This window comes from Ranitomeya variabilis, chromosome 6 (genome assembly GCF_051348905.1).
Source record: "Ranitomeya variabilis isolate aRanVar5 chromosome 6, aRanVar5.hap1, whole genome shotgun sequence".
Classification (NCBI taxonomy): domain Eukaryota; kingdom Metazoa; phylum Chordata; class Amphibia; order Anura; family Dendrobatidae; genus Ranitomeya; species Ranitomeya variabilis.
The window spans coordinates 449293657-449428126 of record NC_135237.1 but is presented as its reverse complement, the minus strand read 5'-3'; the positions used below and the strand labels follow the sequence as shown (position 1 = coordinate 449428126).

Below are 134470 nucleotides of genomic sequence, written 5' to 3'. Positions count from 1 at the left end.
GCCAGGCGCTGGGACCGACGTCTCCGCTGAGCAGGTTCCACTGTGGCTGGAGAAGAATGGGAAACCGCAGCGGACATGGTTCGAGATTCCCCCTGTGCAGCGGCAGGAACTCGACACCTAACATAAAACTACTGAAACAAAATACAAGCAGGTTTCTTAAATATAAATGAAATTGTAACTAGAATAAGTCATTTAAACATGCATCTGCCACTGCACTAAATAGCTTGTTCTCTGTCATGCTCAACAGAGGATGATGATTCTCAAAGAGAATTCAGCTATCCCAGCTCATTCAATAATTCATCTATTTCTGCTCTCTTATGTAGCTAATGATCCTCTTCCATTCCTATTCAATTCACTTTGTTGTGTTTGTGCATCTTGTCCATCTGTCACCAGACTACTGCTCTCAAGCACCTGTTACTGCATATTCCAAAGTTCATTTCAGGATCCTTCATTTTGCTCACTAGAATCAATTATCTCATTCTTTCATTTTGTTCTATAAAATAATCTTGTATCAAATGATTTACAATGGTGAAACCACAAATTAGCGTATTTCTCGCTACTATTGTGTGCTGCAGTTGAAACCAGAAGTTTACATACACTATATGAAAAGACACATATGTATGTTTTTCTCAATATCTGACATGAAATCAGAAAAAATCTTTACCGTTTTAGGTCAATTAGGATTACCATAATTATTAATATTTGCCAAATGCCAGAATAATGCTAGAGAGAGACTGTTTTAAGGCATTTTTATTACTGCAAAGTCAAAAGTTTACATACAGTAACATTTCTATGCCTTTAAACAATTCTGTACTGCCCATATGATGATGTCATGTGTTTGGAAGATTCTGTTTTTTTGGAAACATCTGAGTTAGTCTACTTTCACACTAGCGTCGTGCACTGCACATCGCTATGCGTCGTTTTGTAGAAAAAACGCATCCTGCAAAAGTGCTTGCAGGATGCGTTTTTTCTCCATAGACTTGTATTAGCGACGCAGTGCGACGCATTGCCACACGTCGCAACCGTCGTGCGACGGTTGCGTCGTGTTGCGTCGGACCGTCGCCACCAAAAAACGTTGCATGTGACGTTTTTTGGTGCGTCGTGACCGTCTTTTCCGACCGCGCATGCGCGGCTGGAACTCCACCCCCCCCCTCCCCGCACCTCACAATGGGGCAGCGGATGCGTTGGAAAACAGCATCCGCTGCCCCCGTTGTGCGGCGCTTTCACTGCTTGCGTCGGTACGTCGCAACGACGCAATTCGTCGTGCGTCGTATGACGCTAGTGTGAAAGTAGCCTTAGAGACACACTCGTGGATGCACACTTGAAACACACTGCTTCTTTGTGTAACATCATGGGGAAGTCTCAAGAAATCAGACAAGATATCAGAAAGAGAATTGTGAACTTGCACAAGTCTAGCTCATCCTTGGATACAATTTCAAGATACCTGAAGGTGCCTCATTCATTATTACAAACAATTATATGCAAATACAAACAAGATGGGAATGTCCAGCCATCATACCGCTCAGGAAGGAGACTGGTTCTGTGTACCAGATATGCACGTGCTTTGGTTCAACGTGCATATCAACCCAAGGACAAAAGCAAAAGACCTTGTGAACATGATAGCGGAAGCTGGTAAGATTGTGTCAATATACACAGTGAAACGAGTACTAAAATTACCATGGGCTGAAAGGCCACTCTGCCAGGAAGAAGCCATTAGTCCAAAAGAAACATAAAAAAGCCAAATTAATGTTTGAAAATGCACACAGGAACAAAGACCTTCATTTTTTAAGACATGTCCTGTGATCTGATTAAACTAAAATTTAACTTTTTGGGCATAATGACCATTGCTACATTTGGAGGAAAAAGGGAGAAGCTTGGAAGCTTAAGAACACCATCCCAACTGTGAAAGACGGGGATGGAAGCATCATGTTGTGGGATTGTTTTGCTGCAGGAGGGACTGGTGAACTTCACAAAATAGATAGCATCATGAGAAAAGAAGATTATGTGGCAATACCGAAGCAACACCTCAAGACATCAGCCAGGAAGTTAAAGCTTGGGCGGAAATGGGTATTCCAAATGGACAATGACCAGAAGCATACTGCCAAAATGGTAACAAAGTGGCTTAAGGATAACAAAGCCAATGTTTTGGAGTGGCCATCACAAAGCCCTGATCTCAATCTTATTGAAAATTTATGGGTAAAGCTGAACTGTCCTCCTACCTCTCCTCCTGCTCCCTCTTTGACGAGTTACAATCTGGCTTCCGATCGCATTACTCAACTGAAACTGCCCTAACTAAAGTCACCTAAAGTCAATGACCTACTAACCGCGAAGAGCAAGCGAAACTACTCTGTCCTCCTCCTCCTGAATCTGTTTTCTGCCTTTGACACTGTGGACCACTCCCTCCTGCTACAGATTCTCTCATCTCTTGGCACCACAAACTTGGCCTTATCCTGGATCTCGTCATGCCTAACAGACCGAACATTCAGTGTCTCCCTCTCCCACACCACCTCCTCACCTCGCCCCCTGTCTGACGGTGTTCCCCAAGGCTCAGTCTTAGGGCCCCTGCTCTTGTCCATCTACACCTTCAGCCTGGGACAGCTCATAGAATCCCACGGTTTGCAGTATCATCTCTACACCTATGACACGCAGCTCTATCTATCTGGACCAGACCTCACCTCCTTACTCACCAAAATCTCACAATGTCTGTTTGCTATTTTAGCTTTCTTTTCTGCTCACTTTCTAAAACTGAATATGGACAACACAGAATTCATCATCTTTCCCCTTCTCACTCTACACCTCCACCAAACCTATCCATCCATGTCAATGGCTGCTCATTTTCCTCAGTCCCGCATGCTCGATGCCTCGGGGTGATCCTCGACTCTGCTCTCTCTTTCAAGCCTCTTGTCCAAGCCCTTGCCTCCTCCTGCCGACTCAAACTCAAAAATATTTCCCTGATCCGTGCATTCCTTGACCATGAAACCACAAAAACGCTGGTGCATGCCCTTATCATCTCCCGCCTCGATTACTGCAACCTCATACTCTCTGGCCTCCCCTCCAGCACCACTCAAATCCATCCTGCACTCTGCTGCCCGACTAATCCACCTATCTCCCTAAGGTTATTCCCCAGCCTCTCCTCTCTGCCAAGCCCTTCACTGGCTTCCTATTGCCCAGAGGCTCCAGTTCAAATCCCTTACTATGACAAAGCCATCCACAACCTGTCTCTTCCATACATCTGTGACATTTTCTCCTGGTACTTACCCACATGCAACCTTCGATCCTCTCAAGATCTCCTTCTCTACTACCCTCTTATCTCTTCTTCCCACAACCACATAAAAGACGTCTCCCGTGCTTCCTCCATACTCTGGAACATTCTACCCCAACACATCAGACTCTCGCCTACCACGGAAACCTTCAAAAAGAACCTGAAGACCCACCTCTTCTGACAAGCCTACAATCTGCAGTGATCCTTAGTCTGCTGAACTGCCGCACGACCAGCTCTACCCTCTCCTAGTGTATCCTCACCCTCCCCTGTAGACTGTGAGCCCTCGCGGGCAGGGACCTCTCTCCTTCTGTACTTGTGTGTGACTTGTATTGCTCATGTTTATTGTGCTTGTCTATATTTGCCCCTTTTCACATGTAAAGTGCCATGGAATAAATGGCGCTATATAAATGTATAATGATAATAATAATAATAATAAAAAAGACGAGCAAGACAACCTACAAACCTGGATCAGTTACACCAGTTTTGTCAGGAGGAATGGGCCCAAATTCTGACCAACTATTGTCAGAAGAAGCTTGTTGAAGGATATCCCAAACGTTGGACCCAAGTAATTCAATTTAATGGCAATGGTACCAAATACTAATGAAATGTATGTAAACTTTTGACTTTGCAGTACGTAATAAGAATGCCTTAAAATATTCTCTATCTCATTATTCTGGCATTTGGCAAATATTAATAATTATGGTAATCCTAATTTACCTAAAATGGGAAAGTTTTTTCTGATTTCATGTCAGATATTGAGAAAACATGCATATGTGTCTTTTTATATAGTGTATGTAAACTTCTGGTTTCAGCTGTAATTGACGCAGATCTAAAACAAATATTTTTCATGAATTGTTAAATTAAGCTTCAGCTGGCACTTTTTTTTACAATCTGTCCATCAAGGAAGCTCCACTATTCTACGTACCAAAAATTAAATCAGATAGACCCATTATAAGCCAGTTGATCTGGCACTAACAGATGGAGTTTGGGGATAAACCTCCTTTGCTCAGATCACACGATCACATAAATAGATTCTTATAAGATCAAGTAATCAAAACTAAATTAAGGGATGTCAGATGTGTTTGGCCACGTTGAGGTTGTTACAGAAATCTTAAAGGAGTTACCCAGTCTCTCAGTAAACCACTTTAACAACCCAGTCAAAGTTGGCATCCAATTTGTTTAGCACTCTTGACTGGTGATATCTCCCATCCTGGACATTGTAGCATAATTTTGGCATCTGTGGGATTAAATTGCTCTGCTTAGTGATAATCATGATCTGCCGGCTGGTGTATACTTATCAGTTTTCTGCTTTTTTTAGTGGGGGTGATGAAACATATTTTAGTATTGTTCCATTTAAATAATTGCAAAGGAGAAGCAGTACCATTCAGCGCTACAACAAAATGCCAGCTCTAGGACCTATGTCAATGACAGGTAACCAGTATATAAGTTCCAGCAACTACCTCTCTGGTTGTTTTTGGCTCATAGGAAAAAAATAATACAGTACTGGATAACACCTTTAGATCCTTCACCCCCAAGCCTGTTTTCATCTTCCTGACCAGGCCAATTTTTGCAATTCTGACCATAGTCACTTTATCTGGTAATAACTTTGGTACGCTTCAACGGATCCCACGGATTCGGAGACTGTTTTTTCATAACGCATTGTACTTTATGTAAGCGATTTTGCATTTATTTGATAAAATATCAGAATTTTGTAGAAAGCTTAGAAAATTTAGCAATTTTCAAACTTTAATTTTGTTATGCTTCTAAACCAGATAGCTATATAACACAAAATACCGTATATACTCGAGTATAAGCTGAGATTTTCAGCCCAAATTTTTGGGCTGAAAGTGCCCCTCTTGGCTTATACTCGAGTCATGATCGGCGGTGGGGTCGGCAGGTGAGGGGGAGAGAGGACTGTCATATACTCACCTAGTCCCGGCGTTCCTGGCGCTCACCCTGCCCGTCCCACAGTCTTCGGTGCCGCAGCTCATCCCCTGTTCAGCGGTCACGTGGGACCACTCATTAAAGTTATGAATATGGACTCCACTCCCAAAGGGGCGGAGCCGCATATTCATTCCACTAATCAGCGGTAACGGTGACCGCTGACAGAGGAAGAGGCTGCGGCACCCGGAGACCAGCTGTCCGGGATAAGGAGCCAGGGACGCCAGGAGCAGGTGAGTATGTCATAGTTACCCGTCCGCGTTCCACAGGCCGGGCGCCGCTCTGTCTTCCCGTCCTCTTGCTCTGACTGTTCAGGTCAGAGGGCGCGATGACGTGCTAATCTGTGCGCCGCCCTCTGCCTGAACAGTCAGTGCAGAGAGACGCCAAGACGGGACGCTGAGGAGCTGCAAGCAAGAGAGGTGAGCATGTCATTTTTTATTTTTTTTTATTGCAGCAGCAGCATTATAGATGGGGCACAGCTTTCTATGGCACATCTATGGGGCAATAATGAACGGTGCAGAGCATTGTATATGGGGCACAGCTTTCTATGACACATCTATGGGGCCATAATGAATGGTGCAGAGCATTGTATATGGCACAGCTTTCTATGAAGCATCTATGGGGCCATAATGAACGGTGCAGAGCATTATATATGGCACAGCTTTATGTGAAGCATCTATGGGGCCATACTGAACGGTGCAGAGCATTGTATATGGCACAGCTTTATGTGGAGCATCTATGGGGCCATACTGAACGGTGCAGAGCATTATATGTGGCACAGCTTTATATGGAGCATCTATGGGGCCATAATGAACGGTGCAGAGCATTATATGTGGCACTGCTTTATATGGAGCATCTATGGGGCCATAATGAACGGTGCAGAGCATTATATATGGCACAGCTTTATGTGGAGCATCTATGGTGCCATAATGAACGGTGCAGAGCATTATATGTGGCATAGCTTTATATGGAGCATCTATGGGGCCATAATGAACGGTATGGAGCATCTATTTTTATTTTTGAAATTCACCGGTAGCTGTTGCATTTTCCACCCTAGGCTTATACTCGAGTCAATAAGTTTTCCCAGTTTTTTGTGGCAAAATTAGGGGGGTCGGCTTATACTCGGGTCGGCTTATACTCGAGTATATACGGTAGTTAATAAATAACATTTGTAACATGTCTACTTTACATCAGCGTCATTTTTTAAGCAACTTTTTTGTTAGAAGGGTTACAATTTATCAGATGTTTAATTTTTCCAACAAAATTTACAAGCCCAATTTTATAGGGACCACATCACTTTTGAAGTGACTTTGAGGCCTACATGACAGAAAATACAAAAAAATGACAACAGTTTAAAAACTGCACCACTTAAGGTGCTCAAAACCACATTTAAGAGTTTTTTTTAACCCTTCAGGTGCTTCACAGGAATTAAAGCAAAGTGGAAGAAAAAATGAAAGTTTTACTTTTTCCCACAAAAATGTAGTTTTAGCCCCAAATTTTGCATTTTTACAAGGGCAACAGGAGAAAATTGATGGTATAGTTTGTTGTGCAATTTTTCCTGAGTTTGACGATACCCCATATGTGCATGAAAACTAGTGTTTGGGGGCATAAGAGGGCTGAGAACGAAAGCTGCACCATTTGAATTTTGTGAATTTTGGAAGCAAAATAGGATTAATAGATAACAGATGCCATGTTGTGTTTGCAGAACCCCTGATGTGCCTAAACAATGAAAACCCCCCACAAGTGACCTCATTTTGGAAACTACACCCCTCAAGGAACTCATCTAGAGGTGTAGGTAGCATCTTGAACCCACAGGTGCTTCACAGAATTTTATAACGTTAAGCAGTGAAAATCAAGAATTACATTTTTCAGACAAAAATATTGCTTTAGCCCCAAATTATTTTCACAAGCGTAATAGGAGAAAATGGAACACAAAATTTGATGTGCAATTTCTCCTAAGCACGCCGATATCCAACACGTGGTGGAAAACTATTTGGGCGCATGGCAGGGCTCAGAAGGAAGGAGCACCATTTAACTTTTGAAAAGCAATCATTAGTGGACGCCATATCAATTTTGCAGAGCCCCTGATGTGCTTAAACAGTGGAAACCCCCTACAAGTGACCCCATTTTAAAAACTACACAGAGTGTTACAACTTTGAGTCGCTAAAATATAAAAATACATTTTTTTCTTACAAAAATGTGTTCTTTGCCCCAAAGTTTTCATTTTCACAAAGATCACAGGAGAAAATTGGCTATACAATTTATTTTGCATTTTTTCCTGAGTACGCCGATACCCATATGTGTTGAAAAATTACTGTTTGTGAACATGGAAGGGCTCAGAACGGAAGAAGCGCCAATTGAATTCTGGAGAACAATTTTGGCTGGAATAGATTACAGATGCCATGTCATATTTCAAAAGCCTCTGACATGACAAAACAACAGAAACCCCCACTAGTCAGCCCATTGTGTGGGGCATCTTATGTGGCCATGTGCAGCATTATGTGGGGCAATTATCTGTGTGGGGCATCTTATGTGGCCATGTGCACCATTATATGGGGGCAAATATCTGTATGGGGCATCTTATGTTGCCATGTGCACCATTATATGGGGGCACATATCTGTATGGGGTATCTTATGTGGCCATGTGCACCATTATATGGGGGCACATATCTGTATGGGGCATCTTATGTGGCCATATGCACTATTATATGGGGCACATATCTGTATGGGGTATCTTATGTGGCCATGTGCACCATTATATGGGGGCACATATCTGTATGGGGCATCTTATGTGGCCATATGCACTATTATATGGGGCACATATCTGTATGGGGTATCTTATGTGGCCATGTGCACCATTATATGGGGGCACATATCTGTATGGGGCATCTTATGTGGCCATATGCACTATTATATGGGGCAAATATCTGTATGGGGCATCTTATGTGGCCATGTGCACCATTATATGGGGGCACATATCTGTATGGGGCATCTTATGTGGCCATGTGCACCATTATATGGGGCAAATATCTGTATGGAGCATCTTATGTGGCCATGTGCACCATTACATGGGGGCAAATATCTGTATGGAGCATCTTATGTGGCCATGTGCACCATTATATGGGGGCAAATATCTGTATGGGAATCTTATATGGCCATGTGCACCATTATATGGGGAAAATATCTGTATGGGGCATCTTATGTGGCCATGTGCACCATTATATGGGGGCACATATCTGTATGGGGCATCTTATGTGGCCATGTGCACCATTATATTGGGAAAATATTTGTATGGGGCATCTTATGTGGCCATGTGCACCATTATATTGGGGCAAATATATGTATGGGGCATCTTATGTGGCCATGTGCACCATTATATGGTGGCAAATATCTGTATGGGGTATGTTATATGGCCATGTGCACCATTATATGGGGGTAAATATCTGTATGGGGCATCTTATGTGGCCATGTGCAGCATTATATGGGGCAAATATCTGTATGGAGCATCTTATGGGGCCATAATCCACATTTGTGCAGCATTATATGGGGCATATTTTAATATGGAGCATCTTATGGAGCCCATCATAAACTGTATGGAGCATTATATGGGGTGTATTTTGTATGGGGCATTATATGGGGCCCATCATGAACTGTATGGAGCATTATATGGGGCTCCCGATTCAATATGGATATTCAAAAACACTTAACCTACTGATGTCTCAGTTAATTTTACTTTTATTGGTATCTATTTTTATTTTTGAAATTTACCAGTAGCTGCTGCATTTTCCACCCTAGGCTTATACTCGAGTCATTACGTTTTCCCAGTTTTTCTGTGGCAAAATTAGGGGGGTCGGCTTATACTCGGGTCGGCTTATACTCGAGTATATACGGTAGTTTACTTTCAGTTCCCTTATCTAGATCATTTATAAAAATGTAAAAAAAAAACACTGAGGGCCCGGACAGAGCCTTATGGTAAATCACATGAAACACTCTTCCAATTAAATGTGCAACTCTTTAAGTACGATCACTGAGCCAGTTATGAATCCACCTAACCACAGCCTTGTCAATCCCATAATTGGTCATTTTTTCAATAAGGATAGTATGAGATACTTTATCAAATGCTTTGCTGAAGTTGAGATATACAGGGTGGGCCATGTATATGGATACACCTAAATAAAATGGGAATGGTTGGTGATATCAACTTCCTGTTTGTGGCACATTAGTATATGGGAGGGGGAAAACTTTTCAAGATCTGAACAATGATGTTGATATCCTCATGTTAGCATCTTGCTTTATAGGGGATAACCCATCAGACACAAAAGAAAAAAAACAAAGATTGGTAAGTATGTTTTACATGTCCTCTTTGATAGAAGGAAAGAGGAAAAAACATATGTCAACTCCTCTATCAATGATACTTCCAAATTATTTCACAAGAATGACACAAAGATGGCTCATATAAAATATGTACAACAACATTGATATACATACTTTGTGGTCCAAATATATACCCAAAATACTGAAGACCAACACTTCAGACTACAACTATATATACATCATATATCAGAGAAAAAATGTGAGCCTCTGTCATTAATGTAAACAGAGGTTATAAACTTAAGACAATCCATCTCTTGGGACTGTCAAACAGGCTGTGTGGTTATTTTCAAATGTTACATGGACCATAATTGTCAACCAGGCAAGCTCAAATGAAACACCCAAAAATCAGCTTTTTATTAAGGCCATGGGGGGAGACAAAATTCATCCTAAATATCTACTGCGTCTGCAGGATGAGTTTGTCCTAGTCACCCTTCTTTAAAGGGGATCTGTCACCTAAGTTTGGCCCTATAAGCTTCGGCCACCGTCATCAGGGGCTTATCTACAGCATTCTGTAATGCGTACTGATTTGCCTTGTTGAGGGCAGGGCAAAGTACTGCAGTGCACAGGTGCCGTAAAAGGTCAGAGAGGCCCGGCGCCTGCGCACTGCAGTACTTTACGCTGCACTCAACAGGGAGCCGCAACAGAAGCAAGGAGGATGACGACATCGTATGAAGATGGAAGGCGTCGGACCCGGACCTGCGACGCCCATCGGACCGGACCGCACTGGACCGACCCCCAGGTGAGTATAATATAACCTGTTTTTCTTACCTTTCAGGTTACATCAGGGGCTTATCTACAGCATTACAGAATGCTGTAGATAAGCCCCTGATGGCAATGGCCGAAAGTTATAGGGCCAAAATTAGGTGACAGATTCCCTTTAATTACCTCCAAAACACAAAATGTCAGGTCTCCTGCCCTTCCTAGATGGTGTTCCCAAATATGGCGGGATATTGGGGTGTCCCTTTGTGTCTAATGTCACCCAAATTCTCACTTATGTATTTTCTAAACTCCCTCCTCGTATTCCCTATATAGTTCAAGGGACTGTACAGGTAGCTATATAGACCACCCCTAAAGTCTTACAGTCAATGTACTCACATTCTGCTGAATTTCCCGGCGGAGCTGGGAGATTATTACAGCTTCTCTGCTTTTGTTCCTGGCAGCACGCTTCTCATATCAAATGTATTTGCGTCTTGTTGATGGTTATAGGAAGCGATTGATTGCAGTTATTTATTCCAAAGAGTGTGTAAGCAAATATCAATTTGAGGGAGCCAACAATTTTGTTCTGGCCATTTTTGAAGTTGTGTGCAAAATTATGACCAATTTGCCTTTTATTCATTTTTTTTGTGTTTTTCCAATAAACAAAAAGGAAATAAACGTGTATAACAAAAAGTGCAATTGCAATAATTTCTGGGAGAAATACTTCATTTAATGGAACAATTTTCAGGGTGCCAACTAGTAATGAGCGAACGTGTTTGGATATTGTGTTATCCAAGCATGTTCAGGTGTTATCTGATTATTTTGGTGGCTCGAATAATATGTTTGAGTCTCTGCCTCAGCATGTTTTGTGGTTGTTAGGCAATCCCCACATGTGTTCCGGCTATCTAACAGCTAATCATGCAGCTGCGGGGATTCTAACATATTATTCGAGCACTCCCAAGATACTCGGATAACACGTCACCACTAGTGCCAACACTTTTGTCCATGACTGTAAATATATATATATACGGTTGTGCTCAAAAGTTTACATATGCCAGCAGAATTTTTGCTTTCTTGGCCTTTTATCAGAGAATATGAATGATAACACCAAAACTTTTTCTTTACTCATGGTTAGTAGTTGGGTGAAGCCGTTTATTGTCAAACTACTGTGTTTTCTCTTTTTAAATCATAATGACAACCCAAAACATCCAAATGACCCTGATCAAAAGTTCACATACCCTGGTGATTTTGGCATGATAACATGCACAGAAGTTGACACAAATGGGTTTGAATGGCTACTAAAGGTAACATCCTCACCTGTGACCTGTTTGCTTGTAATCAGTGTGTGTGCATAAAAGCTGAGTGAGTTTCTGGGATCCAGACAGACTCTTGCATCTTTCATCCAGCCGCTGACGTTTCAGGATTGTGAGCCATGGGGAAAGCAAAAGAATTGTCAACTGATCTACAGGAAAAGGTAGTTGAACTGTATAAAACAAGAAAGGGATACAAAAAGATATCCAAGGAATTGATAATGCCAGTCAGCAGCATTCAAACTGTGATTAACTAATGGAAAATCAGGAGCTCTGTAAAAACAAAACCACGGTTATTGTGCAAATGCCACAAAGTATCTTGCCTACAAAAAGCAAAACAGCACAGAGAGAAGCCTCATATATACAGTATATAAATGACCCAAGATATAGAGTTGTACCATAAGCCATACAATGAACATACGCAAGAAAAAAAGTTATGTAATAATTCTGCATGCTCAGGGGTTGTCTGAGTAGTAGACTTATCAGTCCCTATGTTCCCTGCCCCCCAAGTAAAATAACACATATACTCACCTCCAGTGTGATTCCAAAGGTGTCAGCACTGGTGCTCCCAGAACTCAAGTGACATTATGTCAAGTGATCACTGCGGCTAAACAGCGCTGGCTTCACTCTCCTGTCCTTCAGACAAATCAAGGCACTCGGAGGAAGTGACATACCAATGTCATGCAATCCCTGGGAGAACCAGTATCGCTGGAATGAGACCAGATGGGAGTATAAGGGTTATAATTTTAGCGAACGGCGGAACATAGGGGTTGTCCGAGTAGTGGACAATCTGTTTAAAATCACCACAGTGCACTCTGGTCAATCAAGCTAAAGCCTGGTTTTCAGTCTCTGTGACTTAAAAGAATGTTCAGCCCATCATATAACTGAGTCCATATGCAAAACACAAACTATAGCGGCTTGCAAAAGTATTAACACTCTTGGCTTTTTAGCTATTTTGTTACATTACAACCTTGTGTGATGTATCAGCACTAAATAGTCTAAGTTGGTGAAGTGAAAAAAATATAAGCATAAATTTATGGGATCAAATAACAACACAACTTGCATGTGCATATGTATTCACCCCTTTTACTAAGAAGCCCCTAAGATTTTCTGGCGTACAAAATGACCTTCATAAGTCACATGCTTAGTGAAAAGAAGTGCACTTTTGCGCACAAGTGTCAGTTTGTCAGTATATACACAACTTTTCTGAAAGGCCACAGAGGCTACAACACCATTAAGCAAAAGGCACCATTAACCAAGCAACACCATGAAGACCAAGGAGAGAGGCAGCACAGAGACCAAAGGTAACCCTGAATGAGCTGAATAGTTCCCAAGTAGAGACTGGAGTATCTGTCTATATGACCAACGTAAGCCACACACTCTATAGAGGTGACCTTTATGGAACAGTGGCCAGAAAAAAGCCTTTATTTACGCACAAAAATTGTAAGGCATGTTTTAAGTTTGCTAAAAGACGTGGGAGATTCCCCAAAATTATGAGGAAGGTGCTGTGGTCAGATGAGACCAAAATTTAGCTTTTTGGCCACCAAGATAAACGCTATGTTTGGTGCCAAACCAACAAATCTCATCAACCCAAGAACATTATCCCCACAGTGAAAGATAGTGATGGCAGTATCATGCTGTGGTGATGTATTTCGGCAGCAGGGCCAGGGAAAATTGTCTGAGTCAAGAGGAAGATGGATGGTGCTAAATACACAGATTTTCTTGAGCAAAACCTGATTCAGTCTGTCAGTGATTTGGGAATTTGGGACTGGGACAGAGGTTCACCTTCCAACAAGCCAATGACTCAAAGCATACTACTAAAGCAACACTATAGTTTAACCACTTCACCCTGAGGCCTATTTTTACTGTCCTGACCAGGCCAACATTTTCAATACTGGCCCGTGTCACTTTATGAGGTAATAACTACAGAACACTTGAACGGATCCCACTGATTCTGAGCGGAGAATGATTTCTCGTGACACATTGTTCTTCATGGTAGTGGTAAAAGTTATTCGATACGACTTGCGTTTACTTGTGAAAAAAATGGAAATTTGGTGAAAATTTTGAAATTTTCAAACTTTTAATTTGTATGCCCTTAAATCAGACAGTCATATCACACATAATAATTAATAAATAACATTTCCCACATGTCTACTTTACATCAGCACAATTTAGGAAACATAATTTTTTTGTTAGGAAGTTAGAAGGGTTAAAAGTTGACCAGCGATTTCTCATTTTAACAAAATTTATATGTGACAACATTTAAAAAAATGCACCCCTCAATGTGTTTAAAACCAAATTCAATAAGTTTATTAACCCTTCAGGTGTTTCACAAGAATGCAATGTGGAAGAAAAGAATGAACATTTTACTTTTTGGTCGCAAAATTGATATTTTATCCCCAAATTGTTTGATTTTTACAAGGGTAACAGGAGAAAATGGACACCAAATGTTGTTGTGCAATTTTTCCTGAGTCAGCTGATACCCCATATGTGGAGGAAAACCACTGTTTTGGCACATGGCACGGAAGGAGCATCGTTTGACTTTTTGAACGCAAATTTCAATGGAATTGAGAGTGGACACAATGCCGTGTTTGAAGAGCCCCGATGCGCCTAAACAGTGAAAACACCACACAAATTATGACATTTAGAAACTAGACCCTAACGGAACTTATCTAGATGCGTGGTGAGCACGTTCAACCCCCATGTGCTTCACAGAAGTTTATAACGTAGAGCTGTGAAAATAAAAAATCATATTTTTTACACAAAAATGAACTTTTAGCCCGCATTTTTTTATTTTCACAAAGTTAACAGGAGAAAATGGACATCAAAATTTGTTTGCACTTCATCCTGAGTATGCTTATACCGCACATGTTAGGGAAACCCACTGTTTGGCCGCATGGCAGGGCTCGGAAGGGAAGGAGCACTGACTTTTTCAATACAAAAATGCAAAATTGGCTGGAATTGAGAGAGGACACCATGCTGTGTTAGGCTGGTTTCACACTTGCGTTTTGATCTGCAGCGTTTTTTTTTTTAAAAAAACGCATGCGTTTTTTCCCCTATGTTTAACATTAAAAACGCATGCGTTTTTTTTGTACGCGTTTGGCCGCGTTTAACAACGCATGCGTTTTTTTTGCTGCATACATTCGGTCGCAGAAATGCAACATGTAGTAATTTCTAGAGGCTTTTTTTGCGGCAAAAAAATGTATTGCTGTCTATGTAAACGCATGCGTTTTTAAGCACATGCGTTTGCTTGCGTTAAAAACGCATGCGCTTTTATAGAAAAAACAAGAATACACACTGACAAGCCACCCCCCACCATCAAGGTGATAAAGGGATTCAAACCCTAACCCTAACCCTGACAAGCCACCCCCCACCATCAAGGTGATAAAGGGATCCAAACCCTAACCCTAACCTTAACCCTGACAAGCCACCCCCCACCATCAAGGTGATAAAGGGATCCAAACCCTAACCCTGACAAGCCACCCCCCACCATCAAGGTGATAAAGGGATCCAAACCCTAACCCTAACCCTGACAAGCCACCCCCCACCATCAAGGTGATAAAGGGATTCAAACCCTAACCCTAACAAGCTACCCCCCACCATCAAGGTGATAAAGGGATCCAAACCCTAACCTTAACCCTGACAAGCCACCCCCCACCATCAAGGTGATAAAGGGATCCATACCCTAACCCTAACAAGCCACCCCCCACCATCAAGGTGTTTTTAGTACTCTATAGCAATACCGTATATCTTGGGGTGTCCACATTGAACAAAGCTTTTTATTAGAAGAATGTCCTGGTCACCAGGTCAACATAATAGCCAATTCCCATGGATCCCTAGGATCCCTAGGGTTAGGGTTAGCGGTAGGGTTAGGATCCCTTTATCACCTTGATGGGGGGGTGGCTTGTCAGGGTTAGGGTTAGTATCCCTTTATCACCTTGATGGTGGGGGGTGGCTTGTCAGGGTTAGGGGTAGGGTTTGTATCCCTTTATCACCTTGATGGTGGGGGGTGGCTTGTCAGGGTTAGGGGTAGGGTTTGGATCCCTTTATCACCTTGATGGTGGGGGGTGGCTTGTCAGGGTTAGGGTTAGGATCCCTTTATCACCTTGATGGTGGGGGGTGGCTTGTCAGGGTTAGGGTTTGGATCCCTTTATCACCTTGATGGTGGGGGGTGGCTTGTCAGGGTTAGGGTTTGGATCCCTTTATCACCTTGATGGTGGGGGGTGGCTTATCAGTGACCTGGTGACCAGGACATTCTTCTAATAAAAAGCTACCCCTAACCCTAGGGATCCAAACCCTAACCCTACCCCTAACACTAACCCTAGGGATCCTAACCCTAACCCTATCCCTAACCCTAGCTATTTCTATTTATAGTGGGTTTTCTAGTTGATTTTGATGATTGGCAGCTGTCACACACTTCTCAGCATGCGTTTCAAAAACGCCAACGCATGAAAAAACGCATGTAAACGCGTCAAAACGCCACATTTTTTTTACCCAATGCAAAAACACATGCGTCTAAAAAACGCAGCGTTTAAACGCGTTTACATGCGTTTTTTCACCACCTGCGTTTTTTTTTAAAACGCTGCAAATCATAACGCAAGTGTGAAACCAGCCTTAGCAGATGTGCCTAAACAGTGGAAATACCCACACAAATATCCCTATCTTTTTGTAAACTAGACCCATCAAGGAACTTAACTGGATGTGTCTTGAGTACTTTGAACCCCCAGGTGCTTCATAGAAGTGTATAACGTAGAGCTGTGAAAATAAAAAAATCACAGTTTTTCCACAAAAATGATCTTTTAGCCACCATTTTTTTATTTTCACAAGGGTAACAGGAGAAATAGACCACAAAAGCTGATGTGGAATTTCTCCTGAGTACACTGATACCCCATGTGTGGGGGAAAACCACTGTTTGGGTGCATAGAAGGGCTCGGATGGGAAAGAGCAGAGTTTGACTTTTTTAACGCAAAATTGGCTGGAATTGAGAGAGGACAACATCTCGTGTTTGATTCCCCAGGTGCTTTACAGAAAATTACAACATTGGGTTGTGAAAATAAAAAAAAATCTAATTTTTTCCGAAAAAATAATCTTTTTAAGCCCCAATTTTTTTATTTTCATAAGGGTAACAGGAGATGTACTCCAATAGTTTCTGTGCAATTTCTCCTGAGTACACTGATACCCTATATGTGGAGGAAAACTACTGCTTGGGTGCAAGGCAGGGCTTGGAAGGAGTGACGTTTTGGAACGCAGACTTTGATGGAATCATTATGCATTTTGAGAGCCCTTGACATGCCAGAACAGTGGAAATTACCCACAAGTGGACCAATTTATAGAGTACACCCCTCAAGGAATTTATCTAGAAGCATAGTTTTATAGTTATGATTATAATACTTTTGGTTTTACTGGTACATGAATTTATAATGTGGTGGCATGTGTAAGTTGTGTGGAGTACATCAGATTATAAAAGTGTGTTGTATCAACAGGGTAAAAACAAATTGCATTAATTTGTGGACGTTTGGTACGCATTGAAGCAATACTGGCAAAGGCCAGGTTTCTCAATGGTAAATTGTGTCTTTTCGGATTCCCATACTCTGTAGGTTTTTGTGATCTTTTATTCGTTGTTTAGGGAATCTCACAATACCAATACAGGCACTATCAGTTTCAGAAGTACCGGGACCCTCACCGTCCTGAGTGCCAAACATTAGGACCATGATGACTACCTCCTGAAACTGAAGGAAGGTCGCCGTATTGCCTACAGATTGAAATAGTACAAAAGCATTGCACATTGCCATCTGTACAATGTGCACAGCCAATTTTTTGTACCATACTTTAACTTTTCAAATGGCTCTGTATGGTTTGAGGACCTGATCTGAGAGATCTACACCCCCCCATGTACTTATTACAATCCAATATACAATCTGGCTTTGGGACTTGTGTTGTGGTACCTCTGACAGTGACAAAGGAGCTGTTGTCATGGTGTATGATGGTCAAGATAAAGATATTCCTCTTTTCCTTATCCTTGACCATCAGCATGTTGCCTCTGCTTTTGCCCTTTCTCACCAGTTGTCCTATTAGCGGTTCAGGGAGGCCTCTGTGATTTTTTCTCACAGTGCCACATGCAACTGTACCCCTGACAGAGAGGGTCTTGAAGAGCGAGATGCTGGTGTAAACATTATTAATGTAGAGGTGATAATTTATAAAACAGTGGGTGGAGCAATTCCCACACAATTTTCCTACTCACTCCCAAGACAGATTGGGCATTCAGGGGGCTCAATCTGGGTGTCCTTCCCTTAGTAGACTCTAAATCAGTGGGTGTACCCTGAGGTACTCTTGCACAGCTTGTACAGTTTAATTCCGAACCTGGCCCTCTTACTGGGCAGGTATCGACGGAATTTTAGCCTCCGATGTCTCTTTGGGTTGTGCACACCCCAGCAAATTTTCTGCTTAAGTGTTTAACTACTGGACAAATTTTGTAAAGACAATCAAACTTAGGATTGTCTCGGGGAGGACACTGCGCATTATCACTATAATGCAAACATTTTTGTATCGCTTCAAATGGTGTCCTTGTCATGGCCATACGGAATACCAGTGTGCTGTAGATAGAGAATATCAGTCCTCCATTATTGCCGAATCTCTAGCTTTCTGACTATGCCCACATGCAGCATAATGCCCAAAATGTCATCTCTGCTGAATTTACAGGGGTTCATCTGGTGTGTGATAATGTGGGATTTTGGGTGACAAATTGATGGGCATACAAGTTTGACTGGGCCACCATAACATATATTATTTCCTCGCTGAAAAAGAATTTGCTGAAGTCAATTTCAGTGAGGCCTGTAACATCAAATTGGATTCCTGAGCTGCAGATGAATCAAGAATAACACGCTGATAATTTTCAGGGGTGCAGTCCATATGGGATTGATTGCTATAGGGGCTGCCTGGGTCCCAGGGATCCTTGCTTTGGGTCCTTCCTCTCCAGATGAGGAGGAATAGAGGAATGTGGGATCTTCCTCACTGGCTGAATCTATGTCGGAGGCAAGGAAAGCACAAGCCTCCTCTGGTGAATAGCATCTTCTTGACGAATCATTTTTATTTTATTTTTCAAAACACTGGGGATGTGTGTTTAAGCGGTGCTTTTACACGTGTAATGTGTGGAGCTTGTGTAAAGGAGACTATTTATTACAAAAAAATAGTAGAGAGAAAAAAGGAAAAAAAAAACACTAAGGGTATGTGCACACGTTCAGGATTTCTTGCAGAAATTTCCTGACAAAAACCGGACATTTGTGCCAGAAATCCGCATGCGTTTTTTCCCAATACATTAAATAGCGGGAAAAACGCGAAAAATGCGCAAAATTAATTTACCGGCTTTTTTTACCGCGATGCGTGTTTTTCTCAGAAAAAAACGCACCATGTGCACAAAAATTGCGGAATGCATTCTAAATGATAGGATGCATATGTATGCGTTTTTTATGCGTTTTTATCACGAAAAAAAGTGAAAGAAAAATCAGATGTAAAAAAAAAAAGCTTTTTGTGTGTGTATATATAGATAGGTAGAGTAACTTTCACTACACTAATGTCCTACCTATAAATTTTCCTGGCACTATTTTCTTTGCAAAAGAAAAACGGAGGTCACCAACACTGCGACGTACGCTCCCCTAATGCACTCACTATAAATTTACAATGCAGCGCAGAGGCCATAAATAGCGGCACTGTATATATACTTCTCTTTGCGGGAACTCAGCTCTGGCAGTGCAGTATATATATGACTCGTCAGAAAGGGGTAAAGGGGAAACGTGTAAATGTTTTGGAGTGGCCTAGTCAAATTCCAGACCTTAATCCCATTGAGTATCTGTGGTCAGACCTGAAGACTGCTGCTCACCAAAGGAAACCACCTAACGTGAAGGAGCTGGAGCAGTTTTGCCTTGAGCATTAGGCAAAAATCCCAGTGGCAAAATGTGTAAGGCTCATAGAGACTTATCCAAAGTGACTTGCAGCTGTAATTGCAGAAAAAGAGGCTCTACAAAGTACCGACTTTAGGGGGCGAATCGTTATGCACACTGTAGCTTTCAATTATTTTGTCCTATTTGCTTTTTAATAAAACGAAAACCAAATGTTCAGAGTTGTAGGCATGTTCCTTCCTTACATGAACCGATGCAAACCCTCATTAAAAAAAACAAAAACAATGGAAATTCCAGGTTGTGAGGTAGCAAACCGTGAACGATGCCAAGGGGGTGAACTCTTCTGAACACCACATGGCCAGCACACTGACCAACACAGGTCAACGTGTCACAAACGTTTAGACACAGGAACCAACGGTCTGTGTGAAATACACAGTGCTGCAGGCTGGCACAAAGAAAACCTCCCCCAACTCTCAGCAGTTTACAGGGACACTAGGCGCCCTCCGTGTGACGGAATTACAGGGACGCTCCGTGTATGTGCGCACCCGACAGCCATGACGTGTGATAGCACATAACGTCTTCCTGTTCTGCACTCTGCTCCGCAGTCACATGGCCGCGGATGGAGGGAGACACAAAGGGGAGCCGTGTCACACAGCAGGGGGCGGAGGTCACAGCTGAGACCGGCAGCAGACGCTCGGAGCGCTGCCAGCACCAGCCCCGCACAGCACCCGCCCCGCACAGCACCCCGCCTCACACACCGGCGGAGGGGCGCCAAAGCTAAACAGCACAGTCAAGCCGCTAATTACATAAGCAGTCCCCGCCCCTGTCTCTGACGTCACCACCTTCGGCCTGGAATAGTCGCGCAGTGATTGGCGCTCGCTGTAGCCGGTCACGTTGCTACACTGTTTACATCCTCTCAGCTGTTCACAGCCTAAAAGCTTCCCAGAGTGCACCGCGCACATCAAAACAAATACCGAGTCCGGGCACTCGGGCCTGTGTGTGCGCCGCAGCCCCGTGCCCGCCGCCCGCACCGCTGCCCCCACAGCCCACAGCTCCCGGGCCGCAGACGGAGCCTGCCCGCTACAGTGTACGAGCACGCCGGCTGGCCGCTCATGGTGAGTTGTGGGGCTGGCAGCCGCTCGGTGTGGAGTTGGGGAGATGTCGGTGTTACTCCTCCCTCCTGCAGCTTGTGGCGCAGTTAGCGGCTTCTCCCCCGCTCGCCGTATGACGGCATTGTGTGTGCGGGCAGCTGGCGCACGGAGATCGCGGTACCGGCGCACAGCTGTCAGGTGAAGCTGCTGATGGCGGCGGCGAAGAAAACTTTCCTCCTATTGTTGTGCAGTGGCCTTGTGCGCAGAGCACGCGCTGCTGGTGACGTCATAGCATTTACTTGGTGGTGTGACGTAATGTGTTATACGGGGCATAAGGCAGGTGACGTGATCGTGTGTAGCTGGTGCCGTGGGCGCTACGGTGGGGGATGGGGATGTGCAGGCTCGGCCATGGCAGCCAGGCGGGTCCCTGCTCTCATGCCCTTAGCAGCTGCAACATGTAAGCTGGCAGCTGATTGGTTGTTGTGCAAAAGGGATTAGGTAAACATGGCTGCCTCCCTCAGAGACAGCGCCACCCCTGTCCTGCCCACGGGCGAGGGCGCCACCCCTGTCCTGCCCACGGGCGAGGGCGCCACCCCTGTCCTGCCCACGGGCGAGGGCGCCACCCCTGCCCTGCCCACGGGCGAGGGCGCCACCCCTGCCCTGCCCACGGGCGAGGGCGCCACCCCTGCCCTGCCCACGGGCGAGGGCGCCACCCCTGCCCTGCCCACGGGCGAGGGCACCACCCCTGTCCTGCCCACGGGCGAGGGCGCCACCCCTGTCCTGCCCACGGGCGAGGGCGCCACCCCTGTTCATGGGTCATGTCTGGTATTGCAGCTCAGCAGTACTGATGCACATAGGGTAGAGGGGCAATGACACGCTGTGTACAGGTGTGGAGCAATTTTGGAAGAAAGCAGCCATGCGTTTCTAATCTCATCCATCCCTTGGTAGGTATAATGCATCATGACAATTTATAAAGTGTGTAACAATGTGACAGTGTTTCTGTCCATCATGTAGTGGACAGAAACACTGCCTGGGGCCTCATTACATCAGCAAGGATCTGTAAAGTATTAAATGGAAACATACTGTCCACGTGTGATGCAGCGGAGTGGAGTGAGGAAAGCAATAAAGCTGTCAAATTCTAGTCCGGCCACATATTTTGAATTCTGTGAAAGGCGAAAACTGTATGGACCCCATTGTGCTGATCTGAACCTATGGTGAGGTGGAACAAGTGAAGTGTAAGGGTACGTGTCCACGGTCAGGATGGCCGGCGGTATCGCCGGAGCGGCGAAGCCGCTCGGCGCTAAGCCCCGCCCCCTTTCTGGGACGCGATGATGCCGGATGTGTTAACTGTACACATCCGGGATCATCGCTCCCTCGCATAGCGCCCTGTGATATTACTTGCGGCGACGCAGCGTCGCCGCAGGTAGCACGGACATGCTGCGATCTGAAAAGACGCGCAGCATGTCCGGAGTCGCAGGGAAGTCGGATGCGTGTTTCCACGCATAGTGGACACGGGATTTCATAAAATCCCCTCCACTATGCTGGAACATCTGGACGCTGCGTGTTTGACGCTGCAGCTCTGCGCAGCGTCAAACAAGCAGCGTTTACTGACCGTGGACACATACCCTAAGAACCAGGTTTGGCCACAAAATCCACGTGTGCTACAGGCAGATTTGTGTCAGTTTTTTTCAGTTGACTGAGTAAAGCTGGGCTGTCGGGGGCGAGGAACAGTGACACCGAGCTGTCGTGGGACGAGGAGCGGTGATGCTGGGCTATCGGGGGACGAGGGGCAGTGACACCAAAGGATGGTGATGTTGGGCTGTTGTGGAACCAGGGCTAGTGACACCAGGAAATTCCACTACACTCATAAGGTGTTTTCTGAGCTCCAATCAAATAACTTTTCATTTCACTAGGCGAAGAGGGGCGCTGACCCCGGGCTTGTCGTGGGATGAGAGGTGCTGACCCCTGGCTTGTTGTGGGATGAGAGGCGCTGACCCCAGACTTGTCGCGGGACTAGGGGCGCTGAGGCCGGGCTTGCCGAGGGGCGCTGAGGCTGGGAAATTTCACAGACTCATAATTTACTGTTTTGTGGGCCCTGCAGTCTCTCTATGTACACTCTGTCATGGTTTCCCTTTATTCTCAGCACAAGTTGGCACTCTCATTACCACAATTATGCGATTCTCACAGTTGTTGTCACGTGCTGATTAGATTACTCTGTGTTTCTGTCAAAAGTACATTGAAAAAAGCGGATGAGAATCTAGTCATCAAGTTACACCAGCTGTGAGAATCACATAATTGCTGGATTGTGACCAACAACCCGCCCTGGAAATGAAAGAAGTTGTGATGGCGTTCATCGCGCTCTGTCAGGATTCAGCTCTCCTCAGTGACATGGAATGACTATAGAAATCTGTCTCCAGCCAGAAAACGCCTTTACCACCTTAGCAATGTGTTATTTTCAGTGTGTCATAATAGTGCTCTGGAGTCTCATAAACACAGGTCATTGTCCGTTTCGCGTTCCTCCGACTGTATCTCAAGGCCTTGTCTGATATGACGCGCTGTGTGCTCATTGGCACAATATAGAGCCATATACAGTAGGTCGTTGTGTAATATTCCGATACAAGGAGAACAATAGACCTGCACTTATGTGTCCACTGTATTCATGAGCACAACAGTGAGACAGGACTGCGCTCCGGACACTGGGGATTTATAGCCATGAAACTACTGTATTGGTGATACTGGAATATTAACCCCTTCAAGTCAGTCACTTTTGACAAACCATTTTTTTTTTTTTCTTCACCTTTTGTCATCCTCCAGGAGCCATAACTCTGTTATTTTGTCAGCGACTTGGTCATGGGGCTTGTTTGTTTTTCGTGATGAGTTGTATTTGGCAGTGGTATCATTTTGGGATACATATAGCTTATTACAAACCTTTTATTAACTCTTTATCAGGAAGGATGTTAACAAAATGGCAATTCTACTATTATTTGCATTTTAGATTTTACACTATTCACTGCTGCACAAAGTATTAATATTATTCTGTAGGTTAGTACAACTATGGTAATGCAAAATGTAGGTAGTTTTTTTTATTATTTTGTATAATACACTGATAAAAGGGCACTTTTTTTTGTTTTGCCACATTGTAATAGCCCTATTTTTATTTTTTTATTTTTTTTTTGTAGAACATGCAACTTTTCCTTTGTACCATTTGATAAAACATATGACTGTTTTGAATTGCAGATGATTTTAACCCAGGCTTTTATTGGCGTTGTGAGAATCACAACTCCATTAGGTGAGCAATATCTCCTCCCCTCCCCCCCCATCTTTTTTTTTTTTTTTTTTTTTACTTATGTATAGTTAGGTCCATAATATTTGGACAGTGACTAAAGTTTCGGCATTTCAGCTGTTTACGAAAACATATTCATTATATAGCTATCTTAATATATACTTACCTTGTAATGTCTTCACATCCTGTTCCGTCCAGATGTGTCCGGATCCCAGAATTCCAAGCGGCGGAAGTTCACTGACCGCCATATTGGGACACCCAAGTGATGGGTATCTCAATATGGAAACTGCTGGTGGTACCAGTCTCATGCGTGGTACCACCAGCGGAACACCGTCGCAAAACACACACACTCTGTATACGCCGTACGCCCCACACACACACACACACACACACACTGTATACACCGTATGCAGCCTTTTGTGCGGTACCACCAGCGGAACACCGTCGCGAACACGCCGCCACCGTCAGCCGAATGATTCACTGACTGCCACAATCTTCTGTGTAGAGAAGAATAATACGTTTTGGAAGTGATGATATGGCCTCTACAGAGCCCTGAATTCAACATCATCATCTTTGTCTGGGATTGCATGAAGAATCTGGAGGATTTGCTCTAGCATACATTTACGGAAGATCTGTAGTTAATTCTGCAAGATTTTTTGTACAAGCACTCTGTCAGGTTTATTCAAAAACTGAGTGCAAGTGTACCTAGGATTAATGCTCTTTTGAATGCAAAGGTCAGTCACAACACATAGAGATTTAATTTGTTTTAAATTACCGTAAATCAATATGCAAATTGCCTCTTCTGAGAAAAAGAGGACTTAACTCTAGCGCCACCTGTAAATCAATATAACAGTTTAATATTCTCAATTTCTCTTTTGTTCATTCTGTATTTTGTTAGTTGCTAAAAATAAACTTTTAATACTGATAACTTTTTAAAGCATTGTGACTGTGCAGCATTTTTTCCACATCTGCCCAAAACTTACATGGACAATAATATATATATATATATATATATATATATATATATATATATATATATATATATATATATATATATATATATATATATATATATATATATATATATTTTACATTTACAGCACCAGGAAATAACAGGCCTTACATAATGCAAATCGACTTAAGAATGCATTGAAAAGTCCCCGTTTTAAATCTGAGTCTGCAAAGGTAACTCGCCCAAAGTTCACTTCCTGCCACTGCTGGTTCACAGTATAATGCAGATAAATGAAATCACTAAATATCCAACTGGGTACAACTTTTTACAACTTGCTTGTCACATAATGCGAGCGGTACCCTAAGGGTGTTGATGTGACCTCATTCACTTGCATGACCTTGCGATTTGTGTTGTGGCCAACGTTGCCTTGCAGCCCCAGCTTATTAGTCTGCATTCAGCTGTTCTGATATTCATTTTGTGATGTAGCACAAATGCAATCTATTGTGTAACTGATTCACGGTCAGCATATTTTAAGCTTTTAGGACCAGACCAGTGTAGCTGTGTTTATTATGCATTTATTATTACTTTAGAAAGTTTTTATTTGCTGTGCTATTGATGTGACTTATTATTATTATTTTTTTTTTTTTGCCGAACTTTTTTTTTTTCTCACTCCAGTCTTGATGAGGGGGTGGGATGGAGTACGAGGCGCTGCCACCACTTGCCACAAATTTGAAGAAAGGTGGCTACTTTCTCCATTTGCAATTTTTTTTTTTTTTAACCATTTGACTTTTTATTTATTTATTTTTTTTGTGCAAAATTAATCAAAATTGCGTAAATGTCCTATACTTTTGCCTCTAACCTGCTTTGTGACTTTATGGTTCAAAAAGTCACACCATTCTCTGAAATGTTGAGAAATTTGTGTAAAAGTCCCAAATGATGAATTGGACGAAAAGATCTAGAAGGTAAACCTGGCTTCCATTGAGAACATTGGAAAAAACATGCATGTCCTTGACTGCTCCCATCCACAACATTAATATATCATAGAGTTTCCTTTCAAAGGGAGCTGCACTTTTAATATCCATCCATGTAGTTCTATAAATAAATCATTTGGTTGAGAACTGTAGATGTACTGGGGACAGCCTAATATTCACACCTTTCTGGAAAATTTCCACCATTACGTTTGCTGCATTATTTTTAACTAGCTATTGAACCCGTTCTACGCCCGGGTGGCGAGCATTTATATTGGTATATGGTCTCCATCCTGGTATGTGCTGCTTCCATCCTGTGCCCTAATCTTGTCATGTGCTGCTACTATCTTGCCCCCCATCCTGTCATATGCTGCTCCCTTCCTGTCATGTGCAGCCCAGATCCTGTGCCCTCATCCTGTTTTGTGCTCCTCCATCTTGTCATGTGCTACTCTATTCCTGTGCCCTCATCCTTTCATGCTCCCATCCTGTCATGTCCTGCTCCCATCCTGCGCCCCCATTCTGGTATGTGCTGCCCCCATTCTGTCATGGGGTGCTCTCATCCTGCGTCCCCATCCTGTCATGGGGTGCTCTCATCCTGCGTCCCCATCCTGTCATGGGGTGCTCTCGTCCTGCGTCCTCATCCTGTCATGGGGTGCTCTCATCCTGCGTCCCCATCCTGTCTTGTGGTGCTCACATCCTGCTCCCCAATTCCGTCATGTGCTGCTCCCATCCTGCGCCCCCGTTCTGTCATGTGCAGTAAAAAGTCACTGGCTTGCTGCACTGATGTATTTTCTATACATATTCAGTAGAAAGTGGCTCTATTGCTCCGCTGTCGTATTTTACAGTTATATGAAAAAGTTTGGGCACCCCTATTAATCTTAAGCTTAATGTTTTATAAAAAATGGTTTTTTTGCAACAGCTATTTCAGTTTCATATATCTAATAACTGTTGGACACAGTAATGTTTCTGCCTTGAAATGAGGTTTATTGTACTAACAGAAAATGTGCAATCTGCATTCAAACAAAATTTGACAGGTGCATACGTATGGGCACCTCACCAGAAAAGTGACATTAATATTTAGTAGATCCTCCTTTTGCAAAAATAACAGCCTCTAGTCGCTTTCTGTAGCTTTTAATGAGTTCCTGGATGAAGGTATTTTTGACCATTCCTCTTTACAAAACAATTTCAGTTCAGTTAAGTTTGATGGTCGCCGAGCATGGACAGCCCTCTTCAAATGATCCCACAGATATTCAATGATATTCAGGTCTGGGGATTGGGATGGCCATTCCAGAACAGTGTAATTGTTCCTCTGCATGAATGCCTGAGTAGATTTGGAGCGGTGTTTTGGATCATTGTCTTGCTGAAAGATCCATCCCCTGCGTAACTTCAACTTTGTCGCTGAATCATGAATATTATTGTCAAGAATCTGCTGATACTGAGAGGAATCCATGCGTCCTTCAACTTTAACAAGATTCCCGGTGCCGGCATTGGCCACACAGCCCCAAAGCATGATGGAACCTCCACCAAATTTTACTGTGGGTAGCAAGTGTTTTTCTTGGAATGCTGTGTGGTTTTGCCGCCATGCATAACGCCTTTTTGTATGACCAAACAACTCAATCTTTGCTTCATCAGTCCACAGGACCTTCTTCCAAAAAGAAATTGGCTTCTCCAAATGTGCTTTTGCATACCTTAGCTGACTCTGTTTGTGGCGTGCTTGCAGAAATGGCTTCTTTCGCATCACTTTCCCATACAGCTTCTCCTTGTGCAACGTGCGTTGTATAGTTGACCGATGCACAGTGACACCATCTGCAGCAAGTTGATGCTGCAGCTCTCTGGAGGTGGTCTGAGGATTGTCCTTGACTGATCTCACCATTCTTCTTCTCTGCCTTTCTGATGTTTTTCTTGGCCTGCCACTTCTGGCCTTAACAAGAACTGTACCTGTGTTCTTCCATTTCCTTACTATGTTCCTCACAGTGGAAATTGACAGGTTAAATCTCTGAGACAGCTTTTTGTATCCTTCCCCTGAACAACTATGTTGAATAATCTTTGTTTATTCAGTCGCCATGACAGCACAACGAGAGAGGGAATCCGCCCTTCAGGGACAGGAAACCTACAGACATAAAAGGGCAGTACCTCTCTCCCAGGTCAGTTGGTTTCATGTCCCTGACAGCGGAACCTCTTCAGACAGGCCTCGTGAAGAATGTCGAAGAAAGAAGGTCCCACTCTTGACAGACCGGTACAGGTAGCGGGGGTCCCCTACCTCGGCCTGGTCAGGAGAATGGATGCACCACACGGCAGGGGGACTGTTCGTGTTGGTGGCAGCAGGAGGAAGCAGCTCTTGGTGAATGGGCTGGCTTCTGCGGTGTCCGCGCCTGGTGAGTATTGTGTTCCCGTAGGGCTGTGTCTGCTGGAGCCTGGGGTCTGCCGCCACCTACGCTGGTGCCGGCATCGGCTGGGGGGTGCGGCCGTCCTTGTCCGGCGCGTCTGCTCCCTGCGCCGCGGCCGCGACCGGAAGGGGCGTGTCCGGATGACGCGGCGGGCGGCGCGGGTGGATGACGCGGCCGGGCATGCACGGTAGCGCTTTCTTCCCGGCTAATGGCGGCGCCCGGCGTCTTGGAGGGGGGTTGGACCTCGGGGGTCTCTGGCACTAGGGCGTTGCTCGAGCGGTGGACCGGAACCTATCGGCAGGACCGGTCAGCGGCACCTGAAGTTTTTCCCTGCTGACCCCCGTCTGGGGGCGGTACCCAGGGGGATTTAAGCCTTGCACATGGACCACAGCGTGTTCCTGACCGTCCATCCATTATGGAGTCGCCGGAAAGAACACCGCAGCTGAGCGGTGAGCAACAGCAGCCACTTGAGCAGCCTCAGGCAGAAAAGCCTTTGAGGAGCTCCCAGCGACGTTCTAATGATAGTCGCGCTGGTGGAGCTAAGGAGTCCCGATCATCAAAGTCCTCAGGCCGTAAAAGTTCGTCGGCTACGAAGGACCCCCCAAATACGGTACCACTTCTGGTGGGGTAAGTGATCTACGTGAATGTTCACTTATTGATCATTGTTCCCCTTATATTCCCTCTCTCCTTATTAGGGGAGGAAGTGTGTAACTAAGGCCAAACATAGGCAGTGTGCCGAATGTGCGGAACCGCTTCCGGATGGGCACGTAAAAAGATTGTGTAAATCCTGTGTTCAACAATTACTAGAGGAAGAGGCTCCTGATCTGACCTCTACAATAAGAAAGATGGTCAGACAAGAAGTCCAAAGTTCTGTGAGGTCCAGGTCTCGTATAACGGAAATTGGAAAGTCATCCCCTGTTTCAGAAGTGGGTTCGGACTCGGGTGAGCTCAGCTCAGGGTCCCTCCCGTCTTCTTCCTCCTCTGAGGAAGTGGAATCTAGTCGGGCCTGTTTGTCCCTTGATAGGGTTAACCATCTGGTCAAGGCAGTTAATAGTACAATGGGGATAGAGGACACCCAGTCGTAGTGCTCTATTCAGGACGTTATGTTCAGGGGTATAGAGCGAAAGTCCCGAAGGGCCTTTCCAGTGGTGGACAAAATTAAGACGTTAATCTCAAGAGTGGAAGAAACCCGAGAGGAAGGGGTCACTTCCGCCGGCATTTAAAAGAAGATATCCTTTCGAGGAGGAGGCTTCATCCTCATGGGATAAGGTTCCGAAGTTAGATGCGGCAGTTGCCAAAGCGTGCAAAAAGACATCTCTCCCCTTTGATGATTTGGGGAACCTAAAGGACCCATTAGATAGGAAAGCTGACATCTTCCTTAAAGGAGCCTGGGAGACTTCGGCTGGATCCTTGAGACCGGCTATAGCAGCCACCTGTACAGCTCGGTCCTTGATGGTGTGGTTAGGTCACCTTGAAGATCAGCTCAGGGATAAAGTTCCCAGGACTGAAATATTATCCTCTATGCCTATAATCCAGGATGCTGCAGCTTTCCTTTCGGACGCGTCAGCAGACTCGGTCAGATTGGCCGCCAGATCCTCAGCGTTATCTAATGCAGCCCGGAGAGCGCTATGGATAAAATGTTGGCCAGGGGACTTACAGGCCAGAACAAAGTTGTGTAGCATTCCCTGTGAAGGAGCTCATTTATTAGGTCCTGTCCTAGATGAGCTTTTAGAGAAAGCGGGAGATAATAAAAAACGCTTCCCCTTCCTTGGTTCTCTGGGCTCAGTTCCACACCAGAACACTACAATGGGACGTCTTACACAATTCCTGTCATCTAGGAGCTCACCTCGACAGTAAATTTTCACTTTCTGCGGAGTCTACGCATTCACTTGTTTGGTGGACACACGCTTCAAATCTTCATGGGGGGTCCCTTGGACAAATCATGTATCTAGAGTATTGACTACGGATGCTAGCCCTAAGGGATGGGGGCTCACTTAGGGGAGGATTGGGTTCAGGGGCTATGGTCTCAGTCTGAGCAGGACTCATCCTCCAATCTGAAAGAGCTATTGGCCGTAGAACACGCCTTAAATAGGTTCCTTATACCCCTACAGGGTCGACACGTCAGGCTGTTGTCGGACAACCGGGTAACCGTGGCCTACATTAATCGTCAAGGAGGTACGCGATCCAGTTCGTTAATGAAGGTCGCAAATCATATTTTTCAGATGGCCGAAGAACATCTTCTCTCTCTAACGGCTCTTCATATAAAAGGAAGTCTCAATACCAAAGCCGACTATCTAAGCCGCAACAAGCTCAAGCAGGGAGAGTGGTCGCTGAATCCAGCTATCTTCAAGCAGATCATACAAATATGGGGTTGTCCAGAAATAGACCTTTTTGCCAGCAGAGGGAACAAAAAATTACAAAAGTTCTGCTCCCTAAATCCAAAAGACAACTCATATGCAGTGGATGCTTTTCTGATATCATGGCACTTCAGTCTCGCTTATGCCTTCCCCCCTCTAAACCTAATCCCATTAGTTCTGAGGAAGATTCGGGAGGACAGAGCCCGGGTAATCTTGATAGCCCCATTTTGGCCCAAAAGATCGTGGTTCCCTTGGCTGAGGAAGATGTCTGTCTGCCAACCATGGATTCTTCCAGAATTGCCAGATCTGCTCTCCCAAGGCCCAATCCTCCATCCACGAGTAGCCAGCTTACATCTAGCGGCGTGGAATTTGAGAGGTCCTTACTAAAGAGGAAGGGATTCTCTTGAGATTTAATAAATACACTCCTTAAAAGTAGAAAACCCTCTACAACGAACATCTATGTTAGGGTGTGGAGAAAATTTCTATCACATTCAGGGGCTCGAATTGACCAGAAACCATGTATAAACCAGATTCTTGAATTTTTACAAAAGGGTCTAGAGATGGGTTTGGCCACAAGTACTCTTAGAGTCCAAGTGTCGGCTCTGGGGGCGCTATACAATTTTAACCTTGTTAAGTCCTTCTCAGTCCCTGGCTTTCTAGAGGTAGGGATCCCATAGAAATGACACGCAGCACAAAGGTTGTGTGATCATATACAGGGGAAGCCCAGGAGCGCGTCTGACCCACTGAGCTCTACCCCTCCTTTATAAAAAGAGTTAGACATTTTACAGACATGCGTACAAGCGCTCATATTTCACATCCTTAAAAAAACAGTCTATACTAGAGATAAGGTTCAGCTTGGTATTTAGGTAAGAGGTTACATCAGTCAAGAAGGAATGCGTCCATAAAAAGAAATGTCAACCTTACTTAAGTTTCCTGATAAGAAGCCAGATGTCTCAGGAGAAAAGACACAATGGATTCTTTCAGTCTGATCTCTACAATTCCCCCCTTTGACATATTCTTTTTTTATTACCATAGGGCCAAAGACAAAGCCTTTATTTTTGGTATTACACATGTACACACTTATATTATTAATAAGAGAATCAAATCTAGTATTAATTCTTCTTTCGCAAATTATTTTCTTCTTTAGCAGTATACTAAAATATAAAAACAAAAATTAGTACAGTAATATTAATTAGAATCACTAGAGGATAACATAAGAATAAAGGAAAAAAAAACTTTATACTCTTGCATCTATTACACAAAGTTTATCTGTGCATACTGAGATACCCTTGAGCACAATCTGGAATAGTACGTATATGACTACAATAATCATAACTATATGTATTATGCTCTGCATAATCCCAGCAACCCACCCACCGATTCCTCTGAACCAGTTGGCTGGGTTAAGAAAAGAAAAGGTATCTGACCACCAGTTATCCTTATTCTGGTCATTATCTTTGTCATACTGATCTCTGAGTCGTTGTACGTCCTTTAATTTAAATGTCATACTCATCAGATTCATTACAAACCAGGTTCCCCGGTTTGCTTGTACAATCACTTTCATTACCTTGAGGGAACAACTCAGAATGTTCCCATTTTCTATTATGTATGTATCTTTCCAATACTACAGGTTTGAAAGCATCAGAGGAAGGGACGGTTGTACTGAAACTGAGCTGTAGATTTTCAGTGGGGACCTGTCCTAGATCAGTTAATCCAGTCTTATTCCTAGGTACCCATTTTCCTCCCCTGAATGCTAAATATTGTAGATGTGTATTACTCCCTGAGAGATTACCCTGCCACCAAGGAAATTCTACCCATCCCACAATTGGTATGGCGATTGTAGTATTCCACAGCCTAGCATTACCAGTTTGGTTGTTGGCCAGGTTGTCTGAACAATTAGGCCAAGCGAATATTTCTTCTACTGATACGGGAACTGCTAGAAAAGGTATACTTGTGGCTGATACCGGTGAATGGGTACAGATCCAACAATCTGTCAGGGTTTGTGTATTGTTTAACAAGTCATGCACTAATTTTCTATGATGTTGTACGAATCTATTGTTCAAAGGGGCTAGAGATTTTAGTCTATCCCATGCCTCCGTTGAGATTAACATTATTAACATCAATATCATGAGTTTTGTACTGCTTTTTTGCAGTGGCTTGCATGTATCCATGATGCCTTTCCTTCTAGCTTGACTGATGTAGGTGTTGTCAACAGGACTTGGAAGGGTCCGTCAAATCTTGGTTCAAGAGCCTTTCTGGTATGTCTTTTTACATAGACTTGATCACCTGGTTCCAACTTGTGACTTCCTTCAATGTTGTCAGGATCTGGAAGGGAAGCAAAAACTTGTGCATGCACCTTAGTTAATTGTTTCTGAAGATTTTGCACATAAGAAGTCAATGACTCAATATTTAACACAAGTTGCTGTGGAAAATAACATCCTAAATTGGCAGTCCTACCAAACAAAATTTCATATGGAGACAGTTTAGTCTTACCCCTTGGGGTATTGCGTATTGAGTAAAGGGCCAGTGGAAGGCATTCTGTCCAAGGCTTTCCTGTTTCAGCCATGGCTTTCTGTATTTTTAATTTTAAAGTTCCATTCATGCGTTCCACCTTACCAGAACTTTGAGGATGGTATGGAGTGTGTAACTGACTTTCAACACCCAACATTTTCAGTACATTTTGAAATATTTCTCCAGTGAAATGAGTACCCCTATCTGACTCGATCACTTCAGGGAGACCGTAACGGGGTATCAGTTCGGCAACTAGCTTTACAGCAGTGTTTTTAGCTGAAGCCTTCCGAACTGGATAGGCCTCTGGCCACCCTGAGAACATGTCCACACACACCAACACATACTCATACCCATTACTTTTTGGCAGCTGGATAAAGTCTATTTGTAATCGCTGAAACGGATAGAGAGGTCGGACGTGGTGCTTCATAGGGGTCTTTGTCGTCTGTCCGGGATTATGTGCCAGACATATAACGCATGCAGCACAATAGTCTCTTGCGTAGTTGCCAAAACCTGGAGCCAACCAGACTTGCTTTGCCAGTAGTGTCATTGCATTTGCAGACACATGAGTAGGGTGGTGCAGTCCACCAACTACAATCGGGTACCAGGCTCTAGGTAGACATATTAGTCCATCTTTCTTCCAAATTCCTGCTTGTTCTTCTGCCCCTTCCTTTTTCCACCTGTCCCTCTCCTCTTCTCCTGCATCTTCCTGTGCTTGTCTCAGTCTATCTTCAGTATTTTCTGTGGGGTTTACAGTATGAACCTGCTGTAAGGGTTTGACCGCTGCTGCCTTGGCTGCTTTATCAGCCCTATCATTTCCCCTAGATTCCCTAGTGTCGAGTCTCACATGTGCAGCTACCTTAATTACTGCTACTTCTTTTGTTTCTTGTGCAGCCTCTAAGATCTGTTTGATCAAAGAAGCATGTTTTACAGGTTGTCCTGATGCTGTCATGTAACCTCTAGCTCTCCAGATTACTCCAAAATCAAACACAATTCCATGTGCATACCTAGAATCAGTGTATATATTAGCTGTCTGATTCTCAGCTATTTTTAGCGCTTCGATCAATGCTGTTAGTTCTGCTTCTTGTGCAGACTGTTTTGGTGGAAGTGGTTCTGCTTTGAGAGTTTCAGATTCTGACACAACTGCATACCCTGTATGGAAGTTACCTGTGTCATCTGCAAACCTACTACCATCTATAAACAGCTCTAAATCTGGATTTTGAAGTGGTGTTTCGGATACATTGGGTAAGCCTGCTGTTTCTTGTAAAATGAGCTCTGTACAATCATGTGTGTCTGTAGGGAAAAAATTTGCGTGTGAATCAGTGTCCTTATTCCCCCCTTCAGACTCGAGAGGTAGCAGTGTTGCTAAATTAAGAGTCTGAAGCCTTGCAAATGTGATAGTAGAGGGGAGCAGCAAAGAACACTGTAGCCGCAAATGTCTGGCCATGGAAATGTGTTTTGGTTGGACCTGGTTTAATATCCCATAAACATCATGTGTAGTTTGAACTGTGAGTGGATACTCTAGGACAATTTCTGATGCTTTGTCCAACAATAGTGAGACAGCAACAACTACACGTACACAGGTTGGCGCTGCTTTAGCTACTGGATCTAACCTTGCTGAAAGATATGCAATTGGTCTTTGTTTCCCTGCATGCTTCTGGGTAAGAACTCCTGTAGCATGGGAATCAACTTCTGCAGCCATAAGCTGAAATGGTTTAGTGTAGTCTGGTAGCCCTAACGCTGGAGCTGAAACAAGGGCATCTTTTAATTGTTGGAACGAAATCTGACCTTCTTTTGTCAACAAGTAAGGTTCACTTTTTACACAGTCATACAGTGGTTGCATTAGTTGACTGGCATGTATAATCCATTGTCTACAATGAGACACTATTCCTAAAAATGCTCGTAGCTGTTTATGATTTCTAGGCTCATTCATCTGTCTTATTGCTTCAGTTCTTTGAGGTGTAAGATGCTTTTTACCTTGAGAAATGCAATGACCTAGAAAGACCACTTTGATCTGACAAACTTGTAGCTTTTGTCTATTCACTTTACACCCTTCTTTTTCTAGAAAACATAGTAAACTTACAGTGGACCTTTCTGCAGTTTCTAGATCTGGGCAGCAAAGTAGTATGTCATCCACATACTGTAAAATTACTACCTGTGATTCAGGTTCAAACCTTTGAAGAACTGTTTGTAGGGCATTTGAATAAAGAGTAGGGGAGTGTATCATTCCCTGTGGAAGGCGTGTCCACGCCAACTGTTTGCCCTTAAATGTAAATGCAAACAAATGCCAACTATCTTGGTGTAAAGGAACCGAGAAAAATGCATTTGAAAGATCTATTACAGTAAACACTTGAGAACTGGCTGGTATCTGTGATAGTAACGTATGAGGATTGGGTACAACTGGGGTGATTGGATCTAGAACTTTGTTTATTTCTCTTAGATCATGTACCATACGATATTTGGGCATAGAACTCTTATCAAGAGTTCTCTTCTTGACTGGATACAGAGGAGTGTTAGCAGGTGATTGTATCTCTACCAAAACTCCTTTCTCTCTATATTCCTCTATCTGTTTTGTAATCGCTAGTTCCTGTTGGGCACTCACAGGGTATTGTCTGAGCTGTGGGAGAACAGCTCCTGGATGCACAGATAATTTTACAGGAGAAATATGCAATAATCCCACATCAGTGTCACCCTGTGCCCACAGTGTTTCTGGGACCGTTGAGAGGTCTAGATCTGTGTTGTACTCTTTTTCTTCAGTATAATCCTCAAAAGCCTGAATTCTGACATATTGTTCTAATGTTTCTGCATCATCAGGGATAGTCAGCATAACTGTGCCATCTTCCCTAAATTTGATGTTAGCTTCTAATTTCTTTAGTACATCAGTTCCTAACAGACATGTTGGGGCACCTCTGGCATACAAAAATCTGGATGCAAAACATTTAGGTCCTAATGAGACCTCTAGGGGCACAGTATATGGCAGTGTTCGAATTACCCCATCATAACCCTCAGCAAAAGTTGTTTGTTCTGAAATATCATCCGGATTCGGAAGAAAATCTTGATTCAAAATTGAGGAAGTTGCACCTGTATCTATCAAAAATGGAATCTCTCTCCCCCCCACATTCACCTGTATCATAGGTCTTCTAGCTGGTAGGGAAGTTTGTAACACATCGAGTCAATCTGAATCTGGTATGGGACCATCTATGATGGTAGATTTCTGCTGGTTGTCCGTTTGGGGAGGGTTATTTCTGGGAACAAATTTGCCTGACTTTATATCTGCCAACTTCTTCCTGCACGCTCTTTGGAAATGACCTGGCTTTTTACAGTAGTGGCAAAGAAAATTGTGTCTCACTCTTCCTCCTGTATTAGCTTGTGCTATTCTAACAGGCTTACGATTCTCTCTCATATCCATGGCTATTCCTAAACATCGTTGTTTCACAATATTTGGTTGTTCAATTGTTCTCCAATCTGGAGTAGAGGATTTAAATTTTTCTCTGATTTTCGGATCTAGCCCCTCTATTAATTGTTTTGTAAAAAGTCTCCTTACTGAAGCATCAGTCAAATCCAATCCTTCATCCCTAAAGCTATTTTCTAGTTCTTGACTATATTCTTCAATACTTTGCCCAAATTTCTGCATAATCACACCTGTAGACCCCCTTTCCCTCTGTTTTCCTCTCATGAAAATTATTAATGCCTCTGTGAACTGAGTACCTGATGCTTCTGTCTGTAAGGCACCCCCTTCTGCCACTGGTCTATTGGGCTGTAGGTGTGTCAATAATTCCTGAAAAAGTCCGGGGGACATTTTCATTCTACATAATTCTTCCCCGTCCGCCCAGACCCCAGCATGAGTCTGCATGATTTGTTGTATATACTACGCAAATCGGATAGGATATTGAGTGGGATCAGGCGCATTATGCAGGAGGGACATACCCTCAGCAGGGGACCAAGGAAAGTATTGTCTGGTCTGATGATATCTGGTGTTCATTACCCCATCAGCACCAGGTTCCCTAAAGGGTCTTGGTACTACCCTAACAGGGGCAAGTACAGCGCCATATCTAGGTGTACCACAGGCTAGGCAATCATTTCTCCAATCTGGATTTTGTTGTCCACAGTGTGAACATTCCCATCCTCCTACCCCACCAAGATTGGGATACAAGGCTGGAAATTGTTTTCCTCCTTCTGCTCTTCCAGATGGTACAAATGATTGGGCTTTTGGATCTAGGTAAGAAGGTGGAATACATCCTTTCCTTCCTATAGACCATTTGAAAGTGTCTGGATCATATCTCCAATTTTCTTCTCTTGCTGTTTTTGAGACCTCTATCATACAGTGTATGATTTCTTCCCACCCATTGTCTTTGATAATTCCACCTCGTTCTTTACTCAGTTTTTCCCATTCTGTACTGAACATAAGTGCTTCTGAAATTCCCAATTTTTCTCTTACCCTCCTAATCTGCCTTCTGACTATCTTTCCACATCTTTCCTGTATGATATCTGCTGCTTCCACTTGTCCTAAGACGGTTTTTGTCTGTTTATTTCCCATTTTTCTTTTCAATATTAGCTATGACTACCCTAGGTGACGTTTGGACAACCACTTCCTCTGTTGGTGGCGTCTCGTTGCCTTCTCTCCTAAGGAGCTAAAATATTGAAGGGCTGATCTGCTCCATTCTTTCTAATGTGCAGAATAAACTTGATTCCTACAATGCACGCAAACAGGATCAGCAACACCAAACAGATCACAAAACTCTCAGTCTCAGATATCATACTTGTCCCAGGCTCATGAAACCGCGTCCTGGGCTCATTCTATCAAACCTTATCCAGAAATGAAGGAGGTTAAGCACTTAATTGAGAGTCAAGCATGGGCGGAGGTCTCCCAGAAGGACGCAACAACATGACCCAGTTAGGCTGACTTCCGTGTATAAGGCTTATACCCCAACTATTTCGGCTTATTTTTCTACGCACTTTTGCTCTTCTTTCACAACATACCACAACCTTCACACTGTTCACACACTGCCAGGGACAGGACTCATAAGTCTATACAATATGGTAACCCGAGTTTTATAGGTATCTACTCACTACTAGACTAACCCAGCGTGACACGGCTCATAGAGATCTTTCGGATAATACAGGGCAGATAAAAGAGAACTAATAATGTCTCTTACCTGGCCAGGTTTTTCAGTTCATTTGCCGTCCATTATCCCAGATCTCCGTTGTCCGTATCCGCAGGTAAATCTCGAGCAAATACTCTCACCTCAGGTCCCTGTTCAGGCGCCAGAGTAATGTTAAGTCCTTCTCAGTCCCTGGCTTTCTAGAGGTAGGGATCCCATAGAAATGACACGCAGCACAAAGGTTGTGTGATCATATACAGGGGAAGCCCAGGAGCGCGTCTGACCCACTGAGCTCTACCCCTCCTTTATAAAAAGAGTTAGACATTTTACAGACATGCGTACAAGCGCTCATATTTCACATCCTTAAAAAAACAGTCTATACTAGAGATAAGGTTCAGCTTGGTATTTAGGTAAGAGGTTACATCAGTCAAGAAGGAATGCGTCCATAAAAAGAAATGTCAACCTTACTTAAGTTTCCTGATAAGAAGCCAGATGTCTCAGGAGAAAAGACACAATGGATTCTTTCAGTCTGATCTCTACAACCTGGCCAGCAATTATTGGATATTGAGGTTTTTTAAGGCAGTCACTAGGTCCAGACCAATCATTAAAGGTTAGTTCCATGGGACCTAAATCTGGTACTCTCCGCCTTAACGCAAGCCCCATTCGAGCCTCTTGATACTATCCCTGTAAAAAACCTCTCAATCAAAACAGCCCTCTTGGTTGCGCTCACATCTGCGAGAAGGGTTAGTGATCTGCAAGCGCTTTCCAGACACCCACCATACGTGCAGTTTAGGGAGGATAGAGTGATTATGAAGGCTGATCCCCTCTATCTTCCAAAGGTTGCCTCAAAATTCCATAGACTACAAGATGTAGTCCTGCCTTCATTTTGCTCTAATCCTACTAATGATAAGGAACGTAAATTTCATTCCTTAGATGTAAGGAGATGCCTCCTTAGATATATTTCAGTTTCAGATACTTGGAAAAGAGAGAACTCTGTTTGTAGCTTATCAAGGAGTGAGGAAGGGTCTTAGAGTATCTAAAAACACTCTAGCCAGATGGATCAGGGAGGCGATCTCTCTCGCTTATACAGCAGGTGGCAACGAAGTTCCAGATGGTATAAAGGCACACTCCACGCGGGCCGTAGCATCTTCCTGGGCAGAGAGATCAGAAGTATCGATCGAAGACATATGTAAGGCGGCCACATGGTCTTCTCCATCTACCTTTCTTAGGCACTACAGATTAGATTTGGGTAGTTCCTCGGACCTCACGTTTGGGAGAAGGGTACTTGAGGCTGTTATCCCTCCCTAATCTTTCTTATTTCTCTGAAAGTCTCTCGTTGTGCTGTCATGGCGACTGAATAAATACGTATGCTACTTACCTGGTAGCAGTGTTTTTTCAGGAGCCCATGACAGCACCCTTATATTCCCTACCCTATTCTTTTCTTGGATGATGCAACACTTTTTCGTGTTTTTCCTCTTCCATGTTCACTCACATAATAAAATGTACATAATTGTATGCTGCATCTGTGTTACTAACCAAGGTGGTCCTCTCATGCTCTGGAACCAACTGACGTGGGAGAGAGGTACCGCCCTTTTATGTCTGTAGGTTTCCTGTCCCTGAAGGGCGGATTCCCTCTCTCGTTGTGCTGTCATGGGCTCCTGAAAAAACACTGCTACCAGGTAAGTAGCGTACGTATTTTCAGATCATTTGACAGTTGTTTTGAGGAGCCCATGATGCCACTCTTCAGAGGAGATTCAAACAGGATAACAACTTGCAAGTGGCCACTTTAAGTAGCTTTTTTCATGATTCCATACACCTGGCTATGAAGTTCAAAGCTCAGTGAGGTTACAAAACCAAAAAAAGTGCTTTAGTAAGTCAGTAAAAAGTAGGTAGGAGTATTTAAAACAAGAAAATGATAAGGGTGCCCATACTTATGCACCTGTCAAATTTTGTTTGAATGCAGATTGCACATTTTCTGTTAGTACAATAAACCTCATTTCAAGGCAGAAACATTACTGTGTCCAACAGTTATTAGATATATGAAACTGAAATAGCTGTTGCAAAAAAAACAATTTATATAAAACATTAAGCTTAAGATTAATAGGGGTGCGCAAACTTTTTCATATAACTGTATATATAGATTCAGTATATTAAAATGGCTCCGGAAAGCGTGGACTACGCAGGTGCCGATTCCGGCACCACAACCCTCCTGGGCCACAATCCTCATCCCCGGATGCGTAACTTACAAAATGGCGCCTGAAGTGCGCTATACGCATGCGCCATTTCTGACGGAGGATTCATGTCCTGGCCTCAGGCCCAAAGAGACCCCGTGGCAATACCGGATAGGTACCGTATATACTCGAGTTTAAGCCGAGACCTCTAATTTTGCCACAAAAAACTGGGAAAACTTATTGACTCGAGTATAAACCTAGGGTGGGAAGTGCAGCCGCTACTGGTAAATTTAAAAAATAAATACAGATACCAATAAAAGTGAAATTCACTGAGACATCAGTAGGTTATATGTTTTTGAATAACCATATTGAATCAGGAGCCCCATAAGATGCTCCATACAAAATACGCCCCATATAATGCTCCATAAAGTTCATGATGGGCCCCATTAGATGCTCCATACAAAAATATGCTCCATATAATGCTGCACAAACGTTAGTAATGGACCCCATAAGATGCTCCATATTAAAATATGCTCCATAGAATAATATGCCCCATATGCTGCTCCATAAAGATTGATGGCTCCATAAGATGCTCCATTGCATAATAAGCCCCGTATGCTGCTCCATAAAGGTTGATGGCCCCATAAGATGCTCGATTGCATAATCTGCCCCGTATGCTGCTCTTAAAGGTTGATGGCCCCTATAAGACACTCCATAGCATAATATACCCCATATAATCCTCCATAAAGGTTGATGGACCCCATAAGACGCTCCATAGCATAATGTGCCCCGTATGGTGCTCTAAAGGTTGATGGCCCCATAAGATGCTCCATTGCATATTATGCCCCATATAATGCTCCATAAAAGTTGATGGCACCATAAGATGCTCCATAGCATAATATGCCCCGTATGCTATTCCATAAAGGTTGATGGCCCCATGAGATGCTCCATAGCATAGTATGCCCCGTATGCTGCTGCTGCTGCGATAAAAAAAAAAATGACATACTCACCTCTCATCGCTGGGGGAGGGGTGCCGGGGGCCTGAGCAGGAGGTGACACCGGCACACTATGGGGGTCAGTTGTCGGTGTAACCGCTGGCTCAGGCCCCCGGCACTTGCAATATTCACCTGTCCCCGTTCCTCCACTGAGCGCCGTTGTGTCTTTCGGGTCCTCTCGCTGTGACTGTTCAGTCAGATTGTGCACTCTAACCATGGATGTCATCGTGCCCTCTGACCTGAACGTCACAGCCAGAGGACACGGAAGACACAATGCGGTGGTGGAACGGGGACTGGTGAATATAGCATGGCTCACCCTCCCCCGTCATACTCACCCCATCCTGGCACGTCCCTGCTTCTCAGTCGTCCCGGGCCAGCAGCGCCTTCCAGTGCTGAGCGGTCACATGGTACCGCTCATTAAACTAATGAATGTGTCCATATTCATTACTTTAATGAGCAGTACTACGTGACCGCTGAACACAAGAAGAGCTGCGGGCGCCGGAGAGATCGCGGTATGCGTTCGGTGCTTACGCATACCGCGATCTCCAGTTCTGCATCACTCTGTGGGGTCCAGACTGCGCAGGCACGTCGCGCTTACTCGGTCTATAAAAGCTTTCGACAGCGTGATGCTCCCAGCGTTATATTATAAATTTAACCCCTTTCTGACGTCGGACGAGATAGTACGTCAGAAGCCCCACTTTGAGGTGGGCTCCGGTGGGGAGCCCACCTCAAAGCCCCGACATGTCAGCTCAATAGGCCACCCGCGCCTATTAACTAGTTAAATGCCGCTGTCAAACTCTGACAGCGGCATTTAACAAGCTCATCGGGCTGCAAATACACGCCCTCCTGACCCCTGTCATGTGATCGGAGGTCAGCGGTGCGTCAGCATGACAACCAGAGGTTTCCTTGAGACCTCTATGATTGTTGATGCCAGATTGCTATGAGCGCCACCCTGTGGTCGGCGCTCATAGCAATCCTGTAATTCTACTACAGAGGGGTGATTTGAGCATCACCTCTATGTAGCAGAGTCGATCGAGTTGTGGCAGCTTCTAGTCTCCCATGGAGGCTATTGAAGCATGCCAAAATTTAAAAGAAAAATCTGTTTAAAAATATGAAAATAAAAACATAAGTTCAAGTCACCCCCATTTTGCCCCATTCAAAATAGAACAATAAAAATAAAATCAAACCTACACATATTTGGTATCGCTGCATTCAGAATCACCCGGTCTATCAATAATAATAATAAAAAAAAAAAAATAACCTGATCGCTAAACGTTGTAGCGAGAAAAAAAATCGAAACCCCAGAATTACGTTTTTTTAGCTGCAGTGACATTGCTTTAAAATGCAATAATGGGCAATCAAAAGATCGTATCGTATCTGCACCAAAATGGTATCATTAAAAATATCAGCTTGGCGCACAAAAATGATCCCTCACCCAACCCCAGATCCCGAAAAATGGAAACGCTACCGGTATCGGAAAATTGCAGGGTTTTTTTGTCACCACTTGGATAAAAAAAAAAAAAAAAAACTAGACATGTTTGGTGTCTATGAACTCGTAATGACCTGGAAAATCACAATGGCAGGTCCGTTTTAGCATTTAGTGAACCTAGCAAAAAAGCAAAAAAAAACTAGTGGGATTGCACTTTTTTTTGCAATTTTCGCCGCCCTTTGAATTTTTTTTCCCGTTTTCGAGTACATGACATGCTAAAACCAATGACGTTGTTCAAAAGTACAACTTGCCCACCAAAAATAAGCCCTCACATGGCCATATTGATGGAGAAATAAAAAAGTTATGGCTCTGGAAACAAGGGGAGCGAAAAACGATAATGCAAAACCATAAAAAAAAAAAAGCTTTGGTCATGAAGGATATCAAACCCCCCCCTCCCCCCCCTCCTGTAATCTGTAAAGAAATAAAGAAACAAAAATATAAAATTGGGTTGGGGCAGATCATAAAGGATACATATTGGCCTTTTTTAAAAAAGAAAAAAAAAGCTCCATTACACATGTTGGAACTTATTAAATAAAATTATGAGCCTTGGAAATAAGGGGATGCAGTACTACGGTGATATGCCTTAATGTTATAAGACGGAAGTTACTCTTGTAAGAGACTAAGAAAAAATATAGTGAGAAGCCCAGCTTTTGTCAGATGTGCTCTGAAAAATGGATGTTATCTTTTTTAATAGCCATGGGCAGCTGCTCCACAAGTAACTGCAGAAGGCTCATGAGGGAAGTACGGTACTTGTCTTACCATATTTTTTTGCGTTTCAAGGACACCGGCCCCCATTTATCAATGCCGGCATTGTTCATGCTGGTCTTGATGAGGAGCCATGCTGGAGTCAGACACTCCTGGTTGATGAAGAAGAGCAACACCTCTTAATGAATCCGGCAAGTCTGAAAAGTGTGGTGCACCTCTCCACAAATGTTGTTCCACTTGGGGACTGGATGAAGATTTGTGGTATAAGGCCGGACTCACACTACCATAGAAGACGGCTGAGTACTATGCGAGAAAACCTAGCACCCGGCCCAAGTGTTCATGTATGGCCGGCGTCACACTAGAGAGTTTTACGGACGTATGAGAAGCGCAAAAACTACGCATCGCACACGGACCAAAGATTCTCTATGGGGCAGCTCCGATCTGCTGTATATTTCTCAGCCATATTTTATGGGCTGAGAAAATCACAAGATGCTGCGTTTGTCAGCGTATTGCGCAAAAAATCCGCCAATGAAAGTCTCTATGGGGGCGAGAAAAATACGGATTACACACAGACCATCAGTGTGACTTGCGAGAAATACGCAGCGGTGTTCTATAGAAAAGCCAGCAATTCAGTGCGGTGTACAGTAAAATCACACTGACAGGTTAGAATAGAAAAGAGAAAATAAATGTCTACACATGGTGTGTATATGTATGTGTATGTATGTATGTATGTATATATATATATATATATATATATATATATATATATATATATATATATATATATATATATATATATATATATTTAATACAGCGCTAGATAGCATAAAAGCCGGTAATTCAATTGCCGGCTTTTACTATCTCCTTATCAAACCCGACAGGATATGAGACATGGATTACATACAGTAAACCATTTCATATCCCTTATTTTTTTTGCATATTCCTCACTACTAATGTTAGTAGAGTGTTTGTGCAAAATTTGGGGGCTCTAGCTGTTAAAGGGTTAATTCACGGAAAAAACTGGCGTGGGCTCCCACGCAATTTTCTCCGCCAGAGTGGAAAAGCCAGTGACTGAGGGCAGATACTAATAGCCTAGAGAGGGACCATAGTTATTGCCCCCCCCCCCCCCGGCTAAAAATATCTGCCCCCAGCCACCCCAGAAAAGGCACATCTGGAAGATGCGCCTATTCTGGCACTTAGCCTCTCTCTTCCCACTCCCCTGTAGCGGTGGGATATGGGGTAATAAAGGGTTAATGTCACCTTGCTATTGTAAGGTGACATTAAGCCAGGTTAATAATGGAGAGGCGTCGAAAAGACACCTATCCATTATTAATCCAATAGTAGTAAATGGTTAATAAAGCACACACACTAGAAAAAAAGTATTTTATTGAAATAAAGACACGGTGTTGTAATAGTTTATTATACTCTCAATCCAAATGATGACCCTCGTTCTGTAAAAGAAAAAAAAGAAAAAAGCAACAATATCCCATACCTTTCTGGCGCTCAGTCACGTCCCACGCTGTAAATCCATCTGAAGGGGTTAAAAAAAATTACAGCCAGGAGCCTGCTAATGCCGCTGTCTAACAGCAGAAAAAACCCTTCTGATGCAGCTGTGCTCCTGACTGTAAAATCTGGGGAATGAATTGAAAGCAGGGGAACGAGATCATGTTGAGCATAGCAGAGCCCAGCTGCGCTACAGGTGGTTTTCAGATCAATAAAAATGAAGTTAGTGTTTGGGAGTTTTGGGAGCTGTTTTAGGCTTGGGCTATTCGACTTTGGTTGCAACATTGGCCGCTATAAGCCACTGCTACATCACAGTGTAATGTATATGTGAATGGGGGGGACCACTAAAGTATTTTGACAAGCAAGTCGCAGAAAATGTGACTGGGTCTGACATTTTGCAAAGTGGTTATTGCAGTTCACAGTACCCCATTCACCTGTATTACGCCATGTTGTAGCAGTGGCACATAATGTTCTTTGGCAGGCCGACCTATGTTGTGACCAAGGTCTGTCAGTCCTTTATTGGCCAGAATCATTAGGTGCATCTGCTTTCCATGAATTAGACAGGGTCATTAAGACATATGAAGCGGCTCTAAGATCGATCAGTTATCTATTTCCGCTTGTCTATCATGATATTCACTCTTTTTAATGTGTGTTAAGCATTAGATATGTACAATCTCTTATTATAATCCATCGTATCTGCTATTTAATTATTTTTGTTCAGGCTTTTTAAATTGTGGTCTTAGCTGATTTACGGTTCTTGTGTTTTTGATTTTTTTTTTCCCCAATTGCTAAGCCTGTGATTAAACTTTAATTAATAAACATGTGCACTGCCTTTAAACTTGTGGTGCTCAGGTAGGTTCCAACACCATAACAATATGTAATAAAACCTGGCACTCAACTTATTTATCTGGAAATGTATTTTATTATCAGCAACAAAATGTTTCGGTCGCAAACTAGACCTTCATCAGTTACGTGCTATGCAGAATAATTAAATAAATATTCTGCATAGCACATAACTGATGAAGGTCCAGTTTGCAACCGAAACGTTTTGTTGCTGGTAATAAAATACATTTCCAGATAAAAAAAGTTGAGTGTGATTAAACTTTAGTCTCTTCTGGGAAATGTCTGTTCCTGTATTTAATTTGGAAACTTTTAGTTTAACATGGTTCTTTGGTTGTTAGAAAAGGGTCTTGTTTCTGTTATTTCACACCCATGACAGGGCCACCACGATACAGCGCTGTATTATTTATTTCCTAATATCTTTAATCCATTACACTTACTCCCACTTTCATGGTCCAAGTTTGTATGACAGCAAATAGGAAATAAAATATTTGTTGTATGATTACTGTCTTAATTCTTTTTGCCAAGATATACCTTCCTCCTTCCACCATACAACGGTATCCAACAAAAAACGTGCACTACTCAGACAAACCGTTCTCAATTGCTATGTTCCTCTTGGTAAAATAAAAACTGCTTATATTACTATCCGCTGCCAGCACTGTTCCAACAATATCGGCACCAAGGCTCATGTGATGTTGCTAGGCCACATAAGCCCTTCGGCCAATCGGCGGATGTCAGAGAGTGACTTCTGCTCTCTTTCTCCAAATGTCAATTCTGTCCAAAGGAACTGAGAGTGAAGAGGCTGTTGATTGGCTGCAGGGCTTATGTGGCAAACATTGGTGTCAGGGCTCAATAGTAATTCTATGGACATGTCTCCCTATGTGCTGCACACAGTGATGGTTGCCTCTCTATATGCTGCCACAGAGTGATAGTTGCCTCTCTATATGCTGCCACAGAGTGACAGTTGCCTCTCTATATGCTGCCACACAGTGATGGTTGCCTCTCTATATGCTGCCACACAGTGATGGTTGCCTCTCTATATGCTGCCACACAGTGATGGTTGCCTCCTGCGTGTGCTGCCACACACTGTAAGGGCTCATTTCCACTGGCGAGGAAAAGGACGAGTGCAATCCGATAAAAAATTGGATTGCACTCGGACCAATGTTATTCAATAGGTGTCTTTTCATTTGCGATTTTTTTTTCTCAACCGAAATCGGACTGAGAAAAAAATCGCAGCATGCTGCGATTTGCTGCGGGTCTCGGACGAGACTCGCCAATGCAAGTCAATGGGTGCGAGAAAAAAAACGGACGGAATACGGACCATCCGTATTCCGTCCGTTTTTTACGGATACATCACCATTCTGTGGCCTAGAACACTGTCCATGGTCCTGTAAATGACTTTATAAAAATAGTTGCAGAGAAATAAAACGGATTGCATACGGATGTCATACGGATGTAAAACGGATGGTGCGATTAAAAATCGCATTGCACTCGCATTACACTCGCATATGCTACATCCCTTTTTTCGGTCCAGATTACGGACCGATTTGTCTCTCGCCAGTGGAAATGAGCCCTAATAGTGATTTCCTCCTCATACTGCTGTGGACTGACTCACAGATCACATTAATGGCATATCCTTTGGCATATAACTTTTCTTTTCTCTAGGATACAGTGTGGCCTTTATGGATACAAAACATCAAGCTTGTATACAAATCTATATGTAATTGTTCTCACTTATAATAGACTTTGTGATATGCATTTTTAGTATTCCGTTGAACATCTATTCTGTCATTTGCTGCTGTTCTATTTTTGACTGTGAAATCCAATCCCTCTGCATTTTGTTTCTTCTCCAGGAAACTGTACAGTAGGTGCACTGATGACCTGCGAGAACTGAGCTCACACGTGGGTGATCTGCTGACACTTCCTTCTGTGCTTGGCGAATGTCTTACCAAATATAAACGCAATTGATAGAACATGGGAGGAGCAGTAAGTGCTGGGGAAGACAATGATGATTTGATTGATAACCTAAAGGAAGCACAGTATATACGCACTGAAAAAGTAGAACAAGCCTTCAGAGCAATTGACCGAGGGGAATATTATTTGGAAGGATACAGGGACAACGCCTATAAGGACTTGGCATGGAAGCATGGCAACATCCACTTGTCTGCACCTTGCATCTATTCAGAAGTTATGGAGGCATTAAAGCTACAACCAGGATTGTCTTTTCTTAATCTTGGAAGTGGAACTGGATACTTAAGTACAATGGTTGGCTTAATTTTAGGTAAACCATTTTTTTTTTTTCTGATTTTATAAATACATTACAGGAATACTGTTATAATTGCTATTTTCTCTTCAGGATACCATATACCAGGAGCGGACACAAAAGAGTTCCCTTTGCAAGAACAATATATGAGCCCTTTGCCTACCAGTGGCTCCTCATAATGTACAATTCAACCTGCCTTAACCCCTCTGTGACCTTAGACGTACTATCCCGTCGAGGTGACCTGGGCCTATCTGACCCTCGACGGGATAGTACGTCATAGCCGATCGGCCGCGCTCACGGGGGGAGCGCGGCCGATCGCGGCCGGGTGTCAGCTGCATATCGCAGCTGACATCCGGCACTATGTGCCAGGAGCGGTCACGGACCGCCCCCGACACATTAACCCCCGGCACACCGCGATCAAACATGATCGCGGTGTACCGGCGGTATAGGGAAGCATCGCGCATGGAGGGGGCTCCCTGCGTGCTTCCCTGAGACCCCCGGAGCAACGCGATGTGATCGCGTTGCTCTGAGGGTCTCCTACCTCCCTCCTCGCCGCAGGTCCCGGATCCAAGATGGCCGCGGCATCCGGGTCCTGCAGGGAGGGAGGTGGCTTACTGAGTGTCTGCTCAGAGCAGACACTTGGTAAGCCTGCAGCCCTGCACAGCAGATCTGGCAGAGTGCTGTGCACACTGCCAGATCAATGATCTGTGATGTCCCCCCCTGGGACAAAGTAAAAAAGTAAAAAAAAAATTCCCCACATGTGTGTAAAAAAAAAAATAAAAAAAATATCCTAAATAAAGAAAAAAAAAAAAAATTATTCCCATAAATACATTTCTTTAGCTAAATAAAATAAAAAAAACAATAAAAGTACACATATTTAGTATCGCCGCGTCCGTAACGACCCAACCTATAAAACTGCCCCACTAGTTAACCCCTTCAGTAAACACCGTAAGAAAAAAAAAAAAAAACGAGGCAAAAAACAACGCTTTATTACCATACCGCCGAACAAAAAGTGGAATAACACGCGATCAAAAAGACTGATATAAATAACCATGGCACCGCTGAAAACGTCATCTTGTCCCGCAAAAAACGAGCCGCCATACAGCATCATCAGCAAAAAAATAAAAAAGTTATAGTCCTGAGAATAAAGCGATACCAAAATAATTATTTTTTCTATAAAATAGTTTTTATCGTATAAAAGCGCCAAAACATAAAAAAATGATATAAATGAGATATCGCTGTAATCGTACTGACCCGACGAATAAAACTGCTTTATCAATTTTACCAAACGCGGAACGGTATAAACGCCTCCCCCAAAAGAAATTCATGAATAGCTGGTTTTTGATCACTCTGCCTCACAAAAATCGGAATAAAAAGCGATCAAAAAATGTCACGTGTCCGAAAATGTTACCAATAAAAACGTCAACGCGTCCCGCAAAAAACAAGATCTCACATAACTCTGTGGACTCAAATATGGAAAAATTACAGCTCTCAAAATGTGGTAACGCAAAAAATATTTTTTGCAATGAAAAGCGTCTTTCAGTGTGTGACAGCTGCCAATCATAAAAATCCGCTAAATAACCTGCTATAAAAGTAAATCAAACCCCCCTTCATCACCCCCTTAGTTAGGGAAAAATAAAAAAATGTATTTATTTCCATTTTCCCATTAGGGTTAGGGTTAGGGCTAGAGTTAGGACTAGAGTTAGGGTTAGGGCAAGGGTTAGGGCTAGGGTTAGGGCTAGGGTTGGGGCTAGGGTTATGGCTAGAGTTAGGACTAGAGTTAGGGCTAGGGTTAGGGCAAGGGTTAGGACTAGGGTTGGGGCTAGGGTTGGGGCTAGGGTTAGGGCTAGGGTTAGGGCTAGGGTTAGGGCTAGCGTTGGGGATAGGGTTAGGGCTAGTGTTACGGCTAGTGTTAGGGCTAGTGATAGGGCTAGGGTTATTGCTAGGGTTAGGGCTAGGGTTAGGGTTAGGGTTGGGGCTAGGGTTGGAGCTACAGTTAGGGTTGGGGCTAAAGATAGGGTTTGGATTACATTTACGGTTGGGAATAGGGTTGGGTGTGTCTGGGTTAGAGGAGTGGTTAGGGTTACCGTTGGGATTAGGGTTAGGGATGTGTTTGGATTAGGGTTTCAGTTATAATTGGGGGGTTTCCACTGTTTAGGCACATCAGGGGCTATCTGTCATGATCTCAATGGCAAGAGATCATAGCATCAGCATATATAGGAACTAGCTCTTGGAAGATGGGAACTGAGCTGACCATGAACTAAACCTAACGCACAACTAGCAGTGGCCGGGTAGCATGCCTACGTTGATTCTAGATGCCCAGCACCAGCCGGAGGACTAAATAATGCTAGCAGAGGAAAATATTAGTCCTAGCTCACCTCTAGAGAAATACCCCGAAAGGAGACAGAGGCCCCCCACATGTATTGGCGGTGAATTAAGATGAAATAACAAACGTAGTATGAAAATAGGTTTAGCAAATTTGAGGTCCACTTACTACATAGCAGAAGACAGAAAGAACACTTTCATGGTCAGCTGAAAACCCTATCAAAACACCATCCAGAAATTACTTTAAAACTCTGGCATTAACTCATAACACCAGAGTGGCAATTCCTGTTCACAAGAGCTTTCCAGACACAGTAACGAAACTACAGCTGTGAACTGGAACAAAAATGCAAAAACAAACATGGACAAGAGTCCAACTTATCTAGTAGTTGTACAGAGAGGCTTCTGATAACATTGTTGACCGGCAAGCAACTAACAGAGCAGCAAGGTTATATAGCGACTCCCACATCTTGATGGGAACAGGTGAACAGAGAAGATGAAGACACCAGTTCAATTCCACCAGTAGCCACCGGGGGAGCCCAGAATCCAAATTCACAACAGCTATCCAAACGGGACATGGCATCCGATCTGAATTCCAGCCAATTCTGCGTTGAAAAAGGAAAACAGTGCTCCTTCCCTTCAGAGCTCTCCCGTGTGCCCAAACAGGGGTTTACCCCAACATATGGGGTATCAGCGTACTCAGGACAAATTGGACATCATCTTTTGGGGTCCAATTTCTCCTGCTACCCTTGGGAAAATACAAAACTGGGGGCCAAAAAATAAGTTTTGTGGGAAAAAAAAGATTTTTTATTTTCACGGCTCTGCGTTGTAAACTGTAGTGAAACACTTGGGGGTTCAAAGTTCTCACAACACATCTAGATAAGTTCCTTGGGGGGTCTAGTTTCCGATATGGGGTCACTTGTGGGGGGTTTGTACTGTTTGGGTACATCAGGGGCTCTGCAAATGCAACGTGACGCCTGCAGACCAATCCATTTAAGTCTGCATTCCAAATGGCGCTCCTTCCCTTCCGAGCTCTGTCATGCGCCCAAACAGTGGTTCCCCCCCACATATGGGGTATCAGCGTACTCAGGACAAATTGGACAACAAAGTTTGGGGTCCAATTTATCCTGATACCCTTGTGAAAATACAAAACTGGGGGCTAAAAATCATTTTTGTGGAAAAAAAAAAAGGAATTTTTATTTTCACGGCTCTGCGTTATAAACTGTAGTGAAACACTTGGGGGTTCAAAGCTATCAAAACACATCTAGATAAGTTCCTTAGGGGGTCTACTTTCCAAAATGGTGTCACTTGTGGGGTTTTTTAATGTTTAGGCACATCAGGGGCTCTCCAAACGCAACATGGCATCCCATCTTAATTCCAGTCAATTTTGCATTGAAAAGTAAAATAGCGCTCCTTCCCTTCCGAGCTCTGCTATGCGCCCAAACAGTGGTTTACCCCCACATATGGGGTATCGTCGTACTCAGGACAAATTGCACAACAACTTTTGTGGTCTAATTTCTTCTCTTACCCTTGGGGAAATAAAAAAATGGGGGCGAAAAGATCATTTTTGTGAAAAAATATGATTTTTATTTTTACGGCTCTGCATTATAAACTTCTGTGAAGCACTTGTTGGGTCAAAGTGCTCAATACACATCTAGATAAGTTCCTTAAGGGGTCTACTTTCCAAAATGGTGTCACTTGTGGGGGGTTTCAATGTTTAGGCACATCAGGGGCTCTCCAAACGCAACATGGCGTCCCATCTCAATTCCAGTCAATTTTGCATTGAAAAGTCAAATGGCGCTCCTTCCCTTCCGAGCTCTGCCCTGCGCCCAAACAATGGTTTACACCCACATATGGGGTATCAGCGTACTGAGGATAAATTACACAACAATTTTTGGGGTCCAATTTCTTCTCTTACCCTTGGGAAAATAAAAAATTGGGGGCGAAAAGATCATTTTTGTGAAAAAATATGATTTTTTATTTTTACGGCTCTGCATTATAAACTTCTGTGAAGCACTTGTTGGGTCAAAGTGCTCACCACACATCTAGATAAGTTCCTTAAGGGTTCTACTTTCCAAAATGGTGTCACTTGTGGGGGGTTTCAATGTTTACGGACATCAGGGGCTCTCCAAATGCAACATGGCGTCCCATCTCAATTCCAGTCAATTTTGCATTGAAAAGTCAAATGGCGCTCCTTTCCTTCCGAGCTCTGCCCTGCGCCCAAACAATGGTTTACACCCACATATGGGGTATCAGCGTACTCAGGACGAATTGTACAACAAATTTTGGGGTCTATTTTCTCCTGTTACCCTTGGTAAAATAAAATAAAACAAATTGGAGCTGAAACAAATTTTGAGTGAAAAAAAGTTAAATGTTTATTTTTATTTAAACATTCCAAAAATTCCTGTGAAACACCTGAAGGGTTAATAAACTTCTTGAAAGTGGTTTTGAGTACCTTGAGGGGTGCAGTTTTTAGAATGGTGTCACACTTGGGTATTTTCTATCATATAGACCCCTCAAAATGACTTCAAATGAGATGTGGTCCCTAAAAAAAAATGGTGTTGTAAAAATGAGAAATTGCTGGTCAACTTTTAACCCTTATAACTCCGTCACCAAAAAAAATTTTGGTTCCAAAATTGTGCTGATGTAAAGTAGACATGTGGGAAATGTTACTTATTAAGTATTTTGCGTGACATATGTCTGTGATTTAAGGGCATAAAAATTCAAAGTTGGAAAATTGCGAAATTTTCAAAATTTTCGCCAAATATTCGTTTTTTTCACAAATAAACGCAAGTTATATCGAAGAAATTTTACCACTATCATGAAGTACAATATGTCACGAGAAAACAATGTCAGAATCGCCAAGATCCGTTGAAGCGTTCCAGAGTTATAACCTCATAAAGGGACAGTGGTCAGAATTGTAAAAATTGGCCCGGTCATTAACGTGCAAACCACCCTTGGGGGTGAAGGGGTTAAAGGTTGAATTGCCCCCCTTATGTCTTGGGTCCACATTTGGCTGCACAAGTTGCACCAATAGTTTGTCTTCCCTTTCTAAATACAGCTGTAACATGTCTACTACAAGCCACAAATATAATTTAACTATGGCTGCTGATGGAGGAACACGATTAAACCATCATCTTCCTCCAATTGTAAAACGCCTCACAGTGTAAAGCTGCTTTTCTATTGGAGGAGGCTGAAGGACAGGTCTGGTCACTGCTCCTCGACCAGTAGTGTGCGTATATACACTCACCGGCCACTTTATTAGGTACACCATGCTAGTAACGGGTTGGACCCCCTTTTGCCTTCAGAACTGCCTCAATTCTTCGTGGCATAGATTCAACAAGGTGCTGGAAGCATTCCTCAGAGATTTTGGTCCATATTGACATGATGGCATCACACAGTTGCCGCAGATTTGTCGGCTGCACATCCCAAAGATGCTCCATACAAGGCAGGATGGATCCATGCTTTCATGTTGTTTACGCCAAATTCTGACCCTACCATCCGAATGTCGCAGCAGAAATCGAGACTCATCAGACCAAGCAACGTTTTTCCAATCTTCTACTGTCCAATTTCGATGAGCTTGTACAAATTGTAGCCTCAGTTTCCTGTTCTTAGCTGAAAGGAGTGGTACCCGGTGTGGTCTTCTGCTGCTGTAGCCCATCTGCCTCAAAGTTCGACGCACTGTGCGTTCAGAGATGCTCTTAGGCCTACCTTGGTTGTAACGGGTGGCGATTTGAGTCACTGTTGCCTTTCTATCAGCTCGAACCAGTCTGCCCATTCTCCTCTGACCTCTGGCATCAACAAGGCATTTCCGCCCACAGAACTGCCGCTCACTGGATTTTTTTTCTTTTTCGGACCATTCTCTGTAAACCCTAGAGATGGTTGTGCGTGAAAATCCCAGTAGATCAGCAGTTTCTGAAATACTCAGACCAGCCCTTCTGGCACCAACAACCATGCCACGTTCAAAGGCACTCAAATCACCTTTGTTCCCCATACTGATGCTCGGTTTGAACTGCAGGAGATTGTCTTGACCATGTCTACATGCCTAAATGCACTGAGTTGCCGCCATGTGATTGGCTGATTAGAAATTAAGTGTTAACAAGAAGTTGGACAGGTGTACCTAATAAAGTGGCCAGTGAGTGTATACTGTATATGACCAACCGCTTTAAGCCTCTATTCATACCATGTTTGCATAATGTACATTTGCTCGTGTGTGTATAGGTATTCCTTGAGCCAGTAGAATAATTAGCACAAGGCAAACTAGACACCTTCAGAGTTCTTGTGGAACTCATGTGATTTGTGGCAGGTAAGTAACAGATCCCTTAAGTCCTGTGAGTATTGTGAGGGGCTTCAAAAATCAGATGAATTAAGATCTAGGGAATTTGGAGGTCCAGTCATCACTTCAAACAATTTCTGAACAATTTATTAAAATGTGATTGTGTAATATTAGGCAGTGATGCTCTCATGCACTAGGACTTCAACAATGTATAAGTGCAGTGTGTGGTATGTGTCAAAGTAACATCCACGTGAATACTAGGATAATTTACCATCAGAACATTGCTCAGATCATCACACTGCTTTAGGCTTGCCTTCTTCACCATAGTTATACTCTAGTGCCATCTCTTCTCAAGGTAAGTGACATACAGGCACCTTGCCGTCCAGATGATGTAGTTGTGATTCTTGAGACATGGCCACCTTATTCCATTGCTCCATGATCCAGTTTTGATGCTTGTAGTTTCTTTGACAGTTTTGCTCCTTTACAACCCATATGCAGCAACGTAATCTGATGCTTTCCTACCATAGTAGGCATTACATTTGTCCGCCAACAGCTTTTCAGTGGGGTCAGAATGTCTAGCTCTTTCTAATGACTAAAGACTAGGGCACCCCAAACCTTGTTGTCCTAACTTTGGAAAACTTTTGGTATTTACTAATTGGGGCATTTGAGGAATTCTCCACAAGACCCAAAGCTGCCCCAAGCTAGTTTTCTAGCCATCACTTTTGGCCCTTGTCAGTCTTCTTCAGTTTTTTACACTTCCTCTTATACCTGCTTCCATCACAAGACCTTTTATAAACGGTTTTTATGCTGCCCACCACAATATATCTACTATATAATTGTCTAAGGGTCACTTCCGCCTGTCTGTCTGTCCCGGATATTCATTAGTCGCGGCCTCTGTCTGTCATGGAAATCCAAGTCGCTGATTGGTCGTGGCAAAACGGCCACGACCAATCAGCGACGGGCACAGTCCGGCGGCAAAATGGCCGCTCCTTACTCCCCGCAGCCAGTGCCCGGCGCCCGCTCCATTCTCCCCTCCAGTCAGCGCTCACACAGGGTTAATGGCAGCAGGAACAGACTGCGTTATGCCGCGGGTAACGCACTCCGTTACCTCTGCTATTAACCCTGTGTGTCCCCAACGTTTTACTATTGATGCTGCCTATGCACTACATACTATATACTACATGGGCAGTATTATATAATGCGTGGGCTGTGCTATATATTACGTGCCCTGTGTTATATACTGCGTGGCCTGTGTTATATACTACGTGGCTGCTATATACTGCGTGGGCTGTGTTATATAGTACTTGGGCTGTGTTATATATTGCGTGGCCTGTATTAACGCATCGGGTAGTCTAGAATATGTATGTATATAGCAGCCACATAGTATATAGCACAGGCCACGTACTATTTGTCTGCTATATACTACATGCCTCATATATACTACGTGGCCTGTGCTATATACTATGTGGCTGCTATATACATACATACATACTTACATATATATTCTAGAATACCCGATGCGTTAGAATCGGGTATTCTAGAATATGTATGTAGTTTATTTATGAAGATTTTAGAATAATACATTGAATACACAGGATTCGTCCGGCAGCGACCAATTAGCAAAGCGTGGTTCAAATCCCACGCCAATTCGTGGCCGGGCTGCGCCTGTCGCTGATTGTTCGCAGCTGGCCATGTAGTATATAGCACAGCCATGTAGTATATAGCACAGCCACGTAGTATATAGCACAGCCACGTAGTATATAGCACAGCCCACGGAGTGTATTAGAGCCCACATAGCATATAACAGCCACGTAGTTTATAACACAGCCCACGTAGTATATTGCACAGCCCACGCAGTATATAGCAATGTGGGCATCATATCCCTGTAAAAAAAAAAAAAAAAGAATTAAAATAAAAAATAGTTATATACTCACCTTCCGTTGGCCCCCGGTTCCAGGCGAAGCGTTTACTGATGCTCCTCGCTCGCTCCGGTCCCAAGAGTTCATTGCGGTCTCGCAAGATGATGACGTAGCGAGACCGCTACGTCATCATATCGCGAGACCGCAATGCATTGAGCGGTCACCGGGGCGTCACGAGGAGCGGAAAAGGCCGGTTCTGGATCCGAGGGGCCGACGGACGGTGAGTATATAACTATTTTTTATTTTTTTTAATTATTTTTAACATTAGATCTTTTTACTATTGATGCCGCAGAGGCAGCATCAATACTAAAAATTTGGTCACACAGGGTTAATAGCAGCGGTAACTGAGTGCATTACCCGCGGCATAACGCGGTCCGTTACCGCTGCCATTAACCCTCTGTGAGCGCTGACTGGAGGGGAGTATGGGGCGGGCGCCGGGCACTGACTGCGGGGAGTAAGGAGCGGCCATTTTGCCGCCGGACTGTGCCCGTCGTTGATTGGTCGCGGCAAAACGGTCACGACCAATCAGCGACTTGATTTCCATGACAGACAGAAGCCGCGACCAATGAATATCCGTGACAGACAGAAAGACAGACAGACGGAAGTGACCCTTACACAATTATATAGTAGATGAGTAAATGTTCGAGATGAGAGCATTGATTAATGTGAAAACTAGTTTGTCAGTTTTTTAGAAATTCACTGAATCCATCAAATTTCAACAATTTGCTAGTCACGAAGAGTGAAGCACCTAATTTTTTTTTACTCATTGAGAAAATTGCATCAGCAAATGAAGACTCGCCTTGGACACGGCCGGTCAGCCTCCCCATAATTCTTTGCAGCTGTTGCATTACATGGTATAGCCCAGCCAATTCTAAAGGACTAAAGCCTGTATATAAGCATGGAATGCAACCGTCATTACGTGGTAACTGGATAGTTAGAAGACATCAAAGGTTAGCATAGAGATATCTGGTGAAAGCCAAAAAAATTGAACAAGTTGGAAGATTAGTGTGTGAAGAATAAGAATGATACATTCAATACTTGGGGTGAGAGGGATAAGAGAGGTGGCAGTGATTTTTGGTATTCAAGCAGAAGCTGGCCATCAATATTGCTGTAAAAAACCCAAATATATAACTCTTTGCTTCACAAAGTGTGTGTCACAAGTTCTGATACTTGGCATACCTGGGACGGGTACACAACACTTTCATACTGAGGCTTGTTGCAACTGTTGCTTGATTGGGGCATGTCGTGTACCTTACATTTCTTGGTTGGGCCTTCTTAGGAAAGAGGAATTTGTGGTTACAAAACGGTGACAAAAGTTAATTATAGTGTATCAAAAAAAATCTATGGTAAAAGAAAAAGTGGCAATGGATGTGGTAATGTAAATGAAGACACAACCTATGCCATGTTATCTGTCAAGAAGATGGGATCAGGCACACCACCACTGGCACCAGTCATCCAGGCAGTAGTACTTCCAAACCTAGGTCACAATTTTTCTTTGTCAAAGCGTATTAGTGGGGAGGCAGTGGCAGACAATATGGACTTATATAGCATATTACTCATCTCAGTCACAGCAGGGTGATGTTACTACAATCTAACATCACTTTGTCTGTGTTCTGCACATTTGCATGTTCTGCTGCCATAATAGTTTTTTTTTTATTACAGACTTTAATTTTAGTCCATTACATAGAGTGAGAAGCTGATGTCCAGCCAAAAGATCTTAATGGAGCAGATCTGCTTCTTCGGCAGTCAACTCGGGAGCAGCAGCTGCTAGAAGTGATAGTTGTGGTGAGGCTCAACAGTGCTTGAAAGCTGTGGGGATGGCAAGTCTCAAATGTGGTTATCTCCGGCATGGGGATTCTTTTCCACGTTGATGGCCAACAGGTCTTCTACAGCGCTTCTGCACTGCAAAAGGAAAATGTGTATTGGACGTCCCAGCATAATTCTACTAGAAAATAATGTTTTCTATCACCCCATGAAACTGCATCACCTGCTCATGTGGGCTAAGTAAACTGGCTTGCAATATGATCAATACTGAAGCTGACCTCTTTATCCTAGTGCTCTTCTATGCAGTACCCGTAAGTAATACTTGTACTAGGTTGGGGTTCTTACCATCTAATGCTTGTTATACTCCAAATTCTCCTATTTCTCAGTCACACCATCAAATATACATACCGGATTGTGTGGTTCTATCTAACTATCTCTCAATGTGAGTGGTTCTTTAATGTCCTTCTCCTCTAACTGTCACTGACAGCACTCAAAAGGCCTGTCACAGATATATGTCCTTTGAGCAATTTTGATTACTATTAGTGATGAGCGAATATACTCGTTACTCGAGATTTCCCCAGCACGCTCGGGTGTCCTCCAAGTATTTTTAGTGCTCGGAAATTTAGTTTTCATTGCCTCAGCTAAATGATTTACATCTGTTAGCCAGGTTAAGTACGTGTGGGGGTTGCCTGGTTGCTAGGGAATCCCCACATGTAATCAAGCATGCTAGTAGCTGTAAATCATCAGCTGCGGCGAAAAAACCTAAATCTCCGAGCACTAAAAAATACTCGGAGGACCCCAGAGTGTGCTCGGGAAATCTCGAGTAACGAGTATATTCGCTCATCACTAATTACTATACTTGCACTAATGGGGGACACCTTTATTTCCCACAATGTTGCAAGTTCTTTCTAGCAAGTTTCTTAGTACCTATGAGGTTTTTTTTTTTTACACACTGGTCGTGGAACTTGATGAACCACATCTTCAACTCCACACCCCCTTACTCTTTCAAGCTTTTTTTTTAATTAAGATTGCAAGCACTGTTTTGAAGCTGACCATGATCACTGGAGCTCACCAATAACTCCTAATACAAATATCAAAGACTGACCGTCACTACTAGGGTTGAGCGAAACGGATCGTTCATTTTCATAAGTCGCCGACTTTTGGCAAAGTCGGCGTCTCATGAAACCCGACCCGATCCCTGTGTGGGGTCGGCCATGCGGTACGCGACTTTCGCGCCAAAGTGGCGTTTCAATGACGCTAAAAGCGCCATTTCTCAGCCAATGAAGGTGGACGCAGAGTGTGGGCAGCGTGATGACATAGATCTCAGTCCCCACCATCTTAGAGAAGGGCATTGCAGTGATTGGCTTGCTTTCTACTGCGTCACAGGGGCTATAAAGGGGCCTTCCCGCCGACCACCATCTTACTGCTGCTGATCTGAGCGTAGGGAGAGGTGCCGCTTCGTCAGAAGCAGGGATAGTGTTTTGCAGGGTACATTCACCCCCAAACCGCTTGTGGTGTAGCGATTTCCACTGTCCAACACCACCTTTTGTTTGCAGGGACAGTGGAAGCTACATTTTTTTTTCCTCAGCGCTGTAGCTCATTGGGCTGCCCTAGAAGGCTCCCTGATAGCTGCGTTGGTGTGTGTGTACGCCGCTGTGCAAACCAACTGCTTTTTTAAAAGCACAAATCCTGTTGTTCCTTCCTTTCTGCACAGCTATCTTGTTTGTTTGTCCACACTTTTGTGTGCAGCAGTCCTTTTTATAGCTGCCTGCCACACTTTTCTGAGATTACTGCAGGGAGATAAAGATTGGCAAGTCTGCCTCTGTGCCAGTGCTGTGTGTGGCATCTGTCTCTCATTGTGTGCCACCGAAAACCAGTGTGTAATACTGGGCCTTTTTTTTTTTTTTTTTTTTTTTTTTAAATTCTCCCTGAAAAAAAAAAAAAAATAGTGGGAGATTAAGATTGGCATTTCTGCTTGAGTGCCGGTCCTGTGTGTGTCATCTGTCTCAAATTATTGGGGCACAGAAAACCTAGTGTGTAACATTGGGCCTGATTTTCATTTCAGTGTCAGGCACCTATAAAGGTATATACACTCACTGGCCACTTTATTAGGTACACCTGTCCAACTTCTTGTTAACACTTAATTTCTAATCAGCCAATCACATGGCGGCAACTCAGTGCATTTAGGCATGTAGACATGGTCAAGACAATCTCCTGCAGTTCAAACCGAGCATCAGTATGGGGAACAAAGGTGATTTGAGTGCCTTTGAACGTGGCATGGTTGTTGGTGCCAGAAGGGCTGGTCTGAGTATTTCAGAAACTGCTGATCTACTGGGATTTTCACGCACAACCATCTCTAGGGTTTACAGAGAATGGTCCGAAAAAGAAAAAAAATCCAGTGAGCGGCAGTTCTGTGGGCGGAAATGCCTTGTTGATGCCAGAGGTCAGAGGAGAATGGGCAGACTGGTTCGAGCTGATAGAAAGGCAACAGTGACTCAAATCGCCACCCGTTACAACCAAGGTAGGCCTAAGAGCATCTCTGAACGCACAGTGCGTCGAACTTTGAGGCAGATGGGCTACAGCAGCAGAAGACCACACCGGGTACCACTCCTTTCAGCTAAGAACAGGAAACTGAGGCTACAATTTGTACAAGCTCATCGAAATTGGACAGTAGAAGATTGGAAAAACGTTGCTTGGTCTGATGAGTCTCGATTTCTGCTGCGACATTCGGATGGTAGGGTCAGAATTTGGAGTAAACAACATGAAAGCATGGATCCATCCTGCCTTGTATGGAGCATCTTTGGGATGTGCAGCCGACAAATCTGCGGCAACTGTGTGATGCCATCATGTCAATATGGACCAAAATCTCTGAGGAATGCTTCCAGCACCTTGTTGAATCTATGCCACGAAGAATTGACGCAGTTCTGAAGGCAAAAGGGGGTCCAACCCGTTACTAGCATGGTGTACCTAATAAAGTGGCCGGTGAGTGTATAAATCCTACAGAAGTTTGAGTTCACCTTATAAGTTGTTTTACAGTAACAAATACCATTACTTTGGTTACGTTTTGCAAACAATGAGGAAGTCTAGTGGAAGAGGTCGTGGCCGTGGGCGGTCATTGTCAGCTGGTAATGATGGTAGTGGTGGTGGAGCATCAGGTGGTCGTGGTAAAAGCAGTACAGCACCTAAGTCTCGAGTTGTTGAGCCAGGTTCGTCGTCTGGCTACACAAGGCCTCGAACGCTCCCTTTTCTGGGAGTAGGAAAACCACTTTTGAAGCCGGAGCAGGAGGAACAAGTATTGGCTTTCATTGCTGACTCTGCCTCTAGCTCTTTCGCCTCCTCCTCGGAAAGTGCCAAATGTCAGAGCAGTGCATCGTCAGTGGATGCTACCGGTCAGGAACAAGTCGCTTTCTTGTGTCCTTCACCCAGAACAACAGTGAAGGATGCATCAGTCGACACAACAGGTTACTCCATGGAGCTCTTTACACATAACTGTTTCACTGTCTAACCCAGGAACGGTAACAGGCCATGCCCATTAGAAGTTGAATCGGACATGGAGTGCACAGATGCACAGCCACAGCCAGATTACTATGCTGTTCCTTTGACTCAGACCAGAACATTGCCCTCGCAGTGTACTGAGGCAGAATCAAACCCAGCGGAGACTATGGTGCCCTGTCACGAACGCTATACCACCGGCTTACACGGTGACAGACGAAGTTGCACACGACAGAAGAGGAGGTCATAGATGACCCAGTTGTTGACCCCGATTGGCAGCCATTGGGGGAACAGGGTGCAGGCGGCAGTAGTTCTGAAGCGGAGGAGGAGGAGCCACAGCAGGCATCAACATCACAACAGGTTCCATCTGCCGGGCCCGTATCTGGCCAAAAACGCTTGGCAAAACCAAAACCAGTTGGAGGACAGCGTGGCCATCCGGTTAAAGAAGCTCAGTCTGCAATGCCTGAAAAGGTATCCGATAGTAGAAAGAGTGCAGTCTGGCATTTTTTTAAACAACATCCAAATGATCAGCGCAAAGTCATCTGTCAAAAATGTTCAACTACCTTAAGCAGAGGTCAGAATCTTAAAAGTCTAAATATAAGTTGCATGCATAGACATTTATCCACCATGCATTTGCAAGCCTGGACTAACTACCAAACGTCCCTAAAGGTTGCAGCACCCTCGGCCAATGAAGCTAGTCAGCAACGCTACATCCCTTCCCTCACTGTAACCCCACCATTTCCCGCAACACCTGCAGTATCTGTGCAGCTTTTGTCTCCAGGCCAAAGCAGTCAGGGAATCACCAGGTTCGTAGTAGGAAACACTGCATGTAGGGCACCGGCAAGAATACCATCTCCAACCCTCTCTGTCTGCCATGTCCACCGGCACCACCGCTAGTTCCACAATCTCCAGCTCTCCAGTCCAGCTCACCCTACATGAGACTCTTGTTAGGAAAAGGAAGTACTCATCCTCGCATCCGTGTACACAGGGTTTGAATGCCCACATTGCTAGACTAATCTCATTAGAGATGATGCCCTACCGGTTACTTGAAAGCGAAGCTTTCAAAGCGCTGATGGACTACGCTGTACCACGCTACGAGCTACCCAGTCGACACTTTTCTAGAAAAGCCATCCCAGCCCTCCAACAGCATGTTAAAGACCGCATTGTCCATGCACTCAGGCAGTCTGTGACTACAAAGGTGCACCTGACAACAGATGCATGGACCAGTAGGCATGGCCAGGGACGTTACGTGTCCATCACGGCACACTGGGTGAATGTGGTGGATGCAGGGGACAGCAATATTGGGACAGTTCTGCCTAGCCCACGGTCAATGAAAGAGTTGGCTGTAGGCGTTCGCCCCCCCTCCTCCTCTTCCTCGTCCTCCTGCAGAAGCGAGAGCTCTTCCACAGACCGCAGTCGCACATCCACTCCATCCGCAGCTGCCACTGTTGCACACCGGGTGTGCCATTATGGGCCAGCTACTGGCAAGCGTCAGCAGGCTGTATTGGCAATGAAGTGTTTGGGCGTCAACAGACACACCTTGGAAGTTCTGTCCGAGTTCTTGCAGAAAGAAACTCCGTCATGGCTGGGCACTGTACATCTTGAGGCAGGCAAGGTAGTGAGTGATAACGGAAGGAATTTCATGGCTGCCATAGCCCTTTCCCAACTGAAACACATTTTTTGCCTGGCTCGCACCTTAAACCTGGTGGTGCAGTGCTTCCTGAAAAGTTATCCGGGGTTACCCAACCTGCTCCTCAAAGTGCGCAGACATTGCTCGCATATCCGCCGTTCGCCCGTACACTCCAGCCGTATGCAGAACTATCAGCGGTCTTTGAACCTTCCCCAGCATCGCCTAATCATCGACGTTGCAACAAGGTGAAACTCCACACTGCACATGATTCAGAGACTGTGCGAACAGAGGCGTGCTGTTATGTATTTGTGGGAGGATACACGGGCAGGCAGTTGGATGGCAGACATGGAGTTGTCAGGTGTGCAGTGGTCGAAGCTACAAGACCTGTGTCAAGTCCTTCAGTGTTTTGAGGAATGCACACGGCTGGTTCGTGCAGACAACGCCATAATAAGCATGAGCATCCCCCTAATGCGTCTGCTGATGCAAAGTTTGACGCACATAAAGGAGCAGGCGTCTGCAGCCGAGGAAGAGGAAAGCCTTGATGACAGTCAGCCATTGTCTGGTCAGTGCCGTGTAGAGGACGCGGTAGCGGGCGAAGAGGATGAGGAGGATGATGGGGATGAGTACTTTTTTAATGAGGAAGCTTCTCCTGGGCCAACAGAAATTAGTGGTGTTGCAAGGCCGGGTTCTGTTTTTTTAAGGGAGACAAGTGACGTAGATTTGCCTGTAACTGCCCCTCAAACCAGCACAACCGCAGATTTGACAACTGGAACTTTGGCCCACATGGCGGATTATGCCTTACGTATCCTCAAAAGGGACCCACGCATTATTAAAATGATGAGTGATGACGATTACTGGTTGGCCTGCATCCTTGACCCTCGCTATAAAGGCAAATTGCAAAATATTATGCCACATGAGAACTTCGAACAAATCTTAGCAACCAAACAAGCTACTCTTGTAGACCGTTTGATTCAGGCATTCCCAGCACACAGCGCCGGTGATGGTTCTCACACGAGCTGCAGGGGGCTACAGGGCAGAGGTGTTAGAGGTGCACAAATCAGAAGTGGCGTTGGACAGAGGGGTTTTCTGACCAGGTTGTGGAGTGATTTTGCAATGACCGCAGACAGGACAGGTACTGCAGCATCTATTCAAAGTGACAGACAACATTTGTCCAGTATGGTTACTAACTATTTTTCTTCCCTTATCGATGTTCTCCCTCAACCGTCATTCCCATTTGATTACTGGGCATCATAATTAGACACCTGGCCTGAATTGGCAGAATATGCATTGCAGGAGCTTGCTTGCCCAGCAGCTAGTGTGCTATCAGAAAGAGTATTCAGTGCTGCTGGTTCAATATTAACCGAAAAAATGACTCGTCTGGCTACCCAAAATGTGGATGATCTAACCTTCATTAAAATGAACCACTCCTGGATTTCAAATTATTTTGCCCCACCTTTCCCGGCTGACACCTAGCTTTCCTATAAAAAGGTCTTGCTTGTGGACTGGTCTTACTGAGTGTTCCAATCTGTTAATTTGCAGCAGCTGTTTGTCCAGCATACGACATGTTTACACCTCCTCAATGGGAAAACTCCCCCCACGGGGCCGTGGTCTCGCCACTTGGCGCAAGCACCCGTTAGAGTGCCGTTTGTCTGAAGAGGTGGGTGTGCCCGCTTTTGGTCGACGGCACAGCCACTGGGTCCCTCATAGTACAATGTAGTGTATCTGGCGGTGGTGGCGCGCACCCAACGTCAGACACACCGTTGTAACATGAGGGGCCCTGGGACGGTACCGCCGGCCACAAGACAGTTCACCCCCCCCCCAGCTCAAACTGTGCTCTACCACGTGCAAAATTATATCTCACCGCTCCACCAATGTTTAGTCTATGCGCTGACATCATTCAATGCCTGGCACTGACAATACCAATTTGTTGACATCTATGATGCTAGTTAAAGTAGTCTGGGTCAGTGTCCTATATTGGCACCAGTAAATACTTACTGCCAAATTACTATGTCAGAAACTCAGCAGATGAGCCCACCCCTGTACCTAAGTATGCCACCCTTTTTTTTTTTTTGTGTTGTTTTGCGAGACATTAACATCTATTTATTTTTTGTGAGTACTAACTGTGTCAGACACTCCTTGCAATCGTCCTCCGCTGACCACAACAATGCTGCCTGTGTACCCCTGGAACCTATTTTAAAGTGCATAGAGCCTATTTCTTTATTTTATGTAATATTAAAAAAGCCATGATGGACTACGCTGTCCCACACTACGAGCTACCCAGTCGACACTTCTTTTGCAAGAAAAGCCATCCCAGCCCTCTACCAGCACCACCTCCATTGTCCATGCACTCTGGCAATCTGTGAGTACAAAGGTGCACCTGACAACAGACGCATGGACCTCTGGGCATGGCCACGGAAGGTTACGTGTCCATTATGGCGCAACGGGTTAATGTGGTGGATGCATGGTCCACAGGGGACAGCCTACTAAGTCTGTCTGCAGTCCCAAATTCAAATTGTCCTCCACTGTCTAAATCTGAGCTTCAACCTTCTGGCTCTCATTAAGTGCTTTTTTTAAAAAAAAATGGTGGTTAGGGCCTACTAACGGTGTCTGCCGCTCCCTGGTGTTGTCCTCAACTGTATAAATCTGAGCTTCAACCTCCTGGCTCTCATTAAGTGCTGTTTTTTAAAAAATTGGTGGTTATGGCCTACTAACGGTGTCGGCCGTCCCCTGGTGTTGTCCTCGACTGTATAAATCTGAGCTTCAACCTGGCTCTCATTAAGTGCTTTTTAAAAAAAAATTGGTGGTTACGGCCTACTAACGGTGTCTGCCGCTCCCTGGTGTTGTCCTCCACTGTATAAATCTGAGCTTCAACCTTCTGGCTCTCGTTAAGTGCTGTTTTTTAAAAAATTGGTGGTTACGGCCTACTAACGGTGTCTGCCGCTCCCTGGTGTTGTCCTCCACTGTATAAATCTGAGCTTCAACCTTCTGGCTCTCATTAAGTGCTGTTTTTTAAAAAATTGGTGGTTACGGCCTACTAACGGTGTCTGCCGCTCCCTGGTGTTGTCCTCCACTGTATAAATCTGAGCTTCAACCTTCTGGCTCTCATTAAGTGCTGTTTTTTAAAAAATTGGTGGTTACGGCCTACTAACGGTGTCTGCCGCTCCCTGGTGTTGTCCTCCACTGTATAAATCTGAGCTTCAACCTTCTGGCTCTCATTAAGTGCTTTTTTTTAAAAAAAAATTGGGGGTTAGGGCCTACTAACGGTGTCTGCCGCTCCCTGGTGTTGTCCTCCACTGTATAAAGCTGAGCTTCAGTCTTTAGGCTTTTGGCCTATAGTAGCAGATATTAAACTGCATTTGGCCTACTAGTGTGGTTGGGTCCTTAAAACAGTGTCTGCTGCTCCTCGGTTTGCTACTCCACTGAACAAAGCAATGCCGCCTGTTTAGTCCTGTTACCAATTTTGAACTGCATTTCGCCTATTTTATTCTTTGGCCCTATATCTGTTTCCTCCTCATCCTGCCCATTGCCCAGCCACTGCTAGATGAGTCTGCTGGTACATTGACCTAGACCACTACATTCCCCTTGCACTCTACACAGCCAGAATCTGACCCTGCTGAAAGTAAGGTTCCCCTTCCCGCATGTTATACCACCTTACACAGGGACAAAGAGGAAGGTGCAGATGAAAGTGCAGGTTCTTTCATCAGGTGGGGGGGCATACTCGTTGGCGACGTCACTGGCACAGGGCCCCTCAAAGTACGCAAAAGTGTCGCTGCCGGTGGGAGGCGCCCCCGCCATGCAAACACACCACCGTACTTTGAGGGGCCCTGTGCCAGTGCCAATGCGAACGAGTGGGCCTCCCTGCTTGCTCAGGATCACAGCACTTGCAAAGTTGAAATACTTACCTCTCACTGCTCCACCGCCGTGACGTAGTCCACGTTTCCTGGGCCCACTAAAACCTTGAACCAGCCCTACCCCCCACAACTTTTGCCAAATGACCCCCAATTTCCAGTGCCCAACTATTACTATAAAGTTAATTAAGATTGACAAGCTTCAGAAAACAAGAATGGATGTTTTTGGCATTAAAATGGGCACTGTAGGTGTTTTCCTGGCCTCCACTCACTGCCGACTATGCTTCCCCATTGACTTGCATTGGGTTTCGTGTTTCGGTCGATCCCCGACTTTTAGCGATAATCGGCCGACTGCACTCGACTCGACTTTGGACAAAGTCGGGTTTCGCAAAACCCGACTCGATCTTAAAAAAATGAAAGTCGCTCAACCCTAGTCACTACCAAACAGAAAACAGGTGTGAATAGTTGAGTACTAAGAGTAGCCACCTCCATATATAACTAACAAACAAATTTGCGCTCTGTAACTCTATAGCATGCAAATATGAAATTGCATTACTCCTCTACAAAATAGGAAAAACGAAGATTGTTATAAAATTAGCCACTTCATGTGTGCCCAGCAGCCAGCAACAAGGCCATTAGCTCCTATTCCTGGCCAGTTTAAACTCAATGCTTGCCATTTAGAAAACTGGTGGTCTGTCTCCTAGGCAACAAGCTGTAGACAAAAGAAAAGTTAAAATCTCAAGAACAGCTTCAAATTCTATTAAGCAGTAAATTGCAAAAGTGCTTGTTTTTACTTAGGCAATCCATCAATAATCATGTACAAAGATGGGAATAACCCATATTCCAGCTTATGGTAATCCATTTTACATCTAGCAAACCTTTATGAACCAAAACCATAACCCAGAGAGGGATAGAAGTCCCAAATAGCACTAAAATAGAGATAAATAATGAAGAACTGCAGGATTGAAAAATTAGTCAAAATAATAACTTTAATTGCAAAAAAGAATTAAAATACAATTTAGTGGTAATTATCCCAACACAGAGGACATAATTGACACAGTGGGTAAAGGGGTGGTTGGGGGTTGTGTTGCCAAGCATGCAAAAAATGTAAAAATTAATATAAATAGATCTTGGGGAACCCAGAAAATAAGTATGGCCCAAAAAGAAAGAGTTGCCAAGAGTGTATAAAAAGAGCTGTACTTACATATATCTAAATTCAAAAACAGATTACAACCAATTATTGCAAATACACTCAAAATATGATGATGATGATTATATAATAATTTTATATTAATAATAAGGTCATTGAGTAGTAAAGAGAAGATACGATGGAGTGAGCATCCGGTGATGATGATGATGATATCCCAGAGAGAGAGCGTTTTACAACAACTGTGTGGGAATAAAACCAGACTTAAAATGAAGATGAGATTAAATTTGTTAAAATTTAAAATAGTTCTCTTTTTTTTTTTTTTTTTACCGCTATCGAGAGTGTGGCAAAAAAACAGACTTGACGGATAAAGAATGTATTTTGTCTTGAAAGAATTACCATATTTTTCGGATTATAAGACGCACTTTTTTTTACCTCAAATTACGAGAGAAAATGAAGGTGCGTCTTATAATGTGAATATTCCTTACCGGCCGCTGTGTAGCAGGGTCACTGCTGGAAGGAGGCAAGAGTGGAGCATTGCCGCAGGCTAGGATGAGGGGATGTTTGGATGTGCACCGCTGCCGGTGTTCGGTGGTGCGAGAGCTCTGCCGACATTTTGTGAAAGCCAAGAGCCCCCACACTTACATGATTTCCTGAGTTCTCAATCTGCGCATGCGCCGCCCCAGGCAGCCATTTTCCCGGAGTCCACCGCATAGGAAACTATGTAAATACGGGGGCTCTTTGATTTTGCAAAATGTCAGCAGAGCCCCTGCACCACCGAACACCAGCAGCGGCGCACATCCGAACACCCCCTCATCCCAGCCTGCGGCCTGCAGCAACGCTCCACTCTTGCCTCCTCCAGCAGTGACCCTGGTAGCCCCGCTTCACTGCAGCCACCACCCCGGGTAAGCAATAAGACGCATGGATTATAAGAAGCACCACCATTTTATTAAAATGTTTTTTTCTTATACAATATACGTTATGATAAAGGAACAAAACTGGTATGTTTTCTCAATTCAAGTGGGGATTGTGTTACCAACCTATAAATCAATTTAACATCAATTTGAGTGAGACCTCACTTCCAGTTACCTCTACTTGGACCAGGTATAATTCTTCAGTTATAACTCTTCAGTTTCAGAATTCGGTCAGTTCTTCGTATTTTCAAAAGTGACTCGTCACAATCATGTACAGCCTGAAAATGATTAAGGATGTTTTTAAGGTCCTGCACTATTGCCTCTTTGGCAGTATGGATGTCAGGGACATGTTTACGGATCCTGCATCTCAGTTCCTTGTCATACCCACGTAGATCTTATTGTTGGGACAGGCTGCATAACAGATCACTCGACTAGTGCAGCATGTGATCAAATGTGTGATTTTAAAGTAGTAGTACCCTGGGAGTTTTGAAAATCATTGGCAGGTACCATATTTGGACATGCCACACATCGTCCACAAGGGGAGCTGCCCCACTTAGGATCGCAAGAGCCAAACATATGTATCGGTTTAAAGCTTTGATGGTGACTATAGGTCTTTGAGATTTTTGGATCTCCTGTTGGAAACTGAAGGATGAGTAGGTAAAGATCTGGACAATGTTGTATCATACAAAAGAATGGGCCAATATATTCAAGAATATCATACACCCTTTTGTGTCGAGATTGAAAATTACTATCAAATCTGAAATGGTTTTTGTTTTTGGAATTAAGAGATCCAGTTGCTTTATCCATAGTACGTTTAATACAGAAGATACTGTAGCACTGTTCCCGAAATCTTGCAACTAGATCAGATTCCTTTTGGGTATACCTGGAGCTGTATGGATAGATCCTACGTGCCTATAGAAATTGTCTAGTTGGTATGCACCTGATCAAATGGGAAATATATAAAGAAATGTAATGGAGCAAGGTATTAGCAACTGTTTTTCATTTTATTTTTTATTTTCATCTTTTCTTATTTTATTTATCCGTTTTACCATCTTACAAGCATACACGCCAAAAGCCATAAGGCGGACGAGTTGCTCCTCTGCATCAAGCATCAAATGTCATTTCTAGATGGCTTCTTTTCAATTACGTCTGGACACTGTAGTAATCAACAATTCCCAGAACATTGTGGCTGCCCTAAGATATGGCAAAGTTATGCCACATGCACACGTTGAGTTTTTTGTGCGTTTTTTTACCTCCTAATTTGTAAGCCAAAATCAGGAGTGGAACAGTCAAAGAGAGTATAATAGAAACATGTCACCGCTTCTACATTTTATTTTATTTTTATTTTTTTTACCCACTCCTGGTTTTGGCTTATAACTACTGACCCAAAAGCTCACCAAATACCGTGTGAATGTGACCAAATGCATGTTCCCTGCATGACACGTCCTAAATTTGATCATGCATTTGTTTTACTGAAATACATGTCGGGTTGGCCAAGGAAAATTTCTGTGAGTTTCAACTATAATTATGCAGTGTATCAAATACAATGATCTGCCTTAAAACCTTGTTTTCTTGACATTGCAATGCAATGGAATTGGAAACTGCATATGTTGGAGCATAAAGTGGTGACTGGTTATGTCATGCAGCTGACCAACTGGAGCTTGGGAAATCCATCATTGGCAGCTGATGAAAGATGCATGTCTCCTGCTGCTCTTGGGCGAATCTATTAAGTTTTGTTAGCAGTGACAATTGTTATCCCTCTCATATTTATATTGGAAAAACAACTATATAACAAGGGATGGAGGAATAAAATCATCAGCTACATGTTCATCGCCAGTCTGGGGGTGTTGGGGACCCTCAGGGCCAATGTGAAATGCAGCAGGATTTTGAGGAGGAGTAGCAGCATGTGGATGTAGAGGGTACATTGCGTTATTCTTAGGCATAGGCAGGGGATGAGGCTTATCATTTTAAATAGATGATGACACTGGCTACGATGCCCAATTATTGCGTTGAGGGGGGCAAAAAAGGAAGCAACTGAGACCTCTGTCCTACTGGCATGTATGACAAACTGATTGTTTGATTGTTCAGAATATTATTGGCATTAACCAAATGGATAAATATTGGAGAGCCATGCTTTTAGACCCAAGTTATAAAGGAAAAACAGGGCTTTTGAAAGGGAGTCTGAATTGTTGTATTAGCCAGATAAGCTGTGTTCCCTGCACCTTTAGTTTGTAGATCAACTTTTGGGGAAAAATTTGACAAATTCAAATATTAAATGATTCACTCATCTCTAGTAAGCATAACAATGTTTTGGTTTTCAGGCTGCTGGTCTTTTTCCTTTGGTGCTGGGGTTGTCCTAGGTCAGGTGATTGGATCACCCTTTATTACCCAGCACCTGCCTCACAGTCCTTTCTGGACAACAGTGTTAATCCTCTAGGGTTCTGGCTTGGTGCCTTGTTAACTTTCTGTGTTTGATATTGTGCAGTTCTGGGATCTCTAGTTCTGCCAGTTTTGTTTTTGGTTTTCCATTCATTTCTGCGGCTGCCTCTATTTTCCTACTAGGAGGTTACCTGTTTTTGATCCCAGTCCCTAGATCTTTCAGGGACCCCCTTCCCCCCCCCCCCCCCTACCTGTAGGTCTTTGTTTGAGTCTAGCCTAGGAAACATCGGTGGGTCTATTCACAAAGAATAGGTCGCCCACTCCATCGTAGGGTTTCAGCCTAGTCCTAGTACAGGGTCAGCTTTTTCCCTTTCTACCCTAGTTCTGAGATGCAGATCCATAACAAAATGTTTCTCTTTCAGATATATTCCTTTCTACTATTTTGTGTTCGGATTGCTGAATATTTTTCAACAAAAGTTGTTTAACATTTTATTTATTGTTAAAAGAATGTTCCAAACTCCCTGTCCATTCTTAAAAATACATGTATTCATCCTTTCACTAAAACGGTCTGCTAACCTTTTGGACTTGAATCTTTACTTGTTTTTGTTTGTTTTGAAGGGATACTGCTTACTTTGTAAGAGACATATATACATCCAACAATTCATCTAAATTACTGATATCAGTAAAAGGATTTTCCAATTGAAAGAAAAAAAAAAGTTATGCCTGTAGGTTTGCTTTGACATCACCCCTGAGCCCAATGTTTGGCTGCAGTAGTCACGTGCACTGTTGGCATGTTATCACCACTGCAATCCGTCAGAAAAGCACAGAGCAGTGCGGAAGACGAATCAGTGGACCTCAGGAGGTTGAATAGCTTTTGATTTTATAATCTTTCAATATCACATGCTAATTGGCATAAAAACTTTAAAACTTAAATCTTCTTTAAGTGTAAATGATATGTAAGGTATATACATTATGCAAGGAAGTATGTAGTCCATCAACTATAGCAATATTGCAGTTCTGATACTGGATCATGTCAGAACATGTCAACCCTTCACACTATAAAAGTCCCTGACGACCCTGTGCGAGTTCACAGACCCAGTCTCCCCAAATGACTCCAAATGTCTCATCTCCACTGACGTGCGCACATCACTGATGAGTGTGTGGGCAAAATACTAGATCCTGCCAGGATTTCTGGGCAAGATTTTTGCATTAAATAACCGGAACATTACAACATGTTTTAGATAAATGATTAATCTACATGATTTACAATTCATAACCTTTAGTTTGTACTTGTTACCATGTGATAATTAACCACTCACATGTTTATCACAAGATAAATCCCATTCTCCTGTTACCCCCTCATGACCCCCAAGCATAAGTAAACACACAGGTTCATACACTTATATTCACTCGCATGGTGTATACACACAGGCAGACAGATGTTGGTACATAGTGTATGCACCCAGAGACACGTGGGCAGTCTCGCACATGTATATAATATATACACAGGTGTATATACAAGCAGCCCAAAAAAGAATCAATATGAAAAGTGGTTTATTCACCAATAGCTCTGGGTGGAGCTACAGTTCCTGCCTGTATCAGCATGTGTAGCCAGGAGCAGAGGACATGGAGCTCGGAAGCCTCCAAATGTTTGCGGTTGGCTCAGCACTGCTCTTTTATCCTTGCCCACTCTTTCTATTCTGTTCCAATACCCGCTCTCAGCACTAGCTGCTGATGCTGTTACCACCTGGCTGCCCCCAACACACGTCAGTCACCTGGTGAAGAGCACAAGTGATCAGGTGACTCCTGAGAAATCCAGAAGAGTTGTCATGATAGACACCGAGCAGTACTGCTGCATAATGTCCTCAATGCTACTGGTTCTTCTGAACATGTGCTACAGAGACAGGAAAGCAAGACATTCATATGTCTCTGTGTGTGCAGTGAAGAGTAGACATTATAGCAGTAATTCTCCACCCACTAGCTCAGAGAGAACTGAAAATTAGAGCTTGAGCCTGCAAGAAGAGAAAGTTGGTGAAATATGCAAGATAAATAGAAAGATGTCCAGCATTGATGTTGTTCCTAATGTACACCCACAAAACTGTTTTATTTTGAAAAGTCACCTGAAACCACAGGTACACTAAGTATGGCTAATTCATTTATCTGAGACCTAAAACTTCTCAATAAAAAGGTTTTCCATAAACTCTATTTATTTTTACCCCATAATTTCCCACTGGTTCAAAATAAATGGAGCAATTATCTCCTTCCCTTGCTGCAGTGCCGTATGTTCATCATTGACCTTAGTCTTTGTTGACAAGCTGCAGCAGTGACATCACAATTACAGCGTACATGTCTGCTGCAGTCAATCTCAGGGCTCAAGGGTCTTGCCAATTATCTCCGCATGACCACTGCAGCCTGTCAACAAAGACTGGAGGCAACAGTGAAAAGCCTGCATTGGAGCAAGGGAGGAGTGAGTAAAGGTCCGTTTATTTTTTTAAGTAGTGGGAGCCTATGAGCTAAAAAATATATATAATTGAAACTCCTTTAACCCCTTCATGACCTTGCCCTTTTCCGTTTTTGCGTTCTCGTTTTTCACTCCCCTCCTTCCCAGAGGCATAACTTTTTTATTTTTCCGTCAATATGGCCATGTGAGGGCTTGTTTTTTGCGGGACAAGTTGCACTTTTCAACGACATCATTGGTTTTAGCATGTCGTGTACTAGAAAACGGGAAAAAATTCCAAGTGTGGTGAAATTGCAAAAAAAGTGCAATCCCACACTTGTTTTTTGGTTTTTTGCTAGGTTCATTAAGTGCTAAAACTGGCCTGCCATTTTGATTCTCCAGGTCATTACGAGTTCATACACACCAAACATGTCTAGGTTACGTTTTACCTAAGTAGTAAAAAAAAATTCCAAACTTTGCTAAAAAAAAAAAAAAAAATTCCGCAATTTTCTGTTACCCGTAGCGCCTCAATTTTTTGTGATCTTGGGTCAGGTGAGGGCTTAATTTTTGCTTGCCGAGCTGGCGTTTTTAATGATACAACTTTTGTGCATATACGTTCTTTTGATCGCCCGTTATTACATTTTAATGCAATGTCGCGGCGACCAAAAAAACGTAATTCTGGCGTTTTTGAATTTTTTTTCTCCCTACGCCGTTTAGCGATCAGGTTAATCCTTTCTTTTTTTATTGATAGATCGGGCGATTCTGAACGCGGCGATACCAAATATGTGTAGATTTGATTTTTATTTTTTTTTATTATTGTTTTATTTTGAATGTGGCGAAAGGGGGGTGATTTAAACTTTTATATATTTTTTTTTTTTTTTTCATATTTTTTTAAAAACATTTTTTTTTTCAACTTTTTCCATACTTCAATAGCCTCCATGGGAGGCTAGAAGCTGGCACAACTGGATCGGCTTTGCTGCATAGCAGCGATCATCAGATCGCTGCTATGTAGCTGAATTGCAGGTGTGCTATGAGCGCCGACCACAGGGTGGCACTCACAGCGGGCCGACATCAGTAACCATAGAGGACCTCTATGGTTACTATCCTGACGCATCGCCGACCCCCGATCATGTGATGGGGGTTGGCGATGCGATCATTTCCAGCCAGAAGCGCCGGTTAAATGCCGCTGTCAGCGTTTGATAGCGAGATTTAACTGGTTAATAGCAGCGGGTGAATCGCGATTTCACCCGCCGCTATTGCGGGCACATGTCAGCTGTTCAAAACAGCTGACATGTCCCGGCTTTGAGGTGGGCTCAGCGCCGGAGCCCACGTCAAAGCAGGGGACCCGACCTCCGCAGTAATAGTACAGCGGAGGTCGGGAAGGGGTTAAGAAATCCAACTTTTTCTTTTTTTTTTTTTTTCTTTTTATACTTTACTGTATTCTGTTTTTTTTTACCTGTGCTGACCTGCATTTCTTTATACCATAGGTCCATTTGGCATTAATCATGGAGTTGAACTTCATTCTGATGTGGTAGAATATGCCAAGGAAAAATTAGAGGCTTTTATCAAGTTTAGTGACAGTTTTGACAAGTGAGTATAATATATTTTATTGACCTTACAAATGTATTCCTTGAGATATTGTAACTATTAGAATGATTGAGAATGTACAGGTGCTTCTCACAAAATTAGAATATCATCAAAAAGTTAATTTATTTCAGATCTTCAATACAAAAAGTGAAACTCATATTGAGTGATTACAAACAGAGTGATTTATTTCAAGTGTTTATTTCTGTTAATGTTGATGATTATGACTTACAGCTAATGAAAACTCAAACGTCATTATTTCAGTAAATTTGCCCTGTTCACATGTAAAGCGCCATGGAATAAATGGTGCTATAAAAATGTATAATAATAATAATTCATAATAATAATAATATATTAGAACAACTAACAATTAGAATAATTAACAAAAAAACACCTGCAAAGGCTTCCTAAGTGTTTAAAAAGGTCCCTTAGTCTGTTTCAGTTGGCTCCACAATCATGGGGAAGACTGCTGACTTGACAGATGCCCAGAATGCCATCATTGACACACTTTCCAAAGAGTGTAAACCACAAAAGGTCATTGCTAAAGAAGTGTGCTGTTCACCGAGTGCTTTATCCAAGCATATTAATGGGAAGTTGAGTGGAAGAAAATCGTGTGGTAGAAAAAGGTGCACAAGCAACCAAGATAAGCTAACCGCAGCCTTGAAAGGATTAAGAAAAGGCCATTCAAAAAATTGGGGGAGATTCACAAGTAGTGGACGGCTGCTGGAGTAATTGCTTCAAGAGCCGCAACACACAGACATATCCGCGACATGGGCTACAAGTGTCGCATTCCTTGTTTCAAGCCACTCATAACCAATAGACAATGCTAGAAGCGCCTTACCTGGGCCAAGGTGAAAAAAAGCTGGACTGTTGCTCAGTGGTCCAAGGTGTTGTTTTCAGATGAAAGTAAATTTAGCATTTCATTTGGAAATCAAGGTCCCAGAGTCTGGAGGAAGAGTGGAGAGGAACAAAGTCCAAGCTGCTTGAGGTCTCCTGTGAAGTTTCCACAATCAGTTATGGTTTGGGGAGTCATGTCATCTTCTGGTGTAGCTCCTCTGTGTTTTATCAAGACTAAAGTCAGTTCAGCCGTCTACCAGGAAATTTTAGAGCACTTCATACTTCCCTCTGCTGACAAGCAATCAAAGCAAACTGGGCTTCCATAACACGTCAGCAGTACCACAGGCTGATCGCCTCCATGCCACGCTGCATGGATGCAAAAGGAGCCCCGACCAAGTATTGAGTGCACATTTGATGAACACACATTTCAGTAGGCCAACATTTTACAAGTTTATGACCACTTATAAAATGTGTTCAAAGTGCAGCCCGTTGTGTTGGATTGTCAATGCAACACTCTTCTCCGACTCTTGACACATTGATAGCAACACCGCAGAAGAAATGCTAGCACAGGCTTTCAGTATCCGTTGTTTCAGATGCTGCACACCCATCTCGTATCGTAAGGCAATTGTCTATGCTGTGAAAATGCGAGATGTGCAGCATCTGAAACAACGGATACTAGAAGCCTGTGCTAGCATTTCTTCTGTGGTGTTGCTATCAATGAGTCAAGAGTCGGAGAAGAGTGTTGCATTGACAATCCAACACAATGGGCAGCACTTTGAACACATTTTAGAAGTGGTCATAAACTTGTAAATAGCTCATGAAAGAATAAAGTTATGTTAAAACCAAGCACACCATTGTTTTTCCCTGTGAATTTTCAATAAGTTTAATGTGTCGCATGACCCTCTTCCCATTTGAAAAAATAAAGTTGGATCCAAAATGTCCGACTTCAAAATGGCCGCCATGGTTACCACCGTGTGTGTGTATGTAAAATATATATACACACACATATATACAATCATGCATACAATCATGCATGCATGCATGCATACATACATACATACATACATACATTACAGACCAAAAGTTTGGACACACCTCATTTAAAGATTTTTCTGCATTTTCATGACTATGAAAATTGTACATTCACACTGAAGGCATCAAAACTATGAATTAACACATGTGGAATTATATACGGTACTTAACAAAAAAGTGTGAAGCAACTGAAATTGTCTTATATTCTAGGTTCTTCAAAGTAGCCACTCTTTGCATTCCCTTGATGAGCTTCAAGAGGTAGTCACCAGGAATGGTCTTTCAACCATCTTGAAGGAGTTCCCAGAGATGCTGAGCACTTGTTGGCCCTTTTGCCTTCACTCTGCGGTCCAGCTCACCCCAAACCATCTCGATTGGGCGCAGGTCTGGTGACTGTGGAGGCCAGGTCATCTGCGGTAGCACCCCATCACTCTCCTTCTTGGTCAAATAGCCCTTACACAGTCTGGCGGTGTGTTTGGGGTCATTGTCCTGTTGAAAAATAAATGATGGTCTAACTAAACACAAACTGGATGGAATAGCATGCTGCTGCAAGATGCTGGGGTAGCCATGCTGGTTCAGTATGTCTTCAATTTTGAATAAATCCCCAACAGTGTCACCAGCAAAACACCCCCACACCATCACACCTCCTCCTCCATGCTTCACGGTGGGAACCAGGCATGTAGAGTCCATACGTTCACCTTTTCTGCATCGCACAAAGACACGGTGGTTGGAACCAAAGATCTCAAATTGGGATTCATCAGACCAAAGCACAGATTTCCACTGGTCTAATGTCCATTCCTTGTATTCTTTAGCCCAAGCAAGTCTCTTCTGCTTGTTGCCTGTCCTTAGCAGCAGTTTCCTAGCAGCTATTTTACCATGAAAGCCTGTTGCACAAAGTCTCCTCTTAACAGTTGTTGTAGAGATGTGTCTGTTGCTAGAATTCTGTGTGGCATTGACCTGGTCTCTAATCTGAGCTGCTGTTAACCTGCGATTTCTGAGGCTGGTGACTCAGATAAACTTATCCTCAGAAGCAGAGGTGACCCTTGGTCTTCCTTTCCTGGGGCAGTCCTCATGTGAGTCAGTTTCTTTGTAGCGCTTGATGGTTTTTGCAACTGCACTTGGGGACACTTTCAAAGTTTTCCCAATTTTTGGGACTGACTGACCTTCATTTCTTAAAGTAATGATAGCCACTCGTTTTTCTTTACTTAGCTGCTTTTTTCTTGCCATAATACAAATTCTAACAGACTATTCACTAGGACTATCAGCTGTGTATCCACTAGACTTCTGCACAACACAACTGATGGTCCCAACCCCATTTATAAGGCAATAAATCCCACTTATTAAACCTGACAGGGCACCCCTGTGAAGTGAAAACCATTTCCAGTGACTACCTCTTGAAGCTCATCAAGAGAATGCCAAGAGTGTGCAAAGCAGTCATCAAAGCAAAAGGTGGCTACTTTGAAGAACCTAGAATATAAGACATCATTTCAGTTGTTTCACACTTTTTTGTTAAGTATATAATTCCACATGTGTTAATTCATAGTTTTGATGCCTTCAGTGTGAATTTACAATTTTCATAGTCATGAAAATTCTGAAAAATCTTTAAATGAGGTGTCCAAACTTTTGCTCTGTACTGTGTGTGTATATGTGTGTATATACACACATACACACGTAATACGTGTGTATGTGTGTATATACACACGTAATACGTGTGTGTGTGTGTGTATGTATATATGTGTATATTTTAATGTATTAGTGTGTACAGTGGGGCAAAAAGGTATTTAGTCAGTCAGCAATAGTGCAAGTTCCATCACTTAAAAAGATGAGAGGCGTCTGTAATTTACATCATAGGTAGACCTCAACTATGGGAGACAAACTGAGAAAAAAAATCCAGAAAATCACATTGTCTGTTTTTTTAACATTTTATTTGCATATTATGGTGGAAAATAAGTATTTGGTCAGAAACAAAATTTCATCTCAATACTTTGTAATATATCCTTTGTTGGCAATGACAGAGGTCAAACGTTTTCTGTAAGTCTTCACAAGGTTGCCACACACTGTTGTTGGTATGTTGGCCTATTCCTCCATGCAGATCTCCTCTAGAGCAGTGATGTTTTTGGCTTTTCGCTTGGCAACAGGGACTTTCAACTCCCTCCAAAGGTTTTCTATAGGGTTGAGATCTGGAGACTGGCTAGGCCACTCCAGGACCTTGAAATGCTTCTTACGAAGCCACTTCTTTGTTGCCCTGGCGGTGTGCTTTGGATCATTGTCATGTTGAAAGACCCAGCCACGTTTCATCTTCAATGCCCTTGCTGATGGAAGGAGGTTTGCACTCAAAATCTCACGATACATGGCCCCATTCATTCTTTCATGTACCCGGATCAGTCGTCCTGGCCCCTTTGCAGAGAAACAGCCCCAAAGCATGATGTTTCCACCACCATGCTTTACAGTAGGTATGGTGTTTGATGGATGCAACTCAGTATTCTTTTTCCTCCAAACACGACAAGTTGTGTTTCTACCAAACAGTTCCAGTTTGGTTTCATCAGACCATAGGACATTCTCCCAAAACTCCTCTGGATCATCCAAATGCTCTCTAGCAAACTTCAGACGGGCCCGGACATGTACTGGCTTAAGCAGTGGGACACGTCTGGCACTGCAGGATCTGGGTCCATGGTGGCGTAGTGTGTTACTTATGGTAGGCCTTGTTACATTGGTCCCAGCTCTCTGCAGTTCATTCACTAGGTCCCCCCGCGTGGTTCTGGGATTTTTGCTCACCGTTCTTGTGATCATTCTGACCCCACGGGGTGGGATTTTGCGTGGAGCCCCAGATCGAGGGAGATTATCAGTGGTCTTGAATGTCTTCCATTTTCTAATGATTGCTCCCACTGTTGATTTCTTCACTCCAAGCTGGTTGGCTATTGCTGATTCAGTTTTCCCAGCCGGGTGCAGGGCTACAATTTTGTTTCTGGTGTCCTTTGACAGCTCTTTGGTCTTCACCATAGTGGAGTTTGGAGTCAGACTGTTTGAGGGTGTGCACAGGTGTCTTTTTATACTGATAACAAGTTTAAACAGGTGCCATTACTACAGGTAATGAGTGGAGGAAAGAGGAGACTCTTAAAGAAGAAGTTTCAGGTCTGTGAGAGCCAGAAATCTTGATTGTTTGTTTCTGACCAAATACTTATTTTCCACCATAATATGCAAATAAAATGTTAAAAAAACAGACAATGTGATTTTCTGGATTTTTTTTCTCAGTTTGTCTCCCATAGTTGAGGTCTACCTATGATGTAAATTACAGACGCCTCTCATCTTTTTAAGTGGTGGAACTTGCACTATTGCTGACTGACTAAATACTTTTTTGCCCCACTGTATATATAATAATTTGTTAGATTAGCCCCGCGTTTTCATAAATTACCACCACAATACAGACAAAAGATGATACACCTCCAAAATGAAAGGAGCGGATTTAGCTTTGACTGCTGATCCTATTCATTTAGTTTTTGAGATTTTTTTTTTTTACATTTTGTATGGAAATCCACTTCGGAGTATGTGCACACGACGACTCTTAAACTCTGGTGAATCCAATAAGTTTTACTGGCAGAAGATGCTTCAGTAAACTGCCTTTTCTTCTGTATCTTCTTTTGTGTGTGCGTGCTTTTTTTTTTTTTTTTTTTTTTTTTTTTTTTTTAATATTGTTTTCACCCCCCCGGTGTTATTTTCAAAGGGTTTTCCCACAGTTTTTAAGACTTTTTTTTTTTTTTTTTTTTTCTTTTTCTTTTTAACTGACATTTTCCGGTTGCTTTAGTCACTCCATTGAATACTGAAGAAACCTCTTGCATTTTATTTTAACCAAAAACTATGTTAAAACACTTCAAAAGAAAACTGAGAGAGCCCTGACTTGGACCAAAGCTGCATTTTACAGACAGGCCAACAAACCCAACAGAATGTTAGCACGTAAACTTAGAATGAGAGAATCACTCAACGCCATATGCTCCATAAAAGACACTACTGGACAGATATCGGCGCACTCGGATAACATTTAAAACATGTTTCACACCTATTATCAGAAACTATACTCCACTCCGCAGCCACCCCCACCACAACGCCTACAATCCTTCTTATAAGACTTGCATCTCCCCAAAATTACAGAACCCACAGCCCAACAACTTCATCTTGATATCTCTGAAGAAGAAATATTCTCAGCAATTAAAAACCTAAAAAAAGAAAAGGCCTCGGTCCTGATGGCCTTACTGCAATCTACTATAAAAAATTTAGCGCGATACTTATACCCCACAATAAGTGTTTTTGTAATTTACTCCTAAATGGATCTTAGATGACCCGTGAATTCTACGTAGCACACGTAACTGTGATCCCCAAACTTAAGAGACCATCTGCTAACAAAAAACTATAGACCCATTTCATTATTAAACATAGACCTAAAAATTTTCACATCAATCATTACCGATAGGCTTAATAAATTACTACCCTCTCTAATCCATCATGACCAAGTTGGCTTCATACCCTCGAGACAAGCGCCAAATAATATTGGGAGAAATCTAAATATCATTCATTCAGCAAACCAGCACAAAAAGCCCCTCTTGTTGCTGGCCTTAGGCATCGAGAAGGCTTTTGATTTTTTTTTTATCCTGGCCCTATCTCTTCATGGTCCTATCCAAATTTAGCATCTCTTCCAAACTCCTTTCCTGTCTTCAGCTATTATATGGGTAAAGAAAATTGGCGCGCACTCAGGATAATGGGGGAGCGAGGTGCAGGTGCAGTGGGCTGTGATAGCCCCACGTACATAGAGAATATAGTCCACCGCACACTCAGTATGTACCGTATATTGCGAATAGTGAAGAATTTATTAACAAAATTTGACTATGTGACATGAAAAGTGACCAGAGGTGATTATAATGACGTTTCGGCCCTACCAGGGCCTTAATCATACAATCGCTATGGAAAAAATAAAAAACAAAATATATAAACATACAGTATATACAATAAATAATATTCCAAATCAATGAAAATACAAATAAAGTTCCCAACCTGGATAAGAGACAAAGGAATGGGTAAAAAAGGGGGATAAAACATGGTAACAGTGACACAACATAATATGCTTTTCTAATGAAACACCACGTATGTCCACAAAGGGAAACACTAACAAAAGCATGATCACAGGGCTAGACTAAGGTTCATGAAGCCAGACCTTATGACAATATACATGGAGGATTTAATAGAAATAGTTTACCTTTAATGTGCACAGAGAAGAGGAAAGAATCCTTGTAGGTAAAGGCATACACTGTAGAGAAGATGGTAAAGGTACGTGAGACAAAGGAGGTACATAGAGGATGAAGTGTTGTTGATAAGGTGTATAATGTACCTTAAATGCCTGGTTGTCGTGCGTGTATAAACGCAAAGGAAGCCCTGTTGTGGGGTCTGTGGAAATGCAAGGCATTACGATGTCAGGGGCATATAGTTAATAAAGGCATTTGGATGATGCGGTGGTGGTGGCAAGGTCAGTGCCCAGTGAGGGAGGGCGAGTTACCTTGTTGATGGAGTTAATACGCGGCGCTCCTGCGCCCTGCTGCCAGTGTGTAGCGTGGCCGGCGCTGCTGTGTTTTGAGAGCGCGAACCGGAAGTAGGACCTGCGATACCGGAAGTGATGCGGGCGGTCCGGGAACGCTACTGCGCATGCGCATGCGCAGCTGGCGATTCAGTGTGTGCCTGGTTGCTAGGAAACCCAGGCGCTGTGTCAGCGGCTGGAGGCAAACCAGTGCGCCTATATGGGCAGCGTTAAGTAGAAGTGTGTGGTGCTAGGGTGACTCTGGAGCTGCAGAGAATAATCAGGGGGGGCCGATGTGTGCTGAGAAATGTGTGTGGCCTATGTGCCTAACTAAAGAGGTCCCTAGGGCATATGAAGTAATATAATAATGGACGGGGCAGTACATATGAAAAATGGACTGTTACAGTATGGCAGAAATAGTGTTTTAAAGATGTGGAGAAGGGTAATATTAGAATGTTATGGGGAGGATGCCTGAGTGAGGGGACCCACTGAAGGCCATATGTATGGTATAAGGAGCAAATATGAGTATGGGTAATATTATATTTCTGAAGAGACTCACCGGGTTACTCAACGGATCTGCAAGGAAAGAGGAGAATGTTAGTAGGCTAAAGTAATTAAATCAGCCAATCGATTTCCCTATTCAGGCCCCTAGGTGCAAGGGTATCTAATGTGTATATCCAATAGGTTTCCCTGGACTTCAATCGTTTAATATGATTACCGCCCCGTCTAGGATGGGGTACCTGCTCCAGGACCTGAAATTTAAGTTGGGCCACTGTGTGTCTTGCCTTCATAAAGTGGTCAGGTAGGGGGAGCCAGATTTTATTACACCTGATGGTGGACTTATGGCTTGCGATTCTATCGCGTATGTGCTGCGTGGTTTCGCCCACATACAGTAGGCCGCAGGGGCACTCAATGGTATAGACCACAAAATTTGAGTCGCACGTGTAGAATCCGCGGATAGGATAAGATTTCCCAGTCCTAGGGTAGGTCACATTGTCCGATTTTATTACATTTGAACAGGCGGCACAGTTCAAACAGGGCTTCCTTTTCGTTTATACACGCACGACAACCTGGCATTTAAGGTACATTATACACCTTATCAACAACACTTCATCCTCTATGTACCTCCTTTGTCTCACGTACCTTTACCATCTTCTCTACAGTGTATGCCTTTACCTACAAGGATTCTTTCCTCTTCTATGTGCACATTAAAGGTAAACTATTTCTATTAAATCCTCCATGTACATTGTCATAAGGTCTGGCTTCATGAACCTTAGTCTAGCCCTGTGATCATGCTTTTGATTGTGTTTCCCTTTGTGGACATACGTGGTGTTTCATTAGAAAAGCATATTATGTTGTGTCACTGTTACCATGTTTTATCCCCCTTTTTTTACCCATTCCTTTGTCTCTTTTATCCAGGTTGGGAACTTTATTTGTATTTTCATTGATTTGGAATATTATTTATTGTATATACTGTATGTTTATATATTTTGTTTTTTATTTTTTCCATAGAGATTGTATGATTAAATCCCTGGTAGGGCCGAAACGTCATAATTACCTCTGGTCGCTTTTCATGTCACATAGTCAAATTTTGTTAATAAATTCTTCACTATTCGCAATATACATACTGAATGTGCGGTGGACTATATTCTCTATATTCAGCTATTATATGACAGTCCTACAGCTTATCTAAAGCTACCATCGACACATCCAATCCCTATAATTATACAGCGAGGCACTAAACAGGGCTGCCCTTTATAACCAGCCCTTTTTGCCCTAGCCATGGAACCCCTGGCGGAAGCCATAAGAAGAAACCCTAAGGGTACTGTCACACAGTACCATTTTGATCGCTACGACGGCACGATCCGTGACGTCGCAGCGATCGTATGATTATCGCTCCAGCGTCGTAGACTGCTGTCACACGTTGCAATCACGGCGCTGGAGCGATGCCGAAGTCCCCGGTAACCAGGGTAAACATCGGGTAACTAAGCGCAGGGCCGCGCTTAGTAACCCGATGTTTACCCTGGTTACCAGCGTAAACGTTAAAAAAACAAACAGTACATACTTACATTCCGGTGTCTGTCCCCGGCGTTCTGCTTCTCTCCACTGTGTAAGCGCCATAGCCGGCAAGCACAGCGGTGACGTCAGACGTCACCGCTGTGCTCGCTTTCCGGCTGGCAGACGCTCACACAGTGGAGAGAAGCTGAGACGCCGGGGACAGACACCGGAATGTAAGTATGTAGTGTTTGTTTTTTTAACGTTTACGCTGGTAACCACGGTAAACATCGGGTTACTAAGCGCGGCCCTGCGCTTAGTTACCCGATGTTTACCCTGGTTACAAGCGAACACATCGCTGGATCGCTGTCACACACAACGATCCAGCGATGTCAGCGGGTGATCAAGCGACGAAAGAAAGTTCCACACGATCTGCTACGACGTACGATTCTCAGCAGGATCCCTGATCGCTGCTGCGTGTCAGACACTGCGATATCGTAACGATATCGCTAGAACGTCACGAATCGTACCGTCGTAGCGATCAAAATGGTACTGTGTGACAGTACCCTAACATAACAGGCCCTGATAACCTAGGAGATCATTACAAGGTCAGTCTCTTTGCAGATGACCTTCTTTTGACCTTAACCAATTTTCATATCACTCTTCCTAATCTTTTCTCCCTCCTGCATGATTTTGAATTGATCTCAGGTCTCAAAATAAATATAGAAAAATCTGAAGCATTATTCATGAATAATCCAAAAGAAGTGCAAATCAATATAATCTCCCAATTTAAGTTAACAAAAAAGGAGCATTATTTGACCTCCCTTGGTATTAACCTTTCAACCAATAAATCAACACTGTTTAAATGGAACTACACCCCACTTATACAGAACCTTCAGGCGGATTTAACTAGGTGGTCCCCCTTGACACTGTCCTGGCTGGGTAGATTACACACAGTAAAAATGGTATCATTACCTCGCTTCTTATATCTATTCCGATCCCTCCCAATTGCAATACCAACTAAAACTTTCCTTAATATACATAATATGATTTCCAAGTTTGAATGGAAGGAAGAGACCCAGAATCTCCAAAAATTTATGTTTCATCCCCGAAGATTGGGAGAATTATCCTTGCCCAACTTCGCACTATATTTCAAGTTGTCCCAAATAGCTCAGTTAACTAACATATGGACAAATATCAGCAAACCTAGATGGGTTCTCTTGGAGTCATTTCTTACAAAACCATTCTCATTACCAGGTCTCCAATGGACTACAGAAAAGCTCCCACAGGGATTAACTATTACAGCACCCTTCACAGCCCTCTCTGTAATAATCTGGAGGAAAGTAAGATTCAAATTTCAATTGCAGTCCAACCCTTCCCCGCTAATTTCATTTTTTAATAATCCAATGTTTCTGCCTGGCTTTGAGCCTCATCTCTTTTCATGGTGGAGGTTAAAAGGGATTTCCATATTAAAACTCATTTGCTCTCCATTCAATACATTACTTAACAAGCAAGAATTTATTCAGAAATATAACCCCCCCCCAAAAAAAAAAAAAAAATCAGAAGTCATGCATATAAACCAAATCCTTCACTTTGCCAAACAAATTTTTCCAAATAAGTCCCCTCTCAATGCATCAAGCCTTGAACAAAAATGTCAAAATGACCCCCTGGGAACAATATCATTAGTCTACTCAACCATTAATCCTCCACACGATAAGAAAAAAATAAAATATATGGTACAATGGGAGGAGGATTTGGGCTTCGCTATGTCGGTGGAGGACTGGCAGCGATGCTGCGATACACTATCCAGAGGTAGCCAATAAACGTCTCTTGTAGAGATTTCCCTGAAAGTTCTCCACAGAACATACCATGTCCCAGCGAAACTTCATAACATTTACCCAAATGTTTCAGGGGATGTAATTTATTAGGAGATATGAAACCTTTTTGGTGGACTTGCTCAGTAGTACCAGATTTGTGGCATGCAGTGAAACTTCTCATTGAACAAATGTTTGGTGGGACAGTCCAATTAGAACCTTCTATCTTCCTCCTGGGGACAAAACACCCTAGATTCTCCAATACCTTACACAGACAGGTAAACTTTTTATTTATGGCCACCAAAATCCACATAGCAGCAAAGTGGAGGTCCCCTTCTCTCTCTATCTCTGGTAAGACAGAGGCTGAATGCTATCATGCTATATGAGCGTATTGAAACCACCAGAGCTGACAAGTGGGACCCCTTCTTTAACCCCTTCATGCCGCGGCCCTTTTTCGTTTTTGTGTTTTCGTTTTTCGCTCCCCTCCTTCCCAGAGCCATAACTTTTTTATTTTTCCGTCAATATGGCCATGTGAGGGCTTGTTTTTTGCGGGACGAGTTGTACTTTTGAAAGTCATCATTGGTTTTACCATGTCTTGTACTAGAAAATGGGAAAAAAAGTGTGGTGAAATTGCAAAAAAAGTGCAATCGCACACTTGTTTTTTGTTTTGGCTTTTTTGCTAGGTTCACTAAATGCTAAAACTGACCTGATATTATGATTCTCCAGGTCATTACCAGTTCACAGACACCAAACATGTCTAGGTTATTTTTTATCTAAGTGGTGAAAAAAAATTCAAAACTTTGCTTAAAAAAAAAAAATGTGCCATTTTCTGATACCCATAGCGTCTCCATTTTTTGTGATCTGGGGTCAGGTGAGGGCTTATTTTTTGCGTGCCGGGCTGACGTTTTTAATGATACCACATTTGTGCAGATACGTTCTTTTGATCGCCCGTTATTGCATTTTAATGCAATTTTGCGGCGACCAAAAAAACGTAATTCTGGCGTTTCGAATTTTTTGCTCGCTACGCTGTTTAGCGATCAGGTTAATGCTTTTTTTTATTGATAGATCGGGTGATTCTGAACGCAGCGATACCAAATATGTGTAGATTTGATTTTCTTTTTGTTTTTTTTTGGATGGGGGGTGATTTAAACTTTCATATTTTTTTTATTTTTTTCATATTTTTAAAAACATTTTTTTTTTTACTTTTGCCATGCTTCAATAGCCTCCATGGGAGGCTAGAAGCTGGCACCACTCGATCGGCTCTGCTACATAGCAGCGATCTGACCACAGGGGGGCGCTCACAGCAGGCCGGCATTAGTAACCATAGATGTCTCAAGGACCTCTATGGTTACCATCCTGATGCATCGCCGACCCCCGATCATGTGACAGGGGTTGGCGATGACGGCGGAAGCGCCGGTTAAATGCCGCTGTCTGCGTTTGACAGCGGCATTTAACAGGTTAATAGCGGCGGGTGAATAGCGATTTCACCCTCCGCTATTGCGCGCACATGTCAGCTGTACAAAACAGCTGACATTTCTCAAATTTGATGTGGGCTCACCGCCGGAGCCCACATCAAAGGGGGAGACACGACATGCGCAGTAATAGTACGGCGCATGTCTTGAAAGGGTTAAGATATGGAGCTCATGAGTAGATCTAGATCCGAACCCGAACTAAACCAGGCCTTACGTCTGTCACCCTGATAAGGCAAGATCTGTAGGACTTGGAGAAGATGCTCAAACAAATTATTAAACGTTTAATCACATGTCTACGATTGAGCAGACCTTATCGTAAATCATATTCCTTCTTTCTCTACCTTAAGTTATACTTCCTGTATGACCTAATTTGAATCTGAAATTCTGACTATTTTATGTTGATAGCATTACGAGTAATAGTAGATAGTAAACTGGTGTAAAACACACTGTGGATTACCTGTTTGTCTTCCTTTTGTATTGTACCCCCCTCCTATATTCGTTTTTTTCTTAATCCCCCTATGTTAAAATTTGTATTTGTTCATTATTATTGAAATTTACACATCCCCTGCGTGGGAGAACATACACAAACTGTTGTATACTTTCAATATATTATTCCTAAATAAAATTCATTGAATCTAAAACACTCCAAAAGACGTCCAGGTGACTTTTGAGCCTTCCCATTGATTGTACAGTAAAGTACAGAGCATCTTATGAGTGGTAAATGCTAAACGAATGGGCTGTCACTTGTTTTTATTTCTAAGTATTTTTAGAAACCTAAAGTGGGTAAAAGATGTTCAAAAGCCTAAACACAGCATGTTGTTTTTCCATGGAGTTGGATTTGTTCATTCTTTTGAGCATTTCAGACTGTTTCCTTGGTGGAATCTGCCTGAAAAAGAAAATGTGTGCACTTTCTTCTTGAGTACATTCACACTTTCAAATTTTCAGCTGTGGATTTTGCAGATGAAAGATTGCAAATCTACATCAGAATTTGCATTGGGTTTTGTGTGTGTGTGTGTGTTTGCTTTTTCACAGTGTGGGTGAAATTTCTGAAAATCATATTCACCTTGCAAGACTTGTAAGACGTTGTGGATTCTCTGCCTGCCTTTTCACAAAAACGAATCCTATAACAGCATGGATAGAATGTAACTCTTTCTTGGATTGAGACTTATTAAAGGAGGAGGTTGCATCCTATTTTCTTTCAATTACATTTTTTTTGTACATTGCTACAAATTTGTGTCACCAATGCAACAAACAACATTTGATTTCTAGCCCATATTGAAAATAGTTTTTCTAATAAATTTCTAAGCATTTGTTAGTGATGGCCATACAGGAGAATTTTCTATTTCTATATAAAGTCTGTACTTAATGATTTATCACATTATGTTTTTCAGATTTGAGTTTTGTGAGCCTAATTTCGTTGTTGGAAATTGTTTGGAGATCGCATCAGACAGTCCACAATATGATCGGATTTATTGTGGAGCTGGAGTCCAGAAAGATCACGAAAACTACATGAAAATGTTATTGAAAGTTGGCGGAATTTTAGTTATGCCTATTGAAGACCAGGTAATGGCTTGATTTTTTATTTATTTTTTTCTACTTTTCATGTTCTCATATTTTTTTTTTTTTTAGTGTGCATATAGAAAAATATACCGTATTTTCCGGCGTATAAGATGACTTTTTAACCCCTGAAAATCTTCTCAAAAGTCAGGGGTTGTCTTATACGCCAGGTGTCGTGTTATCTGGCGTGTGCGGAGCTCTGCAGTCTCCGCATATGGTGCGGGAAGCGGTCCCGATGACTAGGTGCCTCACTGTGAAGGTGTAAGTGAATCCTATTACCTCCTTCTTTCACCGCCTGTGCCACTTCACCTCCATCCCCGCAAGATTTAAAAGGCCGAGAAGGGCGGGCCAGATGGGTTAAAGAGAAGGAGCGGCTTCACTTACATCCTCCAGTGACTTGAGCAGCAGAAAAGGGCGGGCCAGATTGGTGAAAGAAGGAGGCAATAGGATACAAGGGTGGGATTGATTCACTTACTACACCTTGACGGTGAGGCACCTCGTCATCGGGATCGCTCCCTGCACCATATGCGGTGACCGCAGAGCTCTGCACACGCCGTATAAGATGACCCCCGACTTTTACTGCGAGTATATCCCAAAGTCTATATTTTCAATGGAAAAGTTGGAGGTCGTCTTATACGTCCAGTCGTCTTATATGCCGTAAAATACGGTACTACTAATTTTTATTGCTGCTAGAATTCTAATCACCCTTGGGTTTGTGTGATATTTGTGCATTTCTTTCCTTTTACGGCTCAGTCAGCCTGCCATATAAATCGACCGAGATCGGAACACAATGTTCTGACTGGCCACAGCTCTCCCAACCAGAGTGTGACAAGTTCATATATTTTTATGCAGCTTTCATGCTCTGGTCAGGAGAGACATGGTCAGTCCACGCATTACATTCTGATCTCTCTCCTGTTTATATACGGCCTCCTGACTGTGCCCTTATGATGTGAGAAGATAATGAGTAGTTTCCTATGCAATTTTATTAAGGTGTAATATATATGTTTTCAACTTTACAGAAGGTTTTCATTCCTGTTTCCTTCGTGTAATCTTGCTTTTTTAGTTACTGATATAATTGATGGTTTAGTTTAAAGGGGTTACTGCGCAAATTGATAGTCATTAATATCAAAGTCACTGCCGTAATTGCACTTTGTTATTTTAACCATATCAATGCAAAAAAATGCAACTTTTCAAATTACTTTTCATCCTTTTTCTTGTTCTTCTACAATTATGGCCTCTTTTCTTCCTATGGTCACCTGCTTGTCCCATGTGATCAGAAAGCAGCAGAATTTTCAAGGAGTGCATTACAGTCAGCTTCTGCTAACTTCTTATCTCCTGTCTTCCTACACTGACTCCACCTTTCTCTCACTCTCTCCCTCTCTCACACACACACACACTCACACACACACACACACACACACACACACACACACACACACACTCTACTTGTTAAACCTACTGCACATGCTCCATTTCTCTGCTCATTGCACATGCTGTCAGCGTCTGCACGGTCATATCACTACTGACCATATCGATCAAACATTAAAAGTGGGCCAACACTTCGGTCACCAGAAAAAAAAATTTGCGGCACTATTACAGATGAAAATCTAATGAAATATCTTGCAAATACACTTATTTTTTCACACCATGATCAGGGGTTATTACGAAAATCATTCCAAATCTGTGTCGATAAAACCTATTTATAAACCTGCATTGATTTTCAGCTATTGTGGTGTCCCCTTCAGGGCTATCTTTATTCATTGCCATTGGATTCCTCCTCCAGTAGTTCTAATGCTGTCAAGCATGCTCAGATGCAACTAATGGCCCTGTCTAATCAAACATATGACAGCCTGGTTGTAGCACAGTTAAGCTATGCTATGCTGAAGATCTCACTGCCACCAGCCACATTTGCACCAAATGACCCTGTCTAGTAAATCGTCCTCGAGACTCTTACAACTTCCTCATTTTCCTAACAGCTGTGCTGTACCACAGCTAACCTTTGCTCTGCAAATACGGATTCGCATAATCGTGCTCTAAAAATATCCATGAACCACCAATGAATTGTGAAGTTTTTAAAAAGTATATTGGCCAAATATTGGGTCACAGTCGCTACATTCAAACCTATCAATGGCTATCTCGTCTATATACATAATAATTTCCCATGTTAAGATCTAACTATCTCTGTCTGGACACACAGAGGAGGGCAGATGGAGGGTCCTGCAGCACTGAAGAGAAGAAATGTGCTACTGAGAAATATAATTTTAACAGCCAAGATTAGGCGTGTCCATTCAGCTTTGTAAGGCTAGATGCACTAAGGGGCAGAAGGAGATAGAAAAACAGTTACAAGAAAAAAAACTTTGTGTTGGGCTTGTACTGTATGTGAGCAATAGTCTTGCAAAAAAAATATTGCCATGGTGGAAATACACTTTAAGTTTCAAAAGATGGTTTTCGTTTAGCAACTCCTATTAAATTTAAACGCCTCCATAATTTTGAAACAGACTATGCATACAGATAATGAAGTCAGTTGTATTATGTGTTGTGCAACAGACCTGCACTGAAGTGAACTTACCCTTCAGATGTCACAAGAATAACATGACATGAATTGTGCTGTAGCATCCAGTGAATTGCACTCTACTCCAGTATACCTTCCTGTTCAAAAGGGAACCATATGCTATTCGTAGTGCCTTCCAGTCTGATTGACCAAGAGACCGTGTGCCGTGGCCACCACTGTTTGATGCCTCTAACATACAGTACATGAAAGTTCAGTTCAGCACTCTTCGGGTGTCCCAGCGTGTTTTACAGCATCACACGATGAACATCCTATGGGAGCTCCTAAAGAAATGATGACAGCTGGGAAAAAAATGTTGCAAAAGTGATGGTCTTGCACATTTAGACATGGATACAATCATGGGAGATATTGCAATTATACGTGTTCTGTTCTACACATGTTTATTTCCTTTGGGTGTATTGGAACAGCGCACAAAAAAAAGAAAAAGGCCAATTTGGACATACCACATGAAACCCCAAAAATGGGCCAGACAAAATAGTTGGCACTCTCATCTTATATTTGATTGCACACCCTTAGGAAAAAATAACTGCAATCAATCGCTTCCTATAACCATCAACAAGCTTCTTACACCGCTCAACTGGAATTTTGGATCACTCTTCTTTTGCTAACTGCTCCAGGTCTCTCATATTTGAAGGGCGCCTTCTCCCAACAGCAATTTTAAGATCTCTCCACAGGTGTTCAATGCGATCTAGATGCGGACTCATTGCTGGCCACTTCAAGAAGCACCCAGAAATTAATGGAAATAAAGCGCTCAAGAGTTCTGAAGTATGTTTTGGGGTCAATGTCCTGCTGCAAGACCCATGACCTAGGATGCAAACCCAGCTTTCTGACACTGGGCACTACATTGTGACCCAAAATCCTTTGGCAATCTACAGATTTGATGATGCCTTACACACAGTTAAGGCACCCAGTGCCAGAGGCCGTAAAACAACCCTAAAACACTGTAGGTGCTGTGTTTTTTGTAGGCCTCATTCCGTTTTTGATAAACAGTAAAATGATGTGCTTTACCAAAAAGCTCTGTCTTGGTCTCATCTGTCCATAACATTCTTTCCCATAAGGACTTTAACTTGTGTACATTTTGGCAAACTAACTTTTTTTTGCCTCTGTCAGCAGTGGAGTTCTCCTGGGTTTCCTGCCGTAGCATTTCATTTCATTCAAATGTCGATGGATAGTTCGCGCTGACACTGATGCACCCTGAGCCTGCAGGACAGCTTCAATTTCTTTGTAACTTGATTGGGGCTGCTTATCCACCATTCGGAATATCCTGCGTTGCAATCTTTCATCAATTTTTCTCTGCTGTTCACCTCCAGGGAGATTAGCTAGAGTGCAATGGGTTGTAAACTTCTTGATTATGTTGCGCACCATGAACAAAGGAACATCAAGATCTCTGGAGATGGACTTGTAACCTTGAGATTGTTAATATTTTTCAACAATTTTGGTTCTCAAGTCCTCATACCTTTCTCTGTTTTATGTTCAACATGCTTAGTGGCGCACAGACACACAATGCAAAGATTGAGTCAACGTCTCCCTTTTCTATCTGGTTTCAGGTGTGATTCTCATATTGCCCACACCTGTTACTTGCCACAGGTGAGTTTGAACGAGCGTCACATGTCTGAAACAAAGTTGTTTACCCACAATTCTGGAAAGGTTCCAAGAACTTTCTTTTTTGCCCATTTTTGGGGTTGTGTGAAATGATGTCCAATTGATGGTGTCCTTTTTTTTTTGTTTTAATTTTTTTTTCTTCTGGTTGTTTTTGTGTTGTTCCAATGCACCAATAAATTAACATGCACAACAAAAAAATGAGTAGCTTCATTTACAACAGGTACAATTTTTTTTTTTTTAATGGCAAATGGCAGGTCTTCTATAAATAATACAGGATATTAATTAAATGGGTAATGCAGGCAGTCATTAGTCATTTATGCTCATCATTTAGCACATATACCTGCAATATGAACTCCTTGCCAGAAATGCAGGTACTGATAATGGGAATGAGCAGGAAGCAGATCAACTTGCGACCCATTGCTCTTGAAGTGGTGAGACCTCTTGTAATGTTTTCATAAAAGGCAAAAATGTAATTGTATACACATAAAAAAATTAAAAATTTTTATACAGACTTCTTCTGTATTTCATGCATTTCTATAGTGCAGAGATATGAAGAGTTACAGTATGTTCACAAGGTTGGTTGCACGGATACATTTTTTTAAACTCTCTGCCGTTGCATTCAATTTTCATGTTTGCGAGTTTTTTTCCCTTTTTCTAAGAACCATAACTTTATTTAATTTTCTGTCCGTATATCCATTTGAAGGCTTCCCTTTTTGATGGATGTGATAGTTTTGAATGATACATTACATGAAAAAGTAATAAGTATTAAAAAGTCTGGGAAACTTCCTCTTCATTTTTTTTTTTTATTTCTTTTTGGGGTGAGATAACCATAAAAAATAGCTTTATTTAACAAATGGATTAAACAACTTCAAATTTGAGATCAGTTTTTTTGTAGACTTAGACATTGTATTTTTTTATTTATTTTCAGAATGGAAATAGAAGATTTCATTTTTTTTTTCGTTTTTAGGAATTAAAAAAAAATATTTTTATAACAGAAAAAATGTACTATCACGTTTACAATGCATTACAACACTTTGTCAATTTGACATTCTACATAAATACTAATCTCCTATGAAACCTTGCCAAAACATCACTTTCAATGGGATTTTTATCCATTTGCTTTTAAAGGCGAGTTTCTTTTCCTGCCATTCACAACACCACCCATTATTTATTATTCATAGCTGTTAGGGGGCAAAAAGCGCCCTCATGATTGTTGCTACTTTAAAAATATCATTACCGTATATACTTGAGTATAAGCCGAGATTTAAAGCCCCAAAAAATGGTCTGAAAGTGCCCCTCTCGGCTTATACTCGAGTCATGGTCGGTGGGTGAGGGGGAGCGACGATGGTCACATACTCGCCTGCTCCTGACGCGGTCCCTTCATGTCCTATGGTCTCCGGCGCCGGCAGCTTCTTCCCCTGTTCAGCGGTCACACGGTATCACTCATTAAAGTAATGAATATGGACTCCACTCCCATAGGGGTGGAGCCGCATATTCATTACTGTAATGAGCGGTACCAGTGACCGCTGAACAGAGGAAGAAGCTGCAGGCGCCGGAGACCATCTGTCCGGGAGAAGCTGCCAGGGACCGCGCCGGGAGCAGGTGAGTATTTCATATTCACCTTTCCTCGTTCCACCGCCGCCCCGTCTTCCGCATCCTCTGCAGAGACTGTTCAGGTCAGAGGGCGCGATGACGTATTAGTGTGCCTGCCGCCCTCTGCCTGAACAGTCACTGCGGAGAGACGGGACGCTGAGGAGCAGTGGGCAGCGACGAGAGGTGAGCATGTCATTTTTTTTTATTTTTTTTTATTGCAGCAGCAGCATTACATGTGGCACATTGTTATATGGAGCATCTATGGGGCCATAATGAACTGTATGGAGTATTATATGGGGCATATTGTTATATGGAGCATCTATGGGGCCATAATGAACTGTATGGAGCATTATATGGGGCACAATGTTACATGGAGCATCTATGGGGCCATAAAGAACTGTATGGAGCATTATATGTGGCACATTGTTATATGAAGCATCTTATGGGGCCATAATGAAGTGAACTGTATGGAGCATTATATGGGGCGTATTTTGTATGGAGCATCTTATGGGGCCCATCATGAACTGTATGGAGCATTATATGGGGCTCCTGATTCCATATGGATATTCAAAAACACATAACCTACTGATGTCTCAATTAATTTTACTTTTATTGTTTTTTTTTTGTTTTTGTTTTTTTGGGGTTTTTTTTTTTACATTTACCGGTAGCTGCTGAATTTCCCACCCTAGGCTTATACTCGAGTCATTACGTTTTCCCAGTTTTTTGTTGCAAAATTAGGGGGGTCAGCTTATACTTGGGTCGGCTTATACTCGAGTATATATGGTAATCGCTTTGTGCCGCCCCACTGCTAAACCTGTGAATGTATTTATACAGTAGACAATAATTGGACAAATCACATTGCATTTGTTATTGTTTTTTCTCCTAGTTCCTGATCACACAGGATCTCCTCCACAACCTATTTGCAATGATCACACAGTGAACTATTGTAGCACACAATTGTCTGACTATATTAACAAGCTTGGTTTCAATTCTTTAGCTTACACAGATCCAGAGAACAGGACAGAATACATGGGAAAGTAAGAACATTTTAGCGGTTTCTTTTGCTCCTTTGGTGCAACCAAGTAAGAATGACAATCACAAATCTGAAACTGTGAAATTGCGTAAGTTTTCTTCTGCATTTAATTTTTTTTTTTTTTCACATAAGAAATGAATAATTTATATTCTGATGACACATCCACCTTTTAAAAGGAACCAGTCACTGGTTTCTCAATATAAAGTACTGCCAGCACCTTTAAGCCCTCTATTACAGCATTCTAGTACTGCATATGTTTGCCCTCAATCCCCTATGCAAGGCACAAAAAAGAGCTTTTATTATTCTTCCAGATGGAGCAGTCTGGTCCGATGGGTGTCTCTGGTCTTGATCCTGTGCCTCCTCAATTCCTATAACCGCCTTCCTCCTTCCCTGCTTCATATGGATGAACTGTCCTACGTCATCCACGCAGTGACCCTACCCTCACTGCTCTCATTTGCAGGACCATTTTTCTTTGCACTGAAGAGGGAAGATCGAAGTACTGTAGTGAGCATGCACCAGGAAATATCAAAGCTCGCCGATGACCCAAAGGTAAAACCGGCACATGCGCACTACAGTACAGTACTTTGCTCTGCCCTTAGCAAGGCAGAGAGAAGTGCGCCTGCACTTGATGCCCATTGTTCCGGATCACACCATCTGTGAGTATAATAAAGCTCTATTTTGTGCCTTGCATAGGCTGTCCTTTATATTTTGAAATCCTGGTGACAGATTCCCTTTTAAGTGTATCCTAATTTAGGAAAAATCTCAAAAGCATACTGGCTTTTCCCACAGTGAAATATTAATCTACTCCATTAGATAATGCAAAGTCTCATATTGAAAAATATTGCTTATATTAACTGGTTGGCTCAGTGGCTGGCACTGTAGCCTTGAGTCCTGGGATCAAATCCCACCAAGGACAACATCTGCAATGAGTTTGTATGTCCTCATCTTGTTTCTGTGGCATTCCACCAAATATTACAGTTTCCCCCCCACCCTCTAAAACATACTGATACAGAATTTAAATTGTGAGCCCCAAAGTGGACAATGATAATGTCTGTAAAGCGCTGCAGAATATGATGGTGCTTTATCAGCAATGCATAATAAATAAATAATTGGTGCCCCCTCGGTGTTCTTTTGATTCCCTTTCTGAACATCCCATAATATAATGATTGATAATTAAAAAAGACACTTCTATCACTCTGATTCTTACTGGGTGGCATGAGCGCTAAGAGGAAATTATTCTATTGTCCATATATAAGAAGATTCACGTGGTAGAATTGAGCAACTGGGCGTGTGTGATCACCAGTATTGGGCAAGTTAGGGGGACATTCTTAATGGGAATACAAAGAACGCCAGGGAACAATATAATTAGTCTGCAGTGCAATGATTAGACGGAGAAATGCTAAATTTAATTCTAGAACAACTTCTTTACAGCACATATTTTAGGTATCTAAGGGTACTGTCACACAGTCACATTTTGATCGCTACGACGGTACGATTCGTGACGTTCTAGCGATATCGTTACGATATCGCAGTGTCTGACACGCAGCAGCGATCAGGGATCCTGCTGAGAATCGTACGTCGTAGCAGATCGTGTGGAACTTTCTTTCGTCGCTTGATCACCCGCTGACATCGCTGGATCGTTGTGTGTGACAGCGATCCAGCGATGTGTTCGCTTGTAACCAGGGTAAACATCGGGTAACTAAGCGCAGGGCCGCGCTTAGTAACCCGATGTTTACCGTGGTTACCAGCGTAAACGTAAAAAAACAAACAGTACATACTTACATTCCGGTGTCTGTCCTCCGGCGTCTCAGCTTCTCTCCACTGTGTGAGCGTCTGCCAGCCGGAAAGCGAGCACAGCGGTGACGTCTGACGTCACCGCTGTGCTTGCCGGCTATGGCGCTTACACAGTGGAGAGAAGCAGAACGCCGGGGACAGACACCGGAATGTAAGTATGTACTGTTTGTTTTTTTATTACTTTTACGCTGGTAACCACGGTAAACATCGGGTTACTAAGCGCGGCCCTGCGCTTAGTTACCCGATGTTTACCCTGGTTACCGGGGACTTCGGCATCGCTCCAGCGCCGTGATTGCAACGTGTGACCGCAGTCTACGACGCTGGAGCGATATTCATACGATCGCTGCGACGTCACGGATCGTGCCGTCGTAGCGATCAAAATGGTACTGTGTGACAGTACCCTAAAGCACAGGCTCAGCGAGTAGTCCCCATAAGACCTTCCTAATCTTATTACTTCCAAATTCCATTTTTCATTGCCATGCTCTGCTATTGTATGCAGAGTATGTCCACAGTTGGGTCCAGAAGTATTTTAACAATGACAGAAGTTTTGTCATTTAGCATCTGTACACTAATATAAAGAATTTAGATGGTTACTGTTGCTTCAACAAGTTTTGCATAAATCAATAGTAGAGGCAAAAATATAAGCAAAGAAACCTTATAATATAAGATGCACTCTTTTTCCCCAAAATTTGGGAGGAAATTGGAGGTGTGTCTTATAGTCCAAATGGGTCAATCCATGTCAACTGAACCAATGATTTTTGCCTCTATATTTTTAATTCTTTTGAGATTTTGTTATTTGGTAGTAGTGTGTCAGAGAATGCAAAATGTGAAGAAAGAAAAATTATATATATATATATATATATATATATATATATATATATATATATATATATATATATATATATTTATTTTATTTTTATTTTTTTTGTTATTATTATTGATTTTCAAAGTTCGGAAAGTGTGAATTTCGGTGGTGCCTGCCTTTACATTTCTCCCCATAACTCAGGCTAGAAAAGAGATAGAGAAACAAAATAAACACTATTCTACTCAGAACTGTACAGGCTTTCACCAGATATGTCACAGGAGTATCTTTGATTAATATTTTACCTATGCGAACGCAAGTGCAAAACTTTAAAACGCATATCTGGAAAAAACATTTAATTAAAAAATTTCAAAAGCTGCACATGTGCCTGCTATGCTCCTAGCCACATCTGTACCAAAATACAAGCTGAGATCGTGATGGGATCATATTTTAAAAAATAAAACTATTACAGTGTCAGTTCAAAAATCTTGATCTCCGATCTGTTCAGCCTGTGGTCTAACAGTGTGGGGTCTAGATTTACCAAATAATCCATGATTGCCAGATATTACTGTATTATTTTATTATGTTACCACTTAGAAGCAGGAGAGGACAGAGGAGAAGCTTTGCTACGGCTGAGGATGACCAGGGGTAGACAGTGACTGCAGAGCAGATGACAGGCCGGCAGCTCGGGCCTCCACAGGCCATATTCACACCAAATCTTATCACCCAGGCAACTCCTCAAGTGTAGGGAGAAAAATATTCTGAACATCCAGTTCATGTATTGTACAAACCAGGACTACGAAGAGGAGGAGAGTTTGTTATAACATCGGTTACAGAAAGCAGAACCCATCAAAGGGACTCAGCAATACCGGACTGTCATCCCATGTAGTGGAAATAAAGACAGTGACGTCCATGACGTGGTAGAAGGCGGCACAAGATCGGCCATGGATGACACAACTGGCTATGTGACCTGTGAATATGATCGGCGCTGGCGGCTACTGGACTCTCCAAAGATTGTGAAAATGAAGACGTAGAAGTGACTTTTCTGCACCTTCCGGTCCAGCGCCGTCCTTTGTGTATCCAAGAAAACCAGACATTGTAAAAGTGAACAAAAATCAGATATAACTCAGGTGGAGCCGAGCACTATGACAGCCGCACATACTGACACAAAAGGAAATGGCCACTGCTAGTGAGCGCTTATGGGCAAGATCACATTTCACCCACTAGAAGGGACACATTGATGATAGAAGGCCAGTGTAAAAACCTACTATTAATTGTTTGATTAGTTCATATTTTATAGTACGAGGATTTAACTACTGTACTATTCTTCATAAACACTTCAGAAATGACATGTTTAGTGACATAGTAGAAAAAAAATTGTTCCATGTATAAATAGGTGGTTAAAATATTGGTTCTTTTAATCTTGTTTTTAACATATAATTAGGATCAGACTGTATTTAGAAAACCACACGAGGATGTGATCACCTTTTATCTTTTGGCTTGTTCAATGAATTCAGGTTGAAAATGCTGAGCAAGTTGTTATGGTGATTAAGATGTATGTATTCTGGCACTTCGGTATTTGTTTTTTGTGTTTCTTTATTGTTACATATAAATGTTAAATGCAATAAGTTGTAATTTGAAAAGAAAAAAGGAAGAAAATCACACAAACATAAAATCAGATGATTCAAGGCTTAAAAAAAATACAAATTTGATAGATCCCAAGTTGAATCCCTGTACAAATATAAACAAGGACACGAGTAACACACATGCATGTTTTCACAATTTTAAAACATACGTTTTTTTCAGAATTGCGCATCAAAATGTTTAATTTGATTTCTCCAAAACAAAATATAAAGAAACATAGTCTTGTGACATATCAAATGAAAGCCGGTACCATCCTGAGAAAAATGATGCCTCTCCCACCTCTATATCTTAATTCTAGCCCGAGATATGATAAAAAATGTAAAGCCATACCAGGCCAAAATCCGCGCTTTTTCAAAACTTTAAAAATCTGTAAAAAATTAACTGATCAAGAAAAAAATTCTAAACTTTTAATTTGTAATTAACTAAAGTTGTACTTCATAAAAACAAAAAATAAAAAAAATCTAAAGACGTCAGGTAAAAAAAAAATTCATATTTGGATCACTTGATATGGAATGACCCAAATGTAACTTACCAGGGGATGGTAAAGCAGGGCTCATGGGATGCAGGGTCCCTTCCCTGCTACAGGAAGCTGGCGACGGTAGAAGTGGGGCGATTCTGTGGGCCCTGGGCTGGAAGGAAGGGTGTCAGCGAGTAGACAGGAGCAGAGTCCCTGCTTTGTGCATTGATTTGGCCTCCAAATCTTAATCTGCGCATGTGCCGCCGCCACCGGCAGTCATGCCTCTGGAGCCCACTGCTGGGAAATCTATGCACTCCGCACTGCCTCAACGCCAACACTCCTCCTTCCAGCCAAGGATCCGCAGCCTTGCATTGCCAGGACAACCCCTCCTCCTGCCCACAGCATTGCCCCCCCTTCCTGCAGCTTGGACCCTGCCTCCTGTGACCCTGCTTCACCACCGCTGCCCCCCAGGTAAGCTACCGCAAGTCCAGAATGCTCCATTCATTATCTACTGTATGGTGCTACTAGAAAAAGCTGAATTCTGCACTCGGCAACCTTGTAGGCAGAAAATGTAACAGTGGTCTAATATATCACCATTATGATGGAAGGGCAGTGTGTATAAGTGCCCCGTTCTGCTAATTGCTGCATGTCCTAATGGACAAATCCCTGCAACAAGTTATCACCTAAACCACTAACAAAAAAGAGTACATTTTCACAAAAAAACTCCTAGCTCTAACTTGAGGAGCTTGCTACATGTACATTGAGAACTGATATGACTGTTGTGTGACCAGTGATGTAGACTTTGTATTTACAGCTAATAATGTCTGCCATTAAATATGTATATTTTTTTATTCTAGCTGCCTGTACAGTAAGAAGCCTACAAGACTTAGCTCGTATCTATATTCGTCGTACACTAAGGAACTGCATAAACGATGAGATGCAGGCCAAAGGCATTCCTCCGAAAGCACCTCCGAAACGGAAAAGGCGGCGTTGCCGTAGACGCCGCATAAACACCTATGTATTTGTAGGAAATCAGCTAATTCCTCAAGCCTTAGATAGCGATGATGATGAAAAGATTGATGAGGACAGCAAAGAAGAAGAAAAGGATCACATTGAAGCTTTGAAAGCTGAGGATCCTCCACAGAACCTTCTTCGGGAGAGAATTCTGAGCCTGCCTCTCCCTGAATCTTTAAAGGCATACTTGACCTATTACAGAGAGAAATGATGATGCACTTGAATATGAAACTTTATTGCCTGCTGATATTTCATTTTTTCTTGAAAATGTAGCATTTGTTAATAAACAATTTGGCTCTTCTATCTTTCAGCAACAGATCCAGTGGACACCGACACGGTCTTAACTCCATTCATTGATTTAGTTTTGTTTTTACAGGCTTTATATTTTTTACTACATTTTCAGAAAAATCAAAAACCACATTTTTATCTGTAATAACAAGTTACTGCTTTGTAGTATCACTTGTTCTAGGGTGAAAGCGTTCAGAAGGCCGTTATCGATTTACAGGACAAGGCAAATTTAAAAAAAAGGGTCTGATTAGTCCTAAAAGCCATTTCAATCACATAAACCCCACAAGTCACAATGGAACATTCCATTCTGATGGTTTCATATCGTTAGTTCTTCATTTTATATATGCCAGTAAAAAAAAAAAAAGAGTGAAAAGTGCAATAGTTTAGCAAAAGATAATTTATTGTGAACTCACAATTTTTGTGATTTTCTAAGGAAAAAAAATAGAAGTGTCCATTATGGAAATAATATGTCAATGAGAAAAACAATTGTTCTTTGTTACAATCTCTTTCAGAAGTAATGAAACCTAGGTGTTTTCTATATTCCTAATGTGTCTTGCGTATCCTGTGTTGACCATCTACAAAACAAACCTTGATTACAAATTCCCAACAGATTTGTTACTAAAAGACAATATTCAATGTGTCCATGGAAGCTTTGTTGTGATCATGTTTAGGGAGCGCGAAATGAATTGTACTGCAGCATGTCTACTAACTATTCCATCCAGTTCCCAAATCTGCTGTGTTGTCGACTTCTAGAAAAAGATTCCGTACTATTGCCAATCATGTAGAAACCTTCAAACTGTAATACAATGTCTTTTAAATATTTTCTTCATTTGCAATTTCTGTGTAAAATAATAAGGCGCATTCACTGATTTTTTTTTTTTGTTTTCATCATTATTTTACCTCCATGGAACATTGATTAAGTATTTTGGAGGCGGATGATGACGGTATACTATCTTGTAAGTAAAATTTCCATCACACCTTTGCAAACATTTTTTTCCTAGTGGAAATAATAATTAAACGAAAATCCTACGTGTCTCCTTCGTTACAGACTACAGTCCTATCCGAAGTCTTATCTCGAGCTTCGCTTCTTTATTCATTTTGTGCCATTTTTTTAAAGTTTGCATCCAATTCATTATTCTATTTGTGTCTTATTTATTTTACATGTGCGCACATATATATATTTTTTTTCTCCCGATATGTGGGCAAAGTTTAACAATTCCAGATATTTTCCTCTAATTCACCAATTGCAACTTTTTAAAAACGTCACAAAAGTTGGCACAACTTCACTCCAGCTCCCTACGCCTTCTATTGCATTTTTGAGTAAGGCAGTATTTTCACACAATTTTTGCACCATTTTACAAAGTGTGACACTTTTGGTGGCAAAAACCGTTCAAGATCAAAAAAAGCAGACTGAGTCAAATCCATGAATCCTGCACCAGTTTGATGACTACTGGAAGGCCAAAGAAACGCAAAATGGGGCATTATCCTGACAACCGGCCTTTTTAAATATACAGAAATTGCCCACATGGTTGTATTTTGAGAAAGCGCAACTTTTGGAAGGGCTCACAAATAAAGAATGCTGTTCTATTCATTTCTAAGTTGGATATATGTGGCGAAACGGATATGGTGCTTCTATTTGTTGAGACACCAGCAGATCCGCTTTTCCACATCTGTTCATTTTGAAAAATTTGACTCACAAATTGCAACTAATACCACAATACAAAAAAAAAAAGCACCGTGAAACAAAAAACTGGAAATGATGAATCTGGGCCATAGTCTTTTCCATCTGAACACAAATTGTTGCTAATATACTATAAATGGTATACAGTATATTAGCAATAAGTGGAGGAAAAATGAAAGGCGTTCGATTGCGGGATTAGACCACACAAGGCTGTTTGTCATCTGTAACTATGGAGACACGTAGTTGTGCACAGAAGCTGTGGTCATAAAAGTGAGGATATTTTAAAAACAAAATAGTTTAATACAAAGTGTTTTTTTTTATTTTAGATTTATTGAAACAATGAGAAATAGATGTAAAAGTAGACACATCTTTCTAACATAAAGGCACTTTGACCATAAACCGGCCTGACGGAGTTCTTTAGCATTGCTCTGTCAACAAATTTTTCTAGTTTTGTCATAAAAAGACTGGATATCGAAATCCCCTGGCAGACTGATGCCTCTTAATAATTTCCAAACTACTGTATGCTGACAGTAGCATGAGAAAGGACTGTATAAATATGCATTCATTTGATTGACGGCTGTACATAAGATCGGAAGTGTATTGTTTTGGGGGGGCACAATGTAAAACATTCCTTCTAAAATGACATCACCCGCTATCTAAAGTTGGCTCATAGATCTATATATGCGCAGAAGCAGTATAAATCAATATAGAGAATATTTTTAGAATATTATCTCAAAATCCCCTTCTTAATTTGAATGAGAAGACTGTAGATGATATCAAGAATAATTAGCTTATTTTCAGGTTATTAGAAATGTAAATACCCTTTGCGATCAACAACCTTGTTCAAACGTTGATAAAATAGCTTAAGTCCCTCTTACAATGGACAGCGAAACGTAGCTTTATTTCAAAATGACTTTTTTTCTAGTGTGTGGTGTATTCTTGATGAGGTCGACATAGCTGTCCGAACATATATTGTTTTATTTCCGCATTATGCATTTTGTCACATTGATAGGTAATGCCAGACAATTACATGTCTTTTTTTTAATTTTCTTATTTTTTTTTCTTAACCTTTTTCCAAACCATAGTGATGTTTCTAACGTGGTCAACCGGGGATAATGGACAGCTGAGGTAGTTTTTAAACTGTATATGTAAAATGCTTTTGTAGAAAGACTGACTGCACTTTCATTTGATTGTATTCCTTGCAAGCGGTTAATAAAAAAAAAAAAAATATATATATATATATATATATATATATATATATATATATATATATATATATATATATATATATATATATATATATATATATATATATATATATATATATATATATATATTTAGTGTTTTCATGACTATTTTTAAATGTTTGATTTATATATATATATGTATTTTTCATGAAAAATGCTTGTCTCATCCTTTTCACCCACTTTAAAAATGCATTAACTGAAAATAGAAAAGTAAAAAAAAAAAGTGGTTATTTGAACATTTTGCATATGCTATTGATTGGGACATTATTGCAATAAAAATAAAATAAAGAGTGTCATTTTTTTTATTACGTAACCAAAGTTAAATTGAAGCAGGCCTGCCTATCTATCCCTTGCTACCTAATGCTCAATTATTTGGCAATGTTACAGCCATTGAAATATCAAGAAAGGACTGTGCACATAATGTGCCTGTGTATCGTACTTAAAGAAGCACTCCTCTCATCAAAATTGTTATCATCTTAATATGTTGCAATCATGTCATATAGCACGGTGTACTTGCAATTTGCTAATTTTGCTTTTCTACCCAGCGAATTCTTCTGTTTTCTATTAGGTCTAGGACATCACATGATTAATAGTGGACTAGCTGAATCATGCTAAACTCTATGTAGAAACAGGAGGTAAATTTTCCCTGTAAAAGTCATGATTCACTGCAAAAGTCCCTGGCAGGAGAAGGGAGCAGCTGGGTCAGGACTTTAAAGATGGGGATGATTTTTGCAGGGACAAGAGACTTCCTATTTCTACTTAGGAAAAAGAGAAGAATTTACTAACTAAAAAAGCAAAATGAATAATTGTAAGTACACAGTGCTATATAATATGATTTCAGTAGATTAACAGGATGAAAACTTGATGGGAGAGATTCTATAATGAGTAAGGGTATGGTCACACGTTCAGCTGCGTTTGAGGACATGTGCACACGTTCAGTATTTTTCGCTATAAAAACGTGATAAAAACGCGAAAAAAATGCTAACATATGCCTCCTATTATTGACAGTGTATTCCGCATTTTTTGTGCAAATGTTGCAATTTTTTCCGCGAAAAAATCGCATCGCGGAAAAAAAAGCAACATGTTCATTAAAAATGCGGAATTGCGGGGATTCCGCACACCTAGGAGTGCATTGATCTGCTTACTTCCCGCACGGGGCTGTGCACACCATGTGGGAAGTAAGCAGATTATGTGCGGTTGGTACCCAGGGTGGAGGAGAGGAGACTCTCCTCCATGGACTGGGCACCATATAATTGGTCAAAAAAAAAGAATTAAAATAAAAAATAGTCATATACTCACCTTCGATGGCCCCCGGAGTGTTCCCGCCTCTCACTGCTGCATGCTGCCGCTTCGGTTCCTAAAGATGGTGTGGTTCAGGACCTGCGATGACGTCGCTGTCTTGTGATTGGTCGCGAGACCGGTCATGTGACCGCTCACGTGACCGCGACGTCATCGAAGGTCCTGAACCACACCATCTATTGGAACGGACGCCGCTGAGGATATCGGCTGTCTGCAGAGGGTGAGTATAACCATTTTTTATTTTTTTTTATTATTTTTAAACATTCTATCTTTTACTATAGATGCTGCATAAGCAGCATCAATAGGAAAAAGTTGGTCACACTTGTCAAACACTATGTTTGACAAGTGTGACCAACCTGTCAGTCAGTTTTCCAAGCGATGCTACAGATCGCTTGAAAAACTTTAGCATTCTGCAAGCTAATTACGCTTGCAAAATGCTAAAAAAAGCGAAAAAAACGGGGAAAAAACGCAAAAAAAAAAATGCGGATTTCTTGCAGAAAATTTCCGGTTTTCTTCAGGAAATTTCTGCAAGAAATCCTGACGTGTGCACATACCCTTACAGTACCAGCAAAGTCTGAGATTTTGGAAATCTCCTGCACACAGCTTTGTTTTTTGTCCTCACTATTGTGTGCAAAAGCTTGGGTTTTGCAGAATGGAGCATGTCAATTTTTCAGCGTTTTTTTCAGCATATTACACCCATTGAAAGCAATGGGGTGTTGCAAAAAGCGCAGCTATTAGTCTTTGCTGCCAAAACCTGATGAAGTAGAATCAGGTTTTATTTAGGCACTAAACTTTATTAGCATGCACAAGAGACAAACGTACTGTGACAAAAACACAAGGAAAAAGTGCAAAAAAGTAACAAAAACTAAGCAAAACCTGCATTTTTGCAGCAAGTTTCTTACTGCCAAAAGAGCAGGTTTTACTTGCTGAAAAAAAAAGCATCAAAAACTCAACATGTGAACATAGCCTTACTGTTTTTTTATTTTTCCCATAAATTAATAGTACACATAAAAATAAGAAACTTTATTGATTATATCAGTGAAATCTTCTTTCTTCTCCTGGACTGATCGTTCATTCTTAATTCACAGGAAAAATCTATTTTCAGTGAATAAAGATAACCCCACCACTGAGAGAAGAGATGGCAGTTGGTATTTATGAAATTTTATAGAAAATTATAATGGTCATTTCAGGAGAACTTGCAGAAGAATGTCTGTATCTGCCTCTAGCTCCTTCTCTTCCTTCCTCAATAGAATTTTAAAAGCACCTACTGCTATCTCCAATCTCAGTAATGGGAAAATGTCTTCATTGAAGACAGGTTTTACCCAGAAATTGAAAGTGAAAGATCAGTCCAGAAAGTGAAAGAAGCAGATTTCTCTGATAAGATATATTACAAAGTTACTTATTTTCATGTGTACTATTTGATATATGAAACAAGAATTAAAACGACGGTTAGTCTCTAACTTTCACAGACTCATAGACTTGTATGGGTGATTTTCTTGTTTACACAGTCCACAAAAAAGCACAGGCCTGAAAGCTCCCACATAGACTATAAAAAAAAAAAAAAAAAAATGGAAAGAGCATGTGAGTGAAAAAGAGACATCTGAATGAGGCCTTAATTGTATGAACCTACAGAATAAAGTTACCGTAGTCATTTTTACAACGCAAAGAATGCCATTTTATCACCCTAAAAATAATTTCGATTTAGAGTATATTACACAGTAATTTAAATGGTCATATCTAATACTCCAAGTTACCTCTGACTCAAGTCCTCATATGTTGACTAAAGAATAAAATGATGGCTCTTGAGAGATGTAGAAGTAGTCACCCAAAAATGACCTGGACTTTGAGCGGTTAAAAAACTTTTGCTGCTAATCTTTTATTATTCCAATGCTGGTTTGTTACTCTAATCACTGCATATTCCATGTTAAAACCTGTGTAAAAGAAAACCGCTACAGATCAATTTTTTATAGTAGGAAATCTACAATGCTGTTCATACACACGTGGTCAAAATTGTTGGTACCCCTCGTTTAATAACAGAAAAACCCACAATGGTCACAGAAATTACTTGAATCTGGCAAAAGTAATAATAAATTTAAAAAAAATCTATGAAAATGAACAAATGAAAGTCACATTGCTTCTCAATCATGCTTCCACAGAGTTTAAAAAAAAATAAATAAAACTCATGAAATAGGCCTGGAAAGAAATGATGGTACTCTTAACCCCTTAGTGACGGAGCCAATTTGCAGCTTAATGACCAGGCCAATTTTTACAATTCTGACCACTGTCCCTTTATGAGGTTATAACTCTGGAATCCTTTAACGGATCCTACTGATTCTGAGATTGTTTATTCGTGACATATTTATTGTACTTCATTTTAGTGGTAACATTTATTCTATGTTACTTGCGTTTATTTATGAAAAAAACAAATATGGTGAAAATTTTGCAATTTTCAAACTTTGAATTTTTTTGCCCTTAAATCAGAGACCTATGTCACACAAAATAGTTAATAAATAACATTTCCCACATGTCTGCTTTATATCAGCACAATTTTGTAAACAATTTTTTTTTTTTTTTTTAGGAAGTTCTAAGGGTTAAAAGTTGACCAGCGATTTCTCATTTTTACAACAACATTTACAAAACCATTTTTTTTAGGTACCGTCTCACATTTAAAGTCACATTGAAGGGTGTACAAGACAGAAAATACCCAAAAGTGACACCATTCTAAAAACTACACCCCTCAAGGTGCTCAAAACCACATTCAAGAAGTTTATTAACCCTTTACGTGCTTCACAGGAACTGAAGCAATGTGGAAGGAAAAAATTAACATTCATTTTTTTTAACTAACATTTTACTTCAGAACCAATTTTTTTTTCATTTTCACAAGTGTAAAAAGAGAAAATGAACCACAAAATTTGTTGTGCAATTTCTCCTGAATACGCCAGTACCCCAAATGTGGGGTTAAAGCGTGTTTGGGCGCATGGCAGAGCTCGGAAGGGAAGGAACGCCGTTTGACATTTTCAATGCAGAATTGGCTGGAATTGAGATCGGACGCCATGTCGCTTTTGGGGTGCCCCTGATGTGCCTAAACAGTAGAAACCCCCCACAAATGACACCATTTTGGAAACTAGACCCCTTAAGGAACTTATCTAGATGTGTGGTGAGCACTTTGAACCCCCAAGTGCTTCACAGAAGTTTATAACGTAGAGCCATGAAAATAAAAATAAAAAATTTCCTCAAAAGTTATATTTAGCCCGCATTTTTTTTATTTTTACAAGCGTAACAGGAGAAATTGGACCCCAAAAGTTGTTGTACAGTTTGTCCTGAGTACGCTGATACCCCATATGTGGGGGTAAACCACTGTTTGGGGGCATGGCAGAGCTTGTAAGGGAATGAGTGCCCTTTTGGAATGCAGACTTTGATGGAATGGTCTGCGGGTGTCATGTTGTGTTTGCAGAGCCCTTGATGTGCCTAAACAGTAGAAACCCCCACACGTGACCCCATTTTGGAAACTACATCTCCCAAGGAGCTTATCTAGATGTGTGGTGAGCACCTTGAACCCCCAATTGCTTCACAGAAGTTTATAATGCAGAGCCGTGAAAATAAAAAAAAATCCACAAAAATGATTTTTTAGCCCCAAATTTTTTTTATTTTCCCAAGGGTAACAGGAGAAACTGGACCCCAAAAGTTGTCCAATTTGTTCTAAGTACCCTGATGCCCCATATGTTGGTGTAAACCACTGTTTGGGTGCACGGCAGAGCTCAGAAGGGAGGGAGCACCATTTGACTTTTTGAAGGCAAAATTGTCAATGGTGGCGCCATGTCAGGTTTGGACCCCCTGATGTACATAAACAGTGGAAACCCCCCAATTCTAACTCAAATCCTAAACCCAACACACCCCTAACCCTAATCTCAACTCTATCCATAATCAACCCAACATACCCCTTAACCCTAATCACAACCCTAACCCCAAAACACTCCTAACCATAACCCTACATCACTGACTCTAATCGCAACCATAACCCTAATCCCAAAGCTAACCCTAATCTCAACCCTAATCCTAACCCAAATCCCAACTCTAACCCTAGCTTTAGCCCCAACCCTAACCTTAACTTTAGCCCAACTCTAACCCTAATTGGAAAATGGAAATAAATTAATTTTCTTTATTTTAATATTTTTTTATAACTAAGGGGGTGGTAAAGGGGGGTTTGTTTACTACTTTTATTATTTTGATCACTGTGATAGACCCTCAGTGACCAAAATGAACCAATAGGAAAAATCTTCCTATTGTTGCCGGGTGCCAGCCAGCAGATCTCTGTGGGCGCACAGCGCATGCGCCTGCCATTTTCTTCCCGGAAAAAGATGGTGGTGCCCATGGGGAGAAGCAGGAGGGCCGAGGAGCACCAGGAGACACTGGTACGTATCGGGGGGGTGATCGGGGACCCTATTTCTCTGTCCTTTGATGTGCAATCACATCGGAGGACAGAGGAATTAAATGACAGCGGACTTTTTTCTTTATTTTTTGCGACTGCCGGTATAAGGTTAATACCGGCGATCGCAACCCGGGGGTTGGTAAAAACCGACCTGGATGATGTTCATTGGGGTCTCAGCTACCCCTTGCAGCCAAGACCCCGAGATCTGCCTGATGCCGGCTGGCAGATCTCTGCAGGCTCACTGCGCATGCGCCTGACATTTTTTTGCATGGCGGCGCCCATGGGGGAAACACGAGGAGCACCGGGGGATCGGGGACCCTATTTCTCTGTCCTCTGATGTGCGATCACATCAGAGGACAGAAATTAAATGGCATAGTGGACTTTTTTTTGCGGTCGCCGGTAAACGGTTAATACCCCACTCTGTGGGGCGCTATCCACTTTTTCCACAGCGCCATTAATTAACGGCGCCGTGGCTTAAGTACCCTTAACTCCCGCAGTTAGAAGGCATATCGGCTGTCGTTAAGTGGTTAACTTAATATTTTGTTGCACAACCTTTTGAGGCAATCACTGCAATCAAACGATTCCTGTAACTGTCAATGAGACTTCTGCACCTCTCGACAGGAATTTTGGCCCACTCCTCAAGAGCAAACTGCTCCAGTTGTCTCATGTTTGAAAGTTGCCTTTTCTAGATGGCATATTTCAGCTCTTTCCAAAGATGCTCAATAGGATTAAGGTCAGGGCCCATAGAATGCCACTTAAGAATATTTAATGTTTTCCTCTTAGCCATTCTTGGGTGTTTTTAACTGTGTTTTGGGTCATAATCCTGTTGCCAGACCCATGACCTGCGACTGAGACCCAGTTTCCTGACACTGGGCATCCCATTTCTCTCTACAATGCCTTGATAGTTGTTATGCTGTAAGAATCAGGCTGCACTATGTCATCCGAGTGCAGTCCTAATGTGAGTGTGACGATTCAAAGGGAAAACGGAAAGTGGACCCTCTAGACCGCGATGATGAACCCCTCACGGACGAGCTGACCAGATAGACTGCCCCCTATACAGGGAGAGTTAGGGACAGGCCAGTGAGGGACTATCGCCATGGAAGCTGGAGGACCAGGACGGGAGAAGACCAAGAAGAGGCAGAGATAGTAGGACCACAGGATAGGTGAGTACTGCAGAGACACAGGATTGGTGGGTAAACTGCAGCAGTGCAGGGACTGGCGGAGGAACTGAGGAAACGCAGAGGCTAGCAGGATCCAGGAAAGACAGGATAAACCCGAAGTCAGAGGGAAAACGAACTTCACAGAGACTAAGAGTGGCCAGGAACACCTGAAGGAACAAATGATAACCAGGCACAGAGGGACGGCAGGAAGCAGTTTAAATACCTAAAGGCAGGGTAGCAGTTTCGGGTAACAGACCTCCAGAACCATAGAGAGGACAATAAGGAGGACCGACTTCCGGGTACTAGTCCTCCAGGACCATAGAGGAGACGCCGGCAGAAGATCATAAGTGCACACGCGCAGCACTAAACCTGGTATGCGCACGAGAAGCAGAGGGCGGGAGCGTGCGAGGAGGCGGCAGCAGCAGTATGATAATAGTCTTCAGATTTCAAGTACACAGCAGAGATTTTAGACACCCTGTGCAGATGCAGCAAAGCAGCCCCAGAACATAACATCCTCCTCCATGTTTCACAGTAGGGATAGTGTTCTTTTCTTGATACGCTTCATTTTACCATCTGTGAACATAGAGCTGATGTGCCTTGCCAAAAAGTTCAATTTTTGTCTCATCTGTCCATAGGACATTCTCCCAGAAGCTTTGTGGCTAGTCAACATGAAGTTTGGCAAATTCCAGTCTGGCTTTTTTATGATTTTTTTCTCAACAACGGTGTTCTCCTTGGTTGTCTCCCATGAAGTTCACTTTGGCTCATACAATGACAGATGTTGCGATCAGACACTGATGTTGCTTGAGCTTGAAGTTTACCTTTAATCTGTTTAGATGTTTTTCTGGGCTCTTTTGTTACCATTCGTATTATCTGTCTCTTGGATTTGTCATCAATTTTCCTCCTGTGGCCACGTCCAGAGAGGTTGGCTACAGTCCCATGGATCTTAATTTTCTGAATAAAACGTGCAACTGTAGTCATAGGAACATCAAGCTGCTTGGAGATAGTCTTATAACTTATACCTTTAACATGTTTGTCTATAGCTTTCTTTCTAATCTCCTGAAACAGCTCTTTCCTTCGCTTCCTCTGGTCCATGTTGAGTGTGATACACACCATGTCACCAAACAGCACAGTGAGTATCTGTAGCCCTATATACAGACCACTCACTGATTCCAAGATTGTAGGCACCTGTGATGCTAATTAGTAGACACCTTGATTTATCATGTTCCTGTTGTCACATTATTTTCAGGGGTACCATCATTTCTTTCCTGGTCTTTTTCACAAGTTTTATTTTTTTTAAATTCTGTGGAAGCATAGTTGAAAAACAATGTCTGACTTTCATTTGTTCCTGCTCATAGATCTTTTATTTATTATTATTTTTGTCAGATTCAAGTTATTTCTGTGAGCATTGTGAGTTTTTCTGTCATTAAATAAGGGGTACCAACAATTTTGACCACATGTGCAGGTTCTGCACCTATCGCCGAGCAGGATACTTAGCCCTTGTCAGACCCTAGCGGTAAGCCCTGCTGAGAGAAAGAAAGGGTGAACGCTGGTCAAACCCCACTAAACTAAAGACAGCTAGGATGCACAAAACAAGGGGAAACTTAGTTTGAGCAGACTCTGAGAGAAACACCATCGTCCTTCAGCTCCAAAAGGACACTTGCTGACTGCTGCAGCTCCAAACCTCAACCGAAAAGTGCAAATAGCAAATTTCACCGGCAACTCCCAACCGGAAGTTGGGAGTCATAAACACCCAGATCCAGGTGACACAATCACAGCCAGGGAGGTGGCCACTTGTCTGCAAAGCAAACTGCTGAGACCTTCTGCAGACAGATGCAGTGCAATGGTTTGCAGTCTCTGACACATCCATGACAGCAGAGTGCCAATGCATACCTTATGTTGGACCTCTGCAGGACAACGTGGGCTGATCAGGTTTGTGCAATGGGTTTACTTTTATAGTCCCAGACTGGCCCTGGTCCAAACGTGGGACAAACTATATGAAATTGTTTTCAGAGGTACATTGGGCAGGCTTCAGACATCACAATGCACTGTGTGGCTTCTCAATATCAAAACATGCATTGCCCAAGGTCTGTTCAGTGCCAAGAGTGATGTACTTTGTGAAGTCATGACATCAAAGTCCAAAGGAAGTCCAAAAGCAGAGTGAAAATGCAGAAAGAGGATGTTGCACATGGTGCCAAAAGAAAGAGGAGGCCAGAGGGAGTTGAGTTTAAGAAAAGACTACAGGCGGTGGCAGTGGGACAGTTCTGTGGAGAGGCACTATTTATTTTTTATTCACTTCTTTCCTAGCTCTCTATCAAATTTTCAAAATGGCCGTCAGCACAATGCAAATTACAACACATCCAGATTAAGGAAATTCTGAATAATTTGGAAAAATGGACACATCTATCAGACATTTGTCTTTGTTGGAATATGCCTTTAAATAATTTAAACTGTATTTAGAGATACATTATGAAAAAATATTATTAAATGAAGGCCAGATTTATAGATGGAAACAATGAAGAATAAAAGCGAGATGGATAATGCCCACAAGTCAGTTTAAAGCTACTTGATGTCAAAAGAAAGATTTATGAAGTTCAAAAGAAATCCCATAGTGTCATTATGATGGATCACGCTGTGGAAAGTAAGATACCACCTCTACAAAATCGTGCATTTAGCTGTCCAGATTGATGTATGTGGATTAATCATAGAGATTAGCTTTTATCAGTCCCGTTCTGTTGTCAGTTATCAGTTCCTTGGACAGTACTCTTTAAGGGGCTGTTAAAAAGATTTGTTTACACGGCACGATGAACAGCATTAAATGACCACTGACTGGCAGCATATTTGCTGATCTGTGCATATTTATTAATAATCCCTTTACACAGAGACCGCGCTTTTATGTTCATTGCACAATCGGTAATAGATCGTTCAGTGTACACAGGCTGCCACTATTCTGAGCAGCACAAGTCCTGTTTACACAGTGTGATGTGCTGCCGAGAACAACAATCTCCTGTAAAATAAACCAGCATTTTGCTCATTGAGGGACTGATTGAAATTAAAGAATATTTTGGATTGTCAATGTTTCAAAATGATATGTGATCCTTCAATTCGAATGGCTGAAGCCAACTGCTTTCTGGCAGACCAGTCATGTATCAGCCAAAACTGATTATATATGGCATGCCTGATTGATTACAGCAGGTTAGTCCCACATTGCTTTAGCACATTACTCTTTTTTTATGGACTTGATCTGTCAGTTATAGGAGATTTCCACTACTCACAATCCCTTCACAATCTCCATGTTTCCCTCTTGTACAAAAAAGCAACCTACAGTATACTCACCTCCTTCTGGGGCTGATGCTGTACAGTGTTGTCGGCACTGGCTCTCCCGGGGCCATGTGACATTGTCATGTCATGTGATCTCTGTGGCCAATCAGCTTCCCTCTCCCCGCTTTTGGACAAATTACTCAATTCTAATGAATGAATGTGCATGATCATTTCAGCTGTGCAACATTATGAGCACTTATCGCCAGGAATATTGGAACGGATTGTTTAATGGTGGAAAATTCTGCAACAAATCTGCAAGGGGTGAATTCCATGCTTAACCACTTCATGACCTTTGTTGTAATTGTACCTCAAAGGGCGTGTCTCTGCCTTTCACGCGGGCGCAAACACCGAGCCTGCATCTTTCCCCATACGTAACAGCTGATTTATTTAGCCATCATGTGCCTTTACCACCGTGAGTGTAGAGTACCTGTTAAATGTTGCTATCAATTTAAAGGGAACCTGTCACCCCAAAAATCAAAGATGAGCTGCGGCCACCGGCATCAGGGGCTTATCTACAGCATTCTGTAATGGTGTAGATAAGTCCCCGATGTATCCTGAAAGATGAGAAAAAGAGGTTAGATTATACTCACCCGGGGGCAGTCCCAATCCGATGGGCGTCGCGGTCCGGTCCAGCGCCTCCTATCTTCTTACGATGACATCCTCTTCTTGTCTTCCTGCCGCAGCTCCGGCGCAGGCGTACTTTGACCTGTTGAGGGCAGAGCAAAGTACTGCAATGCGCAGGTGCTGGGCCTCTCTGACCTTTCCCGGCGCCTGCGCACTGCAGTACTTTGCCCTCGGTGGCCGCAGCTCATCTTCGATTTTTGGGGTGACAGGTTTCCTTTAACACTTGTGCCCATGAAAAAGAAATCAATAAAAAAAGACACATTTAGTCTCGCTGCATACGTGAAAGTCCTAACTATCAAAATATAAATTAAATTAATCTAAAACGTCAGTTGAGGATGCAAAGAATAAGCCACACATCCTGAAAAATGTTAACGTTACTGATCTCAAAGGTGGTGTCAAAAGCAATTTATTTTTCTTGCATAGGTTTAAAAATGACTTAGGTCCATCAAGTTCAACCTTATACATTTCCAATTTTTATTCACTACTTAAATAAAAAAAGCTATATACATGCTAGGTACCAGCATAATTGTACTGACCTGGAGAATCATATTTCCTGGTGGGTTTTACCATATAGTAAACATGGTAAATAAAAAAAACAAACAAAAACGATTGTGGAAATGAATTTTTTTTCTGCAATTTAAACTTGCTTGGAATTTGTTTCCTGTTTTTCAGTGCATCACATGGTAAAGATTAGGGGTGTCACTCAAAAGTACAACTTGTACAGCCCTCAAACAGCTATGGGGACGGAAAAATTAAAAAAGTTCTGGCTCTTGGAATAAGTGGAGGAAAAAACTATAAAATTGCAAAGTTGGAAACGGTTTAATTATAAAATTACTTAGATATTTCCAGAGAAAAAAATAGAGGAATTTCACATTCCATAGTTCTATAAAATGATGTTCCATAATCGCTATTTCAACTGTTTTAAAACGGACGTATCTGAAGAGCTGACAGACTCTCTTAGAAATGGAATTTGTTGTCACAACAGTACAGCTGATTACCACTAGATGGCAGTATTGCACTATTCACTTTTTTTTATTTAGAACTATTACCCATTCTTACGTCTTTTTTTTCCTTTGGTAACAGAAAGGGCTTGTATATCATAAAGGTCAACATTTTTGTTAAAAGAATACTATTGTATGTTTAAAAAAAATCCATCCATCCATTGTTATTTTCAGTTTTGCATCTCTTTTTATTACTCTTCTCATGAAATCCTTACCTATATGTATGTTTCTAAGACTGACCAAGGCAGTAAATGTACAATAATTGGCCGTACTGTTTTTCTCTTCTACAGCTCTGAGTGACCGGGTATAATAGCACTGGGCAGCAAGGGGTTACAGAAGAACTTTGAGCTGGAAATGTTGAGCTGCGAATGGACAAAGTGTTTTTCATTGGTGAATATGAGATGAATTCACAGAGGGAGAAAGAGTTCAGATCAATTTACCATAAAATGAATTGCATAGTATAGCATAAAGTAGAAAGAAGCTAATCAGCAGTGACCCCCACATACCACGGACAGTCGGAGAGGTTTAAATAAAAATGATCTAGCGATAAACGCAATCATTGCAATTATGTGGGAGGTGGCATGAAATAAATCCCATAAATTAAAATGATAATTAAATACGGGGAACCTGTCACACGATCTATGCTCTCTGAACGATGGGCAGCGTGAATCAGAGGCTGCTCCCTCCGAAAAACATCGTCACATAGTTCATCCATCAAGTACGCTCGAGGGCTGGGAGAGGATATAGGGAAGCCGTGTGAGTTCGCCCATTTTGTGAGTACATGCATAATGCACAATCTAGTCTGCCCCAAAAGGGCAAAGCTTTCCCTCCCCATCCCAATTGTCGATCCACCGGACTAAACATTCAGAAAAGAACACATGGTTAATAAAGGGCTGATTAGTCATGGAGGTTTGTGCCCGCGGGCTTCTCCTCCCATCCATCTCCAGCCAGACTCACATCGCTCTCCCTGTACATATATACAAATAGGTTGAGACCTGTCAATCTACTAGGTTTCAGACCAAAACTTGTTAATAATGTGGGACAGGCTCATGTTTGTAACATGACAGGTTAGCGTTATATACCCAATAGGAGACAAAGCGTACCATGCAGCTTTCATCTACTTTATTATTGGATTGAAGTAGTTTTTGTGCTGCTTGTCATTCCTTTCATTACCACAAGAGGGGAGTAGTCACATCATTATTGTCTGTGCCCGACTTGCAACTGTTTCTCCTGCTTCATTGCTATTCATTGGTGCATAGGAGACTAATGGACAAATGACAAAATGAAATTTGATCAGTAAAAACATGTATTGTGCTCAAAAAAAGAGAGAAAGGACAGCACCTCCAAAAATCATACAATGCAAAAATATATATGACTGAGTTTCATGACTCCTTTCATTTGGTGCGGGTGCTGTGTGGCAGCCATTGTTGCTGCAGTTTGTGCTGGTGGGGCGGCGCGATCTGGAGTCATGGGGACTCAGTCTCACATCATGGGTGCTGTGGGGCACCAGGCCGTCTGCTCTGCCTGTGTATTGCCGCTGTGGCGGTGGTCAGCGCACCGCTCTGCTCCGTTAGGGCGGTAGGACCCACTACCAGCTTTGCCGTGACGTGGCAGTGGGCTTCATACAGTCTGATCAGAATGTTAAACTAAGAACCTCATGTTCAGTCATACAAATTTTTGCCGAAGGGCATTAGATCAATGTATGATTTTTGGAGGTGCTGTCCTTTCTCTCTTTTTTTGAGCAAAATCATGTATTAATTTAACAAGATAATATAAACTGATAAGAGTTACACTCTATAAAAAAAAAAATTTGATAAAGTTATGAATCATGGTCCTGTTGGTAGCTTTTAAAGGGAATCTGTCAGCAGGTTTTTGCTATGTAACCTGAAGACAGCAGAAGATAGAGACTGAAACACAGAATTCAGAGATGTCACTCATTTCGCTGTGTGCTGTTTACTTACAATGAAGGTTTTATCACCAGCAAATTCACTGTGAGGACTAAGTCTCATGCACCCCAACCATACCCCCTCACCTGATAAGCAGCTCACTGTCACTATACAATGTACACAGAAAGCTGTGGTGTGGCGGGGCAGCTACATCGAAGTACTCGGGCCGTATCACAACTGCTGCACCCAGTAGACTAAGTGATACATCGTTGGAATCAGGGTTTCTTTCCTACATTACGCTGCTCTCAGATGAGATAGCAAAAGCCCAGTGAAATGTTATTTTTATTTCATATTTTGGCTATACATCTCCAGTAAGTGGCTGCTTACAACCTGCACCAGACAAAGATGATAAGTAATAATTAGAGAAGAAGAGTGAATCTTTTAAAATTCTAATTTGCCTTCTTCCTCCCAAATTCAATTTGCAGTGAATAATTTGCCATGAAGTTCAATACTGGAAGGCTTGTAAAATATACATCAGGGAGGGGAGAGAGAGAACCCTGCTGACCATAAGAGCTTACACTCTACCGCAGAGAAAGACTTACCCAGTGACCATGGAAATGTAAAATGTCTCTTCTGCATAAACTGTGGACTACTAGGAACCGCTGATCTGTGACGGCCCAGGTACTGTATACAGTGTGATAATCCGCTAGATGTCATAGTTGCAGGGCATTATGGGAAGGCCCGCGTGGCAATGCAAAATGACGTTTTTTTTCTGCTCTCTAATGCTTCAGCAGTCTGGGAAATGGTGCCGGAATTAGTTGTTTTTTTTTGCTAACTGCAAATCGAATCTCAAAATGAATGAATTTGAGTAAAACCGCAAATTCCATGAAATTCGACTGTAACTTGATCCATTGACCATTGATTCGCTCAGCTCCAGTAATAATCAAAATGGTACAACATGTATTTTTTGTATCTCTGGATACACAAAGAGTTGCAATGTGTAAAAAAAGAAAAAAAATGTCTTGCTTCTTTATGAGTGAGATTGAAGACCCTTAGAAAATGTGTTCACATACTGTACCTACTGGTGGCACATAAAGCTGGAAGGTAACGTCATGTGAAGCTTGGAACTCACTTATATGGACCATTTAAGAAATAAACTCTGTTGGTGGCGATGTGTTACTTTTATTGGTTTAGGAGGCTGACATCACTCCTACATATTGCAATGAACCTAAGAAGATCAAACATTTCTATAATCCTGCAGCAGTTACATATTCTGTCCTCTTAATTTGGTACAGTGGGGGAAAAAAAGTATTTAGTCATTCAGCAATAGTGCAAGTTCCACCAGTTAAAAAGATGAGAGGCGTCTGTAATTTACATCATAGGTAGACCTCAACTATGGGAGACAAACTGAGAAAAAAAAATCCAGAAAATCACATTGTCTGTTTTTTTATCATTTTATTTGTATATTATGGTGGAAAATAAGTATTTGGTCAGAAACAAACAATCCAGATTTCTGGCTCTCCCAGACCTGTAACTTCTTCTTTAAGAGTCTCCTCTTTCCTACACTCATTACCTGTAGTAATGGCACCTGTTTAAACTTGTTATCAGTATAAAAAGACACCTGTGCACACCCTCAAACAGTCTGACTCCAAACTCCACTATGGTGAAGACCAAAGAGCTGTCAAAGGACACCAGAAACAAAATTGTAGCCCTGCACCAGGCTGGGAAGACTGAATCTGCAACAGCCAACCAGCTTGGAGTGAAGAAATCAACAGTGGGAGCAATAATTAGAAAATGGAAGACATTCAAGACCACTGATAATCTCCCTCGATCTGGGGCTCCACGCAAAATCCCACCCCGTGGGGTCAGAATGATCACAAGAACGGTGAGCAAAATTCCCAGAACCACGCGGGGGGACCTAGTGAATGAACTGCAGAGAGCTGGGACCAATGTAACAAGGCCTACCATAAGTAAAACACTACGCCACCATGGACTCAGATCCTGCAGTGCCAGACGTGTCCCACTGCTTAAGCCAGTACATGTCCGGGCCCGTCTGAAGTTTGCTACCGAGCATTTGGATGATCCAGAGGAGTTTTGGGAGAATGTCCTATGGTCTGATGAAACCAAACTGGAACTGTTTGGTAGAAACACAACTTGTAGTGTTTGGAGGAAAAAGAATACTGAGTTGCATCCATCAAACACCATACCTACTGTAAAGCATGGTGGTGGAAACATCATGCTTTGGGGCTGTTTCTCTGCAAAGGGGCCAGGTCGACTGATCCGGGTACATGAAAGAATGAATGGGGCCATGTATCGTGAGATTTTGAGTGCAAACCTCCTTCCATCAGCAAGGGCATTGAAGATGAAACGTGGCTGGGTCTTTCAACATGACAATGATCCAAAGCACACCGCCAGGGCAACGAAGGAGTGGCTTCGTAAGAAGCATTTCAAGGTCCTGGAGTGGCCTAGCCAGTCTCCAGATCTCAACCCTATAGAAAACCTTTGGAGGGAGTTGAAAGTCCGTGTTGCCAAGCGAAAAGCCAAAAACATCACTGCTCTATAGGAGATCTGCATGGAGGAATGGGCCAACATACCAACAACAGTGTGTGGCAACCTTGTGAAGACTTACAGAAAACGTTTGACCTCATTGCCAGCAAAGGATATTTTACAAAGTATTGAGATGAAATTTTGTTTCTGACCAAATACTTATTTTCCACCATAATATGCAAATAAAATGATAAAAAAACAGACAATGTGATTTTCTGGATTTTTTTTTCTCAGTTTGTCTCCCATAGTTGAGGTCTACCTATGATGTAAATTACAGACGCCTCTCATCTTTTTAAGTGGTGGAACTTGCACTATTGCTGAATGACTAAATACTTTTTTGCCCCACTGTATGTTTAAAGAGGCTTTCCTCTGCTCTGCTCTAAAAGTTATTGTCAATGGTCCAAGGATGGAGTAATGAACACAGTACATCCTATACTCACCTCCTAGGACCAAAACTGTGCCACCACACTTATTACTTTGTCACCCGCTGATCTCGAGGCATCAACATCTGAAGGATACAGATGACCACTGCTGCTGATCAGAGGGCGCTGACTAGGGCTGTGGCTTTCACGTTCTGAAGGCCCAAGAAGCTGCTCAGGCAGAATGTCATGTTGATGTTCTGAGACCTACTGGGGGCACAGTAGTAAGTGCGGAGGAGTGGTGCTGGTCTTAGAGGTGAGTATAGGCTTTTTTTTGCCCTACCCAGGATTAGAAATAACTTTTATAGGGATCTTGGCAGATAATTCATGCTGATTGAACCACGAGCAGCACAATGCAGAGTCCAGCTCTATCAATTAAGCCAGGAATGTTTTGAAAGCCTGCCATGAATAATAGGCCATTTCCTGGCAGCTTTTCCCTTTCCTGATTTCCGCAAAGAGAACTTGTCATGTGAAAAATTTCTATTAACCTGCAGATATCAGGTTAATCTATCATTGGGAAGCTGCCTGACCATCAAACTCAAAGCCTGTCTGCCAGGAGGAAATTAACTTTATTCCTCCCTGCAAGTTTCAGTCACAGAGGCATGGCCGGCGTGGCCTCAGACACAACTGAATACCTAGTGAGCAGTGGCTGTAATCATGCCTCGGCACTGACTGACAGCCAGCTCTGTAGGGTTGCACCACTGAGCCACCTGTCAGTCAGTGCCAGGGTGTGGTTACAGAAACCCTTCACTATCTACTGAGTGGTGACTGAAGCTGCACCTCTAGACTGAAAGCCAGAGGTTTTTAGGGGGAATAAAGTTAATTTCCTCCTAGCAGCAGACCTCACTGTGGAAGCACCGCACAACTTCAGTACGCTATTAACCTATAGATTCACCCCATATCTGCAGATTAATAGAATTTTTTTACATGACAGGTTCCTTTTAAGTGACAGGTCTCTCCCCATGTGTGTGTGTACGTGCGTAGAGAGATTCCTATTAGTCTAGGGGCAATGAAATCCTTATGGGAACCAGCCTTTTGGACTAGTCACATGAGACACATAGTACCTGGCCAGCTTTTAAATCCATGCCCTCTAAAATTCTGCAGCATTTCAGAGTGAAATACACCTAGCTTAAATAATGCATTTCTCACAATTCTACAGTATGTTGGCAAAAGTTTTCTGAAAGAGGACAACCCATTTAAGTACTGGTACATTAAAAAATCACCTATCATCTTAAAGAGTTCTGAACGTATGTGAATATTAGGCTTAATAAAGGCAATATGTCATCATAAAATGACTCACTGTTTAAATCAAATTTTTGTCCTAACCCTTTAGTGACGGAATTAATTTTCACCTTAATGATCAGGCCAAATTTTTAAAATCTGACCAGTGTCATTATATGTGGAAATAACTCTGAAACACTTCAACAGATCCTACTGATTTTGATTTTGTTTGTTTTTTCTGGACATATTGTACTTCATGATAGTGGTAAATTTTGGTCAATATGATTTTATCAAATATCAAAATTTGACAAACAAATTAGAACATTTTGCAATTTTCTAATTTTTAATTTTTATGCCCTTAAATCAGATAGCTATACCATACAATATAATTAATAAGCCACACTTACCACATATCAACTATACATCAATACAATTTTTGAAACTTAATTTGTTTTTGTTTCGAAGTTATATGGGTTAAAAGTTGACCAGCAATTTCTCAATTTTCCAACAAAATTAGCAAAAAAACATTTTTCTAGAGATCGCATTTGAAGTGACTTTGAGAGGTCTATATGACAGAAAATATCTAAAAGTGACATCATTCTAAAAACTACACTCCTTAAAGTCTTCAAAACCACATTCAAAAAGTGTATTAACCCTTCAGGTTCTTCCCAGGAACTCATGGACTATGGAGGGAAAATGAACATTTTATTTTTTTTCACAAAAAATTTACTTTAGCCCCAAATATGTAACTTTCAAACGGGTAACAGGAGAAAGTGGACCCAACATTTGTTGTACAATTTCTCCTGAATACGCAAAACTACTATTTGGGAACACGACAGAGGTTGGAAAGAAAAGAGCACCAACTGACTTTTTGAATGCAAAATTGGCTGGAATCGAAAACAGACGGCATGACCCTTTGGGAAACCCCATACAAGTGACTCCATTTTAAAAACCGCACCCACTGATTTTATCCATAGGTATAGTGAGAATTTTTAACTCAAAGGTGCTACACAGAATCTGATATATATTTCATATATCTTCATATAGATTTCATATCGTCATTTTTTTTTAATGTTTGAAAAACCCTAACCCAATACTATCCCTAACCCTAGCCCTAGCCTAACCTTAATCCTATCCCAACCCTAACCCTAATGGCAGGGAATAAAATAAATAAAAATTATAAGATAAAAAAAAATGGAGGCATGACATACTAAGTATTGGCTTTTGATCACTGTGCTAGCGTCTACAACAGTGATCAAAATGAACCAATAAGAAAAATCCCCGACCTCAGTGGGCACACTGCACATTTTTTCTAGGAAGTGTTGGTGGAGGGGCTGAGGGATGGAGCTTGAGGGCTGGGGAAAAGCGGAGGTAACAGGGGGGCTTGGAGACCTAACTTCTTTTTTTTCTGACATGTATACCATGTTAGGCGAGAGAAATTTTTTCACTAGTGGGCACTCTTTTTGAACACCATTTATCATTGTATAACACCGATCATGCGATAGGGGACCAGAAATACCATCCTTACTAGTGTTCTTCAGGATCTCAGTTACCCCTGGAGATCTGAAACCCCGGAGAATTTCCGAGACTGGGGGGGGGGGCGTGCTACAACATTATTGCAATCTTGTTTTAAAACAGCAATGAGAGAATAAGACCCCTTAGCGGCTGCTCTTTTAATGCATATCGGCGGTAGTTAAGGGGTTAAGTGTATTTTTTTAAATTTTGGGCAAAGTTTTTATTTTAATATCTAAATATAACAATCTACATTGTAGAAGAAAAAGAAGAGAGAAATGGGAGAAGTAGAAACCTTGTAACTTTTATACTGGCCACTGAGGATATTCTAGAATCATACTTCCAGTTTTTCAAGGAAATGCACACGTATCTTAGCAGCAATTCACATTTCCCACCACTAGATAACACTACAATATAAATTGCTATATGGTAAACCCTTTTCAAAGTGAAGTAATTTTCTAAGTGTAATTTTAAAACTGCTACCTCAGAATGTGTGCAAATGTAAAATGACCAGTCTAGCAAAACCTGAGCTCCGATAGCCACATGGTGGTCCTTTCATACTGAGCCCTGTGCCTAAGCTGCAGGTTATATCCACATGTACCGCACTATTCTACATAGGAAAACATAATGAGCACTAACATGCATATCTGTGGAATCATTTTCACTTTGCATCGTGACCTGTGGGGGCAAATTATTTAATGCACCTTTTGATATATGCATTAAAGGGTTTCCAAAATGAGATTCACCTGGCCTCAGTGATTATTTGCCAATGCTTTGTAAATCACCAAATAAGGCATCATCAAATGTACATGTGCTCTTTCACTACTAAGCCCTGTCATATACCCACTTTTAATAGTGTGTTAATTTTGCTTTAATTCCATGGAAGCACCTAAAGTGTTAAATGGAATCTGTCAGTAGGATCAACCCTCCTAAGTCATTTATATGGGTATGTAGGTTACAGAAGCTGAATAAAATGATACCTTTATAGCTGCGATACAATGTCTTAATCCAGAAAAATCCACGTTTTTCTTATACGTAAATCAGCTGTTAATATTTATGGGCTGGACACTGATCTGTGTGAGAATCTGCCTCCAGAGATTATTTTACATGAAAGGGTGAGTTGCCAGTGTGATTTGTGTTGGCCGCTCTCCTGATCTCACTGCAGAGCTGTGTGTGATTATACCTGATACATCTACAGGTTCCTCTCAATGGTTCAGCTTCCATCTCACAAGCAGCCAGTGTTGCAATATTTTTGTAATACAGCAGAGGTGTAAGAGCTGCAGCAGTTGATGAGGCAAAGTTCAGCTCTACTGTTTTGTTTTAGGTAGTTGTCTCACATTGGTAAAGCCCTCTTGCATTTACAATAATTTCTGGAGGCACATTCTCATGCTGATCATTGTCTGACACATTCAGTACACCCCTTTTTCTTAACACGCTACCACCACTCATCAAACATGTGGAGTGTTGCTGTCTGACAATCAAAAAGGTCACACACTCTCTGAAGGGCTATGGATTCTTTTAGAGCATACAAGGATCAAACTTGTTCAAGATTTTAAGTTATAATATATAAATATACAGTGCTTACAATAAAAGACATAAAAAGGTAAAAATAAAATGACACATAAATATGCAAAACAGTTATACTAAAAAGGGAGAAATAACAGAAATATCTAAATGCTTCCATCTACAGTTATCTTCTGTTTCCTTGAGGGAAGGATAAATGAATTATGGCTCATACCAGCATTCCAGGCAACCCCCACACGTGAACAACTTATTTTGTGTTACCCAGCTTTTTTTAAATCCTGACCATGGGTTCATATTTTCAGGATGGCCTGGATTAGCCCATTTAAAAGTTGCTGTATGTGACTGGACAATGAGCTAAGCGCCTTGCATTTCAAATACCATGTGCCTTCTCCACTCCTCTCTATACAGTGAATATACAGTGAATAGCAAATATTCTGCTTAGTACAAACCATTTGCTAACTCTTTTGAAGCTTGAAGTCCAGGAGCTAAGGTGCCATGTTTGAAACTTCGAGCAAAAGTCCTTTTAGGTTTGGAATACTGGTATATCCAGTTTCATCCTTTGTCAACAAAATGTAACTCTACTGCTGTTATGCTTCCCCTTATTGATTATATATTTCCTTCACATCAAGGTATAATTTTATTAAGCTTCCTATGACCTACATGCCCATGTAGATGGCTTAGGAGGGTTGATTACAAGAAATGGCTCCTTACATGGTAAAGCGTAGGTAAGTAAAAACTATGAATGAATAAACAAATAAATTATCTAGTGATGAAAACAAGTGCATCACAAAAATGTCACTGTGTATGTCCATGTTATATATATGCTTTTTTGCATGTGTGCATTATGTAGATGTGCGTAATGTGTAAATGGGCATGTGCATAATTTATTATAATATGCTTACTTTACCATGCAATCTCATGATTGCATTGGCAATACCCAGCACTCCCTTAGCAGTGCTATGTATTACACTATACTGTCAGTGCTTGCTAACATTCAGTCTATTAGTCCCATTCCTGGAGGGATTGGTTGGCTATGGTTTATGGCAATCCGGAGGTCTTTACCTCCACTGTAGAGGTACCGATGGGCTGATTGAGAGAGTGTTTTCTTTCTGGTAGTGGCATATGAGGAATTAAACTGCTAGGATCAGCAAGAATGGCGATACTAGCAATTATAGTAGGAGTGCTGCTGTGTGTAATAGTCTGGCTCCTGCAGCTGATCGCACCGGTACAGAAGCAGCATTGTGTAATCAACTTGACAGATATATCTGTCATAGAGAACTAAGAGACATAACAATATATCCGTCATTCAACATTATGGGGTTTAGCCAAATTAATGGCTCAAACTGGGTTGATCTCTATAAGGGCTCATACTCACTTGCGAGAAACTCGGATGAGTCTCGCAGGTCAATACCCAGCGCTGCTGCCGGCACTCAGGAGCAGAGCGTGCGGTTGTATGTATTGCTATGCGGCTGCACACTCCGATCTGAGTGCCAGCAGCAGCGCTGGGTATTAACATGCGAGACTCATCCGAGTTTCTCACGAGTATGAGCCCTTTATCTCAAAAAAGTATTAGATATATAAAAGCAACCCAAAGTTATTACTATATAGAATGTAACATGTCACATGTAAAACCTATGTGAGTATATCCTGGCTTCGTCTTTGAGGGGTTAAGTGTACATTAACATGATTGTTCAGTCTGATACTCAACTGTGTAAAAGACATCATAGGTGTCATGTGCACTGTGCTGGTGCACCCTGATGTATGTATTTTGGAAGTTTTGTGTTTCTTACTGTTTCCTTCTGGATTACAATAATATATTGCATCATACATCTGTGCCTTAAGAATTCCAACAAGGATCTGTGTTTTCTTGATAGAAGTTTGCAATCTCCTTTTCAAGAGACTCTATAACATCTGAGTTCAACAGCAGGGACTTAAGTCTCTACTTTAAGAGCTTCAGGTATTGTCAATAAGAGGAAAGATAATTATGAAAGTCACCTTCTTCTCTACATCATGTCTAAAAATGAGTTTTCAAGAATCATAGGGAGAGTAAGAATAGCATAGTGTGACGAAGGTGAACTGTCTCCAGGTGTCAGTGAGTTACTGTGAATGTAGAATGAAGCTGAAGAATGTGCTGTGGTCAAAAACTCCCTCTTGAAACATTAAGATGCTGCTTCCATGTAAGATTGTTCATAGGTCTCTCTCCCAAAATGAATACGTTCTTAGAAACCTGTTTTTCAGTTTACATGGATTTCTTTTCCATTTTCTTCCCACACTTCAGCACCTTAATACTAAAAGGTTAATTGGCATTCTATGAAAATGGATTAGATAAGATATTGAGCAGGTATTGGAGGCATCAGTGAGTGATGAAAATATCTGTACAGCAGTGTGAAATATATTGTGGCTTCCTAAGTGATAAAAATGAAATAAATATATTTTAGTTATTTTATATTGGTCGACTAGACATACTTTGTACAACAAAAGGTGAGACCTGCTTACCCAGCAGTAATTCAAAGTTCTCAGCTGTTCATCCTCATAAAACAGAGCACAAAGAATCTGCAGGCGAGCAGGACAGCAAGCAAATTGGATGAACTCAACCACACAATCCAGCACTTCTTCAAAATGGAAACTTCTTTATTTCATAATGATAAATATCCACAACACATAAGGAGATAAAAGCCTAAGTTGAAATCCTGCACGTTCTGAAGACCAAGGCCACTTGCACGCATTGAGTTTTTTCCCTCATTATTTGTAAGCCAAAAAGAGGAGTGGAACAATCAGAGGAAAAGTATAAAAGAAACATATCATCCCCTCCTGGTTTTAGCTTACGAATACGGAAGTAAAAAAAACTCAACATGTGCACATGGACTAATAACTCAGAATGCATAAGGTTTCAATACTGGCTTTTATTTGTTTATGTGGATATTTATCATTATGAAATAAAGAAGTTTCCATTTTAAAGAAGCGTTGGATTGTGTGTTTTGGATTGTGTGAATTTATCCAATTTACCTGACATACCGCGACTCGGACCGGGATGAACAAAAAAAATACTAGAAATGTAATAATTACTTCATGTACAATTTCCAAACAAATAAAAGAGGGAGACAAATGTGAAACGCTCCTCACTCTGCCGTATTAGTGGAGCAGCAATCAACAAGAACTGCTCCTCAAGTGCTCATCCTGCAGTCCGCCATGTGATGCCTGACATCAGCCTGATTCAGCAGCAATGCCAAAGATTTAGGAAGCGGCACTATAATCTCTCCCTGCTCTGTATGAACCTGTCTAACTTGTGACACGGGGGGGAGGAGCAGCACATAGTGACAATGTAAGTATAGTATGGAGGTACCTAATGACCTAATTGCTAGCAAAAGCTGATGAAGAGGTCATGTCAAATTTTGGTAGAGACATAATCTCGCACCGTCTAATGGTGGATCAATCACGGATTCTCTATAAGCTCTAGCTCTGACAACCCTAGTCCTTATAAGTTGTATTTATGACAACCGTTTTTCAATAAGCTCTAGTTCTGACAACTTCATTCCCCAAAAATTCGTTCTGTATTAGTTGTAGTCCAATCAATCACCAGTTCATCTCTTTGATGGACTCAAGCAGCCATAAACAGTGAAAGCAGATTTTTATGTACAATTCTCTTAAGCATCTTCTCATCTTCTTTAATTCTAATATTAGTCTATTACCTCACATAATTTCTATTCCTCTCTTCATTACCACTATTATTATTATTATTATTAACATTCTACCATAACTTACTGTTGCTTTCCCTGTCAGTCACATTAAGTCCTGCAGCCATGCATCATTGTTGTGGCTATTAATTGTAGCTTTTCTTACTACCTGTTTCTTATTATTTGCAATTGTTATAATTCTATTGCATCCTATATGGGGTTCCTACCTGTACCATCCATTGTAGGGTACGTAGCTGAATATTTCCTTATTGTATTCTTCATGTTTAAATAACATTTGTGATGTAATAGACTAAAAATAAATGTTGAACGAATCCCCTGGTTCTGGCCAATTTGAGTACCTTTATTTTCTAAATATATTCTATATAGAAGTATTGCAGTCTAAATTACATACATGCAATGGTTGCATATGTTAGCACAGTTTTCCCCAACTCCAGTTCTCAAGAGTCATCAACAGGTCATGTTTTCAGGATTTCCTTAGTATTGCCCAGATAATAAATTCATCACCTGTAAAAGGCTAAGTTTACATTAGCGTCTCTGTGCGCAGTGTATCATCTGCATGCGCAAGCGCATGCCAAAACGCATTCAATCGCATGGTTACACTGCATTTTTTATCCGCATCAGCTTACGCATGATGCCAAAAAAAGCTGCGCGTGCATGCGTTTGTGGAGCGCCCCCAGACGCAGGGCCGCGGGGTACTCGGTACCGGGCTTCTCTATCTCAGTTCTGGGGTTGTCACGGTGGCTAGACTTGGTCCGTGACCCTGCTAAGGGGTGTCCAGTGAGCGGTGTAGGTGATGCGTGGTGCAAGTCGCGATGAATAACGAGGACACAGGGTTGCAGTCTCTTTACCTCTTTACTGAAGGCTTCAGGATCCTCAATCCAGAGTACTGTTAACAGGGCTGGCTGAGACCGGCCGGTCTGAAGGCACATCCAGAGTTTCCTTTGCAGGTGGAAATCAGTGTCTACCTTCTAGCGCCTGTGTGTTGTAGTACCTCCCTGCTGAGCACCACGGGATAGTCCTCACAACTGTCGTGTATATTTGTTCTTTCTCTCTCTCTCTCTCTCTTCGTCCCCCAGATGATATGGCTAGGATGCACCCGTATGACGGGGTAGGCCTGGAGCTATTTTATAGGGACCCTAGGGACGCCCCTCTCCCACAGTTTGCCTCCGTTGTCTTCGTTAGGTGTAATGGTGAGACAGCCAACCTATAGTTAACTGCCCGGCCGTAGTTTAAAGTAATGCGTGGAGTCTCTTACTTTCTCGGCGTTCCGGCCACCGGCTACGCGCCTCAGAAGGATGTTGCTATTCTTGAGGCACGACTCCTTCTGATATTATCTCCCTTTTCTTTGCTGTATTCCCGTTTCTCACTCTTCACAATAAACCTCTCTTCTTGTCCTCTCTTAGGAGTCTGCCGCTGTAAGGCACAGGCACAACTCCGTAACGATTTGTTCCTTTCTAGGACTCTGCCAGGATCCCACCCCTGACAGGTCCTCTCTCGAGCTCTTCCCAGCTACTTTCTCCCTAACTTCCTGTCCAACCCCCAGTTTTACCAGAGTGTGAGGCGTGGCCTACTAGATAGAACCACTCCCCCTGGTGGCCGGAGTGTGAAGTGTAATGTGTGTCTGTGATACCTGGTCAGGTGAACTCCTTTAGTGCCATCAGACATAACATCACTCCCCTTAGCGGTGGAGCGACAGTACTGCAATGACCAGGACTCTGGGGCGCTGCACTCCCCCCCCAGTTAAATCCAGTACTCCCGGACTGGGAAAAGAAAAACAACAATACATGTTAACAACAAATATACCAAATTTTGAAATGCAATAAAGTAAATTTGAACAGAGCTTCCCGTTATGGGAGGTGAGAACACTTGAACGTTGCAAAAGTTTGGTCATGCACAGTTTATGACTCTCAGTCCAGTGGTTGAAACTTTAAAACAGCAGGGACCCCAGGTAAACAAAGGGGTCCCTTTTGAAAGTTTTGGAGCAATTCACTGTCCATTGCCCCGTTGTCCATTTTTAAACTTGTAACAAAGATATTTACACAAATACAATTAGCAACTTTTGTTAATACCACCAAGTTTTGTAGCGAAGGGGAGTTTGATTCTTGGTGCTACGTGTAGATCTCCGTAGTGCAGGGGTTGCTATTGGCCTAGCAGGGCTCGCTATGCTTGCTAACACTGGTGTAGTGCACTGCCTTCTAGCTACGCTTCTAGTGAGTCTGTGTAGCACTGGCATGCTGGATCTCTCAGAGCTGCTGCTACCAACAGTGGGTATGGCAGATTCGCCGATAGCAGAGGGAGGCTTCGACGGTGGGCATGGCATCGTCCGGCGGGGTCTGTGGTGATGGCGGGTCCGGGGGATCTGGCACCACATTTAGTTCAGGTGGATTCAGTTGATGAAATGTTAATACAGGTACCACGATGGCCTGATTTATTTGAGTCCACGACTGGGGAAGTCGCCAAGAACAGTGTGTATCATCTTCTCCTCTTCTACAGGTGGAGAGGTTCTTGGATCCGTTTCCTTCTCTCTCAACTTGTCAGGGCATACCTTAAGGTGGTCTCTGGATATTGCCATTGAGGTTTCCCCCCCATCTTTGCTGATGAGGCAGACTTTAGTATTGTCGAAATCGGATGGCAGGATGGTATACGGTTCCGCTTCCCATTGGTCATCAAGCTTGTGTAGCCTTCTCTTCCGCTTGAGTACTTGCTCACGAGGTGGCAAGGGAATCGCAGGAGCATGCTGGTTGTAGTCCCTTTCCTGTTTTTGCCTGGCCTGAGCGAGACTTCTTTCCACGCACTCCTGTACTTTGCGGTACCTTTGCTGCCTTTCTGTATCCCAATCGGCATCCGTCGAGGTATCTTCGGGGGTTGGAACCCCCATGTCCAGATCAACGGGCAACTTGCTAGGCCTTCCTCGCATCAGGTACGCCGGAATGCAGTTAGTAGACTTCACTGGGATGTGGTTGTACATGTCTACCAGGTCGGGCAATTTTGTAGGCCACAAGTTCTGTTCTTCTACAGGCAAGGTCTTCAGTAAGTCGATCACCACTTGGTTCATCTTTTCACACATGCCGTTGGTTTGTGGATGGTACGGTGTGGTTCTGATCTTCTTACACCCGTACAGATTGCAGAACTCCTGGAACAACTCCGCCTCAAATGCTGGTCCCTGATCGTTCAGTACCTTCTCCAGATACCCATGGGGCCTACAGAAGTACTGCTGGAAGGTTTTGCTTGCCTTCCTGGCCGTTAGATCCTTGACAGGTACAACCACCAGGAACCTGGAGTAGTGATCCACTATGGTGAGAGCATAAATATAGCCCGACTGGCTAGGCGTCAGCTTCACGTGGTCTAGCGTGACCAGTTCTAGTGGCTGTTTGGTGATGATGGGCTGCAAGGGAGCCCATTGGCTGTCACGGTCCTTCCGGCGTAGGCTGCACGGGCCACACTCCCGACACCACTGCTCAATGGCTCTTTTCATGCCAATCCAATAGAATCTCCCTCGGAGTAGTCTCTCCAACTTCCTCCACCCGAAGTGTCCTGCCCCATTGTGGTACACTCCCAGGACCATGGGCGCATCTTGCCTTGGAACCACTATCTGCCATACCAATTCATGGGTGCGGGGGTCGATACTCCTTCGGCACAGCTTACCATCATGAATAAACAGTTTGCTTCTCCCCTTCCACAGCTGTTGGGTTTCTTGTGGATCATCCGGGCCGGGATGCAAACCTGCCTGCGTCAGGAGCTCTTTCACCCGACGGACCGCAGGGTCACTATCCTGGGTCTCTGCCCACCCGTGGTGGGGCAGGGGATTCAGCGTGGCACCCTGGTTGTTTTTGTGCCTGTTCTTCACATGATGGAAGCATTGAGTGGCTTTGGGGCGATGGAAAGCGGGCAGTTCTACTTCTTCAAGTGCCTCCGGGTCCTCCCCCGTTTCTGGAAAATTGGGCATCTAGGACAAGGCATCGGCATTCGCATTCTTGCGTCCTGCCCGGTACTTGATGGTGAAATCATAATTGGACAGTCGGGCCATCCACCGCTGTTCCAAG

General features: G+C 42.4%; 1 protein-coding gene across 3 annotated transcripts; it reads left to right on the top strand.

Moving 5' to 3' along the window:
- Positions 1 to 20321: 20321 nt before the first annotated feature.
- PCMTD1 (protein-L-isoaspartate (D-aspartate) O-methyltransferase domain containing 1) lies at positions 20322 to 105783 on the top strand. Of its 3 annotated transcripts, XM_077270480.1 has the most exons (6): positions 20456 to 20593; positions 47683 to 48110; positions 75708 to 75810; positions 89903 to 90074; positions 96830 to 96953; positions 102420 to 105783. In XM_077270480.1, the coding sequence occupies exons 2-6, from the start codon at positions 47804 to 47806 to the stop codon at positions 102785 to 102787; spliced, it is 1074 nt and encodes a 357-aa protein (XP_077126595.1). In that variant the 5' UTR covers positions 20456 to 20593; positions 47683 to 47803; the 3' UTR covers positions 102788 to 105783. The 3 variants fall into 3 exon arrangements, with proteins under 3 accessions (XP_077126597.1, XP_077126595.1, XP_077126596.1); XM_077270482.1 differs by lacking the exon at positions 47683 to 48110 and having other exon boundaries at positions 20322 to 20593; XM_077270481.1 differs by lacking the exons at positions 20456 to 20593; positions 47683 to 48110 and adding an exon at positions 74157 to 74250.
- The last annotated feature ends 28687 nt before the right edge of the window (positions 105784 to 134470 follow it).

Bases quoted from the DNA above. Each gene is read 5' to 3' on its own strand.
- PCMTD1 (XM_077270480.1), top strand. From the start codon at position 47,804: ATGGGAGGAGCAGTAAGTGCTGGGGAAGACAATGATGATTTGATTGAT. The intron at 48,111-75,707 runs GTAAACCATTTT...TTTATACCATAG, and splicing joins AATGGTTGGCTTAATTTTAG to GTCCATTTGGCATTAATCAT. The intron at 96,954-102,419 runs GTAAGTTTTCTT...TTTTTATTCTAG, and splicing joins ATCTGAAACTGTGAAATTGC to CTGCCTGTACAGTAAGAAGC.